We start from the raw sequence: 144,179 nt of genomic DNA on the forward strand, positions 1-144,179 counted from the left end.
ATATAAAATCATAACAATTAAAACAATGTGAAACTGACTCAGAATTAGAAAAATCAGCTAGTTAAAGAGAATGGAGGCTAGAAGTTGACACAAGCATATATAGAAACTTGATGTATGATGGAATTGGCAATTCAAAGCAGTGGAGAAAGAATGAAGCATTTAATAAACTGTGCTTTACTACTGCTTATTCATATGTTAAAAATTAGCATCCTATCTTTACCTCACTCTGTGTGAAACTCCAGATGGATTAAAGACATAAATGTCACAAGAAAAACATTTTTAAATGTTAGGAGAAAATACAGGTATATATAGTTACGACCTTAAATTAAATGAAAAAAAAATTTTAACAATATGCCAGAAGCTAGCTACAGAATGATACATCTGACTACATTAAAATTTTGAACTTTGATATGAAATTTGAGGACACATTTATGTGCTGAAAGTATAAGATATGAATCGTTGTTAACTTTGGAGGGGCAGGAAGGGGAATAGATTCAGGCTAAGGATGCAGGAAATTTCAATTATATTTATAGTATTTTATTTCTCAAAAATATTTATAACTTAAGCACATATGGTAAAAATGTAACATTTTGACAGGATTTCATATTCTCATCCAGATTTTCTGGATCCATGGAGGCTGGGTGAAGCCCTGAAACCATTGGCCTGAGATAATCTATAAACCTTAAACCAAATATATCCCCTGAAGTCTTCCTAAAACCAAACAACAGTTTAGCTTAACTAGTAAAGAAAGTCTGCCTTGAGCGTTGTGCTCTTTTAAGATCTATCTGTATGAGATCACATTGACAACAGCAACTCAAAAGGCTAGATAGGAAACTTAGGGGGCAGTGAGTTTATGTTAATGTTAACAATTCAGAAAAGGAGAGTGAGAATGGTTGCACAACTCAAAGAATGTGATCAATGTCGCTGAATTGCACAAGTAGTATTGTTAAATTGGTGCATATTCTCCTGTGTTTATTCTCAACAGCAACAAAAATAAAATAAATTATTTAAAAAAATTGTCAATGTTATGGTTTGACAAAGATACTAGTGTTGGTTATATTATTTTCTATAATTTCTTTATCCTATGCTTGGAATAGAGCCCTGGTTGTAGTTTAAAACGTTTAAGAATGGTTAAGAGACAAAAATGAAAGAATGTGAAGTTCCTTATATATAAAATGGGAGGTTTAGAAGGAAATATTAGGGTGAATGAAAGAGTTGTATCTTCAAAGAGATAATGGCTGAATATTTTTCAAAACCGATAAAAGAAATGAATCAAATTATTAAAATATATGCACAAAAAAATGTGCATTTCCTAGCAGGATAAATAAAGATATCCATATCTAGCCACAATATGGCAAATTGAAGATATCAAAGACAAAGAAATAACCTTATAATCAACCAGAGAAAAAATAGATTATCTATGAACACACAGCCATTAGTCTGGCAAAGCTCCCTAGGTGGAGCCCACCCAGCGGTGCCTCAGAAGTCAGGCCTGGTGATCTGCTTCTGATAGGTCACAGCCTTGAAAACCCTACGGAACAGTTCTACTCTGCACACACGGGGTTGCCATGAGTTGGAGCCAACTTGACGGCAACTAACAAGTTTAACAACAAAATTCTCAACAACAATAGAATCCAGGGGAAAAAATATAATAATTTTAAAGGCTATACCCAGCTAGATTATCATTTAACAGTAATGTCAAAATAAAGAAAATTTCTGGATAAAGGCAGAGAGAAGTTACAACTCATAAAACCTTTCTGATATAATGTCTAAAGGCTATACTTAGGGGAGAAGTAAAGTGAAGTCAGAAGGAAGATGTTGGATGCAAGAAGCAACACTAGAAATATGATGAAGATGATGACTTGGGAGGTCGATATTCAGATCGTTTTTGTCAGGGGTGTTGATCAAAACTGAGGTGCATTTCAAGGCATGAACAGCTCTGAACGAATTTATTACATTTATACAACAGTTAACTTGCTGAATGGAATCCTTATGGCTGGCTGGCTCTCATGAATTCCTAGGAATACACATTTTTCTTAAAAAACAGTTGACTTTGATGTGGAGCCTTTTGACTACAATTTGTACCAAAAGAATAAAAGTGTCTGAGCTGGGATGGAACAAACTTATAAAACATGAATACCAACAATTAAGTATTCTTATCTGCTTGGCAATATACAAATAAAGACAAAATAAGCTATTGATAAAATTCCTTTTTCAAATGATACTGTTAGATATTATATATATAAAGGTTATATGACATTATAGAGCAGAGACTGTATGGCCTGCAAAGCCTAAAATATTTATTCTCTGGCTATTTACAGAAAAAGTCTGCCAACCTCTGACATAGATTATAAATGTGTGACTCAAAACATTCCACTCTTCTAGCCTGAAACCAGAAGAATTAGATGGTGCCCAACTATCACTACCAACCCTTCTGACCAGGGACAAAATAGAAAGTTCTGATTAGAATGGGAGAAAAATGTAGAATGAAACTCAAATTCATAAAAAAAGACCAGACTTGCTGGACTAATAAAGACTAGAGGAACCCCTGAGACTATCGCCCTAAGATGCCCTTTTAACCTGGAACTGAAGCCACCCCCGGAGGTCACTTTTCAGCTAAATAATAGATTGGCCTATAAAATAAAGACTCATGAGGAACATGCTCCTTTTAAACAATCAACTATACAAGACCAAACAGTCAAGTTTTACCCAAAAGCAAAGATGAGAAGTTGAGGACGGGTAGGGAAGGTGGATGGATGGAAGTAGGACAGGCGGGCTAGAAATGGTGAGAGGGCTGACACACTGTGGGATTGTAACCAATGTCACAAAACAATTTGTGTATGAGTTGTTGAATGGGAATCTAATTTGCTCTGTAAACTTTCACCTAAAACAAGATAAAACATTTAAAAACAAAACAAAACAAAAAAACTCCACTAGTTGTGCCGGAAAGAAAGAGATAAATTGCAAGTCAAATATTTTATTCAATAATGCCAGTTTGTACATGGCTTTATTCACAGATAACATTATGTAGAAAATATGACCCTTAATCATGATTCAGCACAAAACGAAACTGTGAAAGTTAATATAATTAAATTGTGGCAGTGAGAACTCCTTTCTTCATGTTATATAAAGACATAATAAGTAAGTAAATGATAGCTTTTTGTACTGCAGCAAGCAGGCTTTTGAAGAGGAAGTAGCTCACATGAAGCTTTGAAAGCAGAAATGAAATTAAAACGCTTCATCATGACACTGAAAATCCCAGTAAAGATCATATTTTTAGTTTCATGTTGTGTTACCCAGTGGACAGCCAGAATTTAACATTTCAAGACCAAAATTCCACAAGTTTTAATTTCAAAAATAAGATATAAATTTTTCTAAGAAAACAAAATTATGGTTCAAATTTATGCACTGCTGAATATTTGACTCCTTTCAAGCACTTGATATTTTTCTCTACTTCAGAGAATGAAATCAATGATACATTGTTGTACAAACTGTAAATCCCAACTTAAATGTTGAAACAGAACATGAAGGAATGTTCCAGAGCTAAATGAAACCTACAAAGCACAACCTTATACATTGAAGCAACCAACTTTATAGGTTTTTATTGCTGTTGTTTCTGTGTGATAATACATCATATATGGTGTCCAACAAAGTCAAGACAGACTATTTCAAAGGGTAATTTTTCTTGAACTTCAAGGTTTGTGTTCGATACAAACATGGAAAGCTGGTTGTTTTTAAACAGTTGCTCCCATTCCCAATGATACACAAATGGGGATTATGATTTTTTAATTCAATTGAAATAAAGATTAAGATAAGAAAACCCCTAAATATGGAACTCCACTGCAACACCTCATTGAGAACTGCACATACTGTCATTCTTCTCTATGGTTTGAAACAAAGGTCATCAATGTTTTAAATATTTGTTTTTCTTTTTTTTAAATTGTGATGAATACAGGTTTCTTGATTTGCCTAAAAATTGCTGGCTCAACTTTGCATATATAGTGGTCCACAGCCACTGGCAGTTTGAATAAATAACTTCTTTTAGAAGTAAATGGTGAAAATTTCATGGAAAATGAATGGGAAATCAACTGGAACTTGAAGGACAGGTAGAAGCAAAGGCACAGAAGTGTGAAAATCAGGGGATGTTTTGGGCGGTAAGGAGTCCAGTACCTGAGTGAAAAGTTAGTGTGTGGGAAGTCCAGAGAAATGACTGCAAAGGTAATTCAATGGACAAGTCTTTATTTATTGCAATTCTATTTATTTTTTAAAGACTTTGAGCTTTTTTTCATTTCAACAGTTCTCCCAAAGGTGGAAGTTTATATGATCTTAATGAATTTCTGGATCAAAATTGTGAGTGCCTATCACAATGGGTTAAAAAAAAAAAACCCATAAATATGGACAAGGAATGGAAAGTATCATATTTTAAAAAGCACATTGATTAGAAAAAAAGAAACATGTTTTCCCATCTAGAATTTTAAAGCCTGTCAAATTACCAGTTAAGCCTGAGGTTAGAAAAAGACACATTTCTAGAAATACACTCTTGAAAACTTAATTCCTACTCACCTTTTCTCAGAATGCTACTGGAGAATATGCTGCACCAAATTAAGGGAATAAACCTTGAGAGAGGAATATGTGGGATCCAGGAACCAGTGGATCCAGCACAGGAGAGAAGCTAAGTGAATCCCTCTGATGAGGTGAAGGTAGATACCAAGGCTACAGCTGTATACCAGGCAAGGCGCACCAATCCTGAATGGAAAAGGTCAGATGGGTTTGGAAGAGACTTCTTAAAGAAGATGAAATTGATAAAGCACCTAATGTGCTTGAGCATATTGATTTGGAGATTTACACAGTCTGAACATGGAGAGTTACACAACTAAGGGAAACTCGGCAACTAAAGTACAGAGAAAATCACTTGCTGTTGTGTCGATTTGGACTCATGGCGACTGTGCTCCATAGGGTTTTCAATGGCTGATTTTTCAGAAGTAGATTGTCAGGCCTTTCTTCCAAGGCACCTCTGGCTGGATTCAACCCTCCAACTTTTAAGTTAGCCCCTGAGCATATTAACCATTTGCACCACCCAGGGATTCCACATGGAAAATTAAGTAAACGAAGAACACAAATTCTGAGGAAAACAAAATGTTGTGCAAGCGCACGATGTTTATATAAACAACATAATGAAAATTGAACCTTGTTCTTATTAAAGTTGTATTTACACAGTGAATCGACTTCATGGCAATGGGTTTGTTTTTTTTTTTTTTTTCCCAGAGAAGATAGGGACATGGGAACTCTGTGGGGCAGATGGAAGTGAAATTGAACTAAATCCTTATCTTTCATTAGAGAAATTAATAGGTAATGCCTAAAACAGTAAGATTGAGAAGTAGCTATGTACGTATTTTTTTGTAGCGATATGATGGTTACAGCCATAAAGACCAACCAAGATAGTTAAAAAAAGAGAGGTAGATAATGGTGAGGGTGAGGTGGGTGAAGTAATGGATGCTCTTTTTCATAAAAGCTTTGTGGTGGTATCTAGGTCTTTCTATTATGTGCATGATTAATTTCAACAAAAAGTGTAATTCAAAATGTTAAAATGTAGAATACAAAATCACATCTACAAGGATACGAACAAAAATTAGAAGGAAACATGGACTAATAAACACATTGATCTGGAGAAATTTCTTCCTTGATCCTTCAAATAATATGTTTATTCAGATAAAAACCAAATTTTGGCTTTCCATTGTTCAATCTTCAGCACAGTTGATTTCAAAGGTCTAGAGATGAGAACAGTATTTTAGTTGTTAAGGACAACTAAATGTTGTCTTTAGGATAATGCTCTCCCAATGGGCCTCCAAGGAAGACTTTCCAAGACCTATGCCTGCATGATTAGTTCTAAGGGAATCAGTTTCCAGAAGTTCATGTTTCTTATGTGGTACATCTTAAAATCGATCTGTCTGATGTCATCTCTGGGGTTGAGGATCATGCTGGTTTTCCTTGCCCACTCCCTTTCCATTACTGCTCTTCTCCCAAGTTACAGATGAACTTCATACCCCTCGCCTATCCCTAGTCTTACCATTGTTGTTGTTGTTAGGTGCTGTTGAGTTGGATTCAACTCATGACTACCCTATGCACAACAGAACGAAAACACTGGCTTCTTACCATGGTGTCTTACCATGGAACTATTCAAAAGAATGCTTAAGCAAGTGAATGGCTCTCACGAATGGGTAGCAATCATTTTGCAAATCAAGTAGTTTTGAATTCTTCCTTACAACCAAACAGGAGGATCTAACCCAGTGGTCAGCTAGTAGATCATTACAATATCTCTTGATGATCAATCACTATGTGACTTTTCACATAAAGTATGGAAGGAGCTCAAAGAATTTTGTGATATTGCCTGAACAAAACTACTTCTGTCCCATCTATTTATTTATATGATGATTATTTATATAATATTTATATGTCAGAGTAATAAAACTGATGTGGAATTCTGTCATATTCTTTAAAATAGATATACCCCATCCATCTCATTAATATCTGCATTTCAAATAGAACTTTACTTTTTAGGTTTAATAATCATTTATCAATACTTATAATACATTTACCTTGTTTTGATTAATTGCATAATAACTAATAATTAGAGCCTTGTGGTTACATGTATTTTTAAAAATATACTTCAATTTATTAACATATTTTTGTTGCAGAGAAGTATGAGAGGATGAACAAAAAAGAGCTGCAAGGATGTATTTTATGGTAGAAGTAGAATTTATATACAAGTTAAGGAGAAAATAGAAAATGCAAAATTCCCATTACCAGAGAAAGCTTGGCCACATAATTTTAAACAATTGATAGTGGGTTTCAAATTACTATGGTGTTTAAATACCTTTGAATATACGGAAAAGATGATATAAACTTTATTTTAAAATATCAATACATATTATATGGTCACCAATGTCACAAAACAATATGTGTACTAACTGCTTAATGAGAAGCTTGTTTGTTCTGTAAACCTTCATCTAAAGTACAATTAAAAAAAAAAAAGGAGTACATACTCTAGCATTCAAATGAAGTGCCTTCCTTAATTCATTACAAATAAATAAAAGCTCACAGGAAGGTATGCAAAAACTTAAGAAAATGAGCTATATCATTCTTTTTTTTTAAAAATTGTGCTTTATGTGAAAGAAAAAAAAAAAACAATACATAAAATATACCAGAAATTATATCCTTTGTTATACAAAGAAGTATGTCCTTATTTTGAAAAAATTTAGAGTCAACACACGAAAGGGTATAAATAATCTTAAAAATTATTTTAGGAAGTCTGACAGCAAAAATTTTGCAGAATGCTTCTCAAAAATAGACATCTTTTCTGTGGTTCAGTTTAATGGATGCATTCACACTCCCCTCTGGTGGTTAAAACGGTCAGGAACACATGAAGTATGAATTTGGACATGTAGCATTTTGAAAGCATGGGAATTATTTCCTTTTCGTTACATTAAGCAAATAGCAAAAACTTGTAGAGATGGCCACATCCCACGTATTCTCATAAGTTTTATGAAATTGAAAGGATTTGAAAACTAGGACTGGACAACTCAATGGGTTATAAAAATCAACTTTTCTGGCTTTAGTGATTGTTATTTGGTGTTGATCAAACAAGATGATTTTTGAACAGTAATGATCTGCTTTTCAGTGACATCCAGACAGTATTCAAGAGTCCAGAGACATTATGTAGATAGTCCATCAGCTGAATGAAAATTGGCCTTCAGGTTTGCTTTGTTCTCAGTGCAATTGTGGAGATTTACTTCTGCACAGGTCTCCCCACAGCACCCTGTCTCCTTGCCCGTCTCTGCCCCCAGGAACTTCATGCCCTGATGCTGACAGTAACTAGAATGTGCATTATAGAGAAAGTGTGGCATAGTAGCAAGAGCATGAAGGTAGTAAAATTTGAAAGAATTATATCTGAATTTTATCCCCACCAATCACTAGCTATAATCTTGGGAAAATTAACTTATCTTGGTCAGTTCCCAAAACAGTAAAATGGTTAAAATATTGACCTCACAGGTGCATGTCCCAGTTAACACTGGAAAAGCACATAGGTAAGGTGCCCAACATAATATCAATCAACTATAATTATTACTATTATATACATTTGAAAGATAATCGCGTCTACTTGGAGGCTGCAGAATATAGGCACAAGGAAATCAATCATTGGAGTATGTTTGTCGTTATTGATTTACTCAGTCATAGCAATGCCATCATATGTATGTTTCTGTTTCCTTTTCCATTATCCAAAGGAAACATTTCACCCTTTTTCCTCTTCTTCAAACCTCCTCTCCCTTCTCTCTTTCTTAGATGTTGAGTATTATGGATTGAATATTGTCCACCAAAAATATGTGTTGTAAACCCTAACCCCTCTACCTGTGGTTATAATTCCCTTTGGGAATGGGTTTTCTTTGCTATGTTAATGAGGCAGTATTAGTGTAGGGTGTGTTTTATGTCAATTCCTTTTGTGATATAAAAGAGGTTAAGCAAGCAAGAAGAGATGGGGAAAGATAGATGCCATGCCACATGAAGATCACCAAGAAGCCAAGAAATAGGAGCTGAAAAGAGAGAAGGATCTTCCCCAAAGCAGAGAAAGAGCCTTCTCTAGTGTCAGTACCCTGAATCCAGACTTCTAGTCTCCTAAACTCTGAAAAAATAAATTTCTGTTCATTAATGCCATATGCTTGTGTTATTTCTGTGATAGCAGCAGTAGGTAACTAAGACAGAATTTGGTACCAGAAAGTAGGGTGCTGCTCTAACAAATACCTGATATATGGAAGTGGTCTTGGATTTGGACAGTAAGTGGAGGGTGGAAGAGTTTAAGGTACATAATAGTAAAGGCCTAGATTGCCTTGAAGAGACTGTTGGTAGAATTATGGACATCAAAGGCAAGCCTGGTGAGGGATAAGAAAGAACTATCATCTTAGAGAATACATATGACATCATCAACAGAATATTGCTAGACATGTGGACATTAAATGTGGTTCTGGTGAGGCTTTCAAAGAAAATGATGAACATGTGATGGGACAGGGAGAAGGGGTGGTGCTTTTTATGAAGTGGCAAAGAACTTATCTGAATTATGTTCAAATGTTTGCTTCAACGTAGAACTTGTAAGTGATGAATGTGGATATTTGAATGAAGATATTTCTAAGCAAGATCTTAGAGGGGTCTTATGGCTTCTCCTTGTTGCTTATGGTAAAATGTGAGAGGAAAGAGATGGACTTAAAAATGGACTGGGAAAAATGAAAACAGAACTTAAAGATTTGGAAAATTCTGTTGTACAAACTAAGGACACGTGTCCTAGAACTTTCACCAAGGACAATGGCTACACAATCTTTCGTTTAAGAGTTTGAACTTGTAACTGATGGTTCTAACAAACCACTCCTGCAGAAAACCCAACAGCTTCAAATAAGGGGAACACAGGCAGGACAAAAGGAAGGAAAGCTGTCTGCCTCTAGAATTCTACAGGCTGGAAAAAAGCCCAAAGGAACTACAACTGTTGTCCTCCAAGAAAAGAAAAGGACCATCCCGGAGCAGTTTGGAGACCAGCTGAACTGTTGGAAGGAGCATAAAAAGCAGGACTGCCTCAGTTTCAAAGGGTGAAGCCACGGTCTCCTGGGTTTCAAAGGGTGGAGCCAAGGCCTCCTAGGTTTCAAAGGGCGGAGCCATAACTTCCTAGGTTTTAAAGGGTGGAGCCGAGGCCTTCTAGGTTTCAAAGAGTCAGAACTTCACCAACTTGGTTCTGGAGTGTGAGGTAACTTTTCAGGTGAACCAAGAGGATGGTGCCACCACCCAAAGCTGAGGGGGTCAGGGTGCCATGCCCAAGGAGTAGGAGAAAGGAGCCTGATGAGGCAAAGGGCATGAGGTCACCATTCTGAGGGACTAGGAGAGTGGAGTCACCAAAAGCCAAGCCAAGAGAGCAGATTTACTGTCCCAGTAGGCCTGGAAGGCAGGGCTGAAGCCCAGAGCTGAGGCATCTCCACCCAGAATGCAGAAAGCATGGCATACACCCAGAGTCTGGAAGGCCCAGAAGTTCCCCAAGAACAGAGGAGTATTTTCAAGCCTTGAGAGCTAATTTGTTCTGCTGGGTTTTAGACTTGCTTGGTGCCCATGAACCTGTTCTTTCCCTTCAATTTTTCCCATTTGTAATGGAAATGTCTGCCTTGTGCCTGTTGCACTGTTGTACACTAGAAGCAGATAACTTGTATTCTAGATTTCACAGGTTAACAGATGAAGAGGAATTTTGTCCCAGGATGGACTACACCTAAAGTCTCACCCATATTTGATTTAGATGATTCAGAAGATGAGATTTTCGACTTGGAGATGATTTAAGACTGTTGGAATGTTTTTGCTTGTGGGAAGGACACCAATTTGCCTAAAGTATAGAATGAAGAACTGGTGCATTTGAATTAGAGTGTTAGTGAAGAATACTGAATATATCATGGACTTCCAGAAGAACGAACAAATTCGTTTTGGAAGAAGTACAGTCAGAATGCTCCTTAGAAGTAAAGATAGTGAGACTTTGTCTCACTTACTTTGGACTTGTTATCAGGAGGGACCAGTCGCTAGAGAAAGATATCATGCTTGGGAATTAGAGAGTCAGTGAAAAAGAGGAAGATCCTCAAGGAGATGGACTGACACAGTGGCTGCGACAATAGGCTCAGACATAGCAGTGATTGTGATAATGGTGCAGGACTGGACAACATTTCATTCTGTTGTGCATGGGTCGCTAAGAGTCACAGCCAATCAGATGGCACCTAACAACAGCAACAACCATGTTCATGAATCCAAAGTTTCAATAATTTTAAGATTCCAATTCTCTCCAAATTTATCTATAGATTCAACACTATTTCAATAAAAATTCTAACATTATTTTTTTGGTAGAAATTTACAAGCTGATTCTAAATGTACAAAGGATTACAAAGGATCTAGAATAGCCAAAACAATTGAAAAAAGCACAGTTGGAGGGCTCTTACTGACTTCAAGAATTATTATAAAGCTATAGCAATCAAGACCATTTGATTTTGGCATGGGGTAGACATATAAATCAACAGAATAGAATGTCTAAAAAGACATACACATGCATGTGATCAAATGGTATTTTCAAACTGCCCAAAGTAATTTGAAGGGTAAGGACACTCTTTTCAGCAAATTATGCTGGAGTAACTGGATATTCACATGGGGGAAAAATGAATCCCCACTCTTACCTCATAAACCAAAAAACCCTCTGCCATCGAGTTGATTCCGACTCATAGCGACCCTACAGGACAGAATAGAACTGCCCCATAGAGTTTCCAAGCAGCGCCTGGCAGATTTGAACTGCTGACCTCATGATAAGCAGCTGTAGCACTTAACCACTACGTCACCAGGGTTTCCTCTTACCTCATATCATACATAAAAATTGACTCGAAATGGAACAATGACCTAGACATAAAAGCTAAAAATTAACTTGAAATGGAACAATGTTCTAGACATAAAAACTATAACACTTCTCAAGAAAACACACACACACACAAATCTTTGTGACTTTAGGATAAACAAAGTTTTCTTAGATGGAATACAAAAAGCATGGAATATTAAGAAAAAAAGAGAATATGGACTTCATCAAAATTAAAATTTTCTGCTCTTTAATAGATACTGTTAAGAAAAAGAAAAGGTAGGCCACAGATTGGGAGAAAATATTCTCACTATACCTATCTTACAAAGGACTGGTATCCAGGATATATTAACAAATGCTTACACTCAGTAATAGGAACACTAACAATCCAATTACAAAATGGGTAAAATATTTTACAGGTACTTCACATAAGACATATACATGGCCAAAAAAGCACATAAAAAAAGCCCAATATTATCAGTCATCAAGAAAATGCAAATTAAAACCATAATTTGACACCATTACACAGCTATTATAACAGCTTAAAAAAAAAAAAAAAAAAGACCAAAACAAGTGAGAGCAAGGATGTGAAAGAATTGGAACTCTCATGTATTGTAAAACGGTAAGCCACCTTGAAAAAGTTTGACAGTTTCTTATAAAGTTCACCATGCACTTACTATATGAAACAGAAATTCATTTCCAAAGAATTTACCTGAAAGAAAAACATATGCACAAAACAACTTGTAAATGAATGTTCATAAAAGTTTTATTCATATTAGCCACAAGCTGGAAACAACTTATTCATTAAATGAGTAGAATAGCTACAGTGGAATATTACACAGCAATAAAAAGAAATGAACTACTGATACATGAAACATATATCAACATTATGTTGGGCAAAAGAAGTCAAAGAGGACATACTATATGATTCCATTTTGGAACTCTAATAGAAATGAATCTATAGTGATAGAAAGGTCAATGAGTGGTTTCCTGGGCCACAGTTCTAGAATGGGAATTGACTGAGAAGGGGCACAATGGAAATTTTTGGTATGATGGAAATATTCTCTATCATGATTATGTTTCCCTGTGCATTTGCCAAACCTCATCAAACTGTACAGTTATGATGAATGCATTTTGCTGTGTGTGTGTGTATTATACCTCAATATTTTGACTAAAAAAAAGAAAACCCACCAAAACTCATTCAAGAATTTTCCTTCTCTTTAGGACATAGCTAGCCATAAGATTCCTCTCATACTAACAAGAAAAATGCTGAATAATCTATAAAAGTATACTTTTTCTTGAACCCATAAAAGAGCTTAGGTCACTAGGCAAACAAGTGAATTCCAAAGTGCTACAAGTCCCTCCAAGAGGAGGTGATATACACATAAACTGTATATGTGGGACAGTATGGCAAGAAGAGCAAGTGTGCATAAGGCAGGTAAAAATAAATTTTAACGAAAAAGCTAAATTTTAATGAATTCTGAAAGGCTGAACATGGGCTACCACTGCGGTTTATAAATGCAGAGAAGCAACAGGGTTTCAAGGGAAACAGGATGATAGTGTCCATCTGTCTAAAACAGCATGAGCTACTAGCTTGAGATAGTTGTTTCAGCATTAAATCCCACTACATTACAAAGTTTTTTGATGCTTTGTTTGATAACAAGCAAGTACTGTGAGATAATCAATCTGGAACAGGTAATGAGAGTGGTGGTCTCCAGTCTGATTTTAAGATTTGAGAAGTTGTGCAACAGGTACACATATCCCATTAATAAGTACTTACGGTTAAGAATAAAATACAAATGGCACTTTTTTTTTTTTAATTTTCAGCAAACTAGGAATAGAAGGGAACTCCCATAACAAGATAAAGTTCATCTAAAAACCCTATGACTAATATCATACTCAATAGTGAAAGACTGAATTCTTACCTCCCTCCCACTCCACCCACTCCCACAGATGGAAGTAGGGTAAAGATGTTCATTCTTACCAATATTATACTACAGACCTTAGAAAGTACATTAAGGCAAGAAAAAAGGTGTAAAGATTGTGAAGGAACAAATCATTTACAATACATGAAATGCTGACAAATTTAATAATATGTGTGTAAAGTTGTACATTGAAAAACTGCAACAAAATAATGAGAGAACTTAAAGACCTGAAGGAGTATAGACTGTGTTCATAAGTTGGAAGCCTCAATATTGTTAAGTGTCAATATTCCCCAAATCGATTATAGAGTTAACACAATCTCAATCAAAATCTCAGCAGGTTATTTGGTAGAAATTGACAAACTAATGCTAAAATGTATGTGGAAAAGCAAAGAAATTTAGAATAGCCAAAACAGTTTTGAAAAAGAACAAAATTAGGACTCACAGTACCTAATTTCAGTATTTACTAAAAAGCTATAGTAATCAAGAGTGTGCCATTGACCTAAGAAATGTAAATTAGTGAGACAAAATAGAGAGCCCAGAAACATATTCATACATATAAGGGAAACTGATTTTCAATGAAGATGCAATAGAAATTCAGTGGAAAAATGACAGTCTTTTCAACTAATGGTGTTGGGACAATTGAATATCCATATGTAAAAATAAATAAAAACAAACAGCTTCGATCCATCCTTCACACCACATACAAAAACCAACTTGATGTGGATTATAGACGTAAAAGTATTCCTAAAAGTATACTATTTCAAGAAGAAAAACCGTTGTAACCTCAGGTCAGGCAATGATTTCTGTACACATACATAAATAACCATAAGAGAAAAAATTGATAAACTGGATGTTATAAAAAATTTAAAACTTCTACATTTCAAGACACACGAAAATGAAAAGGCAACCATAGAGTGGGAAAAAATACTTGTAAAGTTCATCTGATAGATATACTAAACTCTTACATCTGAAGAAATTCAATTTAAATTGGAAAAAATCTGAACAGACACTTCAAAGAAGAAATAAGGATGGCAAATTAACACATGAAAAGATGCTGAATATCATTAGTCATTAAGGAAATGCAAATTAAAATCACAATGAGAGCACTGTACACATCAGAAATACTAAAAATTTAAAAAACTGACAATACAGTGCTCACAAGGATACAGAGTAAAAAGAACTCTCATAGATAGCTGGTGGAATGTAAAATCATACATCCACTTTAAAAAGTTTGGCAGTTTTTTTTTTAAATAATGTAAAACACCATACAACCCAGCAATGCCACTCCAAGGTATTTACCCAAGAAAAATAAAAACATATATCTATCCCGAAACCTGTACATGCACGCTTACAGGGTCTTATTCGTAACAGTCAAAAGACTGGAAACAACCCAAAAGTTTATAAAGTTGGTAAATGAACAAGTTGTAGTACACCCATACAAAGAATACTACTAAGCAATAAAAAGGAATGAACTACTAATAAATGTAAAACCATGAATGAATCTCGAAAGCATCACGTTAAGTGAAAGCCAGGCTCCAAAGTCAACTTACTGCATGATTTTGTTTAAATAACATTCTGGAAAAGGTAAAACTATAGGGACAAATCAGTGTAGAGGGTTGGGTGTGGGGAGACGGGGATCAATTACAAAGGAGCGTGAGAGAATTTTTTGGAGTGATGGAAATGTTTTCAATCATTATGTTGATGGTTTGAAAACATTTGTTCAGTATGGATTACACTTCAACATTAAACAAAAACCCTCATACTGGACTAATAAGCAACATCATGATAAACAAAGAAAATACTGAATTGTCAAAGATGTCATTTTACTTGGATCCATGAGCAATACCCACAGAAGCAGCAGTCAAGAAATCAAATGATGTATGGAATTGGGTAAATCTGCTGCAAAAGACCTCTTTAAAGTGTTAAAAAGCAAAGATTTCACCTTGAAGACTAAGGTGCGCCTGACCCAAGCCATGGTATTTTCCATAGCCTCATGAGCATGCAAAAGCTGAAAGACCGAAGAAGAACTGATGCATTTGAATTATGGTGCTGGCAAAGAATATTGAATATAACATGGACTGCCAGAATAACGAACATATCTGTCTTGGAAGAAATATAACAAGAATACTCCTTATATAGCAAGAATACTCCTTAGAAGCACGGATGGCGAGACTTTGCCTCGTGTATTTTGGATGTGTTATCAGGAGGGACCAGTCCCTGGAGAAGGACATCATGCTTGGTAAAGTAGAGGGTTAATGAATAAGAGGAAGACCCTCAACATGATGAAATGACACAGTGGCTACAGCAATGGGCTCAAGCATAACAATGTATAAACAGTTGTGAGGATGGCACAGGACCAGGCAATGTTTTGTTCTGTTGTACATTGGATGGCTATGTATGTTGGAACCAACTCAATAGCACCCAACAACATGTTGGTGGTTACACAACTGTATAATATGCTAAAACTCATCAAACTGTACACCTAGAAAGGGTGGATTGAACTTAAACATGACTTAAAAACTTTTTATTGGGAAAAAAAATACCAAGCACCATCCAGAGAAGGAAGGTTTTGCTAGTTTACTAACAAAACATTAGAAATGTAACATTTCTCTTGCGGTTGTCTCTTTACAAGTTGCATTCTTTCCTTTACTTGAATAGGAAAAGACAGTGTTTCATGCCACATAAAAATATATGTCCTTGCTCTTTGGATCAAGAAGACACATGAGACTATGTTGGCATCTCCTGTCTGGAGGGGAGGTGAGAGAGTAGAGGGGGTCAGAAGCTGGCTGAATGGACACGAAAATAGAGTGGAGGGAAGGAGTGTGCTGTCTCATTAGGGGGAGAGCAATTAGGAGTATATAGCAAGATGTACATAAATTTTTGTATGACTGACTTGATTTGTAAACTTGCACTTAAAGCACAATAAAAATTAAAAAAAAATGTCCTTTCAAAAATTAGAGGGAAAAGAGACAAATCAAAATAGTTTATATTTTACTATTACATGCCATTTCTCTGCATACCCCTTTGTAACGTATCATTAAAAGGGTATTGTCTACACAGCCATAACTTACAGGAACCAATTTCATTTATACGTAAGTATATTATAACAGTGGAATTAACTTCTGCATTAATTGTTTCAAGTTAATAAATACTAAAACCCCTAGAACCACACTACTGGGCCTTTCTTTGCAGCTTTTAATAACTAGAAATGAGACTTAGGTGTCTAGTACTTCACAAATGCCTCAGGTGATTACCAATCTGTCAGGTTGAAAAACTGGAGGACAATAACAAACTCTAAGAAAAAAACAAATCAAACCCACTGTCGTGGAGTTGTTTCTCACCTATAGCGACCGCACAGGGTTTCCAAGGCTGTAAATCTCCGTAGAAGCAGACTGCCACATTTTTCTTCTGACGAGCAGCAAGTGGTTTCAAACATCTACCTTTCAGTTTGCAGTCAATCACTTTAACCACTGCACCACCAGGGGCCCTTAAACTAACTCTAGTAATCATGATATACTGATAAAGCATACAAAAGTCTCCAATAATACTAACAGATCAGGTAGCAGTGGCCAGTTTGGTAATGCTGGTCATTTATGGGGTGTAGCATTTCTGAGAAAGACTCCAAAATAAAGAAAATAATACAACTGATATATGAGGCACTGTTTTAGGTGCTCGGGATACAGCAGTGAACAAAATAAAGTCCCTGTCTTAATGGAACTTGCATTCTAGCAGTGAGGCTGTCAATGACAATTACCCAAAAAATTCATTGCCATGGAATTGATTCCGACTCATAGCGACCGTACAGGAGAGAATAGAACTGCCCCATAGGGCTTCCAAGGATTGGCTGGTGGATTCAAACTGCCGACCTTTTGGTTAGAAGCCAAACTCTTAACCACTGCGCCACCAGGGCTCCTAATGATAATTAGTTATTGACTAATTTGGTAAATTAGTGATAAGTGCTAGGAGAAAAAATATAAGGGATATAAAAAATGGAGAGTGCTAATCTGGACATTCTAAGATGACATTTGAGTTCAGTCCTGAGTTACATCAGGGAACAAGCTCCGTACATACCATGGGTAAAGCACTCTTGGAAGAGAAAACAGTAATGCCAAGTATTCTTTGATGTATTCTAAGAACGGCAATGAGGATAGAATGGGTGAAGCAAAAATAATAGAAATTGCTAGAGGAAAAGTATGATAGATAAGTCAGAGAGAGAGCAAGAGTGCCAGGAATGCTGATTGCATTCATTTATCAAAAATTATAGAACATTTGGGCAGAGCCAAGATGGCGGAATAGACAGACTGTTCTGGCGAGCCCTCTTTACAACAAAGACCTGAAAAAACAAGTGAAACGAGTATATTTATGTCAAAGCTAGGAGCCTTGAACATCAAAGGCAAGCTTAGAAAACGAACAGAGGGGCAGGGGGCGGAAGAGACAGTTCAGATGAGCAGAGGAGTTACCAGTCTTGAATCCCGGGGAGCCCTCAGGTGCCATTCTGGGAGTGGTGGCGGCAGCGGCGGGCTGGTACTAGCATTTGGCCGCAGTTTCCTCAGGGAGAAGCAGCCAGCCGCACAGCCTACTCACACCTCCGGAACCTGAGAAGAACGGCACTCTCGGCAAAAGCTAAGTACTTGCGTATATTTTACCGCACCCCCGCACCCCCAAGCCAGCTTCAGCGGCTGAATTCCCTGGGTCTGAGATAGGCCCTGTTGAGCACATAGAGCCATCCTCCTGGACTTGGAGAAAGAATAAATTTGCAATTATTTGCCAGCTCTGCTAACAGGGGGAGCTCAGGACAGAAACGACTCATGTCCAGGCATAAACGGTCCGTGGACTTTGAGTACCTTTCCCCTCTGCATGAACCTGTGTGGGCCTATTTCAGGAGAAAAGGCCCTTGTTGGCAGACTCCAACCATTTCAGCTGTGCGGCAGAGAGGTGGGTATTTGATATTTGACCTTGCTTTGCCTATTAAACAGGGTCCTCACCTATCCACATCTGGGGACTAATGACTGGTAGCTCCTTTCAGGTCACCTAGCCACCTGCGACAGGGGTCCAAGGATAACTGGTACCTCCCGGTCCTTACAACCAAAAACATTGGGCGCCCATGGTCCGTCTGCAGAACCCATCCACCTGCACGGTCTGGGGAACGGGGGGGGGGGGCGCTTTCCTCAGAGACACATGGGGGATGATTCTCAGCCCCCTGCCTTGTTCAGAGTGTGACCCCCTGCTGCAACCAGAAACCGGTAACTACACCAATCACCCCTGCCCCTCCTCTAAGACTGTAGGATAGAGTCTGTACCACACACTTGATGATCAGCTCCCTGGACACCTGAGCTGAATTCATACAAGAAAACTGAATGGACTCCTAGACTGATAGACCTGGTAACAGTTCTAGCCATCTGTGGACAGGATGTCAGAGTTTCAAAGGTGGAAATAAGCTAGCTCACTTAAGCAACCCATTTGGGCATATCAAAACAAAAGAAAGCAAGAAGCTACGACACCATAAGCAAACATAAAATAAACTAATACGATAACTTATAGATGGCTCAGAGACAAGTCTATCAAGTCACATAAAGAAACAGACCATGATCGCCTCAACAAACTCTCAAAGAATCCAGGGATCTTCTAGATGAAAGTGCCTTCCTGGAATTACCAGAGGCAGAATACAAAAGATTAATATACAGAACCCTTCAAGGCATCAGGAAGGAAATGAGGCAATAGGCAGAACAAGCCAAGGAACACACAGATAAAGCAACTGAAGAAATTAAAAAGATTATTCAGGAACATAATGAAAAATTTAATAAGCTGGAAAAACTATAGAACGTTGTTTTTTTTTTTTTAATGTCATTGGTGGAGAAGAGTTAAGCTTAGTTTTGCATATTTTGAGATTAGATGCCTATTGGCTATGAGTGGAGATGAGTTCAGGGGAGTAGTTGGAGCTAAAGATATTCCACACACAAATGGAAAGGGAAGGAAAGATAGTAAAGCTGTTGAGACAAAGGACAGAAATTAAAAGTCATAGCACCCCAATACCATAGGATTTCCAGAAAATAAAAGAGAGGCAACTTGAGCAGGGAAAAAAAAAAAAAAAAACCCACCACACCAAGACTCAATACAGAGAAACTGCAGCACACTAAAGATTTGAAAAGTAAACAGGGGTACCACTGAAACTATGGCCCCTGGATGCTCTGATAACCCAGAATTGAAGTCATTTCTGAAACCCACTTTTCAGACAAGGATTAGACAGGTCTATAAAACGAAAAATGACACACTTGAGGAACATGCTTCTTGGTTCAGTCAAATACATGAGACCAAATGGGCAGCTCCTTCCTGTCCAAGGGCAGGACTGGACAGAAACTGGATGAATGCACAAGGGGAACCAGGAATGTCACATTGTGAGGATTGCAACCAATGTCACAAAACGTGTATAAATTTTTGAATGACAAATTATCTTGCGTTGTGAACTTTGACCTAAAGCACAATTTAAACAAACAAAAAAACAAACAGGAAAAAAACAAGTTGCTGTCCAATTCCAAAGCTTACTTTACAATTTGGATACTAATTTATAGCAGCCCACAATGATATAACAACACAACCCACATATTCTGCCAGATAAAGTATGTACATCATCAACAGAATCATTACCCTTAGCTCTTTAGTAAGATTATCATTAGTTGGGTTTACTTTTTTTTTTTATACCTAATAAGTTGAACATTTAGATCAAAACCCAACTTTAGAATAAAACATGGGATTAAAAGCACCTCATTGATTTAGGGGTTTTGAACTATTTCAAATAAAAGTTGGATAATTTCTCTTTAAACTAAAGGGCAAGGTGGAAAATGGCTGTTGAGAGTAGAAAACCAAACACATACAGCCCCATTGGAGAATTTGTGTATGCATTTTGCAAACTCTGAAAAGTAGTTTTTTAATCCTACTTTTACAAGTAATCTCATTTTTCACCCTTTAACATAGCTAAAATTTCCTATCTCAAGGTCTTTCTTTATGAAAGAATCCAAAGATTTCCTCTAATAAAATCAAGCTGTGAGGTTCTTTTAAAAAAAGGAAAATATAATAAGTACATTCTACAAGATCAATTACTAGTCATCGGGGGGAGAAAAGACAATTTCAGTTGAATTATTTTCTTTCAAAGATCTAAAATTGGATGTTTTAAGAGTTTTAATGCACCTGATTTTAGATATTATACCACCACAGTAGTCAAAACAGCCTGGTACTGGTACAACGGATACATAGACCAATGGAACGGAACTGAGAATACAGACATAAATCCATCCACATACGAGCAGCTGATACTTAACAAAGGCCCAAAGTCAGTTAAATGGGGAAAAGACAGCCTGTTTAACAAATGGTACCGGAATAACTGGATATCTACCCGCAAAAAAATGAAACAAGACCCATACCTCCTATCATACACAAAAATTAACCCAAAATGGATAGAAGACCTAAATATAAAATCTAAAATGATAAAGATCATGGAAGAAAAAATAGGGACAATGATAGGAGCCCTAATACATGGCATAAACAGTATACAAAACATTACTAACAATGCACAAACACCAGAAGAGAAACTAGATAACTGGGAGCTTCTAAAAATCAAACACCTATGCTCATCCAAAGATTTCACCAAAAGAGTAGGAAGATTACTTACAGACTGGGAAAACGTTTTTGGCTATGACATTTCCAATCAGCATCTAATCTCTAAAATCTACATGATACTGCAAAAACTCAACTACAAAAAGACAACCCAATTAAAAAATGGGCAAAGGATATGAACAAGCACTTCACCAAAGAAGACATTCAGGCAGCTAACAGACACATGAGGAAATGCTCACAATCATCAGTCATTAGAGAAATGCAAATCAAAACTACAATGAGATACCATCTCACTCCAACAAGGCTGGCATTAATTCAAAAAACACAAAATAATAAATGCTGGAGAGGTTGTGGAGAGACTGGAACACTTATACACTGCTGGTGGGAATGTTAAATGGTACAACTACTTTGGAAATCAATTTGGTGCTACTTCAAAAAGCTATAAATAGAACTACCATTATGATCCAGCAATCCCACTCCTTGAAATATATCCTAGAGAAATGAGCCTTTACATGAGCAGATACATGCACACCCACGCTCACTGCAGCACTGTTTACAACAGCAAGAAGATGGAAGCAACCAAGGTACCCATTAACAGCTGAATGGGTAAATTATGGTATATTCACACAATGGAATACTGCACATTGATAAAGAACAATGATGAATCCGTGAAACATTTCATAACATGGAGGAATCTGGAGGGCATTATGCTGAGTGAAATTAGTTGCAAAAGGACAAATACTGTATGAGACCACTACTATAAGAACTCAAGATATAGTTTAAACACAGAAAAAAATATTCTTTGATGGTTATGAGGGTGAAGAGGGAGGGAGGGAAAGGGGTATTCACTAGATAGTAGACAAGAACTATCTTAGGTGAAGGGAAAGACAACACACAATACAGAAGAGGTCAGCACAACTGGACTAAACCAAAAGCAGTTTCTTGAATAAACCGAATGCTTTGAAGGCCGGAGTAGCAGGGGCGGGGGTCTGGGGACCAAGGTTTCAGGGGATATCTAGGTCAATTGGCATAAAATCTATTAAGAAAACATTCTGCATCCCACTTTGGTGAGGTTTGGTGTCATAAATGCTGGCAAGCAGCCATCTAAGATGTAACAATTGGTCTCAACCCACCTGGAGCAAACGAACGTGTAAGAACACCAAAGACACAAGGTAATTATGAACCCAAGAGACAGAAAGGGCCACATAAATCAGAGATTACATCAACCTGAGACCAGAAGAACTAGATGCTGCCTGGCTACAACTGATGACTGCCCTGACAGGGAACACAATAGAGAATCCCTGATGGAGCAGGAGAGCAGTGGGATGCTGACCTCAAATTCTTGTAAAAAAGACCAGACTGAGACTAGAAGGACCCCGGAGGTCATGGTTCCCAGACCTTCTTGTTAGCCCAAGACTGGAACCATTCCCAAAGCCATCTCTTCAGACACGGATTGGATTGGACTATAAGATAGAAAATGATACGGGTGAGGAGTGAACTTCTTAGTGCAATTAGACACATGAGACTATGTGGGCAGCTCCTGTCTGGAGGGAAGATGAGAAGGCAGAGGGGACATAAGCTGGGTGAATGGACACGGGAATACAGGGTGGAGAGGAGGAATGTGCTGTCTCATTAGTGGGAGACCAACTAGGAGTACACAGCAAGGTGTATATAGATTTTTGTATGAGACTGATTTAATTTGTAAACTTTCACTTAAAAGCACAAAATAAAAATAATTTTAATACAGAATTTGACCCTGTCTCAAGATACTGTTCTTGCCATATTGTTGCCTCCACCCATCACGAATCTTGTATAAAGTATCACAATAATACGTAGTTTTATTTGCGAGTCTGGAATTTAACCTGTTTGATGGGGGGATTTATATTAATATGCTTAAATATACCAACTCAGAATATTTAAAAATACTACTTGCATTACTGGCTAAGTAATGAGCTACTTAAATTTTAACCCATTTACCAGTTTGTTTCAGATGGATATACAGAAGTCTAAAAAACACCCAAGTTTATAAATCAGGTGCTTTTGCCAAACCCCCTTACCTGTTGTAGTTATAAAGCTACATGGTTATTAGTTATAGTCCAAAGACCATCTTCTAGTCTGAAACAAGAATTGTGTGGTGCAAAGATATAGAACCAAGCAATTTATCCCTATGGTTCTTGCTAAGCCTCATGAAAATGAGTGATAATGTATGTGAATCAGCACATATGTACTCAAACCTTTATTAACGTACAAAAACAAATTACAAGAAAAATTTTCATAAATGTAATCTTACACATTTTCTGAAATTGTAAAGCTTCTCATTTCATTAAATCACTCACTCTGAAAGTAATGAATCATTCAAACTCAGTTCCCAGTCTGAAAACTATTTTCTAAAATATCCTAAACAAAGAATACTTTCTTTAAAGCAAACAGGCCATTACTTTTAGGAAGAATCATTTATTGTATATTAAAGTGGAGAGTTAATTGGTACAGTACTATGAATACTTTCATCCTTGAAAAATTAAACACAAATGGATAAAAATAATGAAGCAGAATGAGCATGTAAAAGACAAAAAATAAGCTAATTTATAATGTTCCCTGTTACAGCTATGTACTCATGTTCTCCTTTGTGTCTTAATAAATTGATGGCTTGTTCCTTTTCTACATAATTGATGACTTCTTACAAATGAACATTTTCCATAAATTAATAAATGTTAGTTTTAGATTTTCATTCAACTCATTGGAAGACTGAAATATTCAACTAAACGTAGCACTGTAAAGAGCCCATTTCAAAAACTGCAGTGTTTGAGATAAAAAATAAAATTTATTTTTTATATATTTCAAATTACAGGAGCCCACTATGAAATTTGCACAGTAAGATATAAAGAAAATGTTCCAGCTACAAGGTAGTGAATAAAAATGCCAACCCTAGCCAATTTATTGTGTTAATATTAAGATTTCATTATTATAATCCTTAGTCAAATGCTATCTTGTGAAATCACTTATACTACATGTGGAGAAAAGTGAACAAGCTTAAAAAAAGTGCAGCACTAAGTTGTTTCATCACCTTTATATTTAATTATAAATTAGATGTTTAGAAACTGAGTTATTCCCTCACGTTATTTCATATACCAGAAAAGAAACAGTTCATCATTTTTCTCTTCTGAAAAAGCACTGTTAAAAAAAAAAAGTAGAGCTTTGTTTTATACACACAGTATAAACTTTAGATCTCATTAAAGGAAAATATTTAAAAATATATTGCACTGATGGACAAGTTTCTGTAGATTGCTCCCACAGCTAATTAACAGGGACACATATAGGAATATATTCTTATATTCATATTTGTCAAAGTTAAAATTCAAAAATTCATATTTTTACATCACAGCATACATCCAGGAATGTATTCCATATTATTCAAAAATTCCCACTTAATATAACAAAATAAAAATCTGTGAATTAAATATAAGGCATTCTAAAATAATATTTGCAGGAAGCCAGAGAGTCCAACAATGACTTATATGAAATACGTGTTACTTCACAGAAAGATTCATACAGTCTTTAAAACAGATTAAGCTGTAGTGCTACATATTAAGAATACTGAACTGCTTACCAAAATATCCTTTTTCTGGAAGCTAAGTGTTATTTAAAAAAAAAAAAAGTTAAGTGCTCGAGGGAATAAGAATGCAGCAGAAAATTACAGGAGCCCACATATCCTTTTTCTTAAATTTAATTTGCCATATATAAGGTTTTTATATACAATCAGTGTGCATTGTAACAGTTTATATTAAAAGTCAATCAAGTTTATCTAAAAGGTTACCTGGCTGCATAGCACATTTGACATTATTGCCCACATGAAAAGGGAAAACAAATGGATTTTACAATAACTTTCGGCTGTTCTGGATTCTGAAAGTGTTCATATACCTACCCTTTTAAACCAAATGCATCTGAAAAAAATGTTTCCAGAGCATGCAGTTTGGATTTTACATACCAACTCACCATTTTGTTACTATAAGCACAATCGACTAAAAAAGAGAAAAAAAAAAAAGAGGAAGAGTTAACATGTATCTAATAAAATATTCAATATAAAAGGAGGATTAATGGAATTAAGTGGCCCCTTTCCCCATTTTTACATTCTAAACAATGATTCCATCAAGACAAATCATTAAAAAGTGTTATTACACTGATTTTTTTTTTTTTTTTTTTAATGATTAGAAGGCCTGAGTTGGTAGGGAAAGGAACAGTCAAAAAAAGCCTGAGAAGGGAAAGGAAGTAAGGAAAGCTCATTTAATCCATTTACAATAATTTACAGCCATTTTTTTTTTTTTTGTAAAAAGGCATAATAGATCACAAACAGGAAATTCCTGGCTATTTTACAGATATAAGTACAGAATTTAAATATTCAAGCTTGTGATGAAAAGCGGCAAGGTGGTCGCAGTGTACAATGTAAACAAGTAGCTTTGGAAAGTGAACAAAGTCCTTGAGTGTTTTTTCTTTATTAAGAAAAGAACTCTCTTTCATTCCTTCCTGAAACATGATCACAGGTCAGAGTGTACAGTTCATATACAAACATAATTTAAATGGAGGTCAGTCAAAAATCACTGACTTAAAAACAGTTTTATCCAGCCTATATGGGAGGGCAGTGTTGAGGTCCCTGTAATAGTAAACATTTTCCATTTCTTTAAAAAAGAAAGAAAAAAAAAAAAAGTACCACAATATTTGTAGTACAGTGCAGCATAATCCTTAAATATAAAAATATTTTCTCTTCTGTTGGGATAATAGACCTTGCATCCTGGAAAGAAGTAACAATACTGCTACTGATAGAAGATCTGTTTATATCTTTCAAGTCATGTAAGGCAATTACTGTGTTGGTTTATGATATATGGCTAAAAGTCCAGAAAGACAAAGTATCAGTTTTTGTTATGTTTTCCGACTACTCCAGGTATGCTCAGGAGTACTTTTGTGTTCAACTGAGTGTTCAAACGGAGATCTGGAGCCATACGGAGACCTCTGATCTAGTGGTGACCTAGGGCCACTACTGGAAGCTCTGTGGTCCATTTGCCAATCTGAGTGGTACCTATAATCCCTGGTAGATTTATGGTGTGTGTATTCAGAACTTGACCGGTGGTCTGAATGTAACCGATGGTCTGCATGAGAACGATGATCAGAATGAGGTCTATCTTTGAAACTTCCTTCCAAATTTGATCTGTGATCTCTACTCCTGTGATCATCCAGTTTTCTGTGTTTCTCTCTATCATTGTAGTATCTAATAAAAGAGAAATTAGGAATTTTAGTCAAATTAATAATGTAAACTAAAATGTTTCCAAATAAAATGTATTTTAAAAAAACCACAAAAATGCTTAAAAACATCTTTTTTAATTGTATACAAGCTCAGTGTTTCATTATAAAACTTAATGAATAAGCTTAAAAACCACTGGAAAATATCTCCAGATGCCTCGGGAACAACAGACTCACAAAACTAAAGTGAACAATACAGAGCAAGCACCTCTGATAGCATCCAATTTCACATGCCCATTTTAGAGCAGTTGCTACTTTGTATTCTGTGTATTAGTATTAATGCATCTTTATTACCTGGAAGTTAGATTTAAAATGATTTCAAATATCCAGAATACGATTCAAATGTCCTTACGCCCCTGAGCACATAAAATAAAAGCCTCTAGAATGCAATCTATGAAATAACTCATAAAGGAGAATTTTCATTGGTTGGCTATGTCTATTAAAGGTTTCCTCAATTTTGACTAATTTTAATAAGACTTGACTCATAAATGATTATTTAGAAATTTACACATAAATAAATGTGACAGTTTCTAAAATGTTTGCCCTTTCAAATAAAATACACTGAACATAATTTAATGTTTTCTTTGTTGTTGACTGAAAGCTACTACTATAAACAAATATAAATCATGTTCTGCAAGTCTGTGAAATTTTAAATATATACTACTACAAATGTGGCTTTCCCCCTCCATCAGTTGCCCCTTCCTAACATTAATAGCTGTTGTACAACTGATGTGTTCAGACTGTGACAGTGCTTCTCAGGGAGAAGAAATTAACTGCAGTAAGCACAATTAATATTCAAACAAAGGTCTTCTAATTTCTTTACTTCTCATCTTTTATTCTAAGTTTTCATGTTTGCTTTTAGTAACCATCATTAACTAATGAAAATATTCCTTTACCGGTAACTTCATAAGATATTCTGCTGGCGTTATTATTTTCAGGTTGCTTACTACTGAAAGGCTTTATAAAACTAAAACAAAACAAACAAAATCCTGGTTTCAGGACTATCCCAGATTAAAGGGGTTAAGTTTGGCCTTAATGAGGCGTGTTCACATAATTTTCCCCTCATGGTTTTTTTTAAAATATGGAATGCAGAATTCTCCCCAACTAATTTTAACCATATTCTGTCCAGGTTTATTTTACCCCATTACATTCTGAAGAGTATTTGAGCAAATATTCTCCAAAATCAACAATGATGAATTCAACTTTAATTTTATAATTTCTCACAGTGACTTTCATCTCTTAATGCATGTTTTGATTTTAAATTTATAATTTGAAAAACCATTTTATACAGAAGTTTAGTTCTTAATATTAACAAAAGAAGTACCCTATGCTTCATGTAAGACATGTTTTGATTGAAGACTGAATTGGCTGACAGGTCAAACACAATCAAAAGGAGAAAGACACACAGAAGCAGAACTTCAAAAGTGGCTGTCAAGTTTACCTGCTGTCTTGTTTATAGTGATCCCAATCACGATGATCTTTACCATTACTAAAAGAAGAATAGGGCCTTTTCCTGGAATCACTCTTTTTGTAAGAATCTCCCTGATGTCGGTCTTTGTGATGATCGTGATACTGAGATATCAGATGTCTATCAGATGAGTAACTGTCCCTGCTGCTATCATCATGATTTGTGTTCTCTTTTAATCTTTCCACATCTGTTAGAAAAAGGCCCAACATTTGTTAATGACTTAAAAAAAGAGTGATAAAAATAACTTTTCAGGTTGATTTAAAAAAACTCTAGTTTCAACTCCTACCAAAACAAAATCAGACCCCAGATATAGGCAGCTAAGGCATTTAGAAATGGTCTATAAAAGCAGTACTAAGTTAGAAAGTGTTACCTGATTCCTGAATGTGAAGAATCACAATTGAAAACTATGAGCCCTTTCCTTCTCAGACAGACTGACCATACTTTTGTATGAAAAGAATATGTTATTATTTTGAATAACAAAAAATACACACTCATTTTAATAATCACTCTACAATTCCAAGAAACTAGCAACAGGCTGAATAACTTACGGAAGTTCATAATAAGCTAAAAAGGACTTTTAAGATAATAGATTTGATATAATATGTAGGTTTGTATTAGAATCACAGTAACTTCATTGTATAAAGATACTTTTAAATAAAAACAACTTAAGAACCCATTTTATAACTCGGTTTACTTAAAACCAAAAAGAGGAAAAAAACCTTTCGAAAATATTTCTTCTCCAAAACAACTAGTGAGGTTTACATACCTGGATTTCTAATCATGTGAGCATTCAAGATGCTGTTCTGGTCACTGTTTTGCTAAAATAAATGCACATATGTAAGAATCTTTTGTACCAAAAAAACCAAACCCACTGCCGCCGAGTCAATTCTGACTCATAATGACCCTAGGACAGAGGAGAACTGCCCCACAGAGTTTCCAAAGAGTGCCTGGTAGATTCGAACTGCTGACCCTTTGGTTAGCAGCTGTAGTACTTAACCACTACACCACCAGGGTTTTCAGAATCTTTTATAAGTGGCTTCAAATATGCTTACAAAACATAAAAAAATCCTTAAAAAGAAAATCCTGATACTGAACAAAGATATTACACAAGGTGTAGAATGTATAAATGTAAGATTTACAAATCCTTTTTTACAGGAAAAGTGTTTGTCTCATAACTTTTAAATGAAATGATTTTGAAAAAAAGTTTACACCTACAGACAAGTTGCAAAAATAGTACTAAGAGTTCCCATATACCCTTCACTCAGCTTCTCCTAATGTTGATATCTTACATAACCATAGCATAATGATCAAGACCAAGTAATAAACACTGGTACAATACTATTAACTGAATTATAAACTTCAGTTAGATTTCTCATTTTCCCCCACTCATGTCCTTCAATTGTGTCCTAATATCCAACCTAAAACCCTATATTACATTTAGTTGTCATGTCACCTTAGTTGTCTCCAATCTGTGATAGTTCCTTAGTGTATCTTGTTTTCCATGACCTTGATGTATACATATATAAATAATTCTATTGTACTTTAGGTGAAAGTTAATAGCTCAAGTTAATTTCTCATTCCAAAGTTCATGCACATATTGTTTTGTGACACTGGCTGCAATCCCCACAATGTGACAACATGCTCCCCCTTTCTACCCCAGTTCCCATGTGTCCATTCTTCTAGTTCCTGCCCCTTCCAGCTTTCTTGTTGTCTTGCTTTTGGACAGAAGCTGCACATTTGGTCTCACATATTTGATTGAATTAAGAAGCACGTTCCTCATCAATAACATCAGTAATAACCCAGACTAAAACACAGGACAGAACAACTACATGTCAACCCAGACAGAGAAGTCACAAAAATAAATCAAAGCTAAAACACTGAAAACAGGGAAAGAGAGACATCAATATGTAAAAGATGACAATATTTAAAACAAACAAAAAAAGGGACTAAATAATGTAGTCATAGAACTTTCATATGGAGAGGAAGTCAAGGTGATATCAAGAAATAAAAGATTGGCTTAAACTTAAAAAAATAGAGGTAAATATTAAGGTAGCCACGAAAGAAATAACCCTACACACAAAATAAAAACGAAAACACAAAAATTCAGCGAATACAAAATCAGCAACAATGAAAACGATAAAAAGAAAATACACAAAGAAAAAACGACACAGCACAGAAAGTTAAGCGGAACAAAGGAACTGTCAACACACACACAAAAATACATCAAAATGACAGCACTAAACTCATAACTATCAGTAATTATGCTGAATGTAAATGGACTAAATGCAGCAATAAACAGACAGGGTTGCAGAATGGATTTAAAAATATGATCCGTCTATATGCTGCCTCCAAGAGACACAGCTTAGACTTAATGACACAAACCAAAAAATATATCAAGCAAACAACAATCAAAAAAGAACAGGAGTGGCGATATTAACCTCTGACAAAACAGACTTTAAAGCAAAATCTATCACAAAGGGTAAGGAGGGACACTATATAATGATTAAAGGGTCATTACACTAGGAGGACATAATATTTATGCACACGACGACAGGGCTCCAAAATACATAAAACAAACTCTAACAGCACTGAAAAGAGACACAGACAGCTCCACAATAATAGTAGGAGATAGCAGACTTCAGCACACCACTTTCAGTGAAGGACAGAACATGCAGAAAGAAGCTCAATAAAGACATGGAAGATCTAAATGCCACAATCAACCAAACTGATCTCACCGACATATACAGAACACTCCACCAACTGCAGCCAAGTACACTTTCTTTTCCAACGCACATCGAACATTCTCCAGAACGGACAACGTATTAGGCAACAAAGCAAGTCTTAACAGAATCCAAAACATCGAAATACAACAAAGCATCTGTTCTGACCATAAAGATGTAAGAGTAGAAATTAAAAACAGAAAAAGCAAGGAAAAAAAAAATCAAACACATGGAAACTGAGTAACACCTTGCGAAAAGACTACCGAGTTACAGAAGAAATCAAGGACGGAATAAAATTCTCAGAATGAAATGAGAATGAAAACACAATCTACCAGGGCCTCTGGGACACAGCAAAAGCACTGCTCAGAAGTCAATTTATAGCAATATATGCACACATCCAAAAAGAAAAAAGGGCCAAAATCAAAACATTAACCCTACAACTCCCAATAAATAGGGAGCAACAAAAGAAGACTTCAGGCACCAGAAGAAAGGGAATAAAAAAAATTAGAGCAGAAATAGAGAATAGAAAAACAATTGAAAGAGTTAACGAGACCAAAAACTGGTTCTTTGAAAAGATTAACAAAATCGATAAACCACTGGCCAAACTGACAAAAGAAAAACAGGAGAGTAGGCAAATAACCCAAAGAAGAAATGAGATGGGTGATATCACAACAGACCCAACTAAAATTAAAAGAATCATAACACAATACTATGAAAAACTGTACTTTAACAAATTTGAAAATCTAGAGGAAATGGACAAATTTCTAGAAACACACTATCTACCTAAACTAACACAAACAGGGGTAGAACAACTAAATAACAAAAGAAGAGACTAAAAAGGTAATTAAAAAACTCCCAGCAATAAAAAAAAAAAAAAAAAAAAAAACCTGGCCTTGACAGTTTCACTGGAGAATTCTACCAAGCTTTCAAAGAAGAGTCTACACCACTACTACTAAAAGTATTTCAGAGCACAGAAAGGATGGAACACTCCCAAACTCATTTCTATGAAGCCAGCATAATAACCCTGATACCAACACCAAGTAAAGACACCACAAAAAAAGAAAACTACAGACCAATATTCCTCATGAACATAGATGCAAAAATCCTCAACAAAATTTTAGCCAATAAACTTCAACAACATATCAAAAAAAACAATTCACCGTAACCAACTGAGATTTATACCAGGTATGCAGGGACGGTTCGACATTAGAAAAACAATCAATGTACTCCACCACATAAATGAAACAGAAGACAAGAACCACATGATCTTATAAATTAATGTAGAAAAGGCATATGACAAAGTCCAACACCCATTCATGATAAAAACTCTCAGCAAAATAGAAACAGAAGGGAAATTCCTCCATATAATAAAGGGCATTTATACAAAGCCAAAAGCCAGTATCATCCTAAATGGAGAGAGTCTGAAAACATTCCCCTTAAGAAGGGGAACTAGACAAAGATGCCCTTTATCACCACTCTTATTCAACATTGTGCTGGAGGTCCTAGCCAGAGCAACTAGGCTAGAGGAAGAAATAAAAAGCATCCAAATTGGTAAGGAAGAAGTAAAAGTATCTGTATTTGCAGACAATATGATCTTATACACAGAAAACCCCAAGAAATCCACAACTACTGGAGCTAACAGAAGATTTCAGCAAAGTATCAATACACAAGATAAACATACAAAAATTAGTTGGATTCCTCTACACCAACAAAGAGAACTTCGAAGAGGAAATCACCAAATCAATACCATTTACAATAACCCCAAAGAAGACAAAACATTTAGGAATAAATCTAACCAGAGACATAAAAGATCTATATCTATACAAAGAAGACTACAAAACACTACTGCCAGAAACCAAGAGACCTACATATACATGGAAAAACATGCCATGCTCACGAACAGGAAGACTCAACATCGTGAAAATGTCAATTCTATCCAAAGCAATCTACAGATAGAATGTAATACTGATTCAAATGAATAGATAAACAAATAAACAAATGATGGTATATTCACACAATGGAATACTACACAACGATAAAGAACAGTGAATCTGTGAAACGTCTTACAACATGGACAAATCCGGAAGGCATTATGCTGAGTGAAATTAGCTGCAAAAGGACAAATATTATATGAGACCACTATTAAAAGAACTTAAGAAAAGGTTTAAGCACAGGTGAAAACATTCTTTGATGGTTACAAGGGTGGGAAGAGAGGGAAAGGTGAATTTACTAACTAGATAGTAGACAAAAATTATCTTAGCTGAAGGGAAGGACAACACACGATACAGGGGAAGTCAGCACAATTGGACCACACCAGAAGCTAAGAAGTTTTCTGAACACAACAAATACTTCGAGGGACAGGGTAACAGAGGCAAGAGTCTGGGGACCACGATTTTGGGGGACATCTCGGTCAAATGACATAATAAAGTTAAGAAAATGTTCTGCATCCCACTTTGGTGAGTGGTATCTGAGGTCTTAAAAGCTTGTGAGCAGCCATCTAAGATGCATCAATTGGTCCCAACCCACCTGCAGCAAAGGAGAATGAAGGACCCCAAAGACATAAGGAAAATGTTAGCCCAAGAGACAAAAGGGCCACATAAACCAGAGACTCCATCAGCCTGAGACCCAAAGAACTAGATGGTACTCGTTACCGCCAATGACCGCCCTGACAAGAAACACAACAGAGAGTACCTGAAGGGGCAGGAGAAAAATGCTGTGTAAAACTCAAGTTCATGTAAAAAGACCAGACTTAATGGCCTGAGACTGGAGGGACCACAGAAGACATGGCCCCTGCACTCTCTGTTAACCCAGAACTAAAACCATTCCCAAAAACAACTCTTCAAAGATTAAACTGGACTATAAAACATAAAATACCGATGAAGAGTGTGCTTCTTAGTTTAAGTAGATGCACTACACTAAATGGGCAGCCCCTGTCCGGAGGCGGGATTTGAGAAGGCAGAAAAGGATAGGAGCTGGTTGAACGGACATGGGAAACGTGGGGTGGAGAGGGGTGCATTATAGAGACTGCAACTAGGTTCACAATATGTGTATAAATTTTTATATGAGAAAATTAACCTGAGCTGTAATTTTCACCTAAAGCACAATTAAAGGAAAAAAAAAAAAAGGAAGCACATTCCTCACATGTTTTATTTATTTATTTTTATAGGTCTGTCTAATCTTTGTCTGAAGAGTGGGCTTTGGGAATGGTTTCAGTTCTGGGTTAGCAGAATGTCCAGTGGCCACAGTATTGGGGGGTTCCCCCAGTTTCTGTAGGGCCGGTAAGTCTCTCTTCATGAATTTGAATTCTGTTCTGTATTTTTCTCCCGTTCTGTCCATGACACTCTGTTGTGATCTTTCTCAGAGCAGTTGTTGGTGGCAGCTGGGCACCATCCAGTTCTTCTGGTTTCAGGCTGGTGGCATCTCTGGTTCATGTGGTCCTTTAGTCCTTTGGGCTACTATTTTCCTTGTGTCTTTGTTTTTCTTCATTCTCCTTTGCTCCAGATGGGATGGGACTGACCTTGATATGTTTGAAGATGATCAGATAATTATTTTGGAGAATGTCCCTCAATCTGAGGTTGTCTGACATTTTCTTATGATTAATGTTCTGCATTTTGGGCAAGAATACCACCTAAGTGACATGTCTTTCTCAGTGCATTGTATCGGGGGTTCAATGATGTCAATATGTCTTATAACTGGTGACATTAACCTTGATGACCTGGTTAAGGTGGCTATCAGCCAGGTTTCTCCTGTATAAGTTATTTTTCCCTTTGTAGTTAATAAGCATCTTGGAGGAGATACTTTTACATTATGCCAATATCTTCATTTTTGCCCACTAATTTTTTTTTTTTAATTTTAGCTTCCATTGGTGGATCTTACCTGCAACAATTATGATTGTGGTGTTCTAATGGTGATTTTCTATATCCCTAATTTCTTCTACATTTATTAATTGAACTCTTCTATAAGGAAGAATGCCTCATTATTTTAAAGAAATAAATTAAGGAAAATACAAAAGATGCATTAATTTACCTGAGATTCCTGCCGTTTTTTAATAGCATGCTTATATAATTTGTGTAATTTTCTTGCATCAAATTCAGTAAACTTAGATACAAAAATCCACAGGTTTCTAGAAGGAAAAAAGTCGTATTAGTCTGATAGAAAATATTTAGTTTTCTCCCTGAGTCCCTTCCCTTAAGACAGAAACACACATATACACACACCCAGACATCTATGAAACAAAGCCTAAGGAGATTTTTCCTAGTATTTATTAAAACTTCACATACACATAAGGCTCCAATGAAACTAAACATAATTCTTAATTCCCTTCCAATTCCTTCATTTTATAATCTCTGGACTGAAAATTAGTTATCAATACTAATTTGAAATGTACCAATGAGATATAAACTAACAGGAAAAGACCCATATCCCTGTGAACAAGGTTATGCATACAGGGAACAAGGTATAGTAGCAGTTTGAGTAGAGGTACCATCAGTTAATATGGAGTGAGTTTGTGAAAGAATGATTTTAAATAATGCATTAAAATGTATATGTCATTTAATCATGGTAATGAGAGTAACACGACCAGACACTATAAAGCAGGGACAGGATGTTTTCTCTAGGCTGCTTTTCTCATCCAAGGCAGATATTAGTAATTAGTACACTTTCACGATGAATTCAGATATACCTCTGAATCTCTCTCAACACAACTTTCTTGGTAGCCACTGACAATCAGTGACATTTGAGTTGAAGTCTATCTGTCCCTGCTGAAGTATTAGTAATGTTTTAACATATTTATAATTTTTTCATAAACTATAAATTAGTTTCTTAGTAAACATGTTAAAAGTATGAATTTATAAACAGAGTAGAGGAATTACTAATAATTTTACAAAAACTAGCCTATAAAAATGCACTGCAGTTTAAATAGCAAACATCCACAATTTTATATCTAAATCAATCTCAAAATTTGCTTCTACAGTGATATTTCATAGCCTACGAAATTGTGCTATTTAAATAAACTAGAGCAACAACAATGTGGTATTATTAAGCTATTCTTAACTAAGGGATACTTTCATAATATGTACCATACATAACTTTGTTTCAAATTAATATTATGAAAAACTTCAAACATATAAGATGAAAAAATTCCACAATGACCATACATATACCTAGTACCTAGTTAACATTTAACTCTGCTTGCTTTATCACACATCATTCCGTATATCCATTCTCTATTCTTATTTAATGGGTTTTAAAGTAAAATCCACACGTTAGTATGTTGTTGGTAGGTGCCATCGAATCAGTTCTGACTCACAGCAACCCCACGTACAACAGAATGCAACATCGCCTAGTCCTGTGTCATCCTCACAATCACTGCTATGTTTGAGCCCATTTTTGCAGCTACTGTGTCAATTCATTTTGTTGAGGGTCTTCCTCTTTTTCGCTAACCCTCTACTTTACAAAGTATGATGCCCTTCTCCAGGGACTGGTCCCTCGTGGTAACATGTCCCAGGTACATGAGATGAAGTCTCGCATCCTCACTTCTAAGGAACATTGTGACTATAATTCTTGGGAGACATTAGTATATCTCCCCCTAGATATTTCAGCATGAATATCATTAACTGGAAACCCTGGTGGCTTAGTGGTTAAGAGCTATGGCTGCTAACTAAAAGGTTGGCAGTCTGAATCCACCAGGTACTCCTTGGAAACCCTATGGGGCAGTTCTACTCTGTCCTATAGGGTTGCTATGAGTCGGAATTGACTTGATGACAATGGACGGATCATTAACTAGATAGAGTTCAATGTTTTTTTCTTGTAATATAGAATTTACATACGATAAAATGCACATTCACCAAGTTTTACAAATTGATAAAATGTCTAACCCAAATCCACATCAATGTATATAGGCTATTATCAATATCCCAGGAAATTCTCTTCATCTCTTCCCACTTCCAATATGTTTTTTTTAAATGTCTGAGTTCTTTTCTCAATGGACAGTTGTATTATAGAGTCGTGTAGGTAAGCCATGGTCAAAAAAAAAAAAAAAAAGAACTAGAATACATTACCCCATATTATCAATTTTCAATGAAAGAATGAAAATAGCTAATGTAAAACTATGAAAGATAATTCTTTAAATACATTCTAGAAAATTATATTATTGGGTAGCAATTGGGAAATTAAGTAATTACTAAAAATATTAAATAATATCTTTGTAAGTAATATCTACTGTAGTCAAATCCTTTAAGTATGACCTTAAAAGAGCATTAAAAAAATTAAAATACCAGTATTGTTCATAGGGTTCTACTAGCATATAAAATAGCTGAAATATAAAATATTCTAGTTACTCCAGCTAACGAAAGGAGAATCAGCGTATCTTTCAACTGTTAAAAATCCTATGCCAGGATAATAGTCACCAGAAGACACAGAAATACACAAAGTACTACATTTTAAACTCTACAGAGTATACTATAGGTATATTATTTATTATAAAGTAAAATCTACAGCCTTCAGTATGAATTACACTTCAACATAAAGAAAAGCAAAATCTTCACAAACAGACCATTAGCAACAGCATGACAAATGGAGAAAATATTGAAGTTGTCAAGGATTTCATTTTACTTGGATTAACAATCAACACCCATGGAAGCTGCAGTCAAGAAATCAAAAGCTAAGTTATTGCATTGGGCAATTCTGCTGCAAAAGACCTCTCTAAAATGTTAAAAATTAAAGATGTCACTCTAAGCACTAAGGTGCATCTGACACAAGCTATGGTACTTCCCATCACCTCATTTGCATGAGAAAGCTGGACAATGAATAAGGAAGACCAAAGAAAAAATGATGCCCTTGAATTATGGTGTTGGTGAAGAATACCAAATATACCACAGACTGCCAGAAAAACAAACAAATCTGTCTTGGAAAAAGTACAGCCAGAATGCTCCTCAGAAGCAAGGATGATGAGACTTAGCTTCATATACTTTGGACATGTTTTCAGGAGGGATCAGTCCCTGGAGAAAGACATCATGCTTGATAAAGTTGAGGGTCAGCGAATAAGAGGAAGACCCTCAAGGAGATGGACTGACACAATGGCTGTAAAAATGGGCTCAAACATAGCAATGATTGTGAGGATGGTCAGGGGGCACCATTCGGTTCTTCTGCTTCTCATGGCAAAGGAGGCAGTTGTTCCTGGAGGCAATTAGCCACCCATTTCATTTTTTCCTCCTCTTCTGACTTTCCTTCTTCCTCTTTTGCTCCAGACAAATAGAGACCACTATTTGTAATTTAATTACAAAGATAGTATTTAATATTGTACCTTGAATAGCCACTTGCAAGTTTTTAAGACCCCAGGCACTATGCAACAAACTAAGAGGTAGAATAGAAGCACTAAACACATTATTAGGCCAATAACTGGAATATCGCATCAAACAGTAACTCAATCTCCAAACCAAGGAACCAAATTCCATGAGGTGTTTCGTTGTATACAAGCAGCTACTTTTTCTTTTTTTTGTCATTACTGTAAACATATCAATCACACAATTTTTGCTAATTCAACTTTTTACAGGTGTACAACTTACAAGAATTACACTAATGAGCTGTGCAGCCCTACCCTTAATCAATTTGATTTTGCCATCCCTGTAAACCAAAACTCAGTAATCCATAAGCAATAACCTCCCATTCCCCCTTCCACCCCTGGCATCCACTAAGAAACTTTACTCTCCAAATATTCACCTGTTCTTGTGTCTTTTTATATAAGTGAGATCATACAATATTTGTCCTTTTTCAGATTTCTAGCCCTGGTGACACTATGGGGTTAAGAGCTCAGCTGCTAACCAAAAGGCTGGCAGCTCGAATCCACTAGGTGCTCCTTGGAAACCCTATGGGACAGTTTTACTCAGTCCAATGGTGTTTCCATCAGTTGGAATTCACTTGACAGCAATGGGTTTTTTTTTTTTTTTAATTATGGATCAGGTCTTTTACCTTCTTTCATTTTATATACTTAATAGATGTAGCTGCGTTCTTTCAAGGGAAGTTTCAGCAGTTTAATGATACATTTTAATGCAGAGGAATGAATTCTTTGCTTCAGCATTTTTTTTTTTTTAATAACCTTTCTTTCTTTGAGACAGCATTCAGAGCACAGCAAATGCTAATCTGCTTTCTGGAACATGCCTCTGTTAGTGTTTTTTATTTGCCCCTCTCCCCTTAAGGGAATCTGATCCAGAGACAATGGTGGCAGGATGAACACCAAGAAATATGAAGTCAAGGTTGATGAGAGCTAAACGGGAAGACAAAAAGACAATTTGCGCAGTTGGAGAAAGGGAAGAGGTATTAAGAGTCTTTGATGGTAAGAAAGGGGCAGACAAAACAGGAAGTAAGTCTCCTGGCTATATATCTCTCTTCTTTGTTTTTCCCTTCTTTCCTAATAAACTAAATCTGAAATAGCATTTATCTGTATTAGTTGCTAAGTAATTTCAATGAGATGTTTATTTCTAATCTAGAGAGCAAGTGAAGTAGACACTCTGCCTCTTCAAAACCACAAAAATCTAAAATACTAATGGTAAGGTTTTTAAAAAATAGATATGTGATACACAATTAAATATTTTCCTTTGGTATCAGTGGATCTTGGATGCGTTTAAGAAGAGAAGGATTGGATTTCTTTTTCACCTTAGTCTAATCATTATTGTCGTTAGGAGCCACCAAGTAGGTTCCAACTCATAGTGACTCTATGTACAAAAGAATAACACTACTCGGACCTGCACCATCCTCAAATTATCAGTCTCCTAGAAACATTTCATTACACTTGTTTTGATGTGTAGCTGCACTGCGTATAGCAAAGAAGTCAGCAGGCTTCTTACAAAATACAGATGTAAGTGACTATTGAGTACCCATTTTACTTTTTTCTTGTCTCTTGTCTAGTAGTGTGCTTTAACTCTGATCCCGTCTGTTAACCATTAAGTGAGCTGGTCTGTAAACTAACAGAGCAGCTCAGATTTACAATTCTGAGATAATTGTGTTGATGCTGCTTCTAAAGGATAAACAGGTATCTGCGTTTTATACCGCTTGATGGTATTAAGTTTTATGAGACTTTATAATATACCCAGAAGACGAACTGCTAAATTTATATAACGATAAATCTATTTGTTTGGCACACCAATTTCTAAATATATCACCGAGAATACTTTGGTCAACTGCAATGAATTTTTAAAATAAAATACGATTTGAATTTTAATAAAAAAACTTTCACTATTTCTATTTAAAGGCAGAGATAATCACATTCCAGTTTATCATGATGAATATAAGTAATCATTCATGAATAAAAAGCTTTAAGATTAAAAAGAAAAGAAAACTAAAGTCACTTTCAGGTTACCTCTTTAACATGTTATTACCTTAACTCCAGAAATAGGAAAATATGCTAAAATATAAGTGAAAATAGTTACAGAATTACACAGTTACAGAATTTAACACTTCCTGAAAAGCGTATCACTTACTTTCGCCACTGCTTAATTTGTTCAGGATTTGTATACTCTTTCAGACATTCCGTGATATGGTCTCCAATTTTTATTAAACACTGTCTAGTATGTTCCAGTTGTTCTCTTTCTGAAAGACCTTTCTCAGGCCTATCAAGTTGTTTCAAAGCTGCTTTGACAGGCCTCATTCTTTCTTTACACTTTAAATGGGAAAATAAGCATATAAATACATATGTTAAATACTTAAATTCCACAAGATCTACCTCTTTCAGTGATATTTACTTTGCCAAAATAAGTATTAAATACCAACTTACAGATCTGAAATATTTTCTGTTGTTAACTGCCATTGAGTTGGCCCCAACTCATGGTGACCCCATGCACTAAGGAAGGAAATGTTGCCTATCAGACAGTTGTTCTCCAAAGGGTTTTCACTGGCTGATTTTTGGCAGTAGGTCACTAGGCCTTTCTTCCTAATCCATCTTAGTTTGGAAGCTCTGCAGAAACGTGTTCAGCATCATAGCAATACACAAGCCTCTACTGACAGACAAGTGATGGCTCCACTTGAGGTACACTGGCTAGGAATCAAACCCAGGTCTCCCCCATGGAAAGTGAGAATTCCATCAATGAAGAACCATTTTCTTCTCTTAAATGTTAGGACCTCCCCCTTCAGATGTTGTCAGAAAAACAGCTTTTCATTATCATTTAAAATCAGACTTAGTGTTACTTTATCGGTCTTTGTGTTAAGTAAAAGCTTTGGGTTTTATCTAGCTTGTGCCCCATCCCTCCAAAAAACTGTTTTTTATACCTTTTTTTGGGGGGGGGGTATAAAAGGTATTTAAAAAAAGGTTACTTTTTATACAAAGAGTCTCTGTGTGGTGCAAATGGCTAAGTGCTCAGCTACTAGCTGAAAGGCTGGCAGTTCAAACCTACCCAGACACACCTTGGAAGACAGGCGTGGAGATCTGCTTCCGAAAGGTCACAGCTTTAAACCCTGTGGAGCAGTTCTCTGCACACACATAGGGTCTCCAGAAGTCACAATGGACTTGACAGCAATTAACAATTAACAACTTTTTATGTACAGAATATTAAAAGATAGTAAAATATTTCAGAGTATAATTTAATACCTTACATTCACTGCAATATAAAGTATTAAAGAAAAAGTCAAGATTTTTATATAATAAAATATACTGCCAAAACTATCAAAATCAATATAGCAAGATATATAAACTATTCTTCTAAACTTTTGGGACAAAACAAAGTGGTTAATATGACTTTTGCTACTATCATATTTTGGGCATCAGGGGGTAGAGAACAGTTGATATAGAACAACCTTTTCGTTGTCTACACTCCACTGGCACATTAATAAAAGAATGACATGAAAAATCAATCGAAGTCCAATTCACGTAATAAAAACTATAACCTTATACCAAAGCCAAAATAAAGACATAACTAAAGAGGCAAACACTACATAAATTTCATTTATGGATATAAATGCAAAAACAAGCTTAAATTTAACAATAATTAAATTCACAAGCAGCACATTAGTTTAGTTCCAGGAATATTGGGATAGGTCAACATCAGACAATGTATTTAAGTTGATACAAACAGCATTTATTTTTTAAGAGAAACCATCGTTAACTGCTGCTAACTGAAAGGTCAGTGGTTTAAATCCACCAGCTGCTCCACGGGAGAAAGACGTGGCAGTTGGGTTCCATAAAGATTTATAGCCTTGAAAACTCTATGGGGCAGTTCTATCCTGTGAGCTGGAAATCGACTTGACAGCAGTGGGTTTGGTTTCATAGTTAAAGCTAAAATTTGGCGAGGTCTGGTGCCTTTTTTTTTTTAAGCAAATATCTTTAATTTCCTCTCAAATTTTTAGCATCATTTATCTGTCTCTATGCTTTCTGTTGGCTGTTCAATTTTGGTAGTTTCTTACCTGTCTCATCTCATTCAGCTTGTTCTCCCAAAAATTATTACTCCTTCCAGATTCTACTATATAACTATTGAACTTTTCAGTCATCAGTCTGCTGGCATGTATGAAATCAGTAACAACCTCTACCACAACTATTACCAATTTTCAAGCATTTCCAATATGCCAAGCACTGTTCTGAAACCTTTACATGTACCAACTCATTTAATCTTCATACTAATTTTCCTAATAGCAGTATTCTGACTTCAGAGCTACTATTCTCAACCACTATACGTACTTCCCCACAATGCAACCTAGTCTAAAGCTTTCCTCAAAATTTATACCACAAATAATTTCACAACTAAGATAAGTTTATCAGTTTCTGATTATATTCAGTAAGTTTGAGATCATATTCTTGGGCAAAAAAAGGGTCTCCTTTATTTTAAGAAATATGAAAACATGATAACATGTAGAACCAGTCTATTTTAGACCAGTACTACTAAAAATGTGGTCCACAGACCTATGCCAGTCCACAATGAAATAGGTACTTAAATTGAGTGTTTAGAAACTATGGCAATTTGCCAGTGCAACTTTTTTTATTTTTTTTGTTGCTGAGTATATACAGCAAAACATACACCATCTTAACTGTTTCTACATGTATAGTTCCTTGACACTGACTATATTCTTTGAGTTGTACAACCATCCTCATTAACATAAACTCACTGCCCCCTAAAGTTCTATCTAGTCTTTTGAGTTGCTATGGTCACTGTGATTCCATATAGACAGCTCTTAAAAGAGCACAATGCTCAAGGCAGACATTTTTTACTAATTAAGCTAAACTATTGTTTGGTTTTGGAAACCCTTTGTGGTGTAGTGGTTAAGTGCTATGGCTGCTAACCAAATGGTCAGCAGTTCGAATCCGCCAGGCACTCCTTGGAAAGTCTATGGGACAGTTCTACTCTGTCCTATAGGGTTGCTACGAGTCGGAATCAACTCGGCGGCACTGGGTTTGGTTTTTTGGTTGGTATTCTTTGGTTTTAGGAAGACTTCAGGGATTTTTTTTGTTTTAAATTTTAAAGATTATCTCATGGCAATAGTTTCAAGGGTTCATCCAACCCCCACAGCTCCAGGAAGTCTGGATTCCATGAGAATTTGAAATTCTGTTCTGCATGTTTCTCCTTTTGATCAGGATTCTTCTATAGAACCTTTGATCAAAATGTTCAGTAATGGGAGCTGGGCACCATCCAGTTTTAGTCTTGTGGCAAAGGAAGCAATTGTTCTCGAGGGCAATAAGCCACAAGTTCCATAGCATCCTCCTATTCCTGACTCTCTTTGCTCCTCTGTTGCTCCAGGCAAATAAACTGTCGGACCTTGGATGGCAGCTTGCATGCTTTTAAGACCCCAGGCCCTACGCAATGAACTAGGAGGTAGAACAGAAGCACTAAACATGTTATTACGCCAAGTAACTGTGATGTCCCATGAAGCTAAGACCCGAAACCTCCAAAGCAAGGAACCAAATCCCATGTGATTTTTGGTTGTACATAACCAGCCTCCACAGTCACTTTTTTTGGGGGGGGGGGGGGATTTGGTTATAAACATAAATATGTCTATCACACAACTTTTGTCAGTTCAACTTTTTACAGATGTACAACTTATTGACAGCAATAACAATATTCGGCTGTATACCTGTAAAAAGTTGAGCTGGCAAACAAGAGTGTAAATTTAAGTCTACTGAATCCAGTAATAAAACACCGGACTTGTATTTTGTATGTATTTTTTCATAATTTCACTTTTCATTTTTACTGTCATTTTACAAAAATATTGGTCTGTGAAAGACGAGGGAGGGGGACTATTCCTTTACCATAGTTAAGAAGCACTATTATATATAGACAATAGACCCAGGAATTCAAAAGTTTAAAACCCTACAGCTAGAGAAATAAGTTCGCTCTGAGTATTCCCTATATCTCCCACTCTTTAAAGTCTTTAACTTATTAAGAAGTTTTTTTAAGGTTAATTCTAAATTTAAGACATCTTTCAAAATTTAAAACTATTGCTTTTATCAGTGGGAAATGCAGTATTATCATATTCAAATTACAAATTCTAAACCACAAATTCCAAAAGATGAAATTGCAATTTAAATAAAATTTTATCTGAATTAATAGCAATAATCAGAAAATCTACTTACAATGCTGAATGTCTTCTGATCCAGCTCTTCAGATTCTTCAGCTATGGGAACTGGTTCACCACTCGCAGTGATATGAACTGGAGTATCTGATGTTGAAGTTTTTTTAGATCTTTCCTTGCTATCAGACTTGCATTCACTCAACTGAAGACAAAGACGTAATAAAACAAAAACAACAACAACAAAAAACCCAACGACAACGATTAACACTTGTAGAAAATAACTATTTGTTTCATTTTTCTACAAGTGCTTATTCTGACTGAATACTCTTCACTATTTTGTTTTTTTCCTAATTTTATATGGGGAGGCCAAAAAATAAAGCTATTCTATAATGTTACCCTGTCGGAAAGACACTTAAAAGTGTTCAAAACTATTTTTCTCCTCTACTACTTAGACACCCATAATACTGTTAAAGTACTCAGTTATTTAGACTAATTTGGTCTGAAAATTTGTTCTCCTTAAGTGTAAATATGCTGATTTTTCACTTTCTAAATTTTATATTATGATTTGCATACCTTTTCTTCCTTTATGTCTTTTTCTTTCTGCATAGCTTCTTTTACTTTGGTTTCTCTTTTTTCTTTAAAATCTTTTTCCTTTATATCTTTCTTATCCTCTTTTTCTTTTATCTCCCTTTTAAGTTCTCTTTTATTCTCCTTTTCTTTTGCTTCCCTTTTTTCTTCTGGTTCCTTCTTTATACAAACATCTGGCTGATGTTTTTCTTCACTGTCTCTTTCTGTTTTAACTTTTTTATTTGGATGTTTCACAGAAGTGACCTCATTCTGAAAAGTGCAAGTATGGCCAATATATTACTAACCAAATCTTGATGCAGACTTAATTTTTTTTTTCTCTTGGTGTGACTATGGATTGCATGTATGTGGTAATTTCTTTTTCTCTTGGTATGACCATGGATTGCATGTATGTGGATTCTGAAAGGAATAATTCAGAATCCCATTAATTATGATCCATTTAATGCTTACCTTCCTATAAATTAAGGTAAGCCAGTCCCATTCAAAACTCCTAAAAAAATTAAAGGGGACAGAAGCTCACTCAATTGGCAATTGTTTGAAAAAGGAAGGACCTTTGCTCTATCCCTCTAGAGATATATAATACTCCTACTGAATAGGTAAAATTCTGTTGTATAAATGAGACTATATAATGAGTCATAAAGAACTTCGCTACCTAAAAGTAAACTTTAGGCCTTAGTTCAAGTTTTAAATGTAAAGTAATTACTAAAACATGTCACGTTCCCTTTCCATAGGAAAGGCTGTTTTCCTAAAACCCATTCATACCTTATCGTCATCGTCATCAGACTTTTCTGAGGGCAGGGGGGAAGAATCACTCTTTATTTCTTCTTTCACTTTTATAGACTTCATTGCTTTATTCTTCTTAGCTCTTGCTTTTCTTCTCTTTGAACCTCCCTAAAAATAATTGTTTGTTTTAACCAATTCTATTGAGTCCATTAAAAATTTCATCAATACTAAACCTAAAAATCTAGAAGAACTCCTATTTTTACCCACTCCTTAGGCTGTCGGTAATAAACTGCACCAACCTTAGGAAAACATACAAAGTTGATGTAATGTAATGAATCAAATACAGTATTAATGTGAATGATATTAACCAACTATAATTAATTATTCCTTTAATAGAGGATTACATAGAAATAGAAATAAAATTTCCATCCTCCCAGGTTAATATTACCTCTAAATAAATACAATACTATCAGAGATAGTATTTAATTTTTTTAAATACTTAAATATTTAACCTAGTGGTACATACATAGTTACTGACATTACGATTACAGGCAAACTTTCAAGGTAGCTTTAGTTTCCCATGACCTCCCTTTTAGTGTCTTTTTCCTGCATTTTTGGAGTCCCTTATAATTAAGCTCAGTGACCTTTGACGTTGGTCTTAAGCTCTCCAATGCCTCCAAATAAAACATTAATGCAGGTTTGATCTCTCAAAAAAGTACTGCACTCTCTAAATATCAAATTTCTCCCATTCCCTGTCCAAATACTAGAAATAACTTCTGAAAGATTTATGAAAAGTATAAGATTTCACTTCTGATAGATAGGACTCGCTAGTTTTAACACGTATGTCCAGATAATTTCCTATTACTATATTCAAATAAAACTACAAAATTACAGAGAAATACACTTATAAGCTCATGCTAACTACATACATCTAGGGTATTCAATACACTAGATTTATTTTACTGAAAAGTAAACAGATCTCAAATATCTGGATTCTAACTTACTGTGCCAGAAAGTCTCTGAGCTTCTTTTCTTGCAAGATCTTTACTAAGTAATTTGATGAGGTAGTCTGCGCGTGTCTGCAACTGCTTTGCTTGTGGTTTTTTATCAGGATCATCTGGGAGAATCTGAAAATCAATTTTTTCAGTCTGTTATTCATAACATGAAAAATGTATTCGCTAAAAATGAATAGCCATTCAAAAATACAGAATTCACTCACAAGTAACAACTTGAAAAATTTATATGAGTAAACAAATCACAGCGAAAAATAATTTTTTAAAATCCCTATACCATAACCACAAATCTAGTTTTTCTAGGAATGAATTGTAAACAACTATTAAAAAAATCCGGAGGCGGGGCCAATATGGTGGACTAGGTGGACGCTACCGCGGATCCCTCTTGCACCAAAGACTCGGAAAAACAAGTGAATCGATCACATACATAACAATCTACGAACTCTGAACAACAAACACAGATTTAGAGACGGAAAACGAACAAATACGGGGAGGCAGCGATTGTTTTCAGAGCCTGGAGCCAGCGCACCAGTCAGGTGGCTTCATTAACATCCGAATAGCCTGAGCCAGAGGGAGAACTCTGATAGGGATCTGACTGCATTTTTTTTTAGCGGAATTTTCTGGAAAAACTAGTTTCCCAGTGATGGCTCGGAGACAGCAGTCCATATCAAACCACATAAAGAAGCAGATCATGACAGCTTCTCCAACCCCCCAAACAAAAGAATCAAAATCTTTCCCAAATGAAGATACAATCCTGGAATTATCAGATACAGAATATAAAAAACTAATTTACAGAATGCTTCAAGACATCACAAACGAAATAAGGCAAACTGCAGAAAAAGCCAAGGAACACACTGATAAAACTGTTGAAGAACTCAAAAAGATTATTCAAGAACATAGTGGAAAAATTAATAAGTTGCAAGAATCCATAGAGAGACATGTAGAAATCCAAAAGATTAACAATAAAATCACAGAATTAGACAATGCAATAGGAAGTCAGAGGAGCAGACTCGAGCAATTAGAATGCAGACTGGGACATCTGGAGGACCAGGGAATCAACACGAACATAGCTGAAAAAAAATCAGATAAAAGAATTGAAAAAAATGAAGAAACCCCAAGAATCATGTGGGACTCTATCAAGAAGGATAACTTGCGAGTGATTGGAGTCCCAGAACAGGGAGGGGGGACAGAAAACACAGAGAAAATAGTTGAAGAACTCCTGACAGAAAACTTCCCTGACATCATGAAAGACGAAAGGATATCTATCCAAGATGCTCATCGAACCCCATTTAAGATTGATCCAAAAAGAAAAACACCAAGACATATTATCATCAAACTTGCCAAAACCAAAGATAAAGAGAAAATTTTAAAAGCAGCCAGGGAGAAAAGAAAGGTTTCCTTCAAGGGAGAATCAATAAGAATAAGTTCAGACTACTCAGCAGAAACCATGCAGGCAAAAAGGGAATGGGATGACATATACAGAACACTGAAGGAGAAAAACTGCCAGTCAAGGATCATATATCCAGCAAAACTCTCTCTGAAATATGAAGGCGAAATTAAGATATTTACAGATAAACACAAGTTTAGAGAATTTACAAAAACCGAACCAAAGCTACAAGAAATACTAAAGGATATTGTTTGGTCAGAAAATCAATAATATCAGGTACCACCACAATACAAGGTCACAAAACAGAACGTCCTGATATCAACTCAAATAGGGAAATCACAAAAACAAATTAAGATTAATTAAAATAAATAAACAAATAAAATAATACACATAACAGGGAATCATGGAAGTCAACAGGTAAAAGATCACAATAATCAAAAAGAGGGACTAACTACAGGAGGCATTGAACTGCCAGATGGAGAGTGATACAAGGCGATATAGAATGATACAAGTTAGGCTTTTACTTAGAAAAATAGGGGTAAATAATAAGGTAACCACAAAAAGGTATAACAACTCCATAACTCAAGATAAAAGCCAAGAAAAACGTAACGACTCAACTAACATAAAGTCAAACAATATGAAAATGAGGATCTCACAATTTACTAAGAAAAATGTCTCAGCACAAAAAAGTATGTGGAAAAATGAAATGGCCAACAACACACATGAAAAGGCATCAAAATGACAGCACTAAAAACTTATTTATCTATAATTACGCTGAATGTAAATGGACTAAATGCACCAATAAAGAGACAGAGAGTCACAGACTGGATAAAGAAACGCGATCCATCTATATGCTGCCTACGAGAGACACACCTTAGACTTAGAGACACAAACAAACTAAAACTCAAAGGATGGAAAAAAATATATCAAGCAAACAATAAGCAAAAAAGAAGAGGAGTAGCAATATTAATTTGACAAAATAGACTTTAGACTTAAATCCACCACAAAGGATAAAGAAGGACACTACATAATGATAAAAGGGACAACTGATCAGGAAGACATAACCATATTAAATATTTATGCACCCAATGACAGGGCTACAAGATACATAAATCAAATTTTAACAGAATTGAAAAGTGATATAGACACCTCCACAATTATAGTAGGAGACTTCAACACACCACTTTCGGAGAAGGACAGGACATCCAGTAAGAAGCTCAATAGAGACACGGAAGACCTACTTACAACAATCAACCAACTTGACTTCATTGACTTATACAGAACTCTCTTATACTTTTTTTTCTAGCGCACATGGAACATTCTCTAGAATAGACCACATATTAGGTCATAAAACAAACCTTTGCAGAGTCCAAAACATCGAAATATTACAAAGCATTTTCTCAGACCACAAGGCAATAAAACTAGAAATCAATAACAGAAAAACTAGGGAAAAGAAATCAAATACCTGGAAAATGAATTATACCCTCCTGAAAAAAGACTGGGTTATAGAAGACATCAAGAAGGGAATAAGGAAATTCATAGAATGCAACGAGAATGAAAATACTTCCTATCAAAACCTCTGGGACACAGCAAAAGCAGTGCTCAGAGGCCAATTTATATCGATAAATGCACACATACAAAAAGAAGAAAGAGCCAAAAGCAGAGAACTGTCCCTACAACTTGAACAAATAGAAAGTGAGCAACAAAAGAACCCATCAGGCACCAGAAGAAAACAAATAATAAAAATTAGAGCTGAACTAAATGAGTTAGAGAACAGAAAAACAACTGAAAGAATTAACAAAGCCAAAAGCTGGTTCTTTGAAAAAATTAACAAAATTGATAAACCATTGGCTAGACTGACTAAAGAAATACAGGAAAGGAAACAAATAACCCGAATAAGAGACGAGAAGGACCACATCACAACAGAACCAAATGAAATTAAAAGAATCATTTCAGATTACTACGAAAAATTGTACTCTAACAAATTTGAAAACCTAAAAGAAATGGATGAATTCTTGGAAAAACACTACCTACCTAAACTAACACATTCAGAAGTAGAACAACTAAATAGACCCATAACAAAAAAAGAGATTGAAACAGTAATCAAAAAACTTTCAACAAAAAAAAAGCCCTGGCCCGGACGGCTTCACTGCAGAGTTCTATCAAACTTTCAGAGAAGTTAACACCACTACTACTGAAGGTATTTCAAAGCATAGAAAATCACGGAATACTACCCAACTCATTCTAGGAAGCCACCATCTCCCTGATAACAAAACCAGGTAAAGACATTACAAAAAAAGAAAATTATAGACCTATATCCCTCATGAACATAGATGCAAAAATCCTCAACAAAATTCTAACCAACAGAATCCAACAACACATCAAAAAAATAATTCACCATGATCAAGTGGGATTTATACCAGGTATGCAAGGCTGGTTTAATATCAGAAAAACCATTAATGTAATCCATCACATAAATAAAACAAAAGATAAAAACCACATGATCTTATCAATTGATGCAGAAAAGGCATTTGACAAAGTCTAACACCCATTTATGATAAAAACTCTTACCCAAATAGGAATTGAAGGAAAATTCCTCAACATAATAAAGGGCATGTATACAAAGCCAACAGCCAATATCACTCTAAATGGAGAGAACCTGAAAGCATTTCCCTTGAGAACGGGAACCAGACAAGGATGCCCTTTATCACCGCTCTTATTCAACATCGTACTTGAAGTCCTAGCCAGGGCAATTAGGCTAGACAAAGAAATTAAGGGTATCCGGATTGACAAGGAGGAAGTAAAGTTATCACTATTTGCAGATGACATGATCATATACACAGAAAACCCTAAGGAATCCTCCAGAAAACTACTGAAACTAATAGAAGAGTTTGGCAGAGTCTCAGGTTATAAAATAAACATACAAAAATCACCTGGATTCCTCTACATCAACAAAAAGAACACCAAAGAGGAAATAACCAAATCAATACCATTCACAGTAGCCCCCAAGAAGACAAAATACTTAGGAATAAATCTTACCAAGGATGTAAAAGACCTATACAAAGAAAACTACAAAGCTCTACTACAAGAAATTCAAAAGGACATACTTAAGTGGAAAAACATACCTTGCTCATGGATAGGAAGACTTAACATAGTAAAAACGTCTATTCTACCAAAAGCCACCTATACATATAACGCACTTCCGATCCAAATTCCAATGTGATATTTTAAGGGGATAGAGAAACAAATCACCAATTTCATATGGAAGGGAAAGAAGCCCCGGATAAGCAAAGCATTACTGAAAAAGAAGAAGAAAGTGGGAGGCCTCACTCTACCTAATTTCAGAACCTATTATACAGCCACAGTAGTCAAAACAGCCTGGTACTGGTACAACAACAGGCACATAGACCAATGGAACAGAATTGAGAACTCAGATATAAATCCATCCACGGATGAGCAGCTGATATTTGACAAAGGACCAGTGTCAGTTAATTGGGGAAAAGATAGTGTTTTTAACAAATGGTGCTGGCATAACTGGATATCCATTTGCAAAAGAATGAAACAGGACCCATACCTCACACCATGCACAAAAACTAACTCCAAGTGGATCAAAGACCTAAACATAAAGACTAAAACGATAAAGATCATGGAAGAAAAAATAGGGACAACCCTAGGAGCCCTAATACAAGGCAAAAACAGAATACAAAACATTACCAAAAATGACGAAGAGAAACCAGATAACTGGGAGCTCCTAAAAATCAAACACCTATGCTCATCTAAAGACTCCACCAACAGAGTAAAAAGACCACCTACAGACTGGGAGAGAATTTTCAGCTAGGACATCTCAGACCAGCGCCTGATCTCTAAAATCTACATGATTCTGTCAAAACTCAACCACAAAAAGACAAACAACCCAATCAAGAAGTGGGCAAAGGATATGAACACACATTTCACTAAAGAAGATATTCAGGCAGCCAACAGATACATGAGAAAATGCTCCCGATCATTAGCCATTAGAGAAATGCAAATTAAAACTACGATGAGATTCCATCTCACACCAACAAGGCTGGCATTAACCCAAAAAACACAAAATAATAAATGTTGGAGAGGCTGCCGAGAGACTGGAACTCTTACACACTGCTGGTGGGAATGTAAAATGGTACAACCACTTTGGAAATCTATCTGGCGTTATCTTAAACAGTTAGAAATAGAACTACCATACAACCCAGAAATCCCACTCCTCGGAATATACCCTAGAGATACAAGAGCCTTCACACAAACAGATATATGCACACCCATGTTTATTGCAGCTCTGTTTACAATAGCAAAAAGCTGGAAGCAACCAAGGTGTCCATCAACGGATGAATGGGTAAATAAATTGTGGTATATTCACACAATGGAATACTACACATCGATAAAGAACAGTGACGAATCTGTGAAACATTTCATAACATGGAGGAACCTGGAAGGCATTATGCTGAGCGAAATGAGTCAGAGGCAAAAGGACAAATATTGTATAAGACCACTATTATAAGATCTTGAGAAATAGTAAAAACTGAGAACACATACTTTTGCGGTTACGAAGGGGGGAGGGAGGGAGGGAGGGAGAGGGTTTTTTATTGATTAATCAGTAGATACGAACTGCTTTGGGTGAAGGGAAAGACAACACTCAATACATGGAAGGTCAGCTCAATTGGACTGGACCAAAAGCAAAGAAGTTTCCGGGATAAAATGAATGCTTCAAAGGTCAGCGGAGCAGGGGCGGGGGTCTGGGGAACATGGTTTGAGGGGACTTCTAAGTCAATTGGCAAAATAATTCTATTATGAAAACATTCTGCATTCCACTTTGAAATGTGGCGTCTGGGGTCTTAAATGCTAACAAGCGGCCATCTAAGATGCAAGAATTGGTCTCAACCCACCTGGAGCAAAGGAAAATGAAGAACACCAAGGTCACATGACAACTAAGAGCCCAAAAGACAGAAAGGGCCACATGAACCAGAGACCTACATCATCCTGAGACCAGAAGAACTAGCTGGTGCCCGGCCACAATCGATGACTGCCCTGACAGGGAGCACAACAGAGAACTCCTGAGGGAGCAGTAGATCAGTGGGATGCAGACCCCAAATTCTCATAAAAAGACCATACTTAATGGTCTGACTGAGACTAGAGGAATCCCGGCGGCAATGCTCCCCAGACCTTCTGTTGGCACAGGACAGGAACCATCCCCGAAGACAACTCATCAAACACGAAAGGGACTGGTCAGCGGGGGGGAGAGAGATGCTGATGAAGAGTGAGCTAATTAAATCAGGTGGACACTTGACAGTGTGTTGGCAACTCTTGTCTGGAGAGGGGATGGGAGGATAGAGAGAGAGGGAAGCTGGCAAAATTGTCACGAAAGGAGAGACTGAAAGGGCTGACTCAATAGGGGGAGAGCAAGTGGGAGTAGGGAGTAAGATGTATGTAAACTTATATGTGACAGACTGATTGGATTTGTAAACGTTCACTTGAAGCTTAATAAAAGTTAATTAAAAAAAAAAATCCTTATTACCTTTCAAAATGAGAACTGGAAGTGTGAGGTTACAAATTTCTTTCAAATATACAACCACTAACATCATCCAAAGGAGCCCTGGTAGAACAGTGGTTAAGTGCTCGGCTGCTAACCAAAAGGTAAACAGTTGGAATTCACTAGCCACTCCATGGAGAAACACGTGGCAGTCTGTTTCTGTAAAGATTTACGGCCTTAGAAACCCTATGAGGCAGTTCTACTCTGTCCTAAAGCATCGCTGAGTCAGAATTGACTTGATGGCAGTAGGTTTGGTTTTGGTTTTAATATTATCCTATGTTATTAACTGTTAAAATACTTTTGGATTCCCTCCCTCTCTCAGTAACAGTATATTCCATTTTAAAAACGATGAGAACCACAAAAAACCAGTTGTTGTCAAGCTGATTTCAGCTCACGGTGACCCCGTATGTGTCAGAGTAGAACTACACTCCACAGGTTTTCAATGGTTGATTCTTTGGAAGTAGATGGCCAGAACAGAAGTCTCTTTTCATCTGACCTATAGATTTTGGACTTGCCAGTCCCCACAATTGTGTGAACTAAGCCCTTGAAGTAAATTTTTCCCTCTCTCCATATATGTATATGTCTCAGTGGCTCTGTTTCTATAGAGAATCCTAAGACAGCTTCACAGTAGCAAATGACAAAGCATCTATGGGTTCCCACTCTGTCAAGTGAAGACGTAAAAATATAAAAAATAAATAATTAAAATGATAATAAAATGCTGTCAATGTTTTTTCCATTTTAGGCCAAGAAATAATTTTAACTAGCATAATAGCATCAAAACCACCAAAAATTCTAAACATTGTTTGATATTAAAAAAAATTATAAAAAAAAATCTATGCCTTAATAATAAAAATATAATTTTAGAGGTAAAGTGATTCTCAGAGATGATTTAAATTCAATCCCTTCATGAAAACCAGCTTCCAAAGAAGCCAAGGTCACACGGCTAGCTAGAGTCATGGTTGCCTGACTCCCAGAGTTTATCTCCACCATAATTTAAAAGCAAAAATTAGGTTAAATTAAACTCAATGTCAGTGGTCAACAGAACAAAAAAATATAAAAGTACCTTGTGTGTTAAACTGAGGTCAGGATCCATTTTAATCATTTCCCAGCTTCCATATCCATATTCGTATATACCAATTAACAAATTGGAATCATCTTCTTTGCCCCAGTCTATATCAAAATGAGCTGCCTTTGTATGGCATGGGATAGTATACCTATTAAAGTTAATAACCACTGTCAAGTTATGTTTATAGTTACCTTATTAAAAACTAATTTTGGAAAACACATTTGAGTCATTAGAACTTCAAAATACTATGCTTTATTTAGTTTTTAAAAACATCTGCTTCAAACTAGCTAATGGCATCATAAAAAAGTAAAAAAAAAATTTTTTTAACGCACATTTACATTCACAAACTATTTAACAACAAAAAAGTTTTACACTGGAGAAACTAAAAAACTCACTGCTTTCTTTCCTCTGGATCTGAAGGAATGGACTTGTGCAATGGTATTAACTCTTCTTCATGGGAGATGACTAGCTTCGCGTTCACCTGTACTCCTGATATTCGGAATGTTGGACCCTTCACTTTTCCGAGCCTACCGCCTTAAATTTTTTTAAAAAAGAATATTACCAAGTATAAGATATATTAATTCTAGAAAACACAAAGCAATTCGTTATTACTTATACTAAAGTATTATTTAAATTAATAAGTATTAATTATTTATATACATATATATTTTTTAATTATTTATATTAAGGGGAGGCTTACTGGCAAACTTTAAATTTCACTGAAAGATTTTCCAGTACATACTAGTGATTATAATCTAGGAGATCTGAAGTCACGAAAAGTTATTTCATGTAATTAAGTGTTCTATCAATTACATAAGATGAATCTAGTAATATCATCAGCCTCTAAATAAGTTAAAATACTTTTTTTTTTTTCAGTGTATCTGATTATAAATCTTATCTAAATATTTTCATTTAGGTAGGCGAATTGTGAAATAAGCACAATGAAATAATTTGTACATTTACATTATCTTCTTCCAGTAATCTATACTAAAAATGTAGTTCTGTTAGCAGTAATTCCTGAAGTTACCTCCCAACCAGTATATTCCAAGGACTCGTAACAATAGATACTACTGCCTTTAATAATACAATTCTGTTCTCTATTTCCCAGGAATGGCCTTGCTTTGTTTTGTAAAGCATCTTTTGGGACGAGATCAATAAGTAACTGAAGATATAATACCTATCTAACTCAACGAAGAGGTCCCTAAGTGGATCAATTTGTTTTGTGCTTGACTGCTAATCTAAAGGTTAGTGGATCAAATCCACCTAGTAGTACCAGGGAAGAAAAGGCCTGGCAATCTGCTTCCGTTAAGATTATAGCCAAAAAAATTCCAAGGGAGCCATTCTACTCTGCACACATGGGGTCAACATGAGTTGGAACTGACTTAAGGGCAAATAACAACAGCAACTCAAGGAAAGTGTTATTCTGAAACTTATATTTATCTCTCTTTAAACCACTCTCTAATAACTTAAGTCACATTTTAATATATTACCTGTTCGTTCCGTCCCTGAAGAACTATCCTTTAAAGCTTTAATGCAACCATTATGTACCAATTCTCCCAGGCGTCTGAGGTCTGTCTCTGACTTATCAACTAGTTCAGCATCTCGAGCAATTGCATCTAATCTGTAATGAAATAATTCAATTTTCAGGTAAATAACAGATAAGCTGTGCAATTTAAGATAGATTAAGCTTTCCTCTATCTCAAGCTCGAAAAGTCACTATATACTGTATATCCTCAAGTTCTAGTTCACAAAACTGGCATCAAATACATAAAAAATAGGAAGATGTAGTAAAGAAATCATCCATTTATACATTCGAGGATTAAAAAAAAGTTAACCAATTCATTATTGTCAGTTGGTGTGCTTCAAATTTGAATATGACATGCCAATTCTACAAAAGCTTTTCATAACTCATCAAATCTTACTATCAAAAAGTAGTTAAAAGTTCAGGATAATTAGAAATGAAAAGGATAATATAAGAGTAAAGATCTATTAATTTTTTATTACTATGAATTGAATAGATAAAATGTACAATGATTAATATTCAAGTCATTTCTTCCTCATCTAAAATACTATGGCAAGATTTCATTGTGTTTCATTAAGTCATTTCAAAATAAAACTGAAAATTTCCCTATTTTAAGAGTTTTATTTATTTATATTTTTGAGGGGGAAAAAAAAAAACAGAATTAAACTAATCTGGGTCTATGTTGCTCTATATTCAGACAGTGGTTTGGCCACAACAAAGGAGAAAGAGTATTCAAGTAACCAACCCTAATTGGGGTGAACATATAACTTCAAAAAAAAAACTTGTCTTAACAACTTGAATCACAATACAATTTATATAAAATAAACCTGTAACTAGGGAAATTTCCCTAATTAGGGAAAACAGAACTGACCTTGAAGTAAGGAGACTAGAGTTCTGGTAACATGGCCTTAAAGGATGAATCTGCTCATGCTATTTTGTAAGTTTGTGATGAATGAGATAAAACATGTGAAAGTGTCTTATTAAAGTGCAAATTAAATATAGTGTTTTACTGACAATTTATAGGGGATAAGAAAATCTTAATGACTAAAAAGAACTAAGGATAGCACAAAATCTTTTTAAAATATCAATGTGAAACTGGCTTTCTATAGATTAATGTTGTAAATGCCCGCTGAAAGCATTTAACAAAGCAGCTCAACTGAATGTTAGAATAAATAAATAAAGCAGAGAGCATATAACACATCCTGTAATTCTATGAGAATGACAAATGAATTTACCTTTCCAGAGGGCCACCAAACTTCTTGTAACTCTTGATAAACCTAACAGGAAACAATTTTGTTTTAAATATAGGCTTCACTAGCTGCTAAAAAAATATGGGTATTTATAATGTATACAGAAATAAAAGAATACTTATTTGTGTACAAATTCATTCAAGTCACTGTACTAACAAAAACGAATAAACTGCTAAAAGCAAAAATGTTAAAACATTAAGATATGACAAATAACATTAGGCTATTTTAACACCCAGCATGATGCTAAGTTCAGAAACCAACATAAATAAAACAATAGATGCTAAATTTTATTTCAGAAATTATTTCCACAAGACAAAAAAAAAAAAAAAAAGTCCAAAGTTACCATAGGAAGTGTCTCCAGAATAATTGTCAATCATATGACACCTCCTCACATTCCAAGTATAGATCAAGGTTTACTGAATAGCTTTAATCAGATGCGTGGTAGTATGGCAAAAGGGGAAAATAAAAGTTTTACTTAAGAACAAAGCTACCTAAGCAGTTGATGGATGAGGAAAAATATCCAGGAAAAGTAGAAGTTGAAATGCCTCTTCAACTAAAGACAGAGTCCAGCAACTCAGGTAGTCATAAAAAGCAACCTTAACAAAAGCTAACAATGTTATGTAGTTAACTGGTAGAAAGAATGAGAAAGAACTTTATCAGTCAAGTCTATGATTTAAAAGAAAAGAGTTACAATGGCTTTAAAGAAACATCAAACTTTTAAAATACAAAAATGAATAACCTTTTCACAAATTTCACATGTGAAATATTACATAAACAAAAGCAAGACTGTCATCCCATTCCCCTTAAAGAAATGTATATAAACAAATATATTTTGAGAAGATATTTCAAATTTACCCTGCATGGTCAATCTTACCTCGATTCCTACTTGGATATATCAGAAATTCTTTCAACATGGTTACTTTCAAAAAGCAAATCAACTCAGTGTTAAGAAACTAGGAAAACATGAAACTAAATTATTCCCACATAAACAGTTACATGTGAGATTCATAAATGCATGAGAATTTTTCACTACATAAAACCTAAAGTATCAAAATATATCTTCGCTATTCAAAAGGGCAATTATTCTGAACCACATAATAAAACCAAAAATAAAATTCACCAGTCTAAATTATGAATAAATAATTAACATGGAAAGGTTAGATGCCAAACTTGTTTTTTCAGGGTTATTATGAATAACCAAAAGCAGAATCACACAAATTCCTACTGAAATATCATATATTTGCCTCCTCTAAAACTTTTATCTTGATCTTTGAAAATGATAGAAATTTTATATTTAAGTTTCACCCTCTAAAAAAAGAAAAGTTGAAGGAAAATGGTCTTAAGTCATATCTTACCGCCTAATTTCAGCATCACTAAATCCTTTAATATTCTCCCGAGGGATAGTCCTTGGTCTTCCACGTTTCTTTGGTCTTTTCCTTTCTGAGATTGAATCACTATCAGATCCAGAGTATCTCCTACTTCTACTGCGTCTCCCTTCACTTCCATTGAAACTGATCTGGAATTTGAAAAATAAAAGATTTACACAATATTAGGGCAAAGAAAGTATTTCTAACACAAAAGCAAAGAACACTATGAAAACAGAATTAGCAAATTAAAAATTATTCTATATATCAAAATATTCTATAAACAAAATTAAAAAGCAAACAAAACAGAGAAAAATGACATAGTAATGACAAGGGGTAATTAATAGAATTAAATATTTAACGTACTCTTATAAATCAGAAAAAAACAGCCTTTTGTAAAAATGAGAAAGATTACTACTGAAGCAATTAATCAAATGACAAACATCATGAAAGTTTTACAGTTTCCCTGGTAATTCAAAAAACATATAAATTAAGATAATAATCAGGTTCAATTACTTTTTATCCATCAAGTTGGCAAAGACTAGCTAAGCAATAATAGTTAGTATTGGTAATGGTACAGAAAAATGGCCACTCATTCACCTCTGATGGAGTATGTAAACTGGGAGAGTGCACTTGGCATCTGGCCTAGCAACATCACTTCTAGGCACAGGCTTTTTCCCTAAGAAGATCAGACATGTGAAAGAACACTAACAGTTGATTATACCATAAAAAAAAATGTTCATGTCTCTCTCAAAAAAAAAAAAAAAGAGCTGGATAATCTATACAAACACTGAGAAGCCATCAAATATGCTCTTCTAGAATAAATAACATTCATGATATATTTGTCAAAGGGGGAAAATAAAGTTATAAAATAACGAGTTCAATTTAATTTAGTAAATGATATGCATAAAAAAAGATGGGAATAATGAATACCATAGTAATATTATTACTAGTGGTATCTCTGGGTGGACAGGCTATGTGCCATTTTCTTTCTGTTCTCCTTCTAAATATCCACTTATTAGTATTCCAATCAGGCTGATCAGAAACTGGAAACAAAAAAATACCAGTTGAACCCACATAAAAGCCTATTTGCAACATCCATTAGTTCTTTACTGGATAACATCGAAAAACCTATTTTCTGTAACTCTCTGAGGTTTCCCCAAGGTCTTAGTACATGTTCGCAACCCTACTATGCTGGAAGCTAATTGAAGCCAAGGATGGTATTTAGTTTTTACTGTTTCTACCTTTCTTTCATCCTTTCTCAAGATCTAATATAATGCTGTGTTTCCCATGCACAACAAAAGGAAACCATTTTGGGAAATGCAGAAATAAACAAACATTAACTAAAAAAACTACATATATAGTCACTTCCAGGTCAAACACACATTCTTTGGTTCTACTTCTGTTGGGATGTATAAAGCTGGAAGGAGATTAATCCCACCTTAACAACAAGAAAAAATTGGATAAACCTACAAAGTCACAACTTTTCTTAAATGCACGAGAGTCACAATCATGAAGTAACCAAGTAGTCTAAAATATTAGGAAAGACAGGAGCCTGCATGGAGAGATAGGACCTGAACAGTGGCTCACCTGTGCAGAGTACAAGTGGTAGCCCATCAAGTGCCACACAAGCCGGTAAGAGGAATTCAGGTAAAATTTGGTAAAGGCTAAGTGTGGGATAATATGAGAGTATAGGATCCCTGGAGCCAAGACACACGGGGAATTTGTGCCCATTCTTAGGCTCTTCTCCAAAAATCTCCACCTGGTGCTCATGAGAAAGACTGGGAGCAGAGCAAGAGATTGGAGAAAGCTTTCCTCCATGGTAAAGGCCTGGAGAAAGGGAGCAGTGAACTTTGTGAGCATAGGCAGGATGCCCTGCCAGACCCTTCTCACCTACTGAACTGAGGGTACAGAAGACGACCAAATATGGTTGTAGGAAAAGAAAACAGAGGGGGGTGGGATTCTCTACTCCTGGGCAAGGAGCAGTAGGACCAGGAGCAGAGTGAGGAAAGTGTTTCATTTCTATCAGGCTCAAAATTTAAGGAGATGCTAAAAAACTCAAGTTATCAAGACAATCCTTTATAATATTAAAAAAAACCAAAATTAATCCCCCCCAAAAAACAAAAATCTAGTATTGTCGATTTTTCCTTTTGCTGCAGACTCCAGCATAGCTTGGCATGGTACCATTACTGTTGTTTTATTCATTTGGGCATTAAAATAAGTATCAATAAATGTTTAAAAAACCAAATCATACAAAGTATGCTCTTAAGCCATAACAGAATTAAACTAGAAATTGAAAACAAAGATACTTGGAAACTCTCCCAAATATCTGGAAATTATCAATACACTTCTAAAAAACTTTGGGTCAAAAAGGAAGTCAAAAATGAAATTATGAATTATTCTGAAGTAAATAAAAATGATAACATTATATACAAAAAATTTGTGACAGTCAGGTAAAGCAGCACTTAGAGGAAAATTTATACCATTAAAAATGATAACATGAGAAAAGAAAAGTCTCAAAGCAATTATTTAAACTTCCACTTTAAGAAACCAAAGAGCAAATTAAACTAAAAGCAAGTAGAAGAAATCCATGAAACCGAAAACAGAAGAAAAAAAAAGATCAAAAGTTGGTTCTTTAAAAAAGATGAATATTGGTAAACCTCTAACTAGAATAATCAAGAAAAAACTACCAATATTAGGAATTAAAGAGGGTTTTCATTAAACATACTACAGACATGAAAAACTTTACACTCATAAATGTGACAACTTAGATAAAATGGACAAATTCCTTAAAAGGAACAAATTATCAAAGCTCACTCAAGAAGAACAGCTAGGGCAATTCTATATATATCTATAAGAAAGTGTAGTTAAAAATCTTTCCAATAAGAAAACTCCAAGTCCAATTCACTTTATTGGTGAATTTTACTAAACATATAAAGAAGAAACAGTACCAATTTTATACAAAACTGTTCCCAAAACAGAAGAGAACATTTCCCAACTCATTATTAATTCTGACAAAAACACTTCAAAGAAACTATAGACTCATATCTGTCATGAACAACAACAAAAAAAAACATTTCAAAGGTGAATAACATTACAGAAAATGTTTTAATTAAGAAGTTACCTGTTTTGCACAATTTCTCATTCTTGGCAGCATGTAAATTTCTTCAAGTTCCTTTTGCCTTTCTTCCTCTTCTAATCGTCTTCTTTGATCTTCTGGAATGATTTCCTCCCAATTCTTTGAATTTCTTTCAGGTTCCAACTCAATGTCATCCTCATCCATATTTGAAAAGTTGGCAACCTGACAAATTAGGGAAATTTTAATGAGCATTGTAAAAATTGTAATTATATTTTTATTTTTTTAGGGGGAAGAAGAGAGCATGCCAGAACAAGACAGTAAAATTTTAAAATTCTCAGGATACTGAATTGTGGACTAAACTAAATATGACTGCTTAACTATCTAGATCCATTTCGTCATTAGGTCAAAGTAGATCAGACCAAATGACTTCTTAGAATCCTTTTCCAAGAATGATACTCATTTACTTTACTGCTCAACAAAAAATTATAACTAAACAAAACTAGAGGAAGTTAACAGGACAAAAACAGGAAAAAAAAAAAGCAATTTACACTATTAACAAGTATTAATTTATATTTATGCAGGAATTACCAGACAAGTCCAACAACTACCAAGTGCTGTAGAACAATCCAATATTTTCACTTTTATGATTATAAAAACAGTACCTAAAGAGCTACTGACAGAGACAAGGAGCTCTTTGTGACCTTAAATGACTTAGGCTCCCTACACCCTAGTTTCCTCATTTCTTAAAAAAATAAGACAGTAACAGCACACTATTGTGAGGACTGGTCTCTAGGTGGTACAAATGGTTTGTGCTCTACTGCTAATTAAAGGTTGGTGGTTCAAACACACCCAGCAGTATCATGGAAGAAAAGGCCTACCCATCTGCTTCAGTTAAGATTATAGCCAAGAAATGCTGTGCAGCACGGCTTTACTGTTTTAACACATGGGTTCCGTCATAAATGGGAATCAACTCCATGGCAACTAACAACAACAGTATAACTTTATATATAGGAAAACAGTGTTCATTTAGCCATATCCAGAGTTGGTGCCAGTTTCAGAAGCCAGGGTTAATAATACCGCCTTCTCATCTATCTCCCTGCTTCAATTCTTGCTATTCTAGTCTGTCCTTCACACAGTAGCCTGAGTAATCCATTCAAATTATAAAACTTTTTGTTCATTGTTGTGTCCCTGTGTGAGGCACATTGAAGGGGCTCAATAAATACTTTTTGAAGAAACAAATGACATGAATTGATCCTTAAAAACTTCAGCTTATGAAAAACAGGATAAAGAAGAACTGGCTTCTTTAAATAACTGGCATTCAACTTACTCCATGCAATTAGTTGACTTACATCAGTTCAAGGCTCCTTGCAACTCTTTAGCACTTACCAACCCAGGTATATTTATAACTATTAATATCTAGGAGCTTATTGTGCTTACTCTGGTTGATTTATTTGAATTTTCTTAGTTGTGATAACGCTTAATGTCAAAATCTGCTTCAATAAAAATCAGCTAAAGCCATCAGTAGTAAAAATCTAAATCAGAGAGATCATAGGCATTCATTTATTTATCGAAATATATGAGGACATGCTACTGGTCCAGCACTATTCTAGGTGCTAATTAGAAAGTAACACCTCCCTTTCCCCACTAAATGTAACTGTTCATAAATGATTTTATCCCTTCCAAATGAGGTTACTACTGATATGTTAGAACAAGGGAGAAAGCTTTTTGTACACAACAGTGAAATTTAAGAAAAAATGTTAAGAAACACATTTGTTTAAAAATTATTCTGCTAATTATGCTTAAAAAAAATAAGCTCAATAAACTTTAGCTCTGAAATTTATATGATTATTAAAAAAAAATTTTTTTAAATCTACCTTGAACTGGGAAAGTAATTCATCTCCAACAGTTAATGGGCCTGGTTCATTTTCATGAGTTTCAGCCCTCTTCAAGATTTCATCTATATCCATTTCCTGTAATTAGAAAGAAATCTTTATAGTCCCCTCCCTTCTATCAAACAGATGACATACATTCTGAGGCACGTTCTTCTTACCTGGGGCTCTTGTTCTTCTCCCTCAGGTTCTTTAAAAAGTTCTTCGGCACCAAACTTTAAAATGGCTGATAACTCTTCTTTATTAAAAGGAGTAGAACTGAAAACAGGAAGAACAAAAAGTACTGGACAGTTAAAAATATAACATTTACATAGAACTTTTGTTAATTGTTGACATATCATCACCTTTGTAACAGGTAGGTATTAGTCAAAAAACTAATGAACCTAAAACCTAAAATTTAAAAGGGATTTTGTACAAGACCATAAAAACAGGCTGGTGAAACCAGGTATTGATTATATATGCTTTCTGACTAGAAATTAGTCCAGGGATTTAAAAAAAAAAAAAAAAAATTACAATACCAAATATACCACTCACTTCAGTCACCTGCTTAGAGTGATATAACATTTCAAAAAAATGAGTTCAGTGTGACTATAAAATGACTTTTTTTTAATAGTAAAGTAACTACCTTGAAGGGGCAGAACCTGTGTGTAGTACTGTCTTCCCAGTTGTGTCCATTCTTTGAATCACGAGATGATCTAAAACCATTTTCTTTTTGGCTCTTTCAAGAATATCCTCTTCCACTGACCCCTTTGTAACTAGACGATAAATATTCACCTGTAAAAGAATGTACGTATGATTAAACATAAATCACAGCAAAAAAAAAAAATTTTGTTCTATGAACTTGTAGTTCCAAACACTGGTACGCAGACTGTAGTGCATTAAGTTTTCACTGGTCAAAAGCAAAATAAAAATTAAAAAATATAGTAATATGTTCAAAGCTAAACTTCTCTAATTGAAAAGACTTACCAATGATTTAAAAAAAAAAAAAGTAGCTGCTGAGGCTGCTTATCTACAACAAAAACCCTCATGGGCTGTCTCAGTTAACTGGCCTAGTAACATGTTTAGTGTTCAGTTCTATCCCCTAGTTTGTTGCACCGTGCCTGGGGACTTAAAAGTTTGCAAGCAGCTATCCGAGGCACAACGCGTGGTCTCTCTTCACCTGCAGAAACACAGCAGTGTCAGGAATGAGAGGAAGATACGCAACGCGTTGGTAATTGCCTCCATGAACAACTGCCTCCTTTGCCGTTAGACCAGAAGAACTGGATGGTGCCTAGCTACCGTTACTGAATATTTTGATCAAAGATTCCATAGAAAATTCCTGATCAAAATGGGAGAAAGATAGAACAGAATTTCAAAATATAGAAAAGAATTTCAAGTTCTCATGAACTCCAGGCTTCCTGGAGTCATGAAGGTTGGATGAACTCCTGAAACTATTGCTCTGAGATAATCTTTAAACCTTAAACAAAAATATCCCCTGAATTCTTCTAAAAGCCAAACAATAAAAAAAAAAAAAAAAAAATTTTTAACTATTAAAAAATGTCTGCCTTGAGCATTATGCTCTTTTAAGAACTATCTATATGGGATCAAATTGACAACAGCAACTCCAAAGATTAGATAGAAATGTTAGGGGGCAGTCAGTTGATGTCAATGGGGGAGGAACAACTCAGAAGAGGAGGGTGAGAATGGCTGCACAAGTCGAAAAATGTAACCAGTCACTGAATTGCAGATGTAGAAACTGCTGAATTGGTGTTATATTTTTCTATGTATATTCTTAGAAACAATAAAGTAAATAAAAATTAAAAAAAAAAAAAAAGATTTATTTTGACACTATGTCCTGCCTTCTTACATCTCGATTAAAAGATTTTACTTGTTTTTTGTTTTTATAAAGAAGTGATAACAATTTTTAAAATATCTGGGGTAAAAGAAAAAAAAAAAGGCAAACTTTTGACTACCTTATGCTCATTTCTCTCAGTTCTGATTAATGTTTTCATCACTCTGTATAACCCAAATTTCTAAGATCCACTCCCCAAAAGCCGGTGAAGAAGCCCTATTATAAAACAAAGCTTTCCAAAATTGGAAAGAATTGATATGAGGTAATCTTGCCTTATTTCTCAAGGCCAGTAGTTCTCTATGAAAAAGTACCACCATATAGGGATATTCGGGAAATCTGTGGGGATATTTTTAGTTTTCACAATGATTAAGTGGCTCTGCCAGCATTTAGTGTGCAGGGACTTGGGGTATTAGACGCTCTGCACTAAACTGGATATTCTAGAAAAATGAAGAATTATCCTGTGTCTTTCAAGTGGTCATAATTCTAAATTGAGTCTAAATTCTATTAATATAAACACAAAGCATTTTTGCAAGTTTTCAATACGCACTGATTTTTTTCAGAATTTCAACTACCATGTAAATCAGTAGATAAAATGACTACTGTTTTATTTGAATCTTATCATTTCTAAACGCTTGTTGTACTGGCATTGCCGATAAAATCCATCTATATCAGTCTTCATTTGTAGTTACTGTATGCAATTATTCAACAGGAGGTATGAGACTCCTTTTGTCAGATTAAGAACCAAATGTCACTAAAATAACAGGCACATGAAGCATAGGAATTTTCCTGTATTTCATTAATAATAATGAAGAACGTATCTCATGAATAATAAAAATGCATTTCATATTTACATGTTTTCAAGCACAGTAAGAAATCTGCATTTGCATTATTTTACAACTTTATTCAGATATTGTTCCAAGAGGTCTGCCATGTCTCTAGTGTCTTGCCTTACCAATTTTTTCCCCAATCTATCCTTTGCTTCCTACCACCTATTGGAAAATATGGTGGTGAAAGTTTTTAAGTAGTATATAGACAGAATGTAGGTCTTGTTGAAATTTTAATATATGAGATGCCTGTTCAGTGTAATTAATCACTATTCCCTATCCCATGTCACAACACAGGGATATTTTGACTCTTCACATATATATATATATATTATGCCCAGCTCACTTACGAGAATATCATACTTCCTCACTTTCTCCTCTTCACCATCGTGCAATTTATCTTGGCATGTTATCCCTACTTCAGTTCAAGTTATTTCTTTTTTATAATGTAAAAATAACTGTTATTACCTAATAAAAAACTTTATTCTCCTGTACACAGACATACCTCTGTTCTTTCCTTCTTCTGCACCTCTTATGGAGAATGAGTACTACTCTTATTCTCTCAAATCTAAAGTTATTCTTTACACTGTAGTATAATCACACACACTGAAATAAATTATTTTTAAAATGAATAATTTTCATTTTCCCCAGACTGTTTTAACTAAACTATAAAGTAAGACTTTTTTTATGCAGAGTACTGTAAATACATGGACAAAATACCTGTTAACAGAAAGCTAGCATTGTGGCAATCAAAAATTCCCTCAAGAGTTAAAATAAGCAAATGAAGTCATTTTAAAGTTTTATACTGAATGAAAAACATTACACTCTACACTAGTAAATTAAATATATGCTCAAAAAGGAGTGCACAATTCTATTTAGGCATAGTATTCTTAGTTCTGTCAGACTCCCCAGGTGATTTTGGTAAACCGAGTTCTCCTCAGTATTCATCTATTAGACCACGTTCCAACAATTTTCATAAGATAAACCAAAATCACTTCCAAACACTGATTATAAAGAATATTTCAAAAGAGCAAATTAAGAATACCTGTTTCTTCTGCCCAATTCGATGAGCTCTAGCCTGTGCCTGAAGATCATTTTGTGGATTCCAATCAGAATCAAATATAACAACAGTGTCAGCAGAGGCTAAGTTAATTCCTAGGCCTCCAGCTCTTGTGGAAAGCAAAAAGCAGAAATCCTGTAAGGAATTACAAACAAGCAAGATTTGAAAGTCTTCTAAACTATGATTGTGAATAACAAAAATGAAAAAGATTTTACAATTAATTTCCTGAATTTTAAAAGCAATTCACAAATAAAACTAAAAGGTAGTTTAAAAACGTAACTAATATACAAACCTCTGCCTAAACTGATCAACAAGAAAGGATTCCAAAATGCAAATAAACATGGGAATAACTAACAGCAAATTCAATACAGTGGTTAACCTCTGCCTAAACTGATCAACAAGAAAGGATTCCAAAATGCAAATAAACATGGGAATAACTAACAGCAAATTCAATACAGTGGTTACTTCTAGTGAAATGAGAGGGGGTGGAATATGAGCGGGATGTGGCCTCAACTGCATCTGCAGATTTTCTCTCTTTAAAAAGTAAAAGGTACATACACAAAAGAATCCTAAATGAAAATGGGCTCATTTATTCTGTTCTATGCTAAAATAGTAAAATGTAGATTTCTTCAGCTTTAACTGCCGTTGAGTCGATTCTGACTCACAGTGACCCTACAGGACAGAGTAGGAAAAAAAAAAAATTACAGGACAGAGAACTGCCCCATAAAGTTTCCAAGGAGCGCCTGGTGGATTCAAACTGCTCATCTCCTGGTTAGCAGGTGTAGCACTTAACCATTACGCCACCAGGGTTTCTGATTTAAGATATAACAGTAATTAAAAAATCTCATTTTCAGTTTAAAATGGGCTAGCAAAAATAAGACTCTTTATTAAGCTACAATTATAACTAAAATAAAACAATTCACATTTTTTAAAGCATTCATACCTCTGATCCTTCAGCATTAAAATGATCCAGAGCCTGTTTTCTCAGCTCCCCTTTTATTGATCCATCTAATCTCTAAAATAAAACACATTAAAATATGTATATAAGAGTCAATTAAAAGCAATTATGAAATGAGTATGAGAGTGTGGCATGCCCTTCACTAAGACTATATGAGTAGAATATCCTTAAAAACAAAAAACCAAAAATATACTTAGGCAGTAAAATAAATTATGCCAGGGCCCATGCTCAGGCATTCCACGGCCAGAGTCCATGTACTTAATCATGAAGACAATTTCTCCAACAGCAAGTATTTTCACTTATTGTAGGAATACCAACAATGAAAAGTTCAGAGCAAATGTGAATCCTGTTCTGATGGCTAATTTTATGACAATTTGGTTAGGCTTTTGGTTCCTTTTGGTTGTCTGGCTGAACACTAGTCTAAGTGCTGTTATGGAGTGTTTAAGTCAGCTGGTCTTAGTACAGTTTCTTCCATTGCATTACATGTAATGCAATGTAATAACCTTCCAAAATGCCATCTAATGTAATATAATGAATCAATCAATTGATGTCACACCAGTGTGGGGTAGATCCTAAACCTATTTGCTTCTAAGTTATAAAAACACATAGACACAGAAACACACACGGGAAAAGAGACGACATGTGAGGGTCATCTATAACCAAAGGAATGCCAAGGATCATCAGTAGACACCAGAACTAGAAGAAGGCTTGCTGAAGGAATGGGCATGGCCAAGACCCTGATTCTAACCTTCAGCCTCCAGAACTTTAAAAAAAATAAACTTCTGTTTTTTAAAACCACTCATTTGTGACATTTGTGTTATGGCAGAACTAGGTAACTGTCAATGGAAAAAGTCAAATACTTATTAAAACATCAACATTTGGATAAAATGAGTAATACAAAAGGAGATTAGAGCACTGGCTATTACAATTTTCTGCCTGAGATCCATTGTAAGAAATGTGTTTCACATGTTAAGAGGATATGCTTATTTATAAACATGATACAAGTTTTTTGATGTACTGTGATATACTTTCATATTTTATATTTCTTTTTTTTTAATGTTGCTAAGACTCATTAAACTGATTTTCAAATACATTAAGAGGTCAAAATCCAGTTTAAAAAACACTGATAAGGTACAGTGTTTTTCAAAGTGTGGTTACTGGACCAACAGCCACCAATGCTACTTGAGAACTTGCTGGCAATTCTCCACCCCAGACCTCCTGAATCACAAACTGCAGGGAGTCCAGCAAAAACCCTCCAGTTGATTCTGATGTACGGTGAAGTTTAAGAATCACTGGTTAAGAGCATCATGGGTTCCATTCAAGCAACCTATGTTTGAGTATCTTATTCACTGGGTGACCCGGGCAAAGGATTTGACTTCTCTTCATGTCAGTTTCCACCTGCCTCAGTAAAATGGATGTAATGGTAGTATCTCATTTATATAGATGATTCAAAGAACATAGGAAAGCACTAAGAACCTTGCATATACTGAGTGCCTAGTAAATACTACTTATTATTTTCATTTTAATTATAGTAACTTCTTAATTATTAAATGGTTATAGGCTAGAAACAACTTGCCTACTATGATCCATGCATTAAACTGATGCATTAAACTAATATTTTGGGAAGCTATATGTTGATGTTTTCTTGGTTATTACATAAATTATTAACTAAATATGAAAAAGAACATTTTAAATAATTTATTCTCAGTGGTGTTGGTCTAAGTGAAATGGTCAATGGAAATTGGTCTGAATTGTCACCTATTATACAAAGTAGGGAAACAAAATATCTAAAATAGAAAAAAAAAGGTTTTTTCACAAATACGGAAATTATAATTAGCTAAAAACATTAAAACTAGTGGTATATTATTTATTGAGGCATGTTCTAACCAAAAGAAAGTAAAAAATTATTCTCTCTGAAAGTAATGTGGAACACGAAGGGACTGGGACAGGTAACTGGCACTCAAACACTATTTTTTGTTTGACCATGTACATATAACAATCTGTTTAAAAGCAAACCAAGAAACCTCAAATAATGATATTTTTTCTTTTTCCTCCAAATAACTACATACGTATTTATCATGTTCATATCACTAAACATTTGTCTTTTGCAGCACTCGCCGGAGTTATAAAGTTATATTTGCAGTTACTTGACTAATATATCTCCCACATCAGGTTGTAAACGCCAACTGAACAAGAATTATGTGTGCTGACCCCATCGTTATAATTCTAAATAAATGCAGCATAAGTCCATTTTGTTCTTTGGTAACTTCCCTGAAGTCATCTAGTTTTATTCAACCACCTATGCATTAGAAGAACTACGAACACATCAATCATCAGAATCTGCAGCGGTCTTTGTAGCATTCCCAAGAACTGCTCTTTCTGTTCCTCTGGTGGAGGCAGTGGGGGGGGGGGGGGCAGGGAGGGGCTCTATTCTTCTATTTTCCTTCCTCAGACTAAAGCCCAATATATGAAGTTGCCCTTTTAGATTTGTTACATCACTGAAATTCTACCTTAGTCCAGTGTTTTTTTTTTTTTTTTGGTAAATTTTTATTGTGCATTAGGTTTCCGTCCAGTTTTAAAAATATAAAGCAAGCATAGAAAAAAAGAGAAATACAGAATTAAAAGAAAATAAAAATTAGAGAAAAGAAAAATTGCTTTGCTGCTAAATGAAAAGTCAAGAAAGAAAAATGGGAACGATAACAAGTAGCAGAATTTTTTTTAGCAGGTGTAATTCTTGAAAAGTATGGCTTATATAAAATCTGCACTTCATTTATAAAATAATTTCAAAGATTATTTTGTAGAACATGCTCAGGAATTAAATGAAATTTTAAATCAATAACAAAGACAAAATTAATGCTTACTTGAAATGGGAATTGACGATATTTCAAATATTCTGCAAGTATATCTAACATCCGCACCATTTGAGAAAAAATAAGAACTCTATTGCCTCGTTCTCTTAGGCGAATTAACAGCTTGTCGAGAAGGATCAATTTTCCACTACTTCGGATTAAGTGCTAAGGAAACAATAAATCATAACTGTTGTAACATGTTAAAAGAACCAATGAAATGAAACAAGTGCTCCATTTAACACTTCAGTTGCTTTAACTATTTTAAACTGAGGTTTTAAACTGAGGTTTTAAATTTCCATAATGTTGGAAACAGCTTATTTCAGTTTTTAAAATTCTCTAGGCCCTTTTCCATTTTGTTCTATGACTTAAGCTAAAGCTTTGCTAGCCATTCAGCGCCTAGGTTTTTGTATTTTCAGGAACAAAAACGTTACTGTTTCACTTTATTTGCTAGTTATTACACTCTTTCTCTAAAAATCTTAGTTGAAAAACAGATACCCTAGAGGCAGCAGCAGCTAAGCAGCCAAAAGTCTGAAGAGTACACAGTGTCCTCTAATTTACATGTATTAAAATCACTGGTCCTAGCACTTCACTGCACTGCTGTAGCTGGATAGCAGTTGTGCCTTCACCTTTCTAATCTATCTTCCGGAACTAATGAGAAGGGTAAAATCCAAAGTCAAGATGTCTTCCTGACTACCATTTGCCATACCTCAAATTCCGGATAATCGCTATCAGTGACGTGTAATCCCAATATTGAAATTTTTCCTTTTCACGATTAAGAGTATGCTAAGGAATTTTTGCCAGAAAATTACTACAGTCCACGGTTAGAAAAATTCTTAGAAAATTGATCAAATTAATCAATTTGACAAATTATAATTTTAAAAGATTTTTATAAAGACAAAAACAGATGATTATTTTAGTGCACCATTAACCGAAAAGAACTTCTAGATAATATATTAAAGCACTGTGCCATTTTCATTTATAACTAAAATAAAAACTTGTAGAATTCTGCTTTACCACAAACTAACAATATTTAAAAATTCTTACTTGTAAGGCCTCCTGTTTATTATAGAATTCATTATTATCTGGTGGTTTAATGAGGTAGCAATGGTTACAACATTTCTTTAGCTCCATCATAATGTTCAAAAAGCCTGAGGTACTGCCCTTGGAACCTTTACTGAGGGCTTTGTAATTTCTAGTTAAAATCCATCTTAAAAAAAGAACAACAAACAAAAATCATGAAAATAATGTTTAGCAAAACAAAGTTAATTCTAAAACCATAAAAAACAATCTAGCACCAAAGTAAAATTACATTATTATGAAATTTGCAATGGATACACAATGGACCAAATCTTGTTCATCAGACTTACACCAAAACCAAACCAAACCTTTTGCCATTGAGTTGATTCCAACTCACAGTGACCCTGTAGGATAGAGCAGAACTGCCCCACTGGGTTTCCAAGGCTGTAATTTTTTTTTTTTTTTTTAAATGAAGCAGACTGCCACATCTTTCTTTCACACAGTGGTTGGTGGGTTCAAACTGCTAACCTTTTGGTTAGCAGCCAAGTGCTTAATCACTGCACCACTAGGGCTCCTTCATTAGACTGAAAACACATATATTGTTATCTGAACCATAACTATACATAGAAAAAGCTTAATGTAACAGAGTAAGTAGACGGTATTGTGAGAAAAAGATGGTCAACTGTATCATCTAAACTTTCTTATTCAGAAGTACGAATTTCACGTATTAGATAGCTAATTAAATTTTGCACAGACCTAAAAGAAACCTCATGAGGATACTTGCTTTAGCCACTGCCTTTTCTAAATTATAATTACATAATACATACGCAACTTAGAGCAATTTTTTTTGGTGGTACTGTTTGGCTTCAAACTATATATAACTCTTTCTCTTACCATGACCTGTTTTCTCTTCTACCACCTTTTATTTTCATTCTTTCTACAAGGTTAGTATTGCAAGTGGTTTGAAAGGGCCAACTATCTAGTGCACATGTCCTTTCATAATTTTTTACCACGTTATTTAGCTTTCCCTTAAAACCAGAACGGAATGTAAAATGGTACCCAACACGGACAATAATCAATGGCATAGGAGGTAGCCAGGGTTTAAAATTGAATCTGAATAAGCATCTGGATCTACGTACCAACTTATAGGAAATCCAAATGACATGTTAAACTACACTCGAAGAACGCAAATTGCAAAATCTAGATTGTGGGGAAATTCTACAAGACAAGTCTGTTTTGTCAAATAAATTTTAAGGGAAAAAGAAAAAGAGTAGAGCATCTACAATTGCCATATATGGACCTTATTTCAATCTTGGTTCAAGGAATCTTAAAACAAAGATGTTTGAGACAATGAGGGAAAACATTAACATTGATATTAAGGAATTATTATATTTATGGATAAAACAATTTTACATCTAACTTGTCTCAAAACGATAAGGGGTAGGGAAGCAATAAGATTGGCCATGAGTTGAACATTTCCCTGAGTGATGGGGACATGGGAGTTTATTATATTATCCAATTTTTGCACATGTTTGAAATTTTCCATAATACCAAAAAACCAAATCTGTTGCCTCTGAGTCAATCCTGACTCACAGTGACCCTACAAGACACAGTCTCCAAAGAGTGCCTGGTGGATTCGAACTGCCAACCTTTTGATTAGCAGCCGTAGCTCTTAACCACTATGCCACCAGGGTTTCCATTTGAAATTTTCCATAATAAAGATCTACAAATTACACAGTACATGTATTTTTTAAATGTTTGGCATTTAACAGAGCTAACTATAAAATATAATTTTCTCAGAATTAAAATGCATGTGGCAGTGTATTTATATAATTAAATGTTTAAATCAATATGAAGACATACTCATTTTTAACTTTTTGAGAAATGTTACTAGAGTTAGCATACATAGTTTATACAAGTTATAACTTATTACTATTTTTTAAAAAGCAGAGGGGCCTAAAATTTTAAGTTTTTTTCTTCTGACCTCCCTCTCTATCAGCATATAACGGTAAAAATTACATAATAATATCTTAGTCTCGCAGAAATCCTAACACTTAAAAGAACCCTCTACAAAGTAACAGAGTACAGTATGGAGGACAGTCATTAACGGTGAGCAAGAAGATGAAAAATTTAGTCTTATGTAAGCCATTAAATCTCTGTGCCCCATTCTGGTGTAAAATAAACTTGTTCCAAAATTCAACAAATTGTACTGCTCTAAGACCTTGGGGTGTTATGAGGACAAGGACAGAGGGGGGTTTAGAATTATATGTTCAGAATGTGCTCTATGTATAGCTTACTTGTAATATTGTTTCTGTAAAGCACTCATTTCCATTCGTAAAATCTGTTCAACCTTGGCAGGAAGAGATTTTTCCACATCTTTCTTAACTCTGCGTAATAGGAATGGCTCAAGCTCCTTGTGGAGACTGGCATAACCATACTCTCTCCCTTTGCCGTGTTCTTCTTCAAAATCTTCCCAGGAAGAAAACCTTTAAAATTTAAGAGAATAGAAGAATTACTGAAAAGAGTTAAACTGCCTAATGAGATTTTTCAGGTCAGTCATTGTATTATAGGGCCTAAAATTCTTTGTGCTGCCTTGACATCTCTGAGACTTAGAGAGCCCCAAAGTCTAAACCCTGAGTTCCCCTATTCTCACCAGGTATGTTTCCTACCCATTGGGAAAGGCTCCTAAACTGGTTAGTTCCACTATCAGATCAGCTGCACACCACTTGGTCCCAAGCCTAATAGGTTTTTTACTTTCCTGCCAGTCCACGGAATTATTGAAACAAGCCAATCATATCCTTCTGCGAGAACCAGAGGACACTTCATCCACTTGTTACTACAAAGTCTCTGCCCCTGCTTGTTCATTCTGCTACCAAGAGCAACCCCCATGGCACACAGTGTGTTCCATTCCCAGGCTGTGAGTACACGTGAATAACAAACTGCTGTAAATCTCATCTGCCCATATTAGGTGTCATGTGTTTGGCCATCACCAGAACCCTTGGGTGGGACTCCTTCCTTCACCAAGAGGGTGAAGAGATGAACAAAAGGGCCATATGTAAACAAAATATAGATTTTTTGGGGGAAAAAATTAGCTAAGTAAAATTCAATTTCTGTAATTTCTATGCTACTACTACAAGCTTTCCTTTCTAAGAAATCCATGATATATGTATTTTAAAATGAGATAAAATATAAGCAACAGTTTTATAAAAGTTATCAATTCTTCATGAGATAAATGAAGATGATGTATTTTCAAGTATGGGAGTAATGACCACCAAAGTATTTTTCAAAAAATATATTTCTAAAGTTCTGAATCTATTAACAGAGAATATGTATGTGATTTTGAACGAGTTATTTAACTGTGTCTAATCTAGTTTTTCTCATTTAGAAAATGGGATTACCAGCACCTTGCTCTTGTTGTTACTGCTACTATGAATGACTCGTTTTTTCAGTTTTTAAAAGAAGGGAACATTTTGAACACAGGCAAATCAACTGTTGAAACTCATCACACATGGCTTATTCACAAAAATCAAATATTCCACCCCAGTTCCTCCCCACCTACTTCTCAATAACCTGTGACCCAATGTTTCAGGGCAATAAATCTTATTACCTACACTAATTACTTCCCTCCTCAACATTAGCACACAAAATTATGATTACAATTACATATCTCAAAATTTGTCTTACTTTTCTGGCATAATGAAATGCAGCAAAGACCACAGCTCTTTGAGGGAGTTTTGTAGAGGAGTTCCAGTGATAAGGAGACGGTGATTGGACTTAAAGTCTATTAAAGTTTTATACAGAAGGGAGTCATCATTCTTTAATCGATGTGCTTCATCTACACCTATAAATGCCCAATTCAGACCTCCAAGGAATGCCTTAAAATGAAGAGAATAACACAGTTAATATTTTCAGAGAAAAATAGCCTTCCCATTTGAGCTGAACACAAATTATTCTAAAGTGAAGCAACTTAAAATTAAAAATAAACTTATGTCTAATTTTCATATAAAAAAACTATATATTATTTCAAGATTTATTGGAATCCTCAAGTCAAAGTAATAACATGCAAAATAGAGTTTCTAGAAAACAGAATAGAGGACTCTGTTAATGTCAATTTGGGGAAAACATATTTGGAACAGTATCTTACTTCAAGTGTAATACCATCTACTGTAATCCGTTTATGGACTTGTATGATCTCTACAGGTTTACTACAAGCATAGTGAGACTTTCATCTCATGTACTTTGGACAAGTTATCAGGATGGATCAGTCCCTGAAGGACATCATGCTTGGTAAAGCAGAGGGTCAATGAAAGAGAGGAAGACCCTCAGTGAGATGGACTGACACAGTGGCTGCAACAGTGAACTCAAGCATAACGACGACTGTGAGGATGGCACAGGACGGTGCAGTGTTTCGTTCTGTTGTACATAGGGTCACTATGAGTCAAAACCGACTCAATGGCCCCTAACAACAACACAGGGTCACTACTATGAGTCAGAATTGACTCGATGGCAACAGTTTTGGCTTGGTTTTTATACATAAACTTGAGTCTTTAACTTAAGACAGGCCTGTTTTAATAGCTACATGACCTTAGCAAGGTCATTAACCTCTTTGAGCCTTGATTTTTCTTTTCAATAAAGTAGGGATAGCAAAATATCTTATAAAATAGATGGGAGAATTAAATGAGAAAATAGCTATAAAGCATTTAGCACAGTTTTTCACATACTGCTAACTTAACTGTTAGGCATGTTTCGCTCTTTAAAGAGCACACATTTTAATGAATTCAACAGAAAATTCATTAAAAATTATAGTAACAGTATCATTTAAAAGTCAGGAAGTAGCAAACTTTTTCTGTAAAGGCCAGGTGATAAATATTTTAGGCTTTCTAGGCCAATACATGGTATCTGTCACATATTCTTCAGTTTGTTTTATAACCATTTAAAAATGTAAAAACCATTCTTAGCACAAGGTCCATAAAACATAGATTGGGTTTGGCCTACCGGCTATAGCTGTGGGCCCCTAATTTAAATTGTCCTCTCATCCTCTCCACAACATATGGTAAAAGAAAAACTGATACACCAGCCCCCCCCCCAAAAAAATAGGTACTACATACCTTATCCTTCAATAAAATTTCATAAGTTGTTAACAGTATATTAAATTTTAACCTCTTAGTCTGGGGATGCATCCATTCATGTGTTCTTATCTACCGAGAAATTATAAGACAAACATTAAGGCAAATTATACTTTTATTTGAATATCTAAAATAAAATAAAAATCCATTCAACATACACATATACCTTATATATGTTATGCAATAAATCTGTTAACTCTATATAGTCCAACATGCTATGTGGTTCTTACTGAACACATAAAATAAATACAAAAGAATATCAAAACTTTCTTTAAATAAAATTAAACATGTTTTTAGTATGCACTTTTCACTGAAGAAAGTTTTTTTTTTTTTTTAACAAAACACAAGTGATAATTCATTTAATAACATGACATTTATGGAAGAAATAATGACGTCTGGGGTTTGCGTCACAATAACTGGGAGGGGGGTATTGTGTTGAAGTACAGATAAAACAAAACTGGCCATGGGGTATAAACTGATGCTGGAGAATGGGTACATGGGGGTTTATATTACACTCTTCTGTCTGCTTCCATGTATATTAGAAACTTGCATTAAAAAGTTAAAATACATATATAAAAAGTAACACTAAACCAAATATTGATTCTTATTATAGCCAGTTAAATGTGCAGTTAAACTTGCACTTACTTTGTGACAGGTATTATGGTAGAGACTGAGATATTTAAAGACAAATGAAATATCTGTTCAAATATGGCTAGATTTCTAAATTTGTAGGGAAAACAACTTACCATATTTCTGCTGTTAATGTCACCTAAATAAACCACAGCATTCATTTGAGATGCCCATGTCTGAATCTCCCTTTGCCAGGAAGTGAGAGTAGAGAGTGGAACTACTAACAGAAAAGGTCCGTATAACTGATGTTCGTGAAACAAATAATTCAGAAATGAGATTGTCTGTATTGTTTTTCCAAGGCCCATTTCATCAGCAAGTATGCAACTATTTCCTCTAGAAAGTTAAAAAAAATTATGAATGCAATGAAGATTCAAATTCACAAAGAAACCCTTTTACATAAAACATGTACAAATGTATATAAACATTTAAATAAAATCAATCTGATCAGTATTATACACAAATGCCACTTTCATTACTATAAATAATAAATGTAAAGGCCCCTAGCAAAGAGCTATTTAATAAATCACCAATGGTTTAGAAAAAATAAGCTGGGCTCACTGTTTTAAGCCAGAATAGATTTAAAGATCAACAATAATGTCTTTAATCAATTATAATGCTGAGAACACAACCCATCTATTAGCTGTCAAGTCCAACTATACTAAATAAGTACGAAGTATGTGGGAGCGGTGAAGGAAGGAAATATGTAATTAAAAAAAAAAAACCCACAGCTACGGTAGAGTTTTAGAAAAAAGAAAACTGCACCTGAGTCATCTATATTTGGGTATCATTTCCAAGAGTAGTGTGAGGGTCATAACAAACCCAAACCAGTTGCTGTTGAGTTGATTCCGACTCGTAGTGACCCTACAGGACATAGCAGAACTGCCCCATAGGGTTTCCAAGGAGCGGGTGTTGGATTCGAACTGCTGACCTTTTGGTTAGCAGTCGAGCTCTTAACTACTAGGCCACGGGGCTGACAGCCCCACAAGACAGAAAGAAGTAGTGGTTCTGAACAGGAATTAGAAATAACTAGGAGGAAGACAAATAGTCCAGTGCGGGGTGAGAACGTATATACATTATTATTTTAAGTTTAATAAAAGCATTTAAGCACAGCAACAATCAAACAGGTTAATCTCAAATTCCACTGGATTTTTTTCCTAGTATGTATAATATTGTTTATATATACTAAGAAATACAAAAACTTCCATATCAAATGCAAAAAGGTCTTATTCTTCTTTTAGTGTAAATTTTTACAACTGTATTTTCATTCTAAATCCTCTATTTGTGAAATTCTTACCCTCTCAAATTAAATAGAAGATTCAAAATATACTTACTTGCACCAAGAATGAGCAAGCCAATTTAAACCATTCAGTTGATAATCTCTTAATTCTAAACCCTCATGTCCTCCAATATAGGATGGTTGCTTCTTCAGGGCTACAAACCTTGGCCTTTGTTTTAATACCTTTAGTAGAAATAAATATTAACATGTAGAATTATTAAACATAAGGAATGATCTTAAGATCTCTTAAGAGATGGAAATGGCTTTCGCCGTAAATTTTGAAATTTTCAATTTAAATCATCAACTTCAGAGATTCAATGACTCAAAATATAGCTGAGAATCCAGTCCAAAAAAAAAATGTTTTCAGTAACTGTAATAAGAAAGTAGAACAAAATATTTTGCCTTCTCTATTTGGACAAAAAAAAAGATACAGGTAACTAAGTTACTGCTGAAATACATGGGTCCCTTAGATATCCTACCACCACAGGCAAAAGATATATTAAAGTCATTGGTAACCACTGACCTGGAAATAAAACCATGAAACTGGCTTAGCTTTCCATTCAATCCTGATTTATGTATTACCATACGAATTTAATCGAATCTTGTAATAAGAAAAGAAGTTCTAGTAGCATATAGGTCTCAAAACTATGGTAAAAACTTTAGGTATAGTAAGAAGACCTTGTACTATTAGGCAGAGCAGTGTGGATACTTGCTTACAGATTTATCCTTCCTCTCCTATTTTCAAAGAAAATATCAACTACCTTTTAAACCAAGTTTGTAAGTCTGGTTTTCAAAGTATTTTCACTATTTGTTCCCCCCACCCCACTCCCCACCACGACCACCACCAATTTATCTTTCTGACCTAATTCTACTCACCAAGGCCAAAAGACAGTGCCACGCTTAAGAATAATCACACAGCAATTACAGGAAAATCATTTCCTGTAAGATTTACCAACCAAGCAGTACTCTCCATTAGCCTATCTGAAATAAGGCCCCAACTCTCTATTTGGGCTTATAATACTTATAATGCATAAATACATTTTCAATAACTAAGAATGTCAAATACTCACTTTACAATCTTTAAAAGGAGTGGTTTTTGATTGATTTCTGCTAAAATACTCATCTATACATGCTTGAAACTTTTTGGAAATGAGAGCTCCATCTTCCCAGCTGCACTCTGAGTATGGAAGGCCCTGCCATTTGCAATAATAATCAGGATAACCAGCTGCTGATTTTTGATTGGAATGAGCTGTAAAATAAATTGGGTACTTACTTCACTTCTTTTACATATAATCTTATCATAGGAATAACTCTTAAAGATTAAACAAGTAAAAATTACTGTCCATAATACTCTAGTAAGAACAAGCTACTGTGTTTGATGTGTAAGCAATAAATTTATGATTTTTTCAGATGATTTCAAGAGTAAAACGGTAAAAGTTGGATTGTTTATTACTAACCAATTATTCGCTCCACTATTTGATACTGTTTGTGTAGATCATCTGTAAGTTCTTGCTGGCAATTATAATATTCCACATCTTCTGGAGATGCATTTTTTAACCTGAAAGATTACACTCATTAATCCAGAAATACTTCAAAATCTCCCCTAAATCACCAATTCCCTAAAACACTATCTGTAGCACAAAACCTCCCATTGTGCCACTTATGTGAGCCAAGTTTGAAGAATGAAGAAACTGAAACAGAAATAAAGCAAAACATCATTATTTAACCCCCAAATTTTTAATTTATAATCTATAAGACATTCTACATGTTATCAAGAAGAGGTTTAGATATGGCTACCCCTAAGAGTTTTAATTTGAGGTGAATAGTCCGATAGATAAATAACTGTATTAGACTGTCATTTGAATCTTGACTATGTATTTTTTATTAGTAAAAAAAAAAAAAAAGCTTACTACGGTATAAAGCACATTTACCATCTTTTTGTTTCCTGATCTTTTTTCTTATAATTATCCAATTTTTTCATTCCTCTAACATTCTGCTGCTTAAGGGTTTCTTCTGTCTCCCAAGTATTATGGATATGGGACCATCCTTTCCATTTAATTAAATACTGGATTTCTCCCGGTTCCTTGTTTTTTTCAAATCCTGCATTTGGGTCACCATCTGCTTCAACTGCATAGATGGTTGTTGTAGCACCAGTAGCTGAAAGCAAAGCACAAGTCTTTCCTTGTAATTCTGTATTAGGATTATCACCTTAAAATAGAAAAACTCAAGTATATTAACACAAAAAGATGTACTCTCTCAAGTAATTACATAAATATCAGGGTACAGGAATTTATGGAAAGTTATATAACACATATATTAAAAAAAAAACTCCATCTTTGAAAAACTTTACAATCAGACATTTAGAACTGCAAAGACTTTAATAAATTACCTAATTTTGTCCCCTCAGTTTTAAAATTAGGAAAAACCAAAACTAGAAGACAGTGGCACATCTAGGATAATAGAAAAATTATAGAAACATTATGATAACTGATGTTTGGGAAATCACTGACTGGAAATTAAAATAATAAAAAAGTCATCTTTAAAAACATTTCAAAATAAAAATAGCCTACATATTTGAGATAGAAGGTGTGGTGAAATGAGTTCTTTTGTGTGGCCTTTTGCCTTGGTTCTTTGGAAAAACAGCTTGAGATTTTTCCCCTAGGCTCTGAGGGTTACCTTTGCGCCCTAGTTTCCTACCCTAGAGTGTTTGTTCCTTTTGCTAGGTTGATTGGCATTTCCAGGGTGAGCTGTAAACTATTTGGTTTGATACATTTCTATCCAGTCCTGGGCTGCAGCCTACCCTGTGATTGGTATGTATCTCACAGGGACTGCTCAGTGGGCTATGCAAATAAGGTGAGTTGTATCCTACTATGCAAATGAAGTGTCTGTGGCCTACCAAAAGTGGATTTCTCAGTTTGTGGCCCTAGTGGGAGTACCATGCCTTGAAATTGATAATGAGTTTGTACATTTAAGCAACCAGCCCCAGAGATTTTTGAGACAGAAAGAGAAGCAGAAGGAAGACAGAAGCAGCAGAAAGGGAGAGCAGGGGCAAGAAACCTCCTAAAAGAGCTATAACAAGGGTCAAGGGGTGTAACACTGAAGATGGTGATAGGCCCGTAAGAGGTCCATTGGCAGAGCTAGTGGCAACAGACAACAAGGCCAAGAGGAGCTTGTCCTGAGGGGGCTGAGTGGGGGCCTACACAGCCAAGAGGAGCTAAAAGAGCTGTTCTGCAGTGAAGAAGGGTGACTTTGCCTACATGCTTCCTGGTCCTGAGATGTATGTAGACTGTTGATCCTAATCCGAAGTTGTACCCTGTTCCTTAATAAATCACTTAACTGTAAGTATGGTCTGTGAATTCTGTGTGGCCATGGCAATGGATTATCAAAACCAGAAGAAAAGTAGAGAGTGACATGAGAGGGACAGCTTGTGTTAGAATTGGTAAAAAGACTGCAAAGTGGAGGTATGGTTGACCTTCACCTCATGGGAATCAGCTTTGAGCTGATGGTGATTCTTATCATCCCCTATGAAGTTAGATAGGTTCTGATGATACTACTACCGCCACTGCTACATTTTAGAGAAGAAGAAAAAAAAATTTTCAAAAACCAATTTGTGAAATTGGAAGTTTTCAAATAGGAAACTCAACTATACACAAGTTAGAAATTTTCTTAGTTTTCCATAATATATGGAAAGGGATCAGGTGGATACTTTCTGGAAGAAGACAGTAAAATTAAGCAAAGTGTGTTTTTTTAAGCAAACAAGTAGAACAAAAGAAAACCCACCCTCTTGGCTTTCAAAACTGAAAAACTGTCAAGAAATTATTTATTCTGATGAATATTATTTAAATAGTCAAAAAATAAGTATGTTTGTTTAAAAAAATACCTCCTTTTCTTCCAATTCGACAATCCATAAACCTTTCTATTGTTTCAAACTCTTCTTCTTCAGGTTGAGGAACATCTTCTCCACAAACTTCGAGTAAGTCATCAGAATCTGTTTTCATTTCTTCATCTTCTTTATAGCTAACATTGACAGTTGCCTGGCGACGGGAACTTCTTTTGTCATTATCATAATCTTCTTCATCATCATCATCCTCAGATGAATCAATCTGTCTCTTTTTTTGTCCAGGAATCTTCTTCCCATTTTTTGACTTTGTTCTAGGAAATGGAAGAGGAAAATACAGGTGTTTTACAGAAACACTGGCATAAAGCAAGATGTGAAAAAGTATACACGAAAAGAATGACTACCTCCTGCAATCTACAATTTTCAGCTTCAAAGTGAGAATATACTATATTTACCTATTTTGAGGTTTTCTGCTCTTGACTTTGTTTTTTGGCTCATAATCAGATTCCGTTTCATCACAACTGCTTTTGTCTCTTTCTTCCTCAGATTCTGAATCTGAACCAGACTGAGATGGAGATCCTGAACCAGACATTTGCCAATCTTCACTGTATTAAAAAAAAAAAAAAATATATATATATATATATATAAAACCAAAAAACCAAACCCACTGCCATCAAGTCAATTCTGACTCATAATGACCCTATAGGACAGAGCAGAACTGCTCCACAGGGTTTCCAAGGAGTGGCTGGTGGATTTGAATTGCTGATCTTTTGGTTAGCAGCTGAGCTCTTAACCACTGTGCCACCAGAGCTCTCTCTTTATATATTTTCATCTATACTAAATATTAACTGTCTGTACAATAAGAAAAACTCTGGAAAATATTTTTCACAGATTTCTCCCATAACTCCAGAGTGGTGTTAATCACTTAGGTGTACCTCAATGAACTGCAATAAATGTTTCTGAGTTTCACTGTGGATGAAAACATTATGCTAATTTAAAGAGTCACAGGGTTTTAATTTTTTTCATCGTTTATTGTATTTCTCCTCTCCAAAGGAAAAAAAAACAAAAAGAGATTCTGATCCCTTTCATTTTAATTTTCTGAAGAATACAATTTTTAAAAATATACCTTTAAAAATTGATTTTAAAAGTAGTTCATTGGGGGGGGGATAAAAAACTTAAAATACAGTAGAGACAAATGCAAAGATAATTTTTTCATCTCAACCAACATTCAATGACTGCCTACATTCATTACTCTAGTTTATTTCATTCCCAATTACAGGCAGGTTAAAAATACCAGATGTACGTGTCAGTATTTTGTTATAACATAAAGCTCGAATGAAAAACTAAAAACTTTAAGTTCTTATATATACTAGCTCCTGTTTTCACAGCTACTGCTTCTGTTCCATTGCCCTCCATCTCTTGTATCAAGTATCACTACATTAGTGGTTTCATAAGGAAGCACGTATGATAGAATCTGGTTTATATAAAAACAACAGAGAAGCAAATTCCTTTTTATCTTGAGATATTTTCAGAGTTACTGCAAGTAGCAAATAGGCAGCATCTATGAAAAAGTCTTCATTTTAATCATAACAAATTATAAATTATAATTTCAGTATATGAATAAATCTATCCATCATCTCAAATTACTCATTTTTAAAAAAATATTCTTTGCTTGTATCAATGCTAAGTTTAGAAATTAATACCTCAGTAGAGGAGTTAAATAGCTGATGAGACACGGTAGTTAAAAATTTAGTAAACTAGAAGACAGATGTGAGGAAATCAACCAGCATACAACATAGGAAAAAAGGAATAAAAGAACATGATACAATAAGAGACATGGAGGACACAACGGATGATCTAAAATTTACCTATTTAATAGGAATGCCAGGAAGATTTAGAGTAAGAAAAAAATATTCAAAGGTACAATGAAAGAATTTTCAGAAACTAAAAGATAGGAATCTCCTCATTAAAGACCCATGAGTCCTGTAGGATAAACAATAAATCCAAACCCAGATATACCAAAGAGAAAGTGTAGAACATAAAAGACAAACAGAAAAACGAGAGCCATGACAATGGAATCATGTTTTTGAAGTAAGAAGAAAAAAAACGAAAGTAAACAACAAAAATAGGCCACCTAAATGTATGAATTGAGAATGTGAAGTATTCTTAACGCCTTCTTGGTCATGATCTTCAGGAAATTGTAGTGAATTTCTAAAGGGGTTCTAGAGATAATGCAAATTTCGTATACTGATGCGCAGTAAGGATAGCTAACAACATAAACTGACAGAATCACTCAGTCACCCCTCTACTCCTGTTTCCTAAATTATTAACATATTCTGATATAATAACTAAGCACATCTTTAAAATTTCAAAATATATAAGATTGAGAAGATGATAGGAAATAGGTGATACAATTTCAAGTTGTCAAAGACAAAGACAAAATAACCTAGTAAGATGCCATGAGCCAGGAATTTACAGAATGTCTACTTTTAGTAACAATTTGCACAAGGGAAGAAAATACAAAAGAATTAGGATTTTCCTGATATGAAAAAAGTCACTCAAACAAAATGACATACTCTTTATGCTTTTTCCTTTTGATCTCACTTGATGAGTCATCAGAATCTTCACTGCTAGAGGACTCCTGCAGAGAAAAATAAACACAGTGTCATTAATGATTAGAATTTAACCATTATCAAAGTTTTATTTGCTAAACTATTTAACATTCACTTTAGTAACAGTAACTGTAATACTTTTTTTCTTCCATTCTGTTATATTTACACCATTAATTAGCTTAGAGTAATTAATTTGATAACTTGTTTATTGCAAATTAAGATAGAGATATTACATAAGTATTACAATGTCATTATTTTGTATAAAGCCTTAAAATCTACCATCTCTGAAACCGTATTTGCCTGGTATGGACACGATAAGGGGTCTGTAACGGATTGAATTGTGTTCCCCCCAAAATATGTGTCAACTTGGTTAGGCCATGTGTGGTTGTCCTCCATTTTGTGATTTTCCTGTGTGTTATAAATCACAATCTCTGCCTGTGGTTAAACAGGATTAGGGTGCGATGTAACACCATTGCTCAGGCCACATCCCTGATCCAATGTAAATGGCAGTTTCCCCGGAAAGGGAAGCAGAGAGTTGGAACCCTCATACCAAGAAAGCAGCAGAGTCTAGAGCTGAGGTTCCTGTGCTGAGATGCCCCCAGCCCAAGGGACCTTCCTCCACAGCCGAAAGAGAGAGAAAGTTTACCCCTGGAGTTGGCTCCCTGAATTCAGACTTCTAGCCTACTGGACTGTGAGAGAATAAACTTCTCTTTGTTAAAGCCATCTGCTTGTGGTATTTCTGTTACAGCAGCACTAGACAGCTAGGACAGGGTCCTTGTTGGTATGCCAAATTTTGAAATAATATTTTTCTTCCCCATTAGATAGTTTTTGATATAGTTCTTTCCTGAGTGCTTTGATGCAAACACATGTGCATTTCTATGTTTGCATGCACGAAGGAACTACACCATTTGTAGCTGTAGTCTAATCTTTAAAAAATATTCTATGTTGATAATTGTGTTCATATTGTATGCAAAAGATTTAATGGTATAATATTCTTTCCATCATATGTGTGTTGTGGATATAGATGTGTATGTATATCTCAGGTTTAATTATTTCTCTAATGTTTCCCATTTAGTTTATTTCTAATTTTGCTGTGATGAGCAAATATATACAAATTCCTCATTGCGTATTTTCGATTAGCCCCCAAAAGTGGAATTATTGCATAAAAGCTTGTCAGTATTTCAAAGTTATAGTTATTTCCTACCCTAGCTAGTCACTCAAAGCACTTACTGTTTTTAATAACTTCATAACTACCTATTTATTTAAATAAGGCATCATGTCTAATTTCAAAAGACTATCTCACAGTCAAAACTGACCTCTTCTGATCCACTATCAGATGAAGCTCGACGTTGCTGCTGCTGTTGCTGCTGCTTCTTGAGCATTGCAGATCTCTGAACAGCCAGAATACTGGGACTAGATTTCCAAAACTATAATAGAAATACGAATTGGTATTGAGAAAACAAAAAAAAAAAGTTAATTTACTGAAAAGAACTGCTCCAGATAATAATTTTAAATTAAGACTATTTTCCCTACTTATTATATATAATACAATGAACTGAAATATAATTAAAATGGTGAGTTTTCATTGTATATAAAAACATTTACAATGTGCTGAGCTTCACAGATAGACGATATTAGTCAATATTCTCTTTGGTGTTGAGTATTATTCTGACAAAGTGATAACATGCTGTAACATTGCTACTCAAAGTGTGGTTACTATTGTTTAAATCGGTGTGAGGTGGGGATGAAGAGCTTGAGTCAAAATGAAAATCAATTATGTCACCAAGCAATGTTTTAGTTCAGCTGGCTTTTATTTTACATTTTGGTAGCAAGATTTTTCTCCATGAAACAATCAGTGTGTTGATTTACATATTCTAGCCCAAGTGTCTTATCTCATCATGGGCTGGTTCTCTGAGTAACTCGAACCAGTTGCCATTAAGTCAATTCCAATTCATGATGACCCCATATGTGTCAGAGTAAAACTGCTCCACAGGGTTTTCAATGGCTGAATTTTTGAAAGCAAATTGCCAGGCCCTTCGTTTGAGAAGCCTCTGAGTAGACTTGAACCTCCAGCCGTTTGGTTAGCAGCCAAGCACATTAACTGTATGCACCACCCTGGGACAATACTGCTGTATACTATTATGAGGTATAGAAAAATTTTAGTATATCGTATAGCAGCTTATTTCAAAGAGAATGGTCCTTAGCTTAGTCTACCTAGCATCTGTGCTGAAGCAGAGTTCCACTAAATTTTCCAGCTACTAACAATAAAGTATATCCTCAGAAGATCTTGAAAACGGAAATCATGTAAGATTAACACATGGACATTATAAAGCCTTTACTTTTTATCTATGAAACACTGAATATTATGAAACTCAATTCCCAGAGAAAGGCAAAACGTTGTATGTATATATGTATGTAAGGAATTGGCTTGATGGCAATATGTTTGGTTTCATTTTGGTGTGTATGTATATACACGCTTTTTTTTATACTTGCTGCTTTATAATTTCAGACTGTACACTCAAGCCAATTAATTCTGATATTTAACCACAATTTGAGTAAGAATGACTAAAAGTAAATTTTTAATGTTTAAAATGTCTTTTCTAAAAGTTAGATTAAGAATGGTATAAAGAAATGCTATAAATTTTTCCGAAGTAACACAAGAAACCTATCTTTCATTGGCTATTTTATTTTTTACCTCAGTTCCATCAACTTTTGGTGGTTTTGCTTGAACTTTGTTTTCTCGGGAAGTGTCTGACTCAGACTCTGACTGACTGCCTGATTCAGATCCAGAGTCAGAGTCACTGCTACCTGACTGGCTACTGCTTCCATCACTACTGCTTCCAGAGCTCGAACCAGATCCAGAGCCTGAAGCTGACCCAGAATCATCATCCGACTGGCTAAAATTTGAAAATAAACAAAATTCATTAGGAATTTAACTTTTCCTAAGACTCAGAAGAAAGCTTCAAATCATTAAACCTTGTTTCTTTCTTTATTTCAACTGTCTATGGCCAAACAGTAAAAGCAATCAATGTTGGTTAATCTACAGTAATACCTGACATAGTTGATAAATTTAATACAGTACTGACTAAAACATAAGCAGTAAGACTGCCATCTTCAAGGCACTGAACGAAATCTACCAAGTACAGGATCCTGGGTTATAAACTTTGGAAGATGAAAGGTTTAAGACGGGTCCCTACTCTTAAAGGGCTATTACGCTATAGTAATTACAAAGTAGGAACTGTGTCAAGAAAGGGTTAAAACGTGTTGAAAATTCTCACAGTACCAGGTGGAAAAAAAGGAACTTATTTGTAGTTTCTACTTGCTTTAACGTTTTTATCTCTGTTCTAGCATTCTAGGGGAATGCAGTTTATTAAATAAGTTATAATAAATTATAATTTACTACAAAGAAATCAGTAAGACTACTTCTCTGGGAAAATCATTTAAACATCTCATGATTCCACAGTAATAAATCTGAAATAATAGCAGTTTCTCACAATCTTTCCTAACCTCTATACACAAATGTAAAAGTAATTAACAGCTCACTGAAAAGTTATCTTTTTTCTTCAATTACTAATTTTCATTCCAGGTTAGTCTATAAATGGTATGGACTAAACAGTTGATTATGCAAATTAATATTACCCCCCAAGGCCATTTTTTACATGCTGTTTACTTTTGAACTGTTGAAAATCGAGGTATTAAGTACTTAGTACACATGGTACTCAGCTTTTGACCTAATTTCATTCGGTTTTATGAGAAACAGTGGGTAATACAGTTTATGTATATATAAACTATATATACACATATAAATTATATATATACATTTTGCTATATATAGTAAAAACAAAAGCTTCATGTCTTCCTGCTGTAATTTTCAGAAACGCCACAAGATGGAGATATTATGCCATGAAAATAGACTGCAAATTTAGAAGAAATGCTACTCCCCAATTGCCAGACAAGGAGTTTATAGTTTTTCTTTTTTTTGGTACCTGGGAACAAGGTAACAATAAGTTTGAACTGTGGAAAAGGTTTCTGAATGGCAAGCAAGGTGGGGTCTTGGGGTCTGCTTGTGCTGTGGACTTTCTGGTCAGTTTTAAAGTTTCTAGTGCTTCAGCGCGGGAAAAGTTTGAATTTTTTTTTTTTTTAAATTTTTACTGTGCTTTAAGTGAAAGTTTACAAATCAAGTCAGTCTGTCTCTCATACAAAAATTTATATACATCTTGCTATATACTCCTAGGTTGCTCTCCCCCTAATGAGACAGCACACTCCTCCTCTCCACTCTCTATTTTCATATCCATTTGGGCAGCTTCTGACCCGCTCTGTCCTCTCATCTCCTCTCCAGACAGAAGCTGCCCACATAGTCTCACGTGTCTACTTGATCCAAGAAGCTCACTCTTCACTGGTATCATTTTCTATCCCATGGTCCAGTCCAATCCCTGTCTGAAAAGTTGGCTTTGGAAATGGTTCCTGTCTTGGGCTAACAGGTGGTCTGGGGTTCATGACCTCTGGGGCCCTTCTAGTCTTAGTCAGACCATTAAGTCTGGCCTTTTTACAAGAATTTGGGGTCTGCATCCCACTGCTCTCCTGCTCCCTCAGGGGTTCTCTGTTGTGTTCCCTGTCAGGGCAGTCATGGGTTGTAGCCAGGCACCATCAAGAGGTTGAAGTTTTGACCATGGGTAACCATATGAGGCATGGCCAAGAGGGGCAATGAGTAATGACAGCCATTAAGAGACTGGATTACAACTTAGTAACAGATTTTTACCACAGGAAACCATATGGGGCATGCCTAAAAGGGGCAGAGACAACTACTAAGAGGCTGTGTGACAAGATAGGAATGGCCATGTCAGAAACTGAGTGAAAGGGCAACTAGGAAGAATTGATGAATGCCGAGGAGGAGCTAATAGTTTCTGCATGGAAGCACAGAAACAAAAGTTTGCTGGAAGACTTTTGATTCTCGAAGTTAGATATAAATTACAGTGTTTAGCTTAAATAAATGTTGACAAGCATATCTATGTTTTTAAATCAAGGAATCTAATGTAATAAATGTTTTTCTACATAAAGTTTTAGTAAATAAAAATTTACTAAATTTTCTGAGAAGCTATGATACCAAGATCATCTTTGTCACTATTTTTTCCTACTCTCTGGTCACATGGTTCTGATATCCAAAAGAAGCACTGTTGTTATTAGCTGCCATCAAATCAGCCCCCAACTCACGGGAACCCCACGCACAACGGAACTAAACACTGCCTACTCCTGGGCCAGCCGCATGATCGGCTGCAGGGCGGATCGTTGTGATCTACAAGGTTTTCACTGGCTGATTTTCAGAAGTTCACCAAGCCTTTCTTCCTAGCCTATCTTGATCTCGAAGCTCTGCTTATTGTTCAACACGCAAGTCTCCGCTGATAGGTAGTAGAATGAGGCGCACTGGCCAGAAATCAAACCTGGGTCTTCTGCATGGAAACTGAGAATTCTACCACTGAACTGCCTCATAAAAACAGCATAGTATTATTTATTCATTTTTTTAACTTACTTAAAGAACCCTGGTGGTTCAACAGTTAAACGCTTGGCTACAAACCAAAAGGCTGGCAACCTGAACCTACCCAGCAGCTCCAAGGGAGACAGACCTTGCAATTTGCTCCCGTAAAGATTACAACCTAGAAAGCTCTATGGGGCAGTTCTATGCTGTTGAATGTGGTCGTTAAAAGCCGAAATTGACCTGATGGCATCTAACAACAACAAATTTTACTTGAGTCCCTTGAGAGAAATTTCAGCAAGAGTATTATAGAGAAGGTATTTCATCCTGACACACAATTTTACTTCTCTTTCAACTCACTAGGTAAAAAAACAAAACAAAAAAAGACTTTCATTTATTAAAAAAACATTACTCAGTACTACTATGTGTTTGGAACTGGGGAGACAGAGGGGAAAGACAAACGTCTTTGCCACTAAAGAAGTAAGCTGGTATAAGGAGACAGTCACGTAAACCAATAAATACTATTCTGGGCTACGTTTAAGATATTTGATCCAGGTGCTATGAGGAGCACTGAAGATACAATCAAGCCTGATAGAGTAATCTGGGAACATTTAGAAGAAAGAGTGGTTGAACTAATTGGTTAGAAGAGTTAAAGCACAGAGTGTCTCTTCAACTGACCAAAAACATCTTGAAAGCACTGTATGTTTTTTTCCAAAGTTCGCGGCATAGTACCTTACACAAGTGAGTGTTCAATAAATACTTGAAAAGTAGATGGATGAACAACGAAATTCTGGGGACCATTATGGGCCTGTATTCTTAATTATATCTTGTTTAGTCATTCAAGATGGATCCAATCAATCAACCTATCAACAAACCAAGCAGGTGCTGTTGAGTCAATTTAGACTCATAAAACTCCACATTTGTCAGAGTGGAACTGTGCTCAATAGGGTTTTCAATGGCTGATTTTTCAGAAGTAGATCATCAGGCCTTTCTTTTGAGGCGTCTTTGGGTGGACTAGTAGCCCTGGTGGCATAACAGTTAAGCACTCTGCTGCTAACCGAAAGGGTGGCCGTTTGAACCCATCAGCCGCTCCACTGGAGGAAGATGTGGCAGTCTCTTTTCACATAGATTTAAAAAACCCAAACCCACTGCTGTCGAGTCAATTCCGACTCATGGCGACCCTACAGGACGGAGTAGAACTGCCCCACAGAGTTTCCAAGGAGCACCTGGCAGATTCGAACTGCCAACCTTTTGGTTAGCAGCCGTAGCATTTAACCACTACGCCACCAGGGTTTCCCATATAGATTTACAGCCTTGGAAATGCTATACAGCAGTTCTACTGCCCTATAGGGTTGCTATGAGTCAGCATTCGACTTGATGGCAATGAAGCTGTATTGGGTGGATTCGAACCTCCAACTTTTTGGTTAGAGGGAAGAGTATTAACCATTTGCTATCCTAAGGCTCCTCCAGGTAGTCAAAACTGCTTAACAAATCAAAAATTTTAAAAAAGCAGGAATCTTTCCTTTTATATTCTTTAGGAAGGGATCATTTTGATGGAAATCAGGGCAAACAGCCTGAGGCTAGCCTACTGGCAAAGGGTTATTATTGTAATGTCTCTATTTTGGGTATTTATCATGGGGAAACCCTTATGGTATAGTGAGTAAGTGCTATGGCTGCTACCCAAAGGGTCGGCAGTTTGAATCTGCCAGGCGTTCCTTGGAAACTCTATGGGGCATTTCTACTCTGTGCTATAGGGTCGCTATGAGTCGGAATCGACTCGACGGCACTGGGTTTGGTTTTTACTTGTCATGGATTAAACTGTGTTTCCCCAAAAATATCTGTCAACTTGACCAGGTCATGATTCTCAGACTAGTATGACTGTCTACTATTTTGTCGTCTGATGTGATTTCCCTATGTGTTGTAAATCCTATCATTATGATGTAATGAGATGGATTAGTGGCAGTTATACTGATGAGATCTACAAGATCAGACAGTGTCTTAAGCCAATCTCTTTGGAGATATAAAAGAGAGAAGTGAGCAGAGAGACACAGAGACATCATATCAGCAAGGAGGCAGCGCCAAGAGCAGAGTGTGCCCTTTGGACTTGAGGTTCCTGCACAGAGAAGCTCCTAGGCCAAGGGAAGCTTGATGGCACAGACTTTCCTCCAGAAAGCCTTCCCCTGGAGCTGACACCCTGAATTTGGACTTGTACCCTACCAGACTGTGAGAGAATAAATTCTTCTTTGTTAAAGCCGTCTACTTGTGGTATTTCTGTTACAGCAGCACTAGATAACTACGACAGTATTAGAAATATAAACAGGGGTGGGTTTCTAATCAGCAAGGTAAGAAACTAGAGCTCTTTGAAAAAACACCTGAATCTGCTTAAGAGCTCAGCTACTAACCAAAAGGTCGGCAGTTCGAATCCACCAGCCACTCCATGGAAACCCTATCGGGTAGTTTCTCTGTCCTACAGAATCACTATGAGTTGGAATTGACTCGACAGCAATGGGTTTGGTTTTCTGGTTTTGTTAGGGTTGAGAAAGAGAAGGTACGAGATGAGCCTAAACTGTCTTGTTGTGCCAAAAAGTAAGAAAATATATTTAAAAAAAAAAGGAAAGAAAATACGGAAGAAGCATGTCAAAAGGACAAAGAGAAAAAAAAAAAAAAAGACACAGGAGATACCCTGAAGGGACTTCTACTGGCCAAATCTGACATAAAGACTGTAAAGGTTACCCATTAAATAAAAAAGAAATCCAGGAGTCCATGCTGATGATAAACAGGTTAAGTAGGTAGGTAGGCAGATAGGTAAACAGACAGACAAACAGGCAGACAAATGGAAGAGGGTTCTTCCTTAGAGTAGACTGCCAACTGATAAATGTGGACAGGGTAGCAGTGGTAGAAAATTACCATTTTGCAATCACCATAGAAAATACTGATCCAGTCAAGAATCATCAATGGATGCTAAATCGAGGGGGAGGGTTTGATAAGCAAAATATCTGTATGGCTTTGTGTATCTCTTCACAAACTGCTTATGTGTTGTAACGGGAAAATGAGAAACTATAGTGGAGAAATCAGACACTTTGCCCTGATGAGCAAAATGAACATCACCAGCAGGAGGCAGACAGACATTATGAGCCTCTAGATGTGATACCTCTGAGAACGATGTATCATTTAACACAATACTCTGGTTGGGGATGCATAGGATAGGAGATAACTTGGATCTGATAATAAGTGAACAACTCAAAATTGAGAAATGTTCTATAAAATAACTGGCCTTCGTCTTTAAAAATGTCAATACACAAAAGACAAAGAAAGAGGTACTGTTCCAGGTTAAAGAGCACACAACAGTCGAGTGTAGTAACTTAGACTGGACTCTGTAGTAAAAAATAATTAGGATGATTGTCGAAACTGGACTACAAATTGAAGATTAAAGTATGGTACCGATAAAAAATTTCCTGAGTTTAACAACTATACGGTGCTTATGTAAGAGAGTAGCTTTGTTTTAGGAAACACAATACTGAGGTACTGGTATGTAAAGGAGCATATTTTACAAACTATTCTGAGATGACTCACAAAAAATAAATATGTATTAAATATATACCATGTATATACATAATGTGCTATAAGGAACGAATGGTAACAGACAAACGTGGCAAAAGCTAAAAATTAGTGAATCCGGGCAAAAGACAAAGAATTTCTTGGTATTATTCTTAAAACTTCCCTGAAATCTGAAACTAATTCAAAATAAAAAAGTTAATAAAAAATATTTTTTCAATACTACAAGCTTCCTTCATTAATAGTCATTGTTATGAAATCTCATTTGCAGATAGTAAAAGGTACAAAGATGAGGAAATTTAAAGCCACAGAAGTCAAATGAATACAACACGCAAGTAAGTAAACACTAAGTGATAGGAAGAATAAAAATATACACTATCAATCAAGGAAATGGGCAAAATAGGCAGGTAGAAATAGGAGAACTACATAAAACTTTTCCTCAAGAGACCGGAAAAGGTAAAGATAAATATTAAGGAAATTAAATGGCAAATGTATATAACAATTGCCTTAGAAAATGCTAGTTGGCTACTTCAACATGTCTTCTTACTTCCTTAAAAACAGAAATCCAAATGTTATGGCTACCTAGTATAAAACAGTGGATAATGCAAACCTCCTGCAGCTAAGTGTGCCACAAGCTTAAGTTCTTACAAATGAGACATAAGCAGAAGTGTACTGTACTTCCTAGAAGGCTGTTTAAGGGGGCTGACTCAGCTAGGAGGAGCTCCCTGTTTTGCCCTCCTGCTTTTCCTTCAAAGTTTGCAACTTAAAGCATGAAAAGAGTGGAAAAATAAATCTCAGTGTGCAAAATTCACATCTGCATAGCTTCTTTTGGTAAAGAGGCCAATGTTATTTTCCAGTAATCCTAAAGTTACTGTAAATCAATCTTCTTAATAACTTGAGTGATCTGAAGAAAAAAAATTAATACTCTGTTCAATGAGAAAAATGAAATTCATTTTTTACTTCTAAGGTTAAATTTTTAAGAGTTTTAATAACGTTATCTTCAATAGTTCACCCTTCACAAGTTCCACGTAACTGAAATACTACATATATATATACCTATGGCTTAGCTTAGAGGAATTTGCTTCTCAAATTCTAGTCCACACTAAGATTACCATCATCCCCTAATTTAACTGCGTATTCCTGGGCCCCATCCCTTGGAGTCCTAGGTAGCAAGATCAATTAAAGTTCTGCTGCTAACCTAAAGGTTGGTGTTTTGAGTCTACCCAGAGGCAATACAGAAGAAAGGCCTCGTGACTTCTGAAAGATCAGCCATAGAAAACCTTAGGAAGCACAGTTCTCTCACACAATGGGGTCCCCATGAGTGGAAATCAAATCAACAACCGGTTATTGGTGGGCTCCATCCCAGACTTATTAAACCCTGTGGGGAAGTCTGCACTAAGGCTGATTTTAAAGCTTTTTTTTTTTTTTTTATTGGCTGTCTGGAAACCCTGGTGGCGTAGTAGTTAAGTGCTATGGCTGCTAACCAAAGGGTCAGCAGTTCAAATCCGTGAGGTGCTCCTTGGAAACTCTATGGGGCAGTTCTACTCTGTCCTATAGGGTCGCTATTAGTCGGAATCAACTCCACGGCATGGGTTTTTTTTTGTTGTTGTTTGTTTATTGGCTGTCTGTTGTTTTGGGGATAAGATGACTAAGATTGACCTCTACCTACCTCTACTTCATCTCAAATTAGTCTCCCATCTCCTTCTCTGCCTCCTACAGCCTCCCTGCTTTCTTTCAGCCCTTGAATTTGTCATGTTCTTTCCCACTTCTCAGCCTTGGTACAAGCAGTTCTCTCTACCTGGAAAGCTTATCTATTTCCACTCCAACTTCTCCCCTAGTACTTCTACTCCACTCCTCCTTCACTTCTCAAGTTGAGCTTTTCCTAGACCTCGTAAGGCTTCTCACCAATACTCATAGGGGAGTACACATTTCCTTCATAGCACTTAATACACTTTGGAGTACCATACCAGACTTAACTAAGTATTTGATTAAACTCTCCCTTGCTATCACTCCATACAACATATTCCTCATTTATAAAACAGGGATCATAACAGTACCTGTATTTCATAGGTAATAAATGCAAATATAAAGTAAGCACTTAACACAGTGTCTGGCACATAATACATGCTTAACATAAGCTCGTATGAATGCAGGAGGTGTTCCACCTAACAACTGTATCCCTAATCTCTAGCACTGCACTTGACATAATAAACTGAAAACAAATTTGTGAATTAATACATTAAGACCTATACTGTATGCTTGAAAACAATGGGTTCTCAAGGAAATAAACCAAGATTCTCCTATAGCAGAGGAAAAAATAATCTTCAGGTATTCCTCGCTTTTGTAATCACAGGAACCGGGAACTAGTTTACAATAGAACTTAAAGGAAAAACGTACACAATAATAAATGACTTTCTAAGAAAATGGTAGCAAAAAGTAGCTGTTTTCCCTACCACCAGATCACCAATAGAAGAAACTTACTCTAATAAACCTTGGAGTAGAATGAAAAAGTCAAGGAAGTGATGTGTGGAGTGGCTGTGAGGGTAGTGAAGGGGTATGAAAAGAACATCTCAAAATGGCAGCACTAGAGAATAAAAAAAGACTGCTTACGTGTACTACATGTAAATTGGGCTACCTGTACCAAAGCTTCAGAGCTATGATTTCTCATCTTAATTCTATTAATTAATGTACCCATTGTTTACTTCTTTTGTTACTAGCACAAAAAGATTTTCTTTCTTGTTCATCTCATTTCCCTACTTTTTCAAAAACTGGTAGCAGTACTTAGAGGGAGTAGATTTCGGGAAGAGGAAAGGGGATACTACAGGATACCCTGACAGAAGATAAACTTTCCGCTGAAATATTTTAGTACAGTACTACATACCTGGCAAATAGAGCCACGTCTTTCTCCCGCAGAGCGGCTGGTGGGTTCAAACCAATGACCTTTTGGTTAGCAGCCAAGTGCTTTAACCACTGTGCCACTAGAGCTCCTTGCAAATAGAGCTACACATATACAAATCAAATAATTTTATTTATTCTAAAGAATGAGCATACTGCACAAAATTCTCACTCTATGTCTGTCCCTTCTCTCCCCTTTAACTACTGCTTAAGCATCAATGTATTCAAAAGGGCTTCTTTGTGGGAGCTTTTGAAAGAATTTTTGTACAGACACTTGTGGGGGAGATCCAGGACTAACAGTGTTCTCAAATTCAACCATGAATTATTTTCTATCTCTAACCTTTCTTCTCACTGTAACTATATTTGTGCCCGTATATGCATTAGATGAGCCTCTGGTTTCTGCAACATGGACGTAATAAAAAACAGGATTACTGTGAAGATTAAAAAAGATGTAAGGCATACTGCCTAACATATAGTAGGAGTCTGCAATAGAGAGCTACTAGAGATAAAAAAAAAAAAAAAATCATTGTTCTCCTGAGTCCAAGATCAGAACCATTACTTCAAAGTTTGCTTTGGGTGTTCTTTGAACTGCCACAATTAACAGCATAAATACATAAAATCTCTACGGATAAAACCTATACTTACGCTGAATTTTTCAAAATAAAATTACTTAACGGGGGAAAAGAAGACATGATGATGATGAAATGATAACATGCCAGACATTCAGTTCTCATTTAATTTGTTCATTTTTATTTTACAAACAAACAAACAGAGGCTCAAGAAGGCTAAGTGAAGAAAGCAGTAAAACAACACTATGACAACAAGTGTACGTGGAGAACTGAAAATTCGTAAGAATAAAAGCCACTAATTTCCTAGAACAATTGCAGTGAATTAATTTGAAAAGAATATTCCTTAACATCCATGACAGAAAAAGCTATTTATTCATTGTCCCTTCCCCAAAACCCCGACTTATCAATTTTCTTTTGCCTTTTAAGTAGTAGATCTCCCTCCAGCTAGATTTGGTTAGTACATGCCTACCTAGCTAAAGATTAGATTTCCCAGTTTCTCTTTTAGCTAGATGTGACCATGTGAACAGTTTTGGCCAATGGGATGGATATTTCTGTCATAACCTTAAAAAGAAGTGGTTTGCCTTAAACCCTCCACATTCCCATCTTGCTCTTGCTGGCTAGAAATGGCAACAACTGAAGCATTAGAAGCCTTATGTTAAAGATGGCAGGGCTGACCCAATGGAAGCGTACCTGGATAACCGCAAAAGACAGAATTCACTTTCCCGCTTTAGGCTATTACATGAAGGCAAAAAAGAATTTTACGTGAGTACTTGCGTTTAGAGGTCTCTGGTAGAGCACCTTAACTGCTTCTCTAACTTACACTGTAATAATGGCTGTGTGGCAAACATTTTTGAAAGAACAGGCTACTTGCATATTTAATTTGAATTTACTTGCTCAGCTCTTCAACTAACAAGTATCCAGCATGGATGGATTCCTACTAGGGACAAGGCGGTTGTTGTCGTCACCATGGGAAAAAGAAAAACTTGTAAGAATCAAATAAATAAAGATGGGTCAATTCCAGATTGAGGAACTGGAGACGGGAAAATGGAATCAAAGGCAAGGCTTCACAGAAGAAGTGATTTTAGAGTTGAGCCTCCATACCTTTCCACATATATTTCCTTCTGCCTGGAATACATATACCTCCTCTCTTAAACCTCTGGCAAGGTATCCTTGCCAGTGGGCTAAATTAAGCATCTGACAAAACTCAAAAATATCATATCCTTTAGCTACCCTTTCCCGATTTCCCCAGGCATACATCACTGTCCCAGCCTGTGTTCTTTCTAACAATATTTTGCTCATGTGTTATTAACAATTCCTTCCCAATATTATTATGCCTGTATCTTCTGCCTACTAGATCGTGGAATTCATTAAGTTGGGATCTTTTTTTTTTTCGTTATTTTTATAGACCATTACCCACTGGACAATATCATCTGGAAAGTAGTAGGTAATGAGTAAATGCATAGAACTAATGAGAAACTGGGTGGACAAAGGCAATGGCTTTCAAACTTTCTCAACCATGACCTATGTAACAAATACATTTTACATCATGATCCAATACACACCCAAGTAAAAAGTCTGAAATAATACTTTATAAGAGGAATATTATACTTCGTATTCTATTTTACATTATTTCCTTCATAAAAAAAAATTTTTTTTTGATTGTGACTAACAGATTACAACTGTTTAAAATACATTAGCTTAAATCAAGTTATTCAGAAAAATGAGAAGGGTTCGGCTACATAAATACTAAGATCAGATCCATCTTTAAATTCTATAAATTACACTGTATTAGAATTTATTATCCATCTCACTACAAACAATATCCATTTTACTACAAGTGATAAAATACTATAAAAGGTTCGAGAAAATCTGGAAAATATCTTTCCATATGTATGACTCTAAAAATCAGCTTCATTCTAATACTGCACTTTATGCCAACGTTAAACATTTGTCTTTATGTTCCAAACCTCCTTCTCCTATCTCTGAACTACCGCAGCACTTTGTATCTCACTGCATTTACACATCCACCTGATAACTACAAAAACTGGTGAAGGCTTATGTTTTTTTGATTCTAAGTTTTAAAAGAACTCAAATTTGAGTACCTCACAGTAACTATCACATAGTAGTTTATCAGTCAACTATATTACGTGGGAAAGAGAACTGTATTGCTGAACAACAGTTATTTCTCAACAATAAGAGAACTGAGAAATAGCTAACTGGAGTAATTTTTATTAAGAAATTAACTCCCCACTATCCTTGTGTCTATACCTCAGCTCTGAGACATCATAGACATTCAACGCAAGAAGCCAATGATGTTTGGCCAAAATTTGTCTATTTCAATCACGATGATAATTTAGGCTTTACTTAATCTATTCAGACCAAACAAAGTTTAGAATGCAGTTTAAGGTTTACTTAAAGTTCACTTTTGACTAAACAGTCGCCTCGTTTCACAATGACAAATAATATACTTAAAATTGCAAACAAAATTTTGTTAGTTGCACATAAAAAATTAAAGTCGATTCTGGTACAATAGATTCCTGGGGACTCTCCCTAAAAACAGTGGTTCTGACCAGCCCATTAATGTGAGCAATACACACTCCTGGGTATCTCTCAATACATGTATTTCTCAAAGATGAAAGCAGCAGCAAATGGGACAGTATCTGAAAAAGCATATATAGTGCGAAAGTGCCCCTGAATGTTCTGCTATGCTTTCCCTTTTTCTCCTTCCTCTACCTAGGACTAAGCCATACAAAAACTTCAGCATAACCCTGAATAAACCTCAGAGTAAAGAGCTAGAAAACTAAGATGTCCAGCATATTCTCTTTATTGGGGTACTTTCTGTTTTTTTTTAGTACTTCTTTACTGGGGAAGTATGATCTCATAAAACCTTCCTCTTCGTTACTCTTCAGAATTGAAAATACATATACAATTTTTATTTCCTTTCTCCCCAAACCACATCATTTCTCAACATTAAGATTACAAAACTTAAAGAGCTCCATGAAAACCTCCCCATATAGCCTATAACATTACTCCAGAATTTGCCCATCACATTTTCTTTCACCTTACTTGCCTGTATGGCCCAATGAATTTAAGTATCTCACTTAACCAATGATGGCTATACCATTACTGCCTATCATAAAAAAACCTGTTGCCATTGAGTCAATTTTGACTCATAGCGACCCTATATGACAGAAGAGAACTGCCCCATACGGTTTCCAAGGTGTGGCTGTGGATTCGAACTGCTGATCTTTTGGCTAGCAGCCAAACTCTTAGCTACTGCACCACCAGGGCTCCCCACCTATCACAGGCTTACTTTATAACTTTATGAAGTTCACTTTATAACTTTAAAACATAGTAAGATGCTTGGTGACTCAAAGTGAATATAGCTTCATATATATGCATATGAATTTAATATGCATAAAAATCACTTGAGAATCCTGTTAAAATGAAAATTCTGATTGAGTAGACCTAGGATACTGGGTTTAGGATGGACAGGGGAAATTTTAAGATGAAGGAACTGTTCTGTATGGTGCTAGAGTGGAAAATACATGACTATGCATTTGTCAGAACCCATGGAATAATACAGCACAAAGTAAATGTAATATATGCTTTTAAAAAAAAAAAAAAACCAGGATGAGTGGGGATCCCAGGATGAAATGCAGACCATGACAAATGAATTTAACTTCTTTACAAATTTATGACATAACCACTTTGAATGAGGTGGGGACAAAAGGAATTATCTTGATTAACTTTGGAAAACAGTGTCTTGACTGAAAACCGTTAAGGCTAAATATAAAAGGAACTTTAAACCGTACATAAACATTGTACATGCTTTTGATGGGCAGAGGAGCTGAAAATTCTGAAACTGCTTTACATGTATACTGAGGCTAAGTGAGCAGACAGTGGATGGTGGGAGGCAGGTTTCCGACAATCAGAGATTAAAGTTACAGATAAGCAAGAAAGGAAGGTTAGAATGAACCATGTTACTGTTTGGTGCCATCAAGTCAGTTCTGACTGATGTACAACTGAACGAAACACTGGTCCTGCACCATCCTCACAATCCATGCTATGCTTGAGCCTGTTGTTGTAGCCAATGTGCCGCTCTATCTTGTTGAGGGTCTTCCTCTTTTTTTTCGCTGACCCTCTACCAAGCATGATGTCCTTTTCCAGGGAATGGTCCCTCCTGATAACGTATCTAAGTATACGAAGCCAAGTCTCATCATGCTCGCTTCTAAGGAGCACACTGGCTGTGCTTTTTACAAGACAGATTTGTTCCTTCGTCTGTAAGTCCATTGTATATTCAATATTCTTCGTGAACACCGTAAATCAAAGGCATCGATCCTTCTTTGGTTTTCCTTATTCGTTGTCCAGCTTTCACATGCACATGAGGCAAATGAAAACACCATGGCTTGGGTCAGGCACATCTAAGTCCTCCAGGTGACATCTGTGCTTTTTAACTAACACTTTAAAGAGGTCTTCTGCAGCAGATTTGCCCAATGTAGTACAGTTGGCCCTCCGTATTCATGGGTTCCGCATCTGTGGATTCAACCAACCACAGATGGAAAATATTCAGGGAAAAAAAAAGTTCCAAAAAGCAATACTTGAATTTGCCAAGCACCAAGCACTATGCTGATTCCACACAAATGAATCGATGTGTAGGCATACTCTGCTGTTGCCTCCTGCCATTTCATGATCCTCAGCCTCTCTCTAGCACTCACTGAGTGCTGTTTGCCTCACATCTTATTAGTTCGCTATTTGTGTGCACCTTTATTTTTGTGAAAAAATGGCTCCAAAAAAGCAATTAAATGGTCAAAGCAATCCCTCAAATGCTAAGTTTAAGGGGGTTGAGGACAGCGAGGATAAGTTTAAGGCTAGTAAGGGATGGCTGGCTAGCTATGTAAACTGCTACGGCCTCAAGAACTTAAAGGATCACTGGACAAGTGGCTGATGCCAAGGCAGCAACAGCATTCCCAGAAGAGCTCAAGGAACTCACAGTAGAGAAAGGCTACCTTCCAGAGCAAGTCTTCAATTGTGATGAAACAACTATGTACACTGTATTAGAATTATAAATAATCTAACAGATGATTTAAAGTATTCAGAAGGATATGTATACGTTATATGCAAATATTATATACCATTTTACATAAGCGACTTGATTTTGGTTTCTGCAGGGGTTCCTGGAACCAATTCTGCAGAGGACACCAAAGGGCGACTGTACTGGATTAGAATTGGAGATATCATATTAACTCATGTTTACCTTAGTATGTACATAAAGAACAACAGAAATACATGTATATGCATCCCTTAGTATATATACATATATTAGCTAGCTCTGTCCACTGAAAAGGCCTAGAAACCGTGACACCTGAGTAGCGACTAGCATACCCAGCTCCCAGACCTTGGTTTCTAATAACATTTTCCAAAAATAGTAAACACGGCTACACCCTTGAGTACTGTGCTCTTTACAAAAAAAAACTGTATGAGACCAAACGGTCAGTCAACACTTTAATATAAAGAAAAGAGGATTGGGGCAGGGGCGGTTAGCAGGGAGGCTAGCATTAAGGGAAATGAAACAACCAGAATGGAAATGATGAGAATGTTGACACACTGTGAAAGACATAACAATGTCACTGAACGGTATGCACAGAAATCATTAAACGGGCACCTGATTTCTTGTGTAATGTTTTACCAAAAACACAGCAAAACATTGTTAAATAAAAAATTAATTAATTAATTTTAGTAAATAAATAAACAGGGATCCTTGGATAAACAACTGATTCTAAGGCTGGGGCAAGGGAAATACAAGATGAACTTGGAGCGTCTTGTAGTACCAGAATGTAAGGACGTGTTCAAAAACAAAAGAATGGGAGCACGTAAAAAGGACACAGAAGCCAAGGTGAAAGAGCTCGCAGTGACTAAGACTAGAACAACAAAATAAGTAACGTACTGGGTTATAATCCCAACTATAAAATACATATACATACATCCATGCTGATATAAGTACATGGTTAAGCAAATGACGGATAAAAGACAAATCTTCCTTACAGCAGAACTCCATTTAAAATATGCAGATACTCCCCCTTCTAGGAACCGGAGCAAAATTCCCACCTATTCTCCTTGGCAGTGAGCTATATAGATTTTGCGACTTGTTTCCAAAGAACACAGTATGGGCATGGAAAAACAGGAGCTACACAGTGGAGAAACCTGGCAGATAGTACCTTAATCAAGGGATGAAGGTTAGCATTATCAGTAATGTGATATGGGTATTAAGTTCCCTATATGATGCGACAAGAAGCACACTGCACCTCTTCAGTATTCTTTCCAAAAACGCAATCTCTGTTTAGTCCTCACAAAAACATCAGATGATCCCAGATTGGGGGACATTCTATAAGATACCTGTCTAGTACACCTCGATTATTAAGGTTATGAAAAAAAAGGAAAGACTTAGAAACTCTTGCAGATCAGAGGAGAGAGGGGAGGCTTGACAACTAAACGCAATGTGGTATCCTAGATGAATCCCAGAACAAAAAGAATGAAATCCAAGTAAAGTCTGGAGTTTAGTTAATAGTTTTAAAAAAAGGTTTTAAAAATGGCTATACAACTAGTTTTCTCATCCGAAAAGCGGGACCCACCTTCCTGTGTATGTTATAATAGTTTTGTGAGAGTGAATTGTGGTAATCCATGTAACGCACAGTGCACTATGTGCACCATGCCTGGCCCAGAGAAAGAGCTCAATAATCATCAGTTGCCATCATTACTATTTCTAGAGAGATGCAAAGGAGGCCTGGAGTAATAGTTAAGCACTCAACTGCTAACAGAAAGGTTGGCAGTTCAAACTAAGAGCTGCCGGGAGGAAGATGTGGCAATCTGCTTCCGTAAAGATTAACCAAAAAACTATTGCTGTTGAGTCAATGATGATTCACAGCAACCCTACATGACAGTTTAGAACTGCCCCATAGGGTTTCCAAGGCTATAAATCCTTATGGAAGCAGACTGCCGCATCTTCCCCCGCGGAGCGGCTAGTGGATTTGAACCACTGAACTTTCTGTTAGCAGCTCGTCACTTTAACCACTGCACCACCAGGGCTCCTCCGTGAAGACTACAGATGACCCTGTCGTACACGGTCCCTATGAATTGGAATTGACTTGGGGGCACACAGCAGAGAGAAGAAATTCACCCAGCTTCTTTCTGGCATGGCTGTTCCTTAGGGTTCCCAGCAAATAAAAAGCATGTGTGACCACATCAATTAAAAAAAAAAAAGTAGCAAGATGCTGAACGACTCCGGGTGACTCTGCTGCTGTTGCTGGTAGGTGTGGTCGAGCCAGTTCCAACTCACAGCAATCCTATGTACAACAGATGGAAGCATTGCCTGGCCCTACGCCACGCTCACAATCGTTGCTCTACTTTACCAAGCATGATGTCCTTCTCCAGGGACGGGTCCCTCCTGATAACATGTCCAAAGTACATGACATGAAATCTTGCCATTCTCACTTCCAATTCTCTAGCTCTACTTCTTCTAAGACAGATTTGTTCATTTTTCTGGCAGTCCATGGTATATTCAATATCCTTCACCAACACTACAATTCAAAGGCATCAGTTCTCCTTCGATCTTCCTAATTCATTGTTCAGCCACCACATACACATGAGGCAATCGAAAATATCATGGCTTGGGTCAGGTGCATCTTAGTTCTCAAAGTGACATCTTTGCTTTTCAACACTTTAAAAGAGTCTTTTGCTGCAGATTTTCCCAATGCAATATGCTCTTTAATTTCTTGCCTGGTATTTCCATTGGCATTAATTGTGGATTCAAGTAAAATGAAATCCTTGAAAACATCAGTATTTTCTCTGTTCACCATGATGTTGCTTACTGGTCCAGTTGTGAGGATTTTTGTTCTCTTTATTTTGAAGTACAATCCATACCAAAGGCTGTAGTCTTCGATATTCATCAGTAAGTCCTTCACATACACACAAATTTAATATGTATATAAATCACCTTTGAATCTCCTTAAAATAAACATTATGATTCAGCAGGTCTGGGGTTGAGCCCAAGATTCTACATTCTAAAAAGCTCCCCGTTGATGCCAATGCTGCTAGTCTAAGGATCACAACTGGGATTAAAACTTTTCTATTTATGTATATTTTTTAGATTCTTCATAATAAAATGTGTTAAAACCAAAAAAAGTTTCCTCCATCTTTTCTTTATCCCCTCACCACAAATACTCTGAATTTTAAACACAAATCAGTACCAGATATAGCTTATCACCTAGATCTTAAATAAGCAACTACTGAAGCAGTATATAAAGAAGCAACTTCCCATTAATGTTTGCCTGTATGTCTTTGAAAGTCTCAAGTCATGTACAATTCTCTTATTCTTCCTGGTTAAAATTAAGTTGAAGTACTTTACAGTAACTTAGTTTAGTCATAATCATAGGAAATTCTGTGATTAGTAAATTCTCCACGGAGAGATTCTCTTTCTCCAAATCGGGGCTTTGAAACTGGTCCTTCTGGTTCAAACCCCTGCTGAGAATTTACATTTCTAACAAATTCCCAGAGGATGTTAATGCTGCTGGTTAGGAACCAATTCTGAGAGCCACTAGTAGAGCAGTGGTTCTCAAATTTTATTACACAAGCAGCAGTAGTTTTTTTCTTTTTTAAGCAGAGCTTGTTAAAATGTAGATTCTGATTCGCTGCATCTGGGGTAAAAATGGAAACACCGGTGGCGTAGTGCTTGAGAGCTACGTCTGCTAACCAAAAGGCTGGCAGTTCAAATCCACCAGGCCCTCCTTGGAAACCCTATGGGGCAGTCTTTGTCCTACGGGGTCACCACGAGTTGGAATAGACTTGACGGCTATGAGTTTGGTTTGAGGTAGAAATGCAAATACTTAGCAAGGGTTCAAACCAGAACTAATCAGTTCAAAGCCCTGAAACAGATACCTATTACTATTAAACCTCCAGCTAAACAGTTTGAATTTTCAGAGAAAAAAGAGATGGTTTTCCCTCTGAACACGGAACTGAACCCATTTCTGCAGGTCACGTTTCAGTCAAATAAAAGTCTGGTTTATTAAACAAACAACATAACCTATAAGTAATGTGTTCGTTTAAACAATTTACTATATGAGGCCAAACTATCAACAATTACCCAAAAGCTGAGACAGTAAGGAGGGGAAGAGAAGCCAGATAAATGGAAACAAAAAAACAGAATGGAAATACTGAGAATGCTGACACATTGTAAAAACTGTAACCAACGGCATGGAACGATCTGCACCTAAAACATGATAAAATATTAAAAAAGAAAAAAAAAAGGAATTGGATTTTTTGGATTTGGTAGCATGTACAGAAAGGAGCTCTGATGGCATAGTGGTTAAGCGCTTGGCTGCTAACCGAAAGGTTACTGGTTCAAACCCACCATCCAATCTGAGGGAGAAAAATGCGGGAGTCTGCTTGCGTAAAGACTTACAGCCTTGGAAACCCTATGGGGCAGTTCTATCCTATCCTACAGAGTTGCTATGAGTCGGAACTGACTCGACAGCAATGGGTACAGCATGTACGAGACGTTTGGGGAAAGAAAAAAGTAATAGGAAAAGATGAAGAAAGCACACGCTGAACTGAGAAACAGGGATTGACAAAAAATGAAATGTAGAAGTCATACTTTCCTATAATTAATGACATCACAGAAAATTTAAAAAGCCAGTTTACTTAACTCAATTTCTTGCCTTTAAAAGGCTTTGTGATTTCACATTTTCTTGTCTTCCTAAAAATGATTTTTAGCCTAGAGTTTTGAAATTTAAATACTGACTTTCAGATATATGGTGAAAAACATGGTCTGTATTCAAACTAACCTTGACTCAGTGTTTCTTATATTTAACAGGTTAATTATACTACAGGGCTTCACAAAGTCTTTTAAAAGCCTTTAAAGCCTATGAATTTCTAAAAAGATTTATATTAAAAATGTTTCCACTGATCCTATATCCTCTCACTACCCACCCAAGACTACTTCCCCAAAATACTTTGAAAGTTGATATGCAAAGATTCTTGACGTACAAAACAATAACTAAAACATTCTACAAGCCAAGGAAACTCAAGTGCTACATAGAATTTCTGTGTAAATAAAAATTTGCACATATATACGTATTTTAAATATACTAAATCAAGCACCATTAATGGTATAGAAAGTTACAATGAAATTTAAAATAAATATAATCAGGTCAACAAAGCTTCATTGCCAACTATAGAAAAATAATAGTTAATACCATTATAGCACATCACCATTTCCCCCCATTCTGTAAGAATTATTCAAAAACATGATGTATATTATAAAAAAAAAGGCAAACCCATTGCTGTTGAGTCAATTCCAACTCATGGAGACTCTACAGGACAGAGTAGAACTGCCTCATAGGGTTTCCAAGGAGCAGCTGGTAGATCTGAACTGCCAATTTTCAGTTAGCAGCTGAGCTCTTAACCACTACGCCACCAGGGCTCTATAATCTATATAAAAAAAAAAGTTTTTTTTTTTTTTGGGCCTACTTAATTTAAAGTGATTCAAATAAATTCTCAAATTTACATTACATTACTGAAAAGTCTCTACATGCATGCAGAGACATTCTTCTGAGTATTAAGCATTCCTCAATCATCCAAAACTGAGCAAAATATGACCATGTGTTTCCGATCTTTACCCATAAATCTATTCCTGGAGCAAATCATCATCCAAGGTAATTTTAAAATAGAATACGTCTAACCAGGATTTGAAAAACTTGGTTGCAAGTAATAACACAAATCCATGCAGCTGGGAATTCATGCTTTTAAATCTTACAGAATTATCTTTAGAAAGCTAACTTCAGTTATATGAAACTTTGTGTTGAGCTGAAACTGTTATACAGGTGCATCCTGGCCCACATTTTTTAGTAAATAAGATTCAAAATTATCAGTTACAGCATATACAAAGAGACCTATTTTCCCATGTATTCTTATTCCTTTCAGTCAATGGTTAAAGAGAGCTCTCCACACAAAAGAATCAAGAAAGCATTTTTTAGTTGTGAATTTAACCTATCAAAAACACCAAAGGACATTTTGCTTAATTCCATTTCATGTAATCAACTTCCATTAAAAAAAAAAAAATTCTGAAGCAAAATTAGATTTAAAAATTCTAGCCTATTAATACCGATTTTTCTGTAAAAAAAAATATTTACAATGTATATTAATTTTAAAAGCAGAGTGTATTTCTCCTCTCATTATTCTATATTAATACTCTCAATTATGGTAACTTTGTTTTATTAAACATGGAAATCCCTATATCTATAAAGTTCACCTCCTCAGTCTTTAAATGAAGCACAATTTCCCTTATCTGTACTGCCTCATTATGGAAGCTTTGTGGGAGGGGATAGGAATTGAGGATTAGTAACAATGACACTAGAGGCAAAGGAAATGCATAGCAAAACAGAAGCAAGGAAGAAAACGAAAGCAAAATAAAATCAAGTCTCTCTCCTCCAGACAAACTTCAAGGTAGTTCCAAGAACAAGATAACCCGACAATCACTCTTCTCAGAAGCCATAAAATTATAGAAATAATGACATAATAATTAGAGAAATTATTTTGCAAGTATATAAAACGGTTATTCGTTGAAAAAAATCCCATTAATTTGCCATATTACTTCCCCTTGCTTTAGACAGGGCTGCGGGCAACAAAATATATAAAAGGTTACTCTGACAGGTAAGTCAGATTGTAACATGTGATCTCTCTGTATACTCCACTAGAAGATTCATTCTCAAGAGTCTTATGTTCTATTTTATGGGTAGCTTGGTTCCTGTTTCCTCTAGATACCCCTATCTATGAACTATTTCATTGCCCATTTATGAATAAAAGAATGTTGTCAATCAAGGGATTCTTCTACTCACCTACTAAAGTCAAATATCTATAGAAATCTGGGACTCAAAGCTGATTTTCAGTGGTCTTCTAATTTAACCTATCAACTCTGGTGATTTTAGTCAAACCCTTACTATCTGAAACTTTATTACACTTTGTAATTAAGTGGCAGGTTTAAACTTCAATCACTTCCCTTCTCATTTTACACTTCAGAAAATCATCAGAGACCTAGTTATAACGTTAACTAGACCTAGAAATGACGTTAACTCATCTTGTAACTCCTAAACCAATACTGATTCAACTAATTCATGCTACTCCCATAACTGCTCCTTATTTTTTTTTTTTTTTAAAGAAAATACACATAGGATATACTTATTATCCCAAGATAACAGTCTGTCCGTGAAAGCAACTAATGTGTACCTAGAAAGACATGGAAATGAATATTGAAATGGGGCACGCACAGAAAATTCCAAATCACAGGTCAAACATGCCACTGTTTTTTCTGTCCAACAGTTTTTCACAAACTCTCCTGTAACTGCCAAAACTTCCCTGTGTCTTACCACCCCATTTCTTCATCACTGTACTTAATGTTTCAGTTACGTATTATCCTGTTACATAAAACATGATGTTGATTATAATATTGAGTGCTTATTACAACAGAAACTATTTTAGGCCCTTTACGTGTAGCATTTCACTTAACTTTCAACTTTAAATAATACTGCAATCCTCATTTTATAGGTGTAAAAATCAGACTCTAAGAGATTAATTCACATAACTAATAAAAGGTAGAACTAAGCAGTGCGACTCCAACGTCCATGTCCCAAATCTACACATACTATGAGTACATACAACTATACACCCCCCCCCCCCCGCAAAAAAACCCCAAACCCATTGCCGTTGACTCGATTCCAACTCACAGCAACCCTATGGGACAGAGGAGAACTGCCCCATAGGGTTTCCAAAGAACGGCTGGTGGATTTGAACTGCTGACCTTTTGGTTAGCAGCCAAACTCTTAACTACTGTGCCACCAGGGTTTCCATATAACTATGTATTCTATTACTGTGTACGTAAGTCAAAATTTAGGAGCTACAAAAAAATTTAGGATCTTTTCATTTAAGGGAGTTTACACATTAAAATAGTGTAACATAGTTTCTCCCATAAATCCTATCTTCTTTGCAAAGATATGGCCTTAATAACAACTCTTATTCACAGGTAATTAAAACTCCAATTTAAAAAGAAAACAGAAAAAAAAAAATTGGGTTGCAGCAATATCTCAACACATGTCCATATTAGTGTTGCCCAACAGAACTTTCTGCAACTATGGAAATGTTTTATATCTGTGCTGTCCAATATCATAAACATTCGTGGCTACTGAGCACTTGAAATGTGCCCAGTGTGACCTGAGTAATTTTCTATAATACATAACTTTAAGCAGTCAAATAAATTAAAAAATTTTTTAAAACTTGCTGCAGGTTCAATTACTAACCCAAACAATACAAACTTTCCAATAGATTTAAGTATGCCAAAACGTACGCCAAAACTTTCCATATTTAAACTATTCTTGGTACATCAGAATGAAAAAAAAAAAAAATTAAAATCTGTATTATCAACAAAATTTCAATAGATACACTAGAAACGTTTTACTGTTTGGATAGCTAAGAGGAAGAATCTGAAAACTGCTGCTTATGGGGAGAAGCAAAGTGTCAAACAAGTTTTCAAAACTCTTCATAATAAATGTTTCACAATAAATAAAGTGCTTACCTTGAGTCTCCACTACTGTTTCTAACACTTTCTTCATCACTGTGTCCATTCATTGTAAATATCAGAAGTTTTAAAATAAAATATAAATCTTCCCAGTTTAAAAGATAAATATAAATACTGACTCCTCCTTGAATATCAAAAATGCGTATGAATTTTCTTCAATATTCAGATTTCCTGGGACTGTTTTGATTCACCTGAAGAAAATACATTAAGAAAGTATGAAAAATTCCTGTAAAAAAAAGATAAATTAGCCTGTTTAGAACATGCACAAACCTAAGACCAACTGACTAAAGACGGTAAGGAAGAAGAGGAGTCTTTTACTTAAAATATCTAGACTTCCACTAACTGTATGTCTGATTACTTACTAGAATTAAGCACCGCTGGGAATATATTTTTGACAGAAATTAAAATATTCATAAACTTTAGAAGTAAACTGCAACTATGTAGCATTATTTAGATCAATAAGGCAAAGTGATACTATGTGAAACACATGCACCCCAAGAACGAAAACAGAACCTTATTACATACTTGGTCAAACAAATGAAGTGAAAGGGGGTAGTTGTCTTTAAATCAAGTCCCATTTCTTATCACCAAGAACTTCATACACTCAAGCGAGGGAAAGTTTTGAAAATTATCTCATGAGAAGAACAAAGAATGATACTATTATAATCTTATAAAAAATGCACAGGTCAAAATAAATATGTTCCTTCACAGGCAAACTGATAGTGGAGTGATAAAATTTAATACTACTTTTCCCATTTGGACATGCAGAGACTCCGTGATTTTTTTTTTTTTTTAAAGGTAACAGATTTTCTATACAGTGTATCTGAATTTTTAAATAAGGAGTTTGGGCTGAAATAAAGGACAAGGCCACAGCATTTCCACCTTTCAAGATTTCAGCACAACACTGGAGAGTCACCTACAAGCCATCTACGAATAAACAAAGGAGATCTCCGGCAGGGGAGGGAGAGGAAGAAGCGGGGGAAGGAGACGTCAGATCCTTCCCCAGCCAGAAAGTACCGAGACAGCCTACTGAGAGCAGAGCTGTCCTCAGACCTCAGCAAAGAGAATTCACTCCTGAGATTATTTCCATTCCACAAAAAAGAGGAGGAAAATAGGCTGTCGCCAACTCAATAACAACAAACTATGCATGTGGATTAGGCTTTTAATTCTCTGGGGACTACGTACAGTCCAGGAGAGTGTTCGCAAGTACAGGTTCTCTAAAAAGTGACCATGCGACTCAGCATTTTTTTCTAATGCTAAATATTAATTCCAACCCTACTCAAAGCAATTTACTATTACACAGTTAACTCTTAAAAATTTAAGTACTCTTAACAAATTGTCTCCTTTCCGAAAGTCTCTCCTCGTTAAGAAAGTTTACTCCTTTTTGTTCTTTCCTTTTCTTCTTTCGACCCTCAAAATGGCTTTCTCTGTACACTGGAACTTCCTTTTCTCTGTCATCTCCCTTCTCTAAATCCTTTTTGAGACCCTTCTCACAATCCTAAGTTCTAAAGCTCCGAGCGCACGCAGCTCTCTAGCTCCTCACGTCCCAACAATGACTCTTCCCTAGGTCGTTAAATCGCTTGAATTCTCCTCTTCGGCACCGTCTTTTAAGAGTTGCTTTGCTCCTGCCAAGTTCTCTAAGCGGTACTCCACAGGGGTTTGAAAACCTTCCTCTTCCCTCAACAGTCCATCGCAGCTTCGCTCCAATCAGCCTCCCTCCCTAACGCCCACCCCCCCACCCCCGCCCCCCGCGTTCTCACAAGGCTTCCATCCCGGTCCCACAGTCTCTCTTCCCGCCTCAAACTTCCCGCAGACCCGCCCCGCGCCCTCCCGGGCTCGCCGGAGCCACCGCCCCCTCCCCCTCCCCGCCGATCCCCACGTGCTGGGAACCCGGGTAGCGGCAGGACCAACGCACCGGCCAAGTGCCTGCGACTCTCTCCGGGCGGTCCGGCCGGCCTCAAACCGAGAAGGCCCGGCCCGGCCGCCCCGCGCGAGGATGCGCTCGGCGGCCGCCAGCCGGCTCTCGCCGCTCACACGCCCCCCGCGCGCCCAGCCCGGCCGCCGCTGTGGGCCCTCGCAGAGCCGCCCCGGCCTTCGCCCGGCGCCGGGCTGCTGGGCCGCCGCCCGGACACCGCGCCGCCCCCGCCCTCCGGCTCCCGTCCTCCCCGCCACATCCTGACCCGCCCGCCGGCCCCTTTCTTACCGGCGGGCGGGCGGGCCTCGCGGGGCAGAGGGAGCCGGCTCGGGTCGGCAGCCTCCCCCGCGCCGGGCCCGCGGTCTCCGACGCCGAGTCCTCGAGCTCCGGGTGTCTCGGGGTAAGCAGGAATCCGTGAGGGGGGGAGGACGCAGAGGGGAAGGGGAAGCCCCGGCCCCCAGCACCAACGCGCGATCCTCTGCGGAGCGGATCCAACAATCAATTCATTATTGAAGCACCAACGGCGAGGGCAGCCAGAGAGATAAGTAACGAGTCGTCGCCGCCACCGCCGTCGCGCGCGCGCTCCCGTCGCTTATAGGCTCCCGGCAGCCGCCATGACGCCGAGAAAGCGAGCGAGAGCAACCGTCCCCGTCGTAGCCGCCGCCGCCACCGAGGTCGCCGTCGCCTCCGCCTCCCGCGCGACGTAAGCTCCTCTGCTCACTCCCCTTCCCTACAGCGCGAGGCGAGCGGGCGGGCGGCGGGCGGGCGAGCGCGCGCACGCTGAACCTCTTCGCCTGGCGCGCGGGTGATGGGAGGGACTACGTTGTGGAGTCGCGGGGCGTAGAGAAAAAGCGATTGGTGGAGGCGGGGCGGAGAGCGAGTGCGCGCACGGGCACTGAAGGGAATGCGTACACCAATCGCGCGCAGGCCGCCGGGCTCCGGCCGTGGCCCGCTGATCCTCTCTCGGGTTCCTGGCCTTAGCGGCCTGGCGTTGGATTCCGGGAAGTGGGAGCTGCAGGCTCGCTCTGCGCGGGTATGGGCGCTGCTGTCACTCGGGACGGTTGCGCAAGGAAGTCGCGGCAGAGAGACTGAGAAGGAACCGGGAAAGGGCGGGGGTGGGGAGAGTCTGGAGACGGCGTTGGGGCTTGGCGAGCTGCGACAGAGGCAGAGCCCTTCGGGACCCGTCGCACTTGGGGTCCGGTCGCCCGGGCGTCGGCTCGTCCTTCCTGGGGCGCCCCGCACTGTTTGAACGCCCGGCCGGAGGAGCTGGGCGGGGGCTGCTGCGTCACACCGGGCAGCCTGGGAACCCGACTGTTGGGCAACGGCGGTCACTTCACCGCCTCCTACGCTCGGGCGTCCTGCGACAGAGACTCCTTGTGGGTCCTAAAGTACTGTGCGGATGGGGCAAAGGAGGAGTGAGAGAAAATAGAGACTTAGTTGTTGACATTCTCTGACACTTAGTGATTGGTTTGTGGGTGGCCCATGCCTGGTTCCGGACGGGGGGCGGTGGTGGGAAACAACTTTAGAACCTTTGTTTTCTAGGACTCTCCCTGGAGGGCGGGGTGAAGGGTACGGCGCTGAGTCGTAATAAAAAAAGCAACTCGAGGGTTGTTAGTAGCTGTCGCAGTTTAACGCGCTGCAATTTAGTTGACGGTTTCTTTCATAACTGTAACTGCGGGCCTCAGAGCCCTTTCGATGTGTTGAAGGAAACACTTTTCGAGCATGGTGGCGTCCTGCTTTACTGTTTTTTAAAGTTGTTCTTTTTATCAAAATTGTCTTACAATTTAATTTTTCAGGCTGACAGATCAGTCTTGAGTCACTCGAGATTCATTTTAAAACTTTCTTATTTTTTTTCAAGTTATCCTATTTGGTATAAAGGCCCACCTTTCAAGTCAAATGAGTTTGATTGTGGCAAAGTGCATTCCCCTCCAAAATTATTTTTGTATGCTGAAAATGTTCAAAGTTTTAGTCTATCAGTCGTTAAAATAGTTTTGGTTCAAACCTTCCAAGAGACCTCCAAACGTAACTCCAAATATATGCCCATTGGTTGTAGCCACGGGGAGGGAGGGAAGATGATAAAAGTACACATCCCTAATCAAGAAAAAAGTATAGTTATCTGTTCGTTGCATAGCGAAAGAAGGTGGAACATTACCATCCTTTGCAAAATGGTCTGTGCTCCATCTCTCTTTTTTCCTTCTTTCCTAGTTATTGAGGGGTGAGGAATAGCTAGATCTCTATTTCCGAAGTCCCTAAAAGTATTATAAACTAAGTAGTAATTTAAATATTAATCTTTAAGAAAATGGTGTCAGGTACCATAGAGTCGGTTCCAGCTCATAGCGACCCTGAGTACAACAGAATGAAACACTGCCTGGTCCTGTGCCATCCTCACAGTCCTTATGCTTGAGCCCGATGTTGCTGCAACTGTGTCAGTCCATCTTGTTGAGGGCCTTCCTCCTTTTCACTAACCTTTTCCCAAGTGTGATGTTCCTTTGGCTCCATGGTATATTCGGTATTCTTCACCAACACCGTAATCCTTTAGTCCTCCTTTTTCATTGTCCAGCTTTCAGGTGCATATTAGGCAATTGAAAATACCATGGCTTGGGTCAGGTGCACCTTAGTCCCTTTTTAACTCTCTTTGAAGAGGTCTTTTGCAGTAGATTTGCCCAATGCAATATATCGTTTAATTTCTTGACTGCTGCTTCCCTGGGCATTGATTGTGGATCCAAGTGAAATGAAATCCGTGATAACTTCAATATTTTCTCTGTGAGTATTTTTGTTTTCTTTATGTTGAGATGTAATCCATACCAAAGGCTGTTTTTGATCTTCATCAGTAAGTGCTTCAAGTTCTCTTCAGATTCCGCAAGTAAGGTTTCCGTATTCTGCGTATCACAAGTTGTTAATGACTCTTCTAATCCTGATGCCGAATTCTTGTTTATATAGTCCACCTTCTCGAATTATTCGCTCAGCATATAGATTGAATAAGTATGGCGAAAGGTTATAACCCTAACACACACTTTTCCTGACTTTAAACCAGACGGTATACCCTTGTTCTGTTGGAGTGATTGCCTCTCGGTATATGTACAGGTTTTGAATGAGCACAATTAAGTGTTCTGGAATTGCCATTCTTCAGTGTTACCCATAATTGGGTATGATCCACACAGTCGAATGCCTTTGCATAGTCAATAAAACACAGGTAAACATCTTTCTGGTATTCTCTGCTTTCAGCCAGGATCCATCTGACATCAGTAATGATGTGCCTTGTTCCACGCCCTCTTCTGAATCTGACCTGAATTTCTGGCAGTTCTCTGTTGAAGTATTGCTGCAACCATTTTTGCATTAACATTTATTTTTTAATTATTAATTATTTGAAAAAAATGATAAAGGTTCCTTAATGAGGAGAACTTCTGTGCCTTGAGTTAATTTCTTTCTTAGATTATTAGAATGGTAAGTAAGAAATAAAAGTTCCAGAAAAACAGCAACTGTAGCAGATGAAGATTTAAGTCCCCAATTGTAACTACTACATTTTGTCATTGTGTTAGAAAAAGAATTACTCTAACGACTTATTTTATGGTTTTTTTTTTTGAAAACTTATGTTAAGCCATTTTTAACTGCTAATTGTGCCATTTGATGTGATATGGTATTTATAAGAGCTCTAGTGACTTTTTTCCAGGAAAACAATTTGCCCAATTTTTAATAAAATATTGAACCATGGAGATTTACATTTCAGGTAAAATAACAGTATACGTAATAAATCAAAAAACCCAGTGCCTTCGAGTCAATTCCGACTCATAGCAACCCTATAGGACAGAGTAGAACTGTCGTATAGAGTTTCCAAGGAGTGCCTGGTGGATTGGAACTGCCGACCCTTTGGTTAGCAGCCGTAGAACTTAACCACTATGCCACCAGGGTTTCCAGTATACGTAATAGCTCCACAGAATTTTAGAATGTGGAAAATTACAACAATTTTGCTATGTTCAGTTTTTAAAAAGTCAACTGATAAGGCAAAAGGATTGGGGGTGGGACGTTTGTTATCTGCATAATTCTTAGTTTCACTTTGTTGGTGTAAACCCTCTCTTTCTCTACCTATTAGTACTAAAAACAATAGCCAAACAGTTAATACTCTCAGCACACGACTAGCAAAAACCTCTGAAAATTAACATTAACTGGGAAGTTTTTATATTATCTAATTTCCCATTTGCAAAACTTCATATGGAAAGATAATTACTTTTACAAAATCTAGGACAGCACTTTGGGGATCCTTTATTCTGATATGCTCTACGAGGGCTAGTTACCTGTGGGTATCATTAGGAGGGGATAGGCTGAGAACCACCTAAACAGAATTGTGAGATGTATTTTTTTTTATAAGATAAATACAATAACTCTTCTTTTTCTGTTAATGTTTTGAATGCCAAGAGGAGATTTTAATTCCCGAATTATGTTTTTGATGCCTAGAAGATTTGCATATGAGAAGCCTTTAAGCAATACAGACAGTGTTAAAATACCCTAGAATCTCTACTTATTTCATCATCCCCAAACGAAGACCTTTCCAAGTACGATACTTAACTGTGCAGTCTTCTATGAATAGATCTCATGAAATCTTGCGTTATTTTGTAGTGAAGATGCACTGTATAGTTTCTATTTTTGTAATGATCATAAAAATTAGAGGAGATGTGGTTTCCAGGTTAGAACAAGTGGCAGGAGTTAGTCACCTAGGAAGTTTTTTTTCAAGTTACACATGTCTGACACTCATTTCTGATCTTTTCTGATAGATGCAGAATTTCTGGTTTCCAGGTAGTAGTTGGAAGAATTTCCCAGATTATCCTGATATCCACAACCAGCTCATCCACCGCGTTTATGAGCACTGTATTTGGGAAAAATTCTCAATTACAGTAAGAAATTTCAAATGGAAATATCTTATAGATGATACTGTGTACAACATAAAATAGGCACTGAGGTGGATACAAAGATTCCACTTCTTACAAAATTAAGTGTGCAGAGTTTAAGGAAAAAAATGCTTAAGTAGCTAACTTCAAAATATGAAATTGATGCATCCTTCCTTTCCCTCAGATCCCTTATTCATTGTTGTCCAAATATCATTCATTTTCCCTTTAGCTCAAATTTTAGGCTCCCTTCAGAGTTGAAATATAATGAAATCATGCCCCTGCTTAAAAAAAAATATGCACATATATATATATATATATACGCACACACATATGTATGTACACACGCACACATTTTTAGATATATCGTGTGTGTGTGTGTGTATATGCATTTTGAGTCTGACCTCAGCATCACCTTCCATTATACCTAGTGACATTTGACACCCTAGCCACACTGAATCTCATTTCTTCAGATCATTGGAAAGGTGTCTCACTGTAAATGGTTATAGTTTGTCTTATCTTACGGATCGGTAGGTTTGCTGTAAATGATCAAGAATTGTTGAGTGCCCTGACACAATTGTACTGACACCCTACAAGACTGTCAGGCAGCTCTCTAGCCTCCCTTTTAGGGCATCAAATTGAGCATTCTTCAAGTGCAGCATGTTGTATTACAGCATTTGTTTCCATTCTACTTTGTGAGCTCCTTGAGCATAGAGATCTTCTGTGACCCCAGCACATTGTATTAACATTTACTCAATAAATATGTAAGAATTTATTGCAACCCATAGGATTCTGCTAGGTGCTGTGGTGCAGGTGGGGAATTTTAGTAGAACAAAAGCAGACACAGTTAAAATCTGGTGCAGGAAACAACAGCGTAAAATGGCAACTGAAAAAAATAGCATGAAGAAGCATATAGTGCTATGAGAACCCTAGTCAGAAAAGTCTTCTCTAAGGAAATGACATAATCTGAGGACTGAATAATTAGTGTGAATTAGATAGACAAAAGAGGGATAAGGAAAGCTTTCTACTTAGAAGAAACAACGTAGTTAGAAATTCTGGATTCAGATAATGTTAACACATCCCACTTTACCAAGGACAGCTCTTTTCACTTTAAAAATGTTGTAGTTTTGATGATGAGTTGCATAGCCACAAAATCAGGGATTATGAGAAGCACAATACCGCTGGCGGAGAAAGCAACGAGGTAGATGAGGCTGCATATAGGCCAGTCTGTTCAGGACCCAAAGGCCAGGTGAACGAGTAGATTCTACGTTTGGAATAATGGGAAACTAACGAAGGGTTTTAAGCAGAGTGATAATGAAAGTATTTACAACATTGAAAAATTTTCTCTAGCTGTAGGTTTCAAAAAAGGATCAGAGGAAGATTAAATTAGATAAAATATTCTTAAGTGAGTTAGGAGGCTATGGCAAGTAAAAAAGGTTAGAAATGACATGATGGACCAGGGTAGTATAGTGGAGTGTCTTAGAGAAGTAGACTTGGAAGGGAAACTCAACAGAACTTGATGGGATTGGACTCGGGTAGGAGGAGCAGGGAAGCTGAACATTTGCAGCTGAATAGTGATAATATTCACTTGAATAGTAATATATTTGGAGGTGAGTGGGGAGTGTTCATTGGTTTGGTTTAGAATTTACTGGGTTTCAAATGCCTATCAATCATCGAGGAGCCTTTTGGATAGAAACCAGAAGCTGAGAAGGGAAACCTAGACTGAAAATAAAAACTGTCAAGCGTGTAGGGAGAAATTACAATTTTGAATGTACATGAAATAGAAAACAGCCTAGGGGTGCATCGTGAAGAACTTCAGGTAATTTTTGACTCAGTAAAAGAAGATGAGCTGGGTATGCTAGAAGGGTGTTGTGCAATTGGAGGACAAAGGAATAAGTGCTTCAAGAAAAGAATGATTAATAGTGTCCAACGCTTTTGGGAAGCCATGCGAAAGAGGCCTGAATACAGTGGATTTAGTGACATGATAATCACTTACAGTAGCAAACTATTTTTTGAAGTAGTAGGGCCAGAAGGCAGATTGGAGTGGAGTATGATAAATGATGAAGAAATGGAATCAGTGAGTCTAGACTTCTGTTACAGGGGATTTGACGGGAGAGAGTATGAAATTTGTGCATGTGTGTGTGTTTTTGTGTGTGTGTGTGACAGTGTAGGGCAGAGGGTGCTACTGACATGTAGTGGGTAGAGGCCAGGGATGCTGTTAAGGATCTTACAATGCATTGGACAGCACCTCAACAAAAAAGAACTGGTCTAAATGTTAATTGTGAGAAATCTTGCTGTAGAAGATGGCAGACTAGGTAGTATTTTTCAGTGAGATCTTAACAGGAGTGAGGGTTGTGGTTTTATAAAGGTGCTAATGAATGACAATTAACCTCACAATTTAAAGTAACTCAAACTTACTTAAAACCAGCAAAAAGAGCAAAAAACTTCAAATACATTTTGTAGAACTAAAAAGTGTAACATAGACTACAGTATTATTTTCCTTGTTAAAAAAAAGTTTATAGTGCAAATTAAACTTTCATTGCTGGTAAATTGGTTACATCCACTTTGGAACATTGGTATGCGGTATCCATTATAACTGAACTTATGCTTACCTTATAGCTCAGCAGTTCCACTCCTAAGTGTACACTCAAAAGGAATGAATGTCTTGTTAAAGAATATTCATAGAAGCTTGATTCATTATAGTTTATTATAGCACCACACACCCTAAATGTCCATTAAGAGAATAAATTTTAAAAAAATGTGGTATATTTATATAATGGAATACTACCCAGCAATAAAAAGTAAACTTCTACACGCAGTAACAGCTGAGTCTCACAGGCATTGTGTTGATACAAAAGAGTATGTACTGTATAATTCCATTTATAGGAAGTTCAAGAACAAGCAAAACTATGATGATGGAAGTCAGGCTAGTAGTTAGTTCTCTGGAGGTGGTTATTAACTTGGAAGGGGCAAAAGGGAGCTTTTTGAGGTAATGGAAATGTTCTGTATCTTGATCTAGGTGGTTATATGGGTATATAATATGAAAAAGTTACTGAATTGTACTTTCAAATTTTGTGAACCTTACCATATGTATGCTGTACTTCAATTTTTAAAAAAATTAGAAAAAAAAAACAAAACAGGAAATCCAATTTTGAATAACACTTAGTCCGACACTTATGACAGGGTTCCGTTCCGAGGACTCCACCATAAGTCAGTTGACATATGCTGAATACTTCATCCTTTTTTTTTTTTTTGTATTTTAGTGTTCATTATTATTGCATTTTGTTATCAGTATCTTTATAAATCATAACATTGAACATACGAGAATGGTAACATCAGTAAATTACATGTTACAGCATTGTATGTAGTACATATTACAATAATAAGGTGAACCAAAAAAAGACAGTTATAAGTGCAGTTCATTGTAACTTGAATATAGTCGTAAGCCAGGGACTGCCTGACCATTTGAAGTCTTCTAAGTGTCTAAAGTGATTAAATACAGGGTCAGTTACCACATATGCTTTTAATAAATGTAAACTAGTGCATTGCAGTTTAGTGAAAAGGAATATTGGATTTGCAGTCAAACCTAGTTTTGAGCCACAGCTTTATCCATATCCAATAGTGTCTTGGAACTCAGACTATATTATCAGTGTTAGAGAAGTTAGTAGCCAAATATAAAAATGTCAGAGTGTGTTGGTTACTATCTGTGGACTTTTGAAAAGTACATTGGAAAGAGAAATTCTAAAGGGTTAAGCAAGTTACTTTTTTGTGTGACTTTTTGTGGTTATGGAAGAAAAAAGGATCAGTGGGTAAAGAAGTACAGAAAACTTTTTTTTTGGATGTTAACCTTGGTTCGTGATCCCCTACCGCTGAGAAATGCCCACCTGTTGAGGGGTAGGCCTCAGCAGCTATATAGGTATTAAGTGACCAACTGCCTCTAGCTTTAGTTAGAGTAAACAACTGAATCAAATCTGGACCAGTGAGATTGTCCTGGGAATTTAGAATTGGGATTGACAGAAATTTATCAAACTGCTGATCCCTTACACTAAGAAAATACTAAGTTTTAGACTAGGGCTACCTTGTTTGGTAGTAGCCTGTGGAGAATCAGAGAGCCAGTTTGCAGAATACGAATAATCCCAAACAGATTACTTACTGTGTCTCTGTGCCACAGTGTTCTAACTGCTGTAAATGTGTTATGCTGTTAATCCTACTTTCAAGTGAGGAAACTGAGAAGCTTGCCTAAAGTAAGTGCTGAAGCTAGAATACAGATACAGGGAGTTTGACTCCAGAGTCTGTGCTCTTATGAAGCAGTGCTAACACATCAGACACAGATATAATACCTCCTTTGATACCTGATGGGGTCCTGGTGGCACAGTGATTGAGGGTTTGGCTGCTAATCAAAAAGGCTGGGCAGTTCGAATCCACCAACTGCTCCTTGAAAACCCTGTGGGGCAGTTCTACTCTGTCCTGTGCGGTTGCTATGAGTCGGAAATGACTCGAAGGCAGTGGGTTTAGTTTGGATTTTTTTTTTTTTTTGGTTTAGTTCTTGATAGCTTTCTGGTTCCTGGTCTCAGTCCCTTGAGAGGGTTGGTTGACTCTACTCCCCATCTTTGAATTATCTACTATAATTTATCCTTACAATAAAATTTAGTGTATTTGCTTAAGCCAAATTGAGTGGATTTCAGCCAATTACAACAGAAAATCCTACTTCAGCATTTGACTGTGAGTTGGGTTGCAAATAACTAACCTCAGGGAAACTGAAATTTGTTGAATCAAGGTGGGGTAGGGGAAAATATAAGCTTTTCTCTCCTAAGATAGGGTTTTTTAACTTGTGTTATGTAGTGGTGAATCTTTTTTGCCAAGGCAATAGTGTCTTGGAACTCAGACTATATATTCAGTGTTAGAGAACTTAGTAGCCAAATATAAAAATGTCAAAGAATGTGTTGGTTACTATCTGTGGACTCTTGAAAAGTACATTGGAGAAGAAATTCTAAAGGGTCACAGGTGAAAGTAGATTGGAACAAATTTGGCAATCGGCTCCAAATTGGGCAGATTTGGCAATTATCTGAAGGTGTTTCTGCCTATAGCCTATGGTCTGAGAATACAAAGACCAGATCAAGATAAACTACTCGGGGTTCATTGAATTACAACGTAATTTTTTGCCATAGTGTTTCTAACACTAGAGTTTTTACATTGAATAATTTACATTGAAAGGGGAATGTTGGCAATAAGAGTAGACTTTAAGACAAGTATAAATGTATTAAGGAACTCCAATTCCTCAGCTCCCTCCAAAACACTTTCCACTGTCCATCCCCTTCCACACTTTACAAAAATGCAATGATCACTCTCATTACCTATGAATAGCCTTTACCTATGAATAGCCACTAGAATTGGAATGCACTGTGTGTCTGAAGATATTACTGAAGGGCAAACTACAAGCTGGCATGCCCACTTTTTCTCTTGTTTGCTTTGAGGCAAAAGCAGAGAACGATAAGGATGAACAGAGTCTCAGCCGATGCTAAGAAACCCAAGTCCAGAAGAACTGACAACTTAAGAAGAAACCTGACCTAATAAGATCTTCACCATTAACTAAATATGAAAGAAATCTCCCCAAAAGGAAATTGACAGGCAGCGCTCCACAGTAGAGCAGTTGCAAGCCATAAAAACCCAAAGTCTGCAGTACACTCAGACCACAGATGGATCTCAAGCACCTCGCATTCTCCGTTACAAAGAAATCTGCACAAGTCAGAAGTGGGTACCCCTGCCCCAAATGAGGAATTTCAGTGTCCCTTCTCAGGAGTGGCCCTGAAGGACTTTGTAAAAGGGAACCCACATTGGATACAGCCAGATTTTCTGGAAAATTGACTAGGAAGAGGTCAAGAAACTCAAGCCTTGTAAGATTTCAGGGGTGTATTATTTACTACCCCACTCCTGCTGCATGCAGTATATGGTCCAGTCGAACTACGAATTGCAAAATGCATTTAAATATTTCTTGGGTGTTTTATATATGCCTACCTATCAGGCTAGGTATGAGGAAAACAGTATTTAAGATGAACAAGGGTCTTTCTCACATGGAGTTGACGTTCCAGTTTGGGGAAGAGGAAGGAGATAGATGAATAAGGAAATAAGATTACAAATTAGGGCGGATCCTGTAAAGGAAAGGGTAATGTCATAAAGAGTAAGGAGACATACTTAAATGGGAGGATTGGTAGGGTGAGTTGAGAGATGACTTTAAGCTGTAACTGGAAGGATGAGATGAAGAACCATGGGAAGAGCAGGAGAGAGGACAAAGGTAAAGACACTGGGATTTTGTCACATTGAAAAAAAAAAAGGAAACAAGTATAGCATAATGAGTGAGAAGTCAAGTTGATACTAGGTTGAAACAGTCAAAGAGGTCCCTTTGATCCAGAGCCTGTGTGGTATGGAAAGTATTTTGGGTTTAATTCCAAACACAAAAGGATGGCATTGAAAGTTTTTACACAGAAGAACATCAGTTGCAAGTCATAAAAACCTGATATACTATTTACAAGATTATTCTAGCAATTGTGCAGAGAATGGATAGTAGAAGCTTGGGTGGAAGTGGCTCTTCACTCTCTGGCTTTTGGGAAGCTATTGTAGTAGAGGGATAACTTTGGCGATATAGAGAAGATCAAGATAAATTTTGGATGTAGAAGTAGCAAGATTTGAGCTGAGGTCTCTATTTACCATATAGCTAATATCTGTAAATCATTAAATAACAACATAAACATTGTTTGGAAATGTGGTGATAAACATCTAGAAATGGGGGTAGTTGAGACTGGAGAGGGATGAGTGAGATGGCTGCTAATTCGTTTTTGTTTAACATTTTATTGGTAATGATAGTGGGTTTTTAAAAATTTATCGTGAATACATTTAGTATTCTAGAGCTAATAGAGGAATTTAGGAAATTTGCAGGGTACGTAGTCGACAAACAAAAATCAGTTGTGTTTCTGTACACCAGCAGTGAGCAGTTTGAAAGGGCAATTAGGGAAATGATCCCATTTATAAGGGCATCTAAGAGAATACCTAGGAATGAATTTAACCAGGGAAGTGAAAAACTTATGCAGTGAAAATTATAAAACACTGCTGAAAGATTAAAGAAGACAAAAATAGATGTTTCATGTTCATGGATTGGAAGACTTAATATTGTTAAAATGTCAGTACTACGCATAGCAATGTATAGATTCAATACAATCCTGATCAAAATTCCAGCAGGCTTCTTTACAGAAATGGGAAAACCAATCTTCAACTTCATATGGAATGGCAATGTTGAATGAGAAGAACAAAGTAGGAGGACTGACTTCCTGATATTAAAACATACAGCTACAGTAATCAATACAGCTTGGTACTGGCATATCCGTAGACACATAGACAAATGGAATAGATCTGAGAGTCCAGAAATGAACCCACACATTTATGGTCAGTTGATTTTTGACAAAGGGACTAAGTACATTCGATGGGGAAGGAATAATCTTTTCAATACATGATGTTGGGAAAATTGGATTTCCACATGCAGAAAAAAATGAAACAGGATCCATGCCTTATACCAAAAAAAAAAAAAAACCAAAATTCAGAATGGATTAATGACCTAATGTGCAGACTAAAACCATAAAATTCTTAGAAGAACAAGCAGGAGCAATACTGTCAGGCCTAGCTTTTGGCAATGGATTATCTAATAATAAAATCACAAACAGCAGAGTCAAAATGAACAAATGGGACATCATAAAAATTAAAAACTTCTATTCATCAAAGACTTTACAAAAAAATGAAAAGGCAAGCTACCAACTGAGAATATCTTTAGAAACCAGGTATCTGATAAGAATCTAATAACTAAATATTTATAAAACTTTGACAACAAAAAGGTAAATAACCCAGTTATAAAATGGGCAAAGTTCATGAATAGACATTCACCAAAAAGGACATTCAAATGGACACCAAACACAGAAAAGATGCTCCACATCATTAGCCATCACAGAGATGCAAATCAAAACCACAATGAAATACTGTTTCACTACCATTAAAAAAAAAAAAATTTCTTTTTTAGGATGGCTAAAATTTATTAAAAATTTAAAAACTAACAAATGTCAGCAAGGATGTGGGAAAAATGGAACCATTATTCATTGTGGGAATGCAAAATGGTACAGCTGTTATGGAAAACTGTGTCAAAAAATTAAATATAGAACTACCATATGATCCAGCAATTTTACTCCTAGGTGTACACCCAGAAGACCTGAAAGCAGAGACTCAAACAGGTACTTGTATACCAATGTTCATTACAGCACTATTCACAGTAGTCAAAAAGGTGGAAACAACCTAAATATTCATCAACAGATGAATGGATAAACAAAATGTGGTACATACATACCATGGAATACTACACATCCAAGTAAGAGTAATGAAGTCTTGATACTTGTTACAATATGGATGAAGCTTGAAGACATACTGCGTAAAATAAGTCAATCACAAAAGGACAAATATTGTATGACTTCACTTATATAGAAAGACAACAGGCAAATGTATAGAGATCAAAATTTCTTAGTGATTACCAGGGACTGGGCGGGGAGGGGGGAGAGGTTAGGTTTACCATGATGGAAAAATTGTATTGATGAAGGGTAGGGTTGCACAGCTGATTAATTCTTGTCCATAAGTTGTACACCTGTAAAAAGTTCAATTGATAGAAGTTGTGTGATACATTTATGAAAGAAAAACCCAGCTCCTAAGGCTGTATATGTACAAGCAAATACCTCACACAATGAAGTTCCTTGTTTTTGAGATTTAGGATTATGGTGTCTTGATCATCTATTGCTGCTGTAACAGAAATACCACTAATGGATGGCTTTAAGAAAAAGAAGTTTATTCTTACAGTCTAGTAGGCTGGAAGTCCAAATTCAGGGTGTCACCTCCAGTGGAAGGCTTACTCTCTCTGTAGGCTCTGGAGGAAGGTCCTTGTCATCAATCTTCCTCTGGACTAGGAGCTTCTCAATGCAGGGACCCCAGGTCCAAAGGGCACACTATGCTCACAGTGCTTCTTTCCTGATGGTATGAGGTCCTGTCTCTTTCCTCACTTCTTTCTTTTTGTCTTAAAAGAGATTGGCTTAAAACACAATCTAATCTTGTAGATTTCATCAACATAACTGCCCTTAATCCAGCTCATTAACATCATAGTGATAGGATTTACAACACATAGGAGAATCACATCAGATGACATGATGGTGGACAATCACATAATACTAGAAGCCGTGGCCTAGCCAAGTTGACATATTTGGGGGGACACAATTTAATCTATGACACATGGTATCATGGAACATCCTAGTTAATTGGCCTAATAATATGTTCAATGCTTTTGTTCTACCTCTGAGTTTGTTGTGTAGTGCCTGGAGTCTTAAAAGTTTGCAAGTGGCCATCCCAGGCACAACAATTGGTCTCTATTTGCCTGGAGCAACAAAGAAGAGTCAGGAATAGGAGGAGGAAATGGAATGTATGGCTAATTGCCTCCATAAACAACTGCCTCCTTTGCCATGAGGCCAGAAGAACTGATGGTGCCCAGCTATTATTGAACATTTTGATCAAAGATTCTATAGAAGAATCTTGACCAAAAGGGGGGAAATGCAGAATAGAGTTTCAAATTCTCATAGAATCTAGATTTTCTGGAACTGTGAACCCTGGATGAACCCCTGAAACTATTGCCCTGAGATAATCTTTAAACCTCAAATCAAAAATATCCCCTGAAATTTTAAAGCCTAACAGTAGTTTATTGTAATTAGTAAAGAATGTCTGCCTTGAGCATTGTGCTCTTTTAAGATCTATCTATGTGGGATCAAATTGACAAAAGCAACTCAAACAATAGTAAACGGGGCAATGATTTTATGTCAGTAGGGAGGAACACTCAGAAAAACGAGAATGGCTGTACAACTCAAAGAACGTAAACAATGTCACTGAATTGCACATGTAGAAATTGTTGAATTGGTGTATATTCTGCTGTGTATATTCTCAACAAAAATAAATCTGCATATATATATATAAATAAAACCATTTGCTGTTTCAACATTTTTACATGTACAATTCATTGGCAGTAATTAACGTTGTGTTGTGCAAGCATCACCGCTATCCATTTCCAATTTTTTCCATCACCCTTAACGGAAATTCAGTGCCCCTTAAGCAAAAACTTCCCCTTTTCCCCTTCAAGTTTTTATTGTAAGCCATTCTATATCATCTAGTTATCAAATTGTTTATTATATGTGTATTTGTAAAGTATCAGTGTGTAAAAGGTATTGCTGTGAAAAGGGTAGAGAGGTGTGTGGTGGTAAATGGAAGAAGTCAAGTATTTTTTAAAGTATGTTGGCAGATTGGCATGAATAAGCAGTGAGTAAAAACTTGATAATATGTAGTGGATGGAATAACTGAAGGAACAATGTATTGAGAAGATGAGAAAAGATGGTTGTCAGAGATTAGAGGGAATTGCTCATGGTAGGAGAAATGACACTTTTTCAATTTTAAAAGACAGAAAGTGAGTGCAGATGATACAGAGAGGTTTGAATATTTGTTGATGTTTTCTGTATTTGTAATGAATTATGGAGTAGGACCATTAGCTGAGAATGGATAGGGTCTAGGGTGTGAGAAAATAGGAAAGCATGACATGTTTTACATCAGAGAATATGAAGAGGACCTTCCTTGAGAAGCATTATAGGATTGCTAGTTTGAAGGCTCATTTGCAGTCTGAGATCATGAATTTAAAGAGAAACCAGTCAGCAAGTTATATTTCTTTATTAAGTTGTTTGTGCCTTTGCACGGAGAACCAAATAATTGAGTTCAAGCAGGTTTGCAATTTTGCCAAGTGAGTTCAGCTGAGAAGGATGGGTGCCAGGGTATTTGACTGTGTTTTAAAAGCAATAATTACAATAATGAGCCATGAAATCTAAGCTGGGTAAAAATGGGAGTGAATACAGATGATGAAAAACTAGTGGAGTCTATGGGTTGGAGGATGAAGACTTGTTGCCACATTAGCTGAAATGAAACGATGGGAGATGGTGGTCTTATACGATGCTCAAAGTTGATATTTCAGAGGTAGCACAGTTATCTTTGCTCACATGGTCTAGAGTTAGTATAGCATAAACAGATTCAGTGCTAGAAGCGCTCACTTGTCTATGCCAGGAAATATGGAAGACAGCTTCCTGGCCAACTGACTGGAAGAGATCCATATTTACACCCAGGTGATCCAACTGAATGTGGAAATTATAGAACAATATCATTAATATCACACATAAGCAAAATTTTGCTGAAGATCATTCAATAGCAGCTGCAGCAGTATATCAACAGAGAATTACCAGAAATTCAGGCCGTTTTCAGAAGAGGACATGGAACCAGGGATATCATTGCTGATGTCACATGGCTCCTGGCTGAAAGCAAAGAATACCAGAAGGATGTTTACCTGTGTTTTACTGACTATGCAAAGTCATTCGACTGTGTGAATCATAACGAATTATGGATAACATTGTGAAGAATGGGAATTCCAGAACACTTAATTGTGCTCATGAGGAACCTCTACTTAGATCAAGAGGCAGTTGTTCAGAGAGAAGGGGATACTGAGTGGTTTAAAGTCAGGCAAGGTGTGCGTCAGGGTTGTATCCTTTCACCATACCTATTCAATCTGTATGCTGAGCGAATAGTCTGAGATGCTGGACTAAATGAAGAAGAATGGGGCGTCAGGATTAGAGGAAGACTCATTAACCACCTGTGTTACACAGATGACACAACCTTGTTTGCTGAAAATGAAGAGAACTTGAAGTACTTGTTAATGAAGATCAGAGACCACAGCCTTCAGTATGGATTGCACCTCAGCATAAAGAAAACAATCCTCACAACTGGACCAATGAGCAACATCATGATAAAAGGAGAAAAGATTGAAGTTGTCAAGGATCTCATTTCACTTGACTCCACAATCAACACCCATGAAAGCAGCAGTCAAGAAATCAAAAGATGCATTGCATTGGGCAAATCTGCTGCAAAGAACCTCTTTAAAGTGTTGAAAAACAAAGACGTCACCTTGAAGACTAAGATGCGCCTCGCCCAAGCCATGGTATTTTCAATTGTATCGTATGCATGTGGAAGCTGGACAATGAATAAGGAAGACTGAAGAAGAATTGACGCCTTTGAATTGTGGTGTTGGCGAAGAATATTGAATATACCATGGACTGCCAAAAGAATGAACAAATCTGTCTTGGAAGAAGTACAACCAGAATGCTCCTTAGAAGCAAGGATGGTGAGAGTGCATCTTACATACTTTGGACACATTGTCAGGAGGGATCAGTCCCTGGAGAAGGACATCATGCTTGGCAGAGTACAGGGTCAGCGGAAAAGAGGAAGACCCTCAACGAGGTGGATTGACACAGTGGCTGCAACAATGGGCTCAAGCATAACAATTGTGAGGATGGGGCGGGACTGGGGAGTGTTTCATTCTGTTGTGCATAGGGTCACTATGAGTCGGAACCAACTCGATGGTGCCTAACACCAGCAACAACAACAATGAGGGATTTATTAATGGTCTTTGGAAGTGACAAGGTTAAAAATTAAGAGATTATGATGGCGGGTGGGTCATGTACATATGTTTTGAAAGTCACCAAAAATGACTCTATGTAGGCTTAGAAAAGGAAAATATGGTAGTAAACTAGTAACTAAAGTTGGTAATAAATAACAGTGATTGGGACTGGATGACAGTAGAGCATTTGCCAAATGGTTGTGCTGATGACATTAGCTCCAAAGGAGCTTATAGTCCTGTGGACAAGAAAGACACTGGCCCAATCTCCTGACCCTGAAATTTGTGACATAGGAGAAAAAAGTCTTCATTTGAAAAGAATATAGTTGTATCAGTTTTAGTTTAAGACAGCCTAGATTCAGATAATACTAAGAATATAGGTTTAGTTTAATAAGGACATGTTTTATTCAAAAACTGTATTTCGAACACCATCTGTGTATTATATCTTTTGTTTTAGGCATTTGAGATCTAGCACTCAACCACAAAACAAAGTCCTTGAATTTTTGTAATTTATATTCCTGTGAAGGAAGCCAGAAAGTAAACATATAAATGTACATCAGGTACTGATAAGTGCCATGAAGGAAAACACACACAAAGACACACATTGAGAGGAATAGAAAGTAGTGTAGACAAGATTTTAAACAGCATTAAAGAGAGCCTCTTCGATGAGGTAATAGACATCTGAGCCAACATCTGAATAATGTAAAAAAGAGAGGCTTACAGATATTTGGCAAGGGCAGGGGAGTTCCACATAGAGGAGGAGCAAGGGCAAAAGCCTGAAGGCCAGAGTATGCATGGTATATTTGTGGAACTGCGAGAAATCAGTAAGGATTCAGTAGAGGGGCACTCATGTACCAATTTCTGTATTAACGCTAATTTGAGGAAGTAAGACTATTCATTTAGCTAGGAACTTCTCAGTCTCTTTTCATGTGTTAAGTCCTCCATAGATGTTAATTTTTCAGCTCCCTGAAATTTGTAGTTGGACACATGGTATAGCAGTTATGATGTGGCATGAATGCTTTTTTTTTAAAAAAGGTTTCTTTCAGTTTGATTTTCCAGAGTCTTAATATAATTTGTTGCTGGAGATCAACTGCTTTTAATATTACTCTAATTAGCAAAATTTAAATAAAAATTGTATGAAATAGGAGATTTTCATATATGTCACTAAACTTTCAGAGAAAGTGGTAGAGCCTACATGACTCCTCTGAAATAATTAGCCAAAACAAACAGGTATGTTTGAAAATATTACAATTACCTTATTAAAATTTGATGTCCTATAAGTCTTCATGATGTATTGATGCAGTGGCTGTAACAATGGGCTCAAGCATAGCAACAATTGTGAGGACGCTGCAGGATCACGCCACGTTTCGTTCTGTTGTGCAGAGAGTCGCTGTGAGTTGGAACCGACTGGATGGCACTTAACAACAATAACAATAAATCTTCATATTTAAATTAATTAAAAAAAAAACTGTTACCCTCAGGTCGATTCTGACTCATAGCAACCCAATAAAAACCAAAACCAAACCCATTGCCATTGAGTCGATTCCGACTCATAGTGACCCAATAGGACAGAGTAAAACTGCCCCATAGGTTTCCAAGGAGTGGCTGGTGGATTTGAGCTGCAGACCTTTTGGTTGGCAGCTGAGGTCTTAAATGACAATACGTATTAATAAGTATAATTAGACATCTTCAAAACTGTTCAAACAAACTTCTTTTTAAAACTATATCATAGGAGAAAAAGTTCAGTAGAGCTGCTACAAGAAAGAGAGTGGGTTGGGGGATATGTTTTAGGTATCTGTCTTAGTTATTTACAGCTGCAATAACAGAAATACCACAATTAGATTGCTTTAAAAATAGAAATTTATTTTCTCACTGTTTAGGAGGCTAGAAGTCTGAATTCAAAGTGCCGGCTCTAGGGGAAGGCTTTCTCTGTCAGCTGTGGAGGAATGTCTGTGTCTCTTCAGCTTCCTTTCCTGGGCAGTCTTCATGTAGCTTGGCATCTCTCTTCTCCATCTCTCTTCTTTCCCTGGCTTGTTTAACCTCTTTTATATGGCAAAAGAAATTCACTTAAGACATACCCTATACTAATCCTGTTATTAACATAACAAAGACAACACATTCCCAAATGAGATTATAACCACAGGCATAGAGGTTAGGATTTACAACACATATTTTTGGGGGACACAATTCAATCCATAACATTCTACCCCTTTGCACCCAAAAATTCATGTCCTTGCCTTATGCAAAACAAATTCACTCCATCACATCATCCCCCAAAATCTTAAATCAACTCTTAAGTCCAAAGTCTCATCCTCAGAATTATCTAAATCAAATATGGGTGCGATACTAGGCATATTCCATCCTGGGGCAAAACTCTTCATCTGAGAACCTATCAAATCTAGAATACAAGTTATCTGCTTTCAAAATACAATGGCAGAACAGGCACAAGATATACGTTTACATTACAAATGGGAGAAATCGGAGGAAAAGAAGAGATAATGGGCTCCAAGCAAGTCTGAAACCCAGAGGAACAATTTACATTATCTCAAGATTTGAAAATAATGCTCTATTCTTTGAGACCATCTGGGTGATGGCCCTACCTTCCTAACTCTGGGTGTTGGCCATACCTTCTGGATTCTGGATGGAGGCCACTAGGCCCTGGGTTTTAGCTCTGCCTTCCAAGTATGACGATTTTGCTCCTTTGGCTTCAGGTGGTCCCATACTCCTAGTTTATCTGAGTGGCAACCCCACCTCCTCAGCCCTGGCAGGCCCTGTCCTGCCCCTTGGGCATGTCAGCCCCATCCCCTCAGCTTTGGGCAGCAGCCCTATCCCTGTGTCACACCTTAATGGCAGCCCTGCACTTGAATCAAGTTGGCAAAGATGTGACTCTTTGAAACCTAGGAGGCTGTGGCCCCACCTTTTGAGATCCAGAAGACCACAGCCTCACTCTTTGAAACCAAGAAGGCCCTGCTTCCTATGCTCCTTCCAACAGTTCTGCTGATCTTAGAGTTGCTCCAGGGGTGGTACTTTTCTTTTCTTGGAGGGCAACAGATGTAGCTTGTCTGGTGTGTTCCCTGCCTGTAGAATTCTAAGAGGCAAACAATGTTCTTTCCTTTCATTCTTTCTCTGTCCCCTTCAGCCTGAGCTGGTAGGTTTTCTGCTGTGCTAGTTGGTTAGACTCAACAGGCTTAATATCTTTAACAAAAGATTGTATAGCCACATCCTTGGTGAAAATTCTAGGACACGTGTCCTTAGTTTGTACAACAGAATTTTTCAAATCTTTTGTTTTGTTTTCATTTTGCACAGTTCATTTTTAAGTCTGTCTCTTTCCTCTCACATTTTACTATAAGCAACAAGGAGAAACCACATAGCTTCTTTAAGATCTTGCTTAGAAATCTCCTCAGCCAGATAACCAAGTTCATCACTTACAGGTTCTATCTTCTACCAAACATTTGAACATATTAAGACAAGTTCTTTGGCACTGCATAAAATGGATCCACCTTCCTCCATTGTCCAGTCCATGTTCATTTTCTTTGAAAGTCTCACCAGAAGCACATTTAAATTCCACATTTCTACGAGCATTCTGTCGCTGGCACCGTATGTATTCTCTAAAATGATGGAGACTTCCTCTATGTCTCTCCTCACTTCCTTCTGAGCCCTCACCAGAATTGCCTTTGACATCCTTAATTCTACTAACAATCTCTTCAAGGCCATCTAGGCTTTTACTGTTTGTTTGTGAGGTGACATCAAGTCAGTTCCAACTCAGTAACGACCTTACGTACAACAGAACAAAACATAGCCTGGTCCTGTGCCATCCTTACAATCACTGCTATGTTTGAGCCCATTGTTGCAGCTACTGTATCAATCCATCTCATCGAGGGTCTTCAGCTTTTTCAGTGAGTGTCTACCAATCATGAGGTTCTTCTCAAGGGACTGATCACTCCTGATAACATCTCCAAAGTGTGAGAGACAGTGTCTCACCATCCTCACTTCCAGAAACTCCTTCAGCCTGCACCCATGACCCAATTCCAAAGCCACGTCCACATTTTAGGTGTTTATTAGAGCAGCACTCCCATTTCTCGGTACTGAATTCTGTCTTAATTATCTAGTGCTGCTACAACGGAAATACCACAAGTGGTTGGCTTTAACAAACAAAAATTTATTTTCTCACAGTTTAGAAGGCTAGAAGTCTGAATTCAGAACACCACTTTCTCTGTTGCCTCTGGAGGAAGGTCCCTGTCTCTTCAGTTTCTGCTCCTAGACCATCTTCATATGGCTTGCCAGCTCTCTTTCCCCATTTCTTTTCTTTCCTTTGCTTGTTTAATCTCATATCCCAAAAGAGATTGATTTAAAACATGCCCTATACTAATTCTGTCTTATAACAAAAAAAACCCCATTCTCAAATGAGTTACAGCCACAGACATTAAAAAAAAAAAAAAAAGCCAAACCCATTGCCTTGAGTCAATTCCAACTCACGGTGGCCCTGTAGGGCGAAGTAGAACTGCCCAACAGGGTTTCCAAGGAGTGCCTGGTGGATTCAAACTGCCAACCTTTTGGTTAGCAGCCATAGATCTTAACCACTGCACCACCAGGTCTCCAACCACAGGCATAGAGGTTATGATTTACAGCACGTATTTTTTGGGGGACCCAATTCAGTCCATAATGATGTCCACGAATAGTGGAAAAGTTTATAGAATGATGCACTAAATGGCTTCTAAAAGAGTAATGGATAATCCTAGTATAAATTAACTCAATAAAAATAACATTGCCTTTGGGTGATATATGACTGAATTTAGTTCTGCTTAAAGGAACGCTGGAGTGATACGCAAGAAATTAAAAATAAGCAAGGTGTCTTGTAGTGGCTGTGCAGAGAAGGAACTTGGGGGCATAAGGGTTGGAGTAACACTTTACATCTTGTTGCACTTTCTGAATCCTGTGAGTATATTATCTATTTAAACAAAAAATATGTAAAACAAATATTTATATCATCAATTGTGATGGTGATGATTTTCTTGGCAATAGCAATTCTTAATCCTAGGTAAATGCTAAAATACTAATTATTTTGATATAAATTAGCACTTTTTCCTCCTCTCTCACCTAAAAACCTCAATACTACAAGCCCCAGTGGTGAGGATACTTCTGAAGACGTGCATGAACTGTAGATATTGTTGAGCCTTATCCTGACGTAGGGATGGGGCCTACAGATGACATGGTTAATTTCAAATTATTCCAACTAAGTGATTACTTAAAATTTGTGATTGAAAAGACAAAACCCTCTGGCTGGCCTCCCATCTAATGCGTGACCCTAATTAATGCTTTACCCTGGTTGCCTAATTAATGTGATTGTTTTAAATTGATATTTCTGTTTTTCCTTTAGGGCTATATATGTCTAATTCAGTAATGTAAATAGATCTTTCACCTCTACTTATTTATTACATCACAAATTTGCACAAGTTATCCGGTTTTCGTTTTTTAATTACAAAGTGACAGTAGTGATTTGGTGAGTGAGAGTTGAAGTTCCTTTGCCTGGCTCATCGAAAATCCTCCACAACTTGTCATACTCTGCTTTCCAACTTTATTCCACTGCTTTCCTACACATGTTATTTAGTTACAAAGGCCAGAATATGTATTTTTAATCCTTCTTCTGCGGATCATATATCCTCCCTACCTAGAATTCCCCACCTCTTATAATAAAAATTCTGTTTGATCTTTTAAGGCTTCAGCTCCATGAATCTTCTGACCACACCAATACTCTCGTCTCTCCCTCTGTTAAAAACCAATAGCACTTTTCCCAATGCTCCTGGCACTTAGATTTTTATTCTGTATGTTATTGGTCTGTCTGTTGTTAGCTGTCAGTGAGTTGGCCCCTGACTCATGGCGACCCCATGCACAGTAGAATCCGACCATTGTGACCCATAGGGTTTTCATTGGCTGATTTTTCAGAAGTAAATCACCAGACCTTTCTTCCTAGTCTGCCAGCTCCACCAAAACCTGTTTAGCATCATAGCAACATACAAGTCTCCATTGAGAGGTGAATGGTAGCTGCGCCTGACCTGCATTGAACCCAGATCTCCCATGTGGAAAATGACTACCACTGAACAACTACTGCTTCCATCTGTCTATCTACCTTCTGTTTATCTATCTGACTATCTATCTAGGCGTCAACTCTGTCAGCAAGTCCTTTTTATTTTCCTTCCTCTAAACTGTATGCCCAACTCTCTGCTTCTATTTCTACTGCCATGTCCCTTATTCTTGCCATGGCTAAGCACTTGGATGCTAACTGAAAGGTTGGCGATTCAAACCCACCCAAAGACTCCTTGGGAGAAGATCTGCTTATAGCCAAGAAAACCCTATGGAGCAGTTCTACTGTTACACAGGGTCACTGTTGTAGCTTGAATTGTGTCCCCCAAAAATATGTATGTTAACTTGTCTAAAAAAAAAAAAAAACTTGTCTAGGCTATGATTCCCTATATTGTGTGGTTGTGATCTGATGTGATTTTCCTGTGTTGTAAATCCTAACCTCTGTTATGTTAATGAGGCAGGACACAATCTACAGGATTGGATTGTGTCTTAAATCAATCTCTTTTGAGATATAAAAGAGAGCAGTGAGCAGAAAGGAGAGGGACCTCCGACTACCAAACAAGAGCCAGGAGCAAAGTACATCCTTTGGTCCCTGTGCTGAGAAACTCCTAGACCCAAGGGAAATTGATGACAAGGACCTTCCCCTAGAGCTGACAGAGAGACAGCATCCCCCAGGAGCTGACACCCTGAATTTAGACTTCTAGCCTCCTAGACTGTGAGAGAATACATTTCTGTTTGTTAAAGCAACCCACTTACGGTATCTCTGTTATAGCAGCACTAGATAACTAAGATAGTCACTATGGCTCAGAATCAACTCGATGACACCCAACAACAACAACAGCCATTCATCTTTCTGCTATGCTACTGCAGTAGTATCCTGCTTGTTTTTCATACTTTGGCCCTATGAAGCACAGTTCTACTCTTATACACACATGGGATCTCCATGAGTTAGAAATGACACATTGGCAACAGGCGTTTTTGGTGTTTCAGCCCTGCTCACTCGCCAAATATAGTCCCCACATAGAAACCAAAGGGAGTAATTAACAACATACAATAAATCATATTGCTCCACTATTTAACATCCTTTAGGAAAACAAGTCCACCCTCCTTTCCATGGCCTTACAAGAGCCTGCATGGTCTCACTCCATCTTACTCTCTAAATTCATATCCCCTGGCATTGTCCCCGCCACTCATGCAGCCACTTGGCCTTTCTGTCCTCAAACCTGCCCAATTACTTCTTTCAGGCTTTCGCTCTGGTTGTTTCTATACCTGGAATACTTCTTTCATGTTTTAGGTCTCAGGCCAGATAGCACATCCTCAAAGAGGCCTTCACAACTTTATCTAAAGGGGCTTTCTTCACCTACTTTTTATAGTTACCCCATTTATTTCCTTTAGATGATCATGATTCAGGGTTAACCTTATTCGCTTCCTTATCTATTATTTTCTCTGCCACTAGAAGATAAGAACCCTGATAAACTGATGTGAAACATTTGGGAAATTTAAGGATATGCTAAAAATAAATTTTACAGGATTTAAAAATTATAAGTAAAGCATAAAAGTTATATAGAAAGGAAATTATAGTAGCCTAGTGCCATCATCTTCATCATAATAATGAAATAAACACTTACTGATTTAAATATGGTGATATAACTTTATTGGAGTGGTAGAAGGAGATAAAAGTAGTGTGTGAGGTTGCATGCCCATAGTGTAAGTTGGCATTGTTGATCTAACATCCATTTCACCTTTCCTTCATTACATGGTAGCCATACAATCCAGCTTCAGAGGTTGGTTTGATTAATCTAAACTGATTACCATAATCCCATTCCTCTTGACACATTAATAAATTTATGGATGGGCAAGTTTAAGCCAGTAAGTGCATGTCATTCCCTTGGTCCTAATGGATGGTTAAGGAATGGACATGTGACACAGTTTGGAGTAAAGAGCCAGGAGAAGAGGTCAAGGAATTCAGGAAAAGAAGTTTCCTTATTCTAATGAGAAAGGTCAGAGAGTGAACCTCTTTCTTCCTCTGGATGTTGGGTATGTCATTGTGAAACCAGGAACTGTCATAGTTCTTTTGCCACCATAAAAGAAGCAGTTTGAGGATGAAGACATCACACAGAGGAGAACAGAACTGAGAGAACCATAGAGAAATTGAACCAGAGCCACTAAATGAAGCTGACTGTGAGGATTTTCATAAATTTTGGGCTTCAAGTAGTGGAAATTAAAGAGTCGTCTTTCTTAAACCAGAAGGAATTGGGATTTGTGTTACTAGAAGCTGAGGCATCCTAGCTGAAAAATCCTACCATCTCTTAACAAGAAGTCAATAGGTAATGTCTAAAATACATATGTGGAGAAATAGCTATCAATATATCTTACCTAGAAAAATGGAGCTTGCTACCAGAAGAAGCAATCTAAATAGCTGAAAAGTGTTCGCCTTTGAGAAATAGAGGGCAGAGATGGGGAGAGGAGGGATGAGGCACAAGATATATGTGTGTGTGTGTGTGTGTGTGTGTATATATATGTATTTTTTTAATTTTAAGCCTGTCAAAAGTATTTGGTTTCATGACCATGTGTTTTAATTAGTTTTTTTTTTAAAAACCTAATAAAGTTTAGAATCTTAAATTAAGTCCATTTTAAATTATACCTTAAATTACTATTTTAATGTAGATGAAATATAAAAAGAATATTTAATATAGGCAATTTAAAAATAATAGAGGCAGGGTAAGTGGAGTAGACAGAGGAGGAGAGGTAGAGTCAAAGTGTAAGAAATGTGAAGTTTTTGTTTTTTTAAAAGTGTTTAATGGTAAATTTTTAATTGTACTATGCTACAGATATTCAAGCTGGAATCAGAAGAGGACATGGAATGAGAAATGCTTTTGCTGCTGTCAGATGGATGTTGGCTGAAAGCAGAGAACACCAGAGAGATGTTTACCTGTGTTTAGTTGACTATGCAAAGGTATTTGACTGTGTGGATCATAACAAATTATGGATAACATTGCAAAGAATAGAAATTCCAGAACACTTAATTATGCTCATGTGGAACCTGTGCGTAGAAGAAGAGGCAGTTGTTTGAACAGAGCAAAAGGATACTACGTGGTTGAAAATTAGGAAGGGTATGCATCAGAGTTGTGTCCTTTCACCATACTTATTCAATCTGTAGGCTGAGCAAATAATACAAGAAGCTGGACTATGTGAAGAATGCAGCATCAGGATTGGAGGAAGACCCATTAACAACCTGTGATATGTAGTTGACCCAAAGTTGCTTGTTGAAAGTGAAGAAGACTGAAGCACTTACTGATGAAGATCAAAGACTACAGCCTTCAATATGGATTACACCTCAGCATAAAGAAAACAAAAGTCCTCACAACTGGACCAATGAGTGACATCATGTTAAACAGAGAAAAGATTGAAGTTGTCAAGGATTTTCATTTTACTTGAATCCAGAATGAATGCCCATAGAAGCAGCAGTCAGGAAATCAAATGATGTATTGCATTGAACAAATCTACTGCAAAAGACCTCTTTCAAATGTCAGAAAGCAAAGATGTCGCTGTGACGACTAAAGTGTGCCTGACCCAAGCCATGGTATTTTCAGTCACTTCATAGGTGGGCAATGAATACAGAAGACCAAAGAAAAATTGATGCCTTTGAATTATGGTGTTGATGAAGAATATTGAGTAACATGGACTGCCAGAAGAATGAACAAATCTGTCTTGAAAGAAGTATAACCAGAATGCTCCTTAGAAGCAAGGATGGCAAGACTTCGTCTCATGTACTTTGGACATGTTATCAGGAAGGACCAGTCCCTGGAGAAGGACATCATGCTTGTTAAAGTAGACGGTCAGTGAAAAAGAGGAAGAACCTCAAGGAGATGGATTGACACGGTGGCTGCAATAATGGGCTCGAGCACATCAGTGGTTGTAAGGATGGCACAGGACCGCGCAGTGTTTCATTCTGTTGTACATAGGGTCATTATGAGTTGAAACTGACTCAGCTGTGCCTAACAATCACAAAAACCTGAGTTTGCAGCTCTTTGCGCATTGCTCCATCTTGTTTCTGTCCTCTTTCACACTCAAATGTGTCCCAGTTTGGACAATAAATTAATCACCCCGAAAAAGAAAAGTTTATTCCAGACGGAGTGGCAACATCATGGATCAGAGAAGAAGCATGATCTCTCTGGTTTGGCATGAAAAGAGAAAGGGTGAGGAGAAATGGCAAGAGGTGGAAATATGACTGAAAAGATAGGAAGGGCTTGGGCTTGTTAACGCTATATGTCACCTTGACTAGGCTGTGATTCTCAGTGGTTTGGCAGACACTGGACTGATTGCTGTTCCATAATGTAATATAATGCAATCACTTCCATGATGAGATCTGATTTAATGTAATCACTTCTATGATGATATCTGGTATGAGTGGCCAATCAGTTGAAAGTGGAGTTTCCCTAGGAGTGTGGCCTGCCTCCAGTGTATAAATGGATATTTCAGCAAGGCTCACTCTTGCTCTCCATCTGGCATCCAATACATCATCTTCTGGCCTCTGGTGCTTGGTACATGAGCCAGCAGCCTGCCGTCTGACTTGCCGATTTTGGGTTCGTCAGCTACTGCAACCACATCAGTAAGCAGAAGCCTCCAGCCTGATACCTGTCACGCAGATTTTGAAACTTGCCAGGCTCCAAAGCTGTGTGAGCCATTTCCTTGAATTAAATCTCTCACTTTCTCTCTCTCTTTCTATATATATCTATAAACCCGGTGCTGTCTAGTCAATTCCGACTCATGGTGACCTATAGGACAGAGTAGAACTGCCCCACAGGGTTTCCAAGGAGTGGCTGGTGGATTCGAACTGCCACGCTCTTAACCACTGGGCAACCAGGGCACCAGCCTTCATGGCTCCAGAAAATCTGGATTCCGTGACAATTCAAAATTCTGCTTTGCATTTTCCCTTTGATCAGGATTCTTCTATAGAAACTTTGATCAAAATTTCAGTAACAGTAGCTGAGCACCATCCAGTTCTGGCCTCATGGCAAAGGAAGTGGTTATTTATGGAGGCATATCCTCCTCCTTCCTGTTCCTGACTCTGTGTCTTGCTCTGTTGCTCCAAACCAAAACCAGATCTATTGCTGTAGAGTTGGTTCTGACTCATATTGACTCTGTAGGACAGAGTAGAACTGCCCCATAGGGTTTCCAAGGAGCAGCTGGTGGATTCAAACTGCCAACCTTTTAGTTAGCAGCTGTTAAGCACTGTGCCAGTAGAAACCAATTGTACCTTGGGTGGGCACTTGCAAGCTTTTAACACCCCAGCACCATGCAATAAACTAGGAAGTAGAACAGAAGCAGTAAACAATATTAAGCCAATTAACTGCAAAATTCAGCTTTAAGTGGCCATAAATAAAGTCTTATTGTAACACAGACATACCTGTTCATTTATATAGCTGTTTCCAAGCAACTATGAGCTCAGAGTTGAGCAAATCTGAAAATATTTATTATCTGGTCCTTTACAGAACAAATTTAATGATCCCTGATCTGTGCCCTTGAATTTATTTACATCTCTTGTATCTCTCTGGTAGAGATGCTATATAATGCTGTGCTGCTGCGTATCTCTTCCCAACTCTACATTCACTGAAATCAGGTTGGTAGCTTGAAATTGGCTGGTGGGAGGGCTTTTACCACAGAAAACAAATGCTACAATTTGGGGCCTTTGCATTTTGAAGAGTTGGTTGTTAAATATTTACCAGCAACATTTATTGCTCCACGGTAGGTGACCTGACAAAGTCAGAGTTCCTACAGAAGTAGACTTACTGAAATGACTTTGAAAGAGCTTTGCTCTAGTATCTGCACCCAACTCATATTACCCCAACTGCCTTTTGGTGACATTTAGTAATCCTGTTGTACACTTCAGGTGCCAACGCAGCCTTTTTGACTCCTTCAAGACCAGTCCCATCTGATCTCGTATACCCTGCCTTTTGTTGGCCTCATTCCTAAAGTGAAATGGTAGCTAGATAATAACCAGAAGATATAGCTAATGGCAATCTAAGGGAGCATCCCAGTAATCAGTATCAGAAAGGCCCTTGAGAGACAGGGACAAATGGAATGAATACTGCTATCTGATTTGTATAATTTTTGGTTTAAAAATTCTCTCTGGTGTGCTAAGTCTGGTGTTTTAAAGTGGAGAAAAATCAAACCCGTTAGGAACGTAAATAATACAAGATCAAAACAGAATAAAATAATCCCACAGAACAAAACTAATGACCATGTATGCCATTAGCACATTTGGAACAAGATTTACCCTATTCGTACTGTACATCTGTAACAAATTTGTTGTAAGTTTCTCTTTTCATTTTGAAAATCAATACTGACTGAAAGCCCAATATACATATAACTATAACTATAATACATGTATATTGGGCATTCAGTCAGTATTTGCTATAACGGAAACCCTGGTGGTGTAGTGGTTAAGTGCTACAGCTGTTAACTAAAAGGTTAGCAGTTCGAATCCACCAGGTGCTCCTTGGAAGCTCTATGGGGCAGTTCTGCTTTGTCCTATAGGGTTGCTATGAGTCGGATTCGAGTCGACTGCAATGGGTTGGGTTTGGTTTTATAGCTATAACAGGAGAGTTATAAGGGATTTAAATATTTACCCATATCATTAATTACTGGATAGAGAATATAAAGGACAGAGAAACTTGAAATGTTGGGGGCAATAACCATGACTGATTGAAAATAATTTAACAATTAAGAAAATAGAGATGTGAAATTATATATTCTTTTACAAAAATTCACCTTACACATAACTTTTTAGAAAAAAAAATTTTACTGAAGTAAAATGCATACATACAGGTATTCTTTCATTTAGCACCACTAACATAAGCTCCACATTTATAAAGCATGCAAATTGAGATGGTTCATTTGATTTTCCAGTGGTTCTGTCATGAGATTAAGCATTTATTTCACAAATTGAACACGAAATATTCAAAACTTATTTTTTAATCAACCATTAAGTTGTATGTTATTCAATAAAAAAATTGCCCTTTAATTTCAAGAAAAAGCAAATTGAAGACCAAAAAAAATTATAAATTCAATAAAAGATAATGTAAACAATGTGACATAATGTGAGATATAGCTCTTTTTAATTTCAATATTAGTATAAATTTATGTTTAGTGAATATTAGAGTATGCAAATTAAAGAAGGCATCTTTATTAGTCCTTGTGGTACAATTTTACTTTTAAAACTTTATATTTAAAAAGTGAAGTGTTCAAGAGATGATACTTCTCA

At 36.5% G+C, this 144,179-nt stretch overlaps 1 protein-coding gene across 6 annotated transcripts; it reads right to left on the reverse strand.

Annotated features, from left to right (window-relative positions):
- Positions 1 to 24,651: 24,651 nt before the first annotated feature.
- Positions 24,652 to 114,064, reverse strand: CHD1 (chromodomain helicase DNA binding protein 1). Of its 6 annotated transcripts, none has more exons than XM_064274371.1 (37): positions 113,690 to 114,064; positions 111,484 to 111,677; positions 88,069 to 88,270; positions 86,690 to 86,800; positions 85,338 to 85,402; positions 83,217 to 83,366; positions 82,804 to 83,075; positions 80,855 to 81,080; positions 80,381 to 80,481; positions 79,994 to 80,172; positions 78,979 to 79,106; positions 77,764 to 77,980; positions 77,000 to 77,089; positions 75,576 to 75,766; positions 74,189 to 74,377; positions 71,919 to 72,081; positions 70,887 to 71,039; positions 68,011 to 68,082; positions 67,053 to 67,202; positions 63,978 to 64,126; positions 63,514 to 63,610; positions 63,338 to 63,433; positions 61,509 to 61,685; positions 58,376 to 58,536; positions 57,006 to 57,047; positions 55,739 to 55,869; positions 54,644 to 54,782; positions 54,246 to 54,396; positions 46,224 to 46,346; positions 45,259 to 45,387; positions 44,485 to 44,748; positions 43,973 to 44,113; positions 39,900 to 40,078; positions 34,450 to 34,546; positions 28,470 to 28,521; positions 27,677 to 27,890; positions 24,652 to 26,203 (listed from the first exon to the last, which is right to left on the reverse strand). In XM_064274371.1, the coding sequence occupies exons 2-37, from the start codon at positions 111,534 to 111,536 to the stop codon at positions 25,858 to 25,860; spliced, it is 5,400 nt and encodes a 1,799-aa protein (XP_064130441.1). In that variant the 5' UTR covers positions 111,537 to 111,677; positions 113,690 to 114,064; the 3' UTR covers positions 24,652 to 25,857. The 6 variants fall into 6 exon arrangements, with proteins under 6 accessions (XP_064130441.1, XP_064130445.1, XP_064130432.1 ...); XM_064274375.1 differs by lacking the exon at positions 113,690 to 114,064 and adding an exon at positions 112,012 to 113,186; XM_064274362.1 differs by lacking the exon at positions 113,690 to 114,064 and having other exon boundaries at positions 111,484 to 113,186.
- Between the last annotated feature and the right edge of the window lie 30,115 nt (positions 114,065 to 144,179).

Source organism: Loxodonta africana, chromosome 2, assembly GCF_030014295.1.
Source record: "Loxodonta africana isolate mLoxAfr1 chromosome 2, mLoxAfr1.hap2, whole genome shotgun sequence".
NCBI lineage: Eukaryota > Metazoa > Chordata > Mammalia > Proboscidea > Elephantidae > Loxodonta > Loxodonta africana.

Coding starts and splice junctions, on each gene's coding strand:
- CHD1 (XM_064274371.1), bottom strand. CDS start 111,536: ATGAATGGACACAGTGATGAAGAAAGTGTTAGAAACAGTAGTGGAGAC. Junction 72,082..74,188: donor TTACAGAAACAATATTACAA/GTAAGCTATACA, acceptor TCTTTTTTTAAG/ATGGATTTTAACTAGAAATT. Junction 57,048..58,375: donor AGTGATGCTGAAATTAGGCG/GTAAGATATGAC, acceptor GTTTCCTGTTAG/GTTTATCAAGAGTTACAAGA.